Source organism: Parambassis ranga, chromosome 20 (genome assembly GCF_900634625.1).
Source record: "Parambassis ranga chromosome 20, fParRan2.1, whole genome shotgun sequence".
In the NCBI taxonomy this organism is placed as follows: Eukaryota; Metazoa; Chordata; class Actinopteri; family Ambassidae; genus Parambassis; species Parambassis ranga.
The window spans coordinates 13,590,154-13,717,479 of record NC_041040.1 but is presented as its reverse complement, the minus strand read 5'-3'; the positions used below and the strand labels follow the sequence as shown (position 1 = coordinate 13,717,479).

Below are 127,326 nucleotides of genomic sequence, written 5' to 3'. Positions count from 1 at the left end.
AGCACTCAGCTCCATCAGTGAGCCTGGGCCCCCCCCTGCTTCCAGTTCACTGGTTGTCCTTCCCTGGATATCATGAACACAACATGTTCAACCCTGTGACAGGTGGCTTTGTCATCAGATAATCAATGTTTATCACTTCACATGTCAGTGTCCTCAGTACTGTTGATGACCTTTTTTATCGTCGTGGTTTACAAAAGCGATGCTGGCACGAGTACATTAGAAACACTACACCTATGCCCAAATGGTTTTTATGGTGGTCACTCACCATAAAACCGAGAGGGGTTGCTACAGAGCTGAAGCTATTTTGGCAGGTTTCCATTAATAATTACAACCAAAGTCAGCCTGTGTTGTTTTCTATGCCCTGAATGCATATAATTAACAAGTAGAAAAGACATTAAAACAAACAGCATTGGTGTTCAGACTACAATGAAGAAATCTGTGAGCAGTTAAATGACCTGAAAAACCCATTTACTTCTCTTCTGTTGTTCTGAGGTTGGAATATAAATTTAAGAACAAACGTGAGTGACGGGTGTCCTCATCTGAAATCAATAACAGAAGCACATTTGACATTTTATCCATCCTCACCCTGGTCTGGAATGTGCTTTCCATCTGAAAGGTGTGGCTTTTTTCCATGGTCACAGAAACACATACCACCCTGAAAATACTTTGTCACTTGATACCACAGCACCTATTTGCACAGCTTGGAAGTGCAGTGAATCTTCTGACAAACAATGGTGCATAATTGAGCTATCCATTCTGTTCCTCAATCGGCCTTCAAGCCTTCAATATACTTGGAAGGAGTTCAGTGAATATCCTTGAGGATGCCGTCCTGGAATGTGTCCATTATACAGCTGTTTATACTGAGATGCAATGATTAGTAAAGCAGCATACATGATGGATTGTTGCCCATTTTCTAAAATGCTAATATTTCCCCCGAAAACATCAATTACTCAAAGGAAAACCAGAGCGTGACGAACAAACACTGCTTATCTGACTATATTTACAACAGGTAGACTCATGCATGAATACATGAATCAGTGAATGAAGGTTGGATTATTGATGGATATCTGTTGTCTTAAGAGCAGGGACCACTTCAGATTTCTTTCACATGTTTACAAAGAAAGTCAACACATTCCAGGTTATTTGTATGGAGCAGCTAAGGTATAATAAAAAAATGAATGTCCTTGGCATATATTTCACATGAGGACTCTACAATTGATCTTGATAGAGCTCAATCATATATATATTTTTTTGCATCAAAAGGCATAAAACACAGAAATCAATGCTAATATGTGATAAAGGACATCAGGGTGTACATACGTTGGTGTTAACCAGCAGAACTGTGCACACACACACAGGCTCAGCAACAGGTGTAGGCTGCTCAAACACACATGGTTGAAATCATTAGCAATGCAACACTGCTCTCTAGTGGCACACTGTAGGTCAACAGTTTTTCATGCTGTTCTGATAACCGTTTCTTTATCATCCCATTGGTACCTCAAAATTTCCAGTACTTTTCACACTAACCACTAAGCTGTACACTGTACAAGCACAGATTTAGACAGATTCAGATTTAGAATATAGAAAAATAAATAAATCAGACTGATTACACACATTCTGTTGCTTTTACATCTACATCTAGGACAGCGAGAAGAGGTAATCTAGAGATAGGTATGACGTGTTTAATTAGCTTTTAAATGTGCTATAACAGAAAAATGAAAGTGACATGCTATGTTTATAGAAAAGTGACAGTATTTCTGACACGGTGCTTGTGGCGTGACAAACACATCTGGCCATAGCTGATGCCTTATATTCAGTAGGTATATTTATAAGCCTCACACAATGCTTTTTTAAGTGGCACTCCTCACAATAAGAGCCCTGCTCGGACTATTGTTTAAGGTCTTTTGACTATGAAAGGAGCTTTCAGAAGCTGATGTTTCAGCCTGAGCTTAATACTGAATGTTTTTGTTGATTAAAGTGAAATTAATACGGTATAGTTTGAAACCAGTATGCACCTGAGCATCTAGCATAGTTCACAAGCAGCAACAAGGTATTATTATTATATAATATCTATATAAACAATTATGAGTACATGATATAAATGACCAAAATATTGTTATTATTAAAATAATGCATCTCATACTAGCCTTTAGATTTTCCACATATAATTTCAACAAGCAAAATACTACCAACACAAGGTAAAGCAAGAATAAGGAACGTGCAATATTATATATAACAACGGTTTAATACAGTTGTATTTCCCCTCCAATCAGGAAAAAGTTAATTCCCCTCAACACACAAAGCATCTTAGTAGAGAGATCTGATATGTCAGCCACCATGGGAATGAACATGAAGAGAACAAAAAGGACAAACATTAAAGGAGCATCCTGTAACACTACAGTTTAGGTATTCAATCATCATCATGCTGCCACTGAGTTAGTGAGTTCAAATCTACATTCAGACTTATTACACCTTACAGCTTCTCTGTTCAGACTGTAGAAACACAAGAAAGAAATGGTAAAAAGGCATCAGTGAGGGGGGATTTGTCATCACAAACACAAAGGATTACACATCACATTTTTACTTGTGATTCGCCATAAACACCCTGTTTTATATATATATATATATTTCCCAAAAGCCCAAAATACATTTATACAGCATTCATTTTATTTATTTTTCTCTAAACTGTACACAGACTAAAGCATTACTCAAACAAATGTGAAGTGATTATTTGGGAGCGTTCAGTGTTACTTCTGGGTTATCTGAAATGCAGTGACACAAAAAGCTTATTAAAAACCTCTCAAATCAATACTAGATGAGAAAATACACCAGAGAGAAATACGCAATGCTGGCTGAAGTCCACCAGCCTGTGGCAGATTAACACAAAGATTTCACAACGCTGCGGTTATAAACAAAAAAAAAAAAAAAAAAAAAACAGTTTTTGGTTAGTCTTCATTCTGCAACAGAAGCATTGAGATTTGTTGAATTTTTTTATACACATTTTTTTAAAGATATATTTAAAACCTTTGTTACAATTCATGACAACTCTGATTATCTTACAGCTGCATTTACAACTGTCCAACGCCCTCAACTTTTAAAGAAATATTAAAAAAATCAAGTTTACACTGTTTGCATTCTGGCATATAGGTGCTAATGTAGAGCAGCAACAGGCGAAGCCCAGCAGTTACGGTGATAATAAACCAGAATGAAACTTGTCTTACTGCTGTAAAGTGTTACCTTACCACCTTGTGCACCTTTTTCTGTTTGTGCCTGGTTCACTTCCACTCACAGATCAGTCACTTAAATTGTCCCAGTATGATCACTGCTAAACCAGTTATGATTGTGAGGTCATTTTCTACGGCGTTCACTGTCAACGATGCTGCAGTGCAGTAATAATGCACCAAGCACACTGTTTTAAGTATAAACTATTTATTATGCACATGCACACAAGAAGGTGCCCAAATAAAGTAATTAGAGTGTCTACACCATGAATATTGTATAAGGGACTGTGAGAAAAACACAAAGCTGAAGTGATGGCCCACATATTGTGCTGCAGAAAAGCAGGAACAAAGTCCATCGAGCTTCTACTCATTTCCTTAATCATGTCTTTAGAATGAAACATTTTAGTTCTGTGAAAGGAAGTGGCCCTGGACACACAGAAGCAAGCAGCAGAGCACATTATAAAGTCTCTCCCGTTTATCTGTATCTGACTGATTCCCTTTGAGCTCAGAGTATTATCCCCATCCTTGCTGGGAGGCGGGTTCTGCAGTACTGACTTAGGCACACAGGCTTGCTGATGTCATCTGTTATTGCCAAACTTATCAGATGACCATTTTCTAAACAATACAAAGTATAAAAACAAATTGGTTCTAAAACCCCACATGCACACACCCACACACACACACAGACAGCCATGCACACACTCAAGCATCCAAATAAAAGTTTGCTCTCATATGCTGAGAGTTAGGCTGGCAACGATCACTGAGGTTGAATGTAGGAAGGCAGTGCATGGAAAAGGCAAAACTGGCATCAAGGATTGATTAGGTGGACCTGTTCTCTGATTGGGATTCATTGGGGCTTACTTGTATAGGGGCAGACATTGTGTAAGGGGGTGGGGCTTCGTTTATGCTAATGGAGTCTCCTCCTTCAGAAATAAGGGGAGTGTGATGGGAGGGCCGAGGGTCATCGGTTTCATCTTCTTGGGCACACTCGCTGTAGGGTGGAGGCTTCAGATCATCCTCTGAAAGGAAACAAGAAGGAAGCTCAACCATCTAATAAAGCAAATAATCTTCAACATTAGATTATTAGATATTATTATTAGATTAATCCTGCTTCTATATAATCCCATATTTATGTGAACATGATTGTGCCTAGTTTGCATCAGTGAGGAAATCCAGTGCATTAAAACAAACACACCCAGTTCATCCCTTAGTGGCACCAACAAATAAGTGTTTCCATTGATGAGAAGTGATGGAGATAAAGATAAAAATCACCTGCCTGAATCCTTCCTGTTGCTCTCTCCACTTCCTCTGTATCGCCTCTTCCTTTCTGTCTCTCCCTCTCATTGCTTCTCAGTTCAAGACAGTTTGACATTAACAGGCATATTGCCCCGAATTTCCCTGAGGGACCTTCCCAAAGGGATTCATAAAGTATATTCTATTCTATTCTATTGCTGCAGCACCTACAGTGCAGCATGCTTATATATAACACCTCAAAAAAAACCCCTCTAGTATCTGTGATCATGTAGTTCCGACTTGTTGTCATTTCCACCTCTTCAAAACCACATCCTGCCCTGTCAGGTTAAACCTCAGATAAAATGAGACATAGTGTTTAAATATAAGGACAAAGATTCAGCGACAGGAGCTCACAAATCTATATTAGGAAAACGAAAGGAGGAAGGCACAAGTGCATAGAGCAAGAAAAAAAATAAAAAAAGAACTTGCTTGGTTGGACTACAGAATAAATAATTTCAACAGGTAGGGAAATTCCAACCACTGCCGAAGAACCAGTAACACGGCAGCATGTGTGTGATCGGAGACCACTGCTCACAAGCTACAACTGAAAGGAGTTCCAACCACACTTTTGAGCAACAGACTTACGACACTGGCATACAAAGAAGTCCTTGACACAGATAGTTCCATTATGATTAAGTTACTGATGCTGTGCAGCTTGACTTTAAGCAAACAAAGTACTCTGTGTGTGCATGTAATCATGTGAGCTCATTTTAATCAGAAGAGGCTCACGGTGACATGATAGGGCTCAGAGAGTATACGAGGAACCCTGCAGCAGATCTCTGGTTTGATCTTTGCACAGTCGGACTATAAGCTGCATGGTGTGTGTATTTTTTTTAATCAAATCACACATGAAAAGCTCAAAAACAATCCTTGAGAGCTGGGCAGATTCTGTGCTAACTTTATTAAACATGTGAGATACTTTAACTCACACACTGCACAGCAAAGCCTGTATGAGAGCTGGTCTGAATCCCTGCAAAAATCACTTACACTGGGCCTGAGCCATACAGGCTGTTGGAGAACTTACAACAACTCTCTTTTTATACTGTTTTACATTTAGCATGAGATCACAGAGAAGCACAGACATCACAGAGTAATGGTGCTGCCCACATAGATGTACACTCGACTGCTTTTAATTAAATAATATCTCATGTTTTGAACTGCTTGTTTTTTGTGTGCTGATGCAGTAATAATAATATTAAGGAATATATTCCATCAAGGATCTATGCATTATAATAACAAATGTACTATTAGAAAGAAATTGTTGATTTTATGAGAGTAGCAGCACTTATTATTGACAGCATTCAGAATTTGAGTGTAAACTGCTGAACCCCCCAACAAAAGTAAACGTGTAGCAGCTACAGTGCGTGCATCGGCTGTAATGGTGCGGCCAGGTGCATAAATACTACATACCATCACACTGAATTTGAAATACAACACTTAAGATATGAGTGAAGTCAAGAGGTCAATTCAAGAGGTTTTGAATGTGGCCACCAAAAGCGTGTGCACGTCAAAAAGGCTATACCTCCTCAATGCCAATTTTATCAAGACCCTTGAATTAAAGCAAGAAGTCTCGACAGAACATCTTTAGTATTTCATTAAAATTCAATGTGATGATGTACAGAGTTCAAGTGCCAAAAAACGACTGAGAACTGTGTGACATTTCATCAGGTTGCACTCCTGATGATTCAAGATAATGTCCAGCATAACTGAAACAAGAAGTGGTCATCTTCTCCTTTTCAGTTGCACATGCCTGTCAAAACCACTTTTTAACACAAAGCTTCTGCTTTCAGTGACCAGTGCAGTAAGTCTAAGACCAGTTTCCTCAGTTATTAAAAACAAAGCGAATTTCCCAAGGTTTCTTGAAACCGTAACAATAAATTAAAAACAGAGATAAGGAACAACCTATCTTGAACACATGTAACATGTACCAGGAAGGAACTACAGCTGAGAAAATGTGAGTGGCCTGTAGCCAGGAACTTGCAGGAAGTGATGACTGAGAAGGAGGGAGAAAGAGGAGGCTTCCTGACTCACATTTGGCCCAGTTTTATGAATGAAAAAAAGATCGAGGGTATGTTTTTATGTTTGCTTATGGTACCTCCAGAGACGGCTTCATATGGTGGTGGCATGTCCAGGTGGGAGAAGGATGTGGCTGGAGGCAGGGCTGTGGAGGGTTCCTCTACTGACAGGTCATCTTGGACACCATACCAACTAGGCCAGACGGATGTTTGCTACATGGGAAGGGAATCACACAAAAAAAGTTAATAATACACAAAGACACGCACTTGTTCACTGAGCTAATGACCCACAAAAAATGAATAAAATAATGCTTTCCCCCCCATCAGTACAGATCTAACTTTGTGCCTTTTAAGGACCAGCTTTATCAGAACGCAAACATTATTTAACATAAATCCACTGGTTGTAGATCAGGCCACATTTTGCCAATAGTCACGGAAATCCTATCTAAATAAATTTAACAATAAAAACTAGACTCACTGGGCTGGTTTTACTACACACATCTCTGGATTTGATACAACTGCTGCTGGTTATTGGATTCATGCGTCTGTTCTTCCAATGAACTTCAATTTAAACTCTGCTTCAGGGTGAAACTGACAAGAACAGGTCTAAACCCTACCAAAGGACACCACAAAGCAAACAACACAAAATTCTCAGAAGAATGGGGAACCACTGTTTCTTTGTTTGCAAACGTGGTGATAACCAGCATGGACTGTTTTCACCTCAAACCTGAACCAATGTATCCCTCTATAAAGCTGTTTACACTAAACGGCAGCTACTTCATTACATTACATGTTAATGTAAAGGCAAGTTGTTGTCTGCATAGTATTATGGTGTGACTCTTGTATTCTTATGACCATGCATGTATTCAGTCATTTTAAAGGAACAGTTCAAGGTTTTATCAACTGAGCAGCCTGTTCTTCTCTTAGTGTGTTTAAAACTCAAGAGTTTTTATCTATCCAGTTGTACTATTGAGAAAGAGACGGCACATAAATAAGGAGCACACAAGTCACCCATGGTTCTCAAGACTGATCTTGCAGTAATGTCTTAATTAGTTCAAAATTAACATCCTGTTGTTGTGGGTGTGATAGGAAACGATGCAGAATAATGAAGCGCAGACAGACCACAACAAGTTCAAGCTAATTACCGCAAATGTAATCTAAAGGACCATAAACACAGTCACTGTTAATGTAAAGAGCTGGCCTGGAACAAATAAAGATGAATATGAGTAATCAATTCATCACTTCTCACATCATTTCTCTCCTTTGTGTACCAAAAGTTTTTTGTCACAGTGAGTAAGACTGTTCAAGAGTTTTAGCATGTGATACTACATCATTTAGGTCCAAAACCCGAGCCGTTGTGGCATTCCTCCAGAAAACTATCAGGGTACAGCGTTATGGATGACCATGGGGCCTCCTGCTGCACATTCCATTAAAACCTAAACAGGGAACATTATACACCCGAGACAACAGAGGGGGAAACATGGGAGAGAAGAAAAGAGAAAGGTGTAGGAGAGGGAAAGGGAACAAAGAGAAAAACTAAAACAAGAACAGATTAGAGACAGGAGGAGAAGTGAGGGGTAAAACAGTTCAGGCAGGAGGGATCCTGAGCCAATAACAAGACATGTAATGAGGCATTTTCTGGAGCGCATGTTCTCTTAAGTCGGGCAGATGGCACACAGGATATCATAAGCGGTCGGGGAAAACCTAAGGCCACAGCTCAGTTTCAACAGAATCATTTTTTTCAACAAATGAGGCATTTCCTGTTGCACAAGTATTCCAAACAATGCTAAAAATATCAAGAAAAGAAATGAGAAATATCTTAAGAAGCTGGAGCAGAAGAAAAAAATGACTCAACATAAACAAATTACGGTCTTAAGCAAATAAATTAGCAGAGGCTGTCCTTTTTCTACCATTTATGATGTTTTAAATAACACAAGATGTAAATCTAAAAAATGAAAACAGGGCCGACTGCTGCTCCTTTCTCACTGATAATATTCGCACAGTCAAAGTACCCACACGCATGGTTTAAATTTTACAACACACCTGCCAGAGCCCTGACCTGCACTACCAGATCTCAGTCAGACAGACTTAAAAGAAAAAAAAAGTAAGACACAAGTATATACAAACCATAGAGGTGCTGTACCTATGACACTTCAACCACAAACTCCCCCATCATGTTGCTAAAAGTGAAATGTAGCCAGAGTAAAAGTGACTGACTGGAAACCGCGTGCCTTCTCGAAAGAACAAACAACAACTCCTCTGCAAAAATGTAACACAACCGTGACCTAATTTGCCTGTCTCTCCCTCACTCTTCTTACTCACTGTGCCATCCTTGGCACTCATGGCCATAAAGAGACTGCCTTCATTTAACCTGTGTGGACTCAGGCCACTGAAACCACTTCAGCAGTTGACAGCTGAATTATTCATTTCAAATGTAGGACGTGAGAGTGTACGCGGGGATGTGCACTTACGCTCTGTCTTTCACACATCTGATGAAGGTAGGCCCTTCCACCGACAATGACTATCTGAGCATTGCGAGGGTTGCTCAGGTATGCTGCCAGCTGCCTCTGTCTGGACCGGTACCAGCAGACATAGAAGAAAATCTTTATAATGATGAATATGATTACAACTCTGTAAACAAGACAGACAGAGGGACAAGTCAGACTTTAACTTCACTTTAAAGTAAAAGAGAAAACACAAAGATGTAAAAGTAGTTGTACTCACATATACCAGTACAACTCCATTTTTGTGTGGTGTCAATCACTCAGATGAGTCTCATAGCTGTTCCTGGACAAAAACAAACATTCAAAGACGTTCACTGAGTATTGTAATAATTTGATTATTAAAAACTGTTATTAGCTAAGTAGCAACTGCCGGTACACTCCTTTATTTACTCGATTATAACATTACAAAAACGAGTACTTTACATCAGCCTTTCAACTGACTGGGGCTACACTTTGTGTAATTTAAAACAGATGGTAAGTTTAGCATAGCAGCTACTCCGTTAAATTAGCTATCCAAACTTAGCTCAAGCATCCAAGACTGTAAACTTACTGTACATCCACAGCTCGGCCTGCCAGTTAACTGGAAAGGAGTGCCATTTCCCTCGTTTCGGGAACGTGATGCGAGCAGACCTCCAGGAGCCAGATGAGGCTTCAGCTAGTTTAAGCTAGGCTACCGCGTAGCAGGCCAGAACGACAACAGGCGCTACTCTATTTACCCACGCCGTGAATAAAACAACGACTAAAACTGAGCTGCCTGATACACACACCTTCCTGGTGTTATATACACGGTCATTAGCTAGTTATCCGACAAGGTAGTAGACACTGAAGAAACAACTTCACTAGTCCTGCAGAGTTTTAGCCGGCGCTGGCTTGATTAGCACATCCTTGTGTTCGATGCTCTGCCTTCGCTTTCACTGTGGGCGGTGTTCCTACGACGGCTGCTGCCTTCAAGTTTCCTGTAAGTTCCTCCACCTTTCCACAGAAGTAAAATTCCCTTTAAACCACCAGTTGTGCCATTGAAGTAATCGATAATTCATGGTACAGACCTACTTTGTGTTAGCCTGTGTAAAATAGAAACACGGCTATCTTCGACAGGTTTATTTAATTTATAATCATTAAAGAAAACATCTAAATAGAAACAACACTACAAACAGTGTCCTGTTTAAGATAATAAAATCGTTATTAATTAGTTATTCGAAACCATAAAATGTTTCAAAAGTAGTTTTCTATCATTATTGCCACAGCATTGCACTGAGGCCTACACAGATTTACTCATATTTCCGAGGGTCAGGGAAAGTATCACGAGCATAGACAAAGGGGTAAATGGGACAGAACAGTAACACCTATATGACCAATAATATCACAAATGAAAGATATCAGCATATATACATGTATCAATCAGCATTATTAGAAATGTATTCTTTATGTTAGCCGGTTTTCTTGGTTTTAAAGTAAAGCCGTTCATTTTTGAGTGCCAAAATCTATTAAATACACTTAAAATACACACTAGAAATCAAAAGGCCATATCAGGTAATTCCTATATCATTTCTTTGGCTCCATCTAGTGGTCTCTGTTTGATACTGCAAGCTGCTCAAGTAAAAATCTTTTTGTACCATCTACAATTACTTCTCAGAGGGAAAATGTTCTTTTTAAATAAGTACAGATGAAAAAAGAATAAAACTGATAAAGTTTTGTTGCATTTTTATGCATTTTACAGAAAAAAACGTTTTATTTCAAATTAAAAACATCAAGTTATTTCAAATTCAGGTCAACCTGTAGTCTCTTAGAGAACAATCAAATATTTCTAACTCCTGCATTGATTCATAAATCAATTTCACAGTCAGAGGATGATCTGTCCAAAGGACCGGCTCTTCACTGAATGCTGACCAGTGCAGTACATTATTGTACAAAAGTTACACCAGCAAACAAACCTGCTCTTTGGAGACATTTTCATAATGCTAATAAAATCAGTAAAGCAACCCCACTGATCAGCTGTTATCTTTTTATCTGTTGTCTTCCACAATGATGGTCCGCTTGGGATAGGTATCTATGTCCACAAATATATAACGAAACTCATATTTTCCAGTTTCAGGATTCTGTGAAATGACAACAAGGAAACAGAGTGATTCATCTAATCTGCAGTCATACATAAAACACATGTAGTTATTGGCTTCCTTGGCCTATTGTAAAGTAAAAGGACCAACCTCTTTTGACTCTGAGTGAACGGTTCCTTTCAGGCCTGGCTCCGAGCCCTCCATGTAAAACTTCAGTCTCATATGCTTGAGTCCGTCCTTCGAGTATTCCAGGTGACTGCAGAGAAAACACAAACACTTAAACAGTAATACAGATTTTACTGCATGCACACTAAAGCTCTCATCTTTTCTCTGAAGTAACAAACCCCCCACCTGACTTGCTGCCTCCTTCCTCGTCGGGTGGTCTCACCATAACACTTGATTGGCTCTCCAAATGCACCGATCACCTGCAATATAATGTACAGTCAGAGGCTGTCCTGAGCTTATCATGGTGTTTTTTTAGGGCTTTCTGTCATCTCCTCATCACCTCAGGGTGTGACCTGACTTTGTCAAAGGCTTTCCCGTAAACCTTATTTGGGCTTGAAGAAGAGAACAGCTCCTGGAATACCACATACAGCAGGCCACCTAAAACACACACACATCTCAGTGCTCATATTTGTGATAAAACTGGTGTGTTTGTAACTTTTGACGTAGCTGAAGTTGTAGCACTCACCCGTCACTCCAAGCCCAATGAGAACAACTATCAGGTAGGTGAAGTCTCTGCCTGCGTCTTTCACTGGAACACATGGTGTGTTATTACAGGTTAAGTAATGTAAACAGTGGTGGGTATAGTGTCAAGAATTTAAACAGGCAGTGAACAGACTGTCATCTGTCATATATAAGGACGACTTCAAATCCCTGCTAACACTTTATAAAAGGTATAAATAATGATAAATAGATTACACTTTATAAGATCATAACATACTGCAGTGATCAGTGATGCAAACTGCTGGTGCTGAGGAAAAAGTATTACTACTGATTGTAGTATATGATTTATTTATGATTGAATTGTTTGTGTTTTATGACATTAAAAATAAATGGAACCATTCTCCAGCCTTGCATACCTTTCTGTGCCGTTGAAGGCTTTGGGGTCCCGCTCTGATACCTGGACACGGACCTGTCTCTGTCCTCTGGGCTGCTTTTATTCCTGGCTGTAGAGTCCACAGAGATAAGCCTCTGTCTCTGCGCTTGAAAGAAGCAGCTGATCGCGGGTGAAGGAGCCCCTGCTCCTCTGTGAGGTCCTGATACTGTTGACAGGTTCCTGCTGGTGTGCATGAGCACGCTGAGCTGTGTGAGCCTGCCTCTGTGCACGGAGAGCTGTGTCGGTGCATGTTGTAGACTTCGCTGCAGAGCTTTCAAAATCTGTGCGTAAGCCATGATGACTGTTAGCTAGCAAGTCGAGCTGGTGTGTCCTCTAGCGCGGTAGGCCGCTAACTAAAGGTGTAAAAAGTATCGCGGCTGGGCTACCGCAGGTTATAGAGAAACAAACGTGACTTCTTATAAGACATTTATAGACAATTTAATGTAGTAACCTACAAGAAGTCAACAGCAGCTCTGTGTCACATATTACTGAGGCGCATGATGATGTCGTCACTCGCGCTTGACATTGACGTCACCTTCAGGGAACATTTGTTTTATCGACTGTTGGAGGGACGTGAAGCTTTATTCTGATAAAAAGAGTCACCACAATGAAGTCAGTAAACATTAGTTTATTGAAAACATCGGTCCAGCATTTTCTTAATGTGTTATCAAACTAATATGCCAATGAGTTAAAGAAACTCCACAATGTATTGAGTTCTGACAAGGAAAAAGACAGAAAAAAACAAATAAAAGTATCATTAAAAGTGTAAATAAATCAATGTTAGTTGAAGGTCCAGTTAAATTTATGATGTTTAATATCACTTTATTTCATACATCCTGTTCTGTCGTCTTCTGGGCTTTCGGTAGCTGTTTAGATATAAAAACAACCTGATACTCTACTGTAGAGACATCAAAATAGAAGATATGTGAGATCAGCAGCTGTTTCGTAGTTTGACAGTAACATGAAAACAATTTAAAAAACCTGATTCATATTTTTTTTTTCTTCATGAACAACTTTACATTAAAGGTACTGTAGTTTTAAAACGAAACAAAACTAAAAAAAATGAGTCTGAAATCACTCCATGGCTCATCAATCCTAGCCACGTGTGGAGGACAGGTCTATAGTCCGAAGCAAAGAAGGAAGAAAACTCGATGCATACATCACAAACCTGTGTTAAAAGAATTTTCTCATCACAACACTCTACATTGGTAAAGTTGCTCAGGGCAACAGTTCACTCAAGATGCACATGGGAGAGAAACCTTAGCTCCGAATGCTGTCAGACTCGGCAAGATGCAGAGGAGTGATGCATCTGTCTGATGTATCTGCAGAGAAATGAAAACACTATTACTTAAAGTCTGCTTTGGGCTTTTCTCATCTGCTCCCTGGGCCGCTTGTGATCCAATTGATTCAGACTTACTTAATTAGCGGTGTGTCCGCCTCCATCTATAAACTGGCAGATGAGTTTGTGACTTTGTATGTGTGTGTGTTTGAGAGAGAGAGAGTGAGAGAGAGAGAGAGAGTGAGGAAGAGAAAGACAGAGGGGAAAAAGGATGAGTATATGAAGAGTTAGAAAGAAGAGAGACAACACTTAAAGCAAGTGTTTACAGAAAAGAACAATATTTTATTCAGTATTTGCAGGAATATGTGTGTGTGTGTGTGTGTGTGTGGAAATAGAGTGAAAAGCATGGATGCAAATACATGACACAAAACACAGAAAAAAAGAATACACACACATATGGTGAACACCATTAAAACTGCCACAATAAGAAGAAAATAATCAGACAATGACGGTGTAACAACATGTGCACTGCTGTGCACAGAAGTTAAAATTGTAAGTGTTGATGCTCCTTCCTTGCCAGATAAATCCCATCAGGACAAACACAAAAAAGTCAGTTAAGTTTTCTTTTGGATACCTGGACTGCCTGGAATTATTTAGACCGTCTTATTGCCCTGCTCGATGAAATACATTCTTCTGGTTTTCCTCTGAAGTTCCAACAAACAGAGCAACATCTAAAACTGTTTGATCATGAGACGGTGTAGAAAGAAATAAGTGATTTTTATCGTATAAAGCATTAGTAAAATCAGCCCTGAAAGATAAGTAGAGTAACGGTAAAAACAGTCGTCCTTTCAGTTTGCTTCTGTATAAAAGTCTGTTTCAATATAAATATATGAAGCTCCTAAAATAAAAGAGAAGTCAAACAGACGGAAAAAATGATAATAAAAATGTTAATTTAAAATCTCTTTAATGGTTATGCTACGCAGCTACATGCAATGCAGTTTATTCATTTTAAAGATGCTTTTTAAAACCACATCCTATGCCTATATGATTAGTAGATGTGTATGTTTTTATATTTTTTTAATGTTAGTATGTTAATGCTCTAACGGATATAGAAGAAGCATGCACAAGCCAACTTGGATTTGATTTGTTATCCAAATTAATCTGATTAATCCAGCAGGAATAAAAAGGGATTAGTAATTAGTTCAGTTCCAATTGTCACTAAAATAAATCTGTCTAAACTTGACAAATGGCAAGCATCTATTAAAATCATAATATGCTACCAATTTGAAAAATACATGCGTAAAAAAAAGATGTTTGATCACATTGGTTTTGGAGAAATCTATGATCATGAGAAACACATTTCGGACTAAACTCTAAAGTTAAATGAGTTAAGTGTTGTAAAGGTCCACAGAACATCACAGCACAGAGCTGTCTGACTCTCACAGCATTAACAGCTGGAGTGACTTCATCTAGTCCTTCTGAATACACTCTGTATCCTTTCGTCAAAGTGTCCCTTCATCATCACCATCATCATCATCAGCAACATCATGCTGGTGTAAATCTCCGCTCCGCTTTTTCATATGTCAGTGACGCCCGTTCGTACTGATCCAGGATTGCACTATTCTCAAGAAGTCTACATGATGGAGACAATGCAACATAATGCAGAACATGAGCAGACACACACACACATACACATCAGGACAGCACATTTTTTTTTCACACTAAAAGACAAAAACAATGCGTAGCACTTCATGTGAAAACTCCATTATGTGCCAGCAGGAAGCAGCGTAACCTTTATCACTGTGTTGTGTTTTTACTAAATTACACTTTAAATTGAATTACATTCGATGTTTCGATATACATTTTGTTATAATGTGTTGTAAAATGTGCGTCTTCTTGACAGCACAGTCGTGGAGCATATACACATGAAATGTTACACACAGGCATAAACACTATGCTTCATAAATAACCAAACATAAAAATCAAATACTACAACTGACATAAATCATGCAAATCTACAGAGGACTTCTGTGTGAGTGTGTAAATATTAATAGAATATATAAATAGTCTCAGTGTGCTTTTATGTGTGTGCAAAAATGATGTAATTCTATGAAAACATCAGGGACTGTGTTTCTTTTTTGTGCTTTAATGTGACTTCGTGTACATCAGTGATCTAAATGACGTGCTGCAGGCCTACTAGGAGAAATGTGAAGAGGTTAGACACATTAACTGAAAGGATATGATGGAAAGAATCCATGCTAATGAAGATCCACTGAGATATTATGTATGCCTTCAGGGGAAGAGGACATACAGTAAAAACTTGAGCATCACAAAGACTTCAAACAAACTCACTGAAAAGGGCAAGATGGCTGCAAGCACAGAAACCATCTTGATGAAAATGAACGAAAAAAAAAAACAATAACCAAAAAATAAATAAAACAAAATAAAAATCTGCACAAAAATCACAGAAAAGGAAAACAGAACTTACAGAAAAGTAGATACTGACTGGGCAAATAATGACTGCACAACAACATATAGAGATATTGATTGTTGGATAAGGGTGCTTACCTTGAGATTGTCTCTTAGACCCTAGTTGTGTTGTACTCTGATTCATGTTTGCTCAAAGAGCCAATGAGGCAGAACCTGAAATGTCACGGCTCTTTCATTTAATATCAAACTCTTTTTGCATAGAGAGGTCAGAATGCATAATGTGCTACATAACAGCAATAAACTTCATTAGTGCTTTGAGAGTCTTGCATGCAGACTCGTAGAAAATTGAACACAATCAGGAAGACTCTGGGAAGAGCACATAGAAAGTGCATGCAGGAAAAAAAGTATTTTCCTCCAAAATAGATGCACTCTGATACCTTCACATTGTGTTTGTGTAAACATACACAGTTTGCTTTTCAAGCAGTCAAGGTGCAAGTACACAGTAAAACCTTTTTTTCCTCATAGAAAATCGTGTTCATGCCAAAATGTTGAGATACTGAATATAAGTCATATATCTTTCACAGAATACAAATGCATGTTTTTTCCTTAAATAATTTGCATTACTGTCTTCTTTGTGAGGCACCGATTCAAGCCCTTGTGTCAACAGTCAAAATAGGACTAAAAAGGAAATAACATCTGCTAAAATGAGGTCTGTATTCACTTAAAGATCTCTGACAAACCTCAAAACACAGCAGAGTTTATAGTAAAGTGAGCTTCAAGCGAGGGTCAATATGTTGAAGGATGAGCATGCAAAAAAGGGACATGTTTGTGTATCGTAATTTAGCCCTTTGTGATATTTTCAATGATAAAAAAAGGGGATTAATGCAAAAATGAAGGTTATCATAAATCTGAACAGAAATAATAAGAAGAGGGAGAACAAAGCTAAAATAAGAGAAACAAAAATAAATGTAAATATCACACATACATTTCAAACATCCCCATAGTTAACTCTATGGTTGCTGTTCTTCCCTCATCAGAAATCTATGGATACTGACCGCTGTACTGCCTTTTCGTGGCGTGAAAGCCGGTGGCTGGTGGTGGGAACTTCTTCCAGGTCATCGTCCAGGTCACATCCATTGTCCGCTGCCTCTTGTGAGTAGCTGTGCTTCATGACCAAGATGCTCCTGCGGTTTCCTGTGGTTGGCAGCAGGGGCCGCACTGACATGGGCGGCTGTGGAAGGTCTGTGAGCAGAGTGGCAGCTGCTGCTTCACGGGCGCTCAAGTTTCCACGGCTACCTCGACCGCTGAGTGACAGCTGGGATATGTGCGCAGAGCCTGGGTTGGAGGAGGAGCCACAGTGGTGATCGTGGACGCAGCGGGAAGAGGCACGGCGAAGGGCATGGTAGTTCTCAAAGTCTTCCGCCAGGTCAACTAAATCTGCTGAGGCCGCTGTGGGTGTTGTGGCACTCCGCAAAGTACACAGCTCATAGTGAGGCGGCTCAAAGACCTCCTGGAACATGGTGGGGTCAAAGTCCTCACGCCGCAAAATGTACTTTTTGCGTGGCTGTTTGATCTGGACAATGACAGAGACGATGAGGAGAATGAGGACGATGCAACAGGTGACGCCGATAATGGTCCCATTGGTGTTGTTCAGGTTGTCCAGGATGTTAGCTTTCCTCTTCTCTGAACAGTGGCAGAAACAGACAGCAGAACAGAGAGCATCGTGTCAAAATCTGGCCCTGAAAGGACTATGATTACAAACTATATTCACTGTTAACTAATCATTAGCTTCTCATTGTGATAGTCCACTCCTCAAGCATATCGGGCTAATCAACCTCTGGATTTTTCAATGGATTTTAGGAAAAGGTGCTTCATTTCTGGGGTTACTTTTGGGGTTAAAGAACCACTGGGTAGAATTTAGTGGCATCTAGTGGTGAGGAAGCGAATTGCAACCATCTGAACACATGCAGAAGAACCTAGGCTGGCAAACAGCTTTGCCTTAATGTTCCTTCTTTAAGACTAGTTAGTTTGAAACAGTCAAATATCAGATATTTTGTACACTAGCAAACTTATGAATATATTTAATGTTACTTTAATCAGCAAGCAGGTACCAGCTAATTAAGCTATCCTGCCATCATAGAGTCAAAGTACTGGCTAGAAATAAGAAGCCCACTTTAGTCCAATTATTTATAAAACTAGGATTATGCATCCAGGAGATCTGACATAAGCTGCACTGCAAGTAGCCATAGATTCCCCTAGCAACAGCCTACAGAAGGAGAACCCACATGTGAATGTATCTCCTAACAAATGAGCCTTATCATGTACAAGATAAAGGCCAGGACTCCCATAAGGTATCAAACAGATGGACAAAAAGGTCGTGCTGGGTCACGGCTATACTCTATTTATCAGACACCCTGACAAACAGTGTGTAGAAACCCAATTTATTGGGAGATCTGTGACATTTAAATGCTGCATGAACTTGCAGCACAGTGCACTGAGCTTCAGTGACAGTAAATGGTTACATTCAGACATGTAAAGAAGAAAAGGATAAAACTTGACATTTTTCCACTAATGAGGACAAATGTGGGGTTTATGCATTACTAGAGCGGAAAGCAGGAGGAAGACGGGGTAACAGGCTGGCCTCTTCTTGCTGAGTTCTGCACAAAACTCAAACTAGCGGGTAGAAAGGTGCCTCAGTCTGAGTGAGGAACAGGTCATCCAGCATTTACCTAATTGATGTGATTTCTCAAGGCTTACACATACATGAGCATCTTCTCTGTACAGCTTTTCTATCCGAGAGAAGAAAGTCAATACAAATAAATACATACCTTAACTGCAAGCTAGGCACAACTGTTATGATCATTAAAAACAATGCATTTACTGACGTGGGAGGTTTCACCACAAAAAGGGCTCTGGAGAGCTACAGTATAGAGCTCATCTTATGTATTTAGAATACATTGATGGCTCATAAGAGTTCAACGAGCAGAAGACTAATTAACAGACAAAGTAACAAAAAGAAAAGAGAACCAATTCCCAGTGCTCACAGATCTCCACTAATTATTTAAATGGCATCATACACAGAAGTGTTGTAAAGGGAAGATTCAGGGGTGTAAATTATAGAGCTCCCAGAAGAAGACACTTGGGATCAATGTATGGATCCGTGCCTTTGAGTGAAATGAACTACAGAGGAAATGATGATATTGAAGGCAGCCCAAAATCAAAGAATGCAAAGAACTTTCTTTGCCTTAAGGCATATAAACAGGGTAAATTTAAGACACCTTCATAGCAGACAGAGTTTAGAATCACACTGCTGTCATTTGTGTATCCATGATGTTTTATTAACACTCTTTATTTACTCATCATGCTGTATTTATTAAGTGCATTCAAACATGCCTGGATTATGAGAAATGTCGTGTCGTTTACCGAGTTGCATTGAGTCACATTTTATAGATGCAATAAGTTGCACAAAGCTTCCTCTGTCAGCGATGCCAGATGGGCCAATGATTCATATGAGCGCTGGATGCCCACTGACTGCACACTATAAACTACTGACACTGTGTTCCATAGGAGCTGCCTGTGTCTCTGTCCGTGGTGCTGAAACATTCAAACATGGCGTCACTGTGCTGCTGCAGCTCGCATTTAAACACATGTGAATGTCTACTTTTTAAGGATTATTGCAGTATTTTAACACACTTTTAAGCCAATCTTATCTTTCATTTTTTGGTGTACATGATTAATAAATATAAAAATGTTGGTGGTTTATTTGTATATGGGACAGGCCTACTGGTTGTCCCCAAGAACTGAACACTGAGTTAGTAATTTTACAATTATCCTCACCTTTACATTGGTTCTCATCCCAGGGGTAGACACAGTTCTGCATGCCATTACACACCAGGGTGTTGTTTATGCACATGTTACTGTGACAGAAGAAGGCATCTGCATCACATGGAGCTGGAAGGGGAGAGAGCACGCAGTTATCACACTGAAAGTGACAAGATTACAGGAATCTGCTGGAAGCCGGCACATTCAGCTTTATTTACTCACAGACACTTTTTAGTGAGTTTTCCATCCTGAACAACAGTCAATCAGAGGGGCACTTGGATATGCTACCACACAAATCAGTATTTGAAGATGAGAAGCTGCAGCGCGCCAGACTTTGAGGAAATAAATTTGGATGGGCATTACTCAAACCAGACCTGTTTCTCCTGCACCCATCTGTTCATGAATTTTCATCCTCACCGTCTTCTTCAAATATTTGCAGAGACGACTTCTGGATATAAATGAATTTCATGTGCGAGTGCCTGTGCATGTGCACGAATGTGTGCGTTGAGTATCAGCTATGACATTTCACCATTATCTGCACACAGACCCAAAACAAATATGTTCTATCTATGCCAGATATTATTCATGTATGCACAACTCTTGTCAACAAAATCACAACCAGACCACAAACATAAACATGATGTGATCCACCATAACACCTGCCCTCCCAGCACGGCATGTCTACCTTCCAATGATGACAGTGTGAGGCGGTGGAGCCATCAGTCAGCAGGACATGGTGGTAAAATCAATGTTGTAATGTTACAGGTATCATATATGTATCAGTGGACCTACATATTTTAAAGTCAAGGTGCCTTTGCTCTCAACAACCAATCATACTAATGCATAAGACAGAGGAATGGTCACTTCTTTGTCAATCACAGTGAGGAATAGTGACATGTCGAGCTGAAGCTACCAGCTTTAGTAGAGGCCGGAAATTAAGATGAAACCACAGTCCAGTTTTTACATCAGTTATAGAGATGCAATAAAGATATTTTCAAGAATTCATCAAAGTAATACATCTGATAAACACTTTTACGATTGGATTTCCAAGAAATACTGCTTCATCATAGTGTACTGCGCGTTTAAAATCCACATGTAGGATTATATATTTACTTGGACGGCGATGCTCAAAGAGCAGATAGAAAAGCAAAACTAAAAAAACTAAAAACAATTATCAGCAAAATGTACTCAAAGATCTAAGCAGGCCCTCTTTCACAGAGCCTGCATTATATTACTACATTATTCAGACCTGACAAATCACAACACAATCTTTATTGTTTTTACTCATCGTTTTCTTACACCCTTGGAAAGAAAATTGTGTTGTGTTCATATTATTATTGCAGACGTAAAACACATACACATAAATTCCACCCTCACAAAGATGTTTTAAGATATTGTCTTTGGCTTTGTGGAAAAGTTTGTGGAGGGTAAAAGTATCGAAGATCACTTCCTAGCTGTTCCAGAACTTATTTGCCATCAGTGACATGTGGACATAATGGATGGGTCTGTTTAGTTGCTGGCTGTTTGGTTGCGGAGGAGACGTCCTTCTCCTCGTCTCTCGCATGTCTCTCATTGTCTCTCTTTATCTCTTTCTTTCTCCACACTCACACACAACACTGGCACTGGCACTACAGCAGCCTGCCAGTGGTGTGGCAGAGCTGGGAACTCTTTGACAGTGTTACCACGGTGATGTATGGCTGTTTTCATCCCAGCCCTCATCCCAAGTGAATAATAACACACCAAATTAGAGTGACTTATCTCTCTCTCTCCCTCTCTCTCCCTCTCTCTCTCTCTCTGTAGCCCACCCTGTCTGGGCCTGTGCCAGCATTTCCTGAGTTGTACTGGCTCTCTGTTTGCGTTCTTATACTCCCCTTCTCATCTCCTCCCCCCAACTCTGTGTCCCTTCCTCTCATTCTCTTTGTCATACAGTACAGTGTATGCCAACACTGTGACTCTCTGTGTTTGGGGACAGCCACCAGAGGGAGCTCACTCCTTTCCATTTTGGTTCTCAATCGAGCCTTCTTCACTAAACTCAGGGTGAGACCAGACGTTATAAAGAGCGTGATCCACACTAATCTCCTGCAAAATTAATTTCAGACATTCTGTAATAAAAGTACCCTTTTGCCCACACAGAAACATTTACAGCTTCTGCTTGCGGCATAAATTAACTCCTAAATGATGAAAATAGTCTGGGTGTCTCTGCAGAGCAAGGCTCCAAGAGAAGAGAGGCTTCTGCAGGCAAGTGCTACAAGCAATGCCAGGTTATTATGAATTTTAAAATCAAATGGCCTGTGTTTTTTGTGTTTTCGATTTACAAGGCTGTGGCTGTGATATGAGATGAAGATAATGCACAATATTTTGCAATGGTTATCTAACAGTTTCTTATTTATGTGGTACTGGCAATGCTCACCTGATCCATGTTTGTGACCGATGTTACACAAACACTTTATAATTTTGCTTTGGTTTGCAAATTGGAGAAACAGAGCTGATTTGCACCTGGGTGAGGCTAGTTACTCTGCAGCTATTTGGCTGTTCACACCTCCACACATAAACCTTTTCCTCTAAAACGCCATCTGCATTAGCCAAAACACTTTAGGATGTCAGATGAAGCAGGACAAAGAGTGACAAAAATCACATATGCAAGAAATCAAAGTGGAAGAATGGATCAAATACAGAGCTATGCAGACTGAAGGCAAATTTCCACTGTTAACTGTTGTTTGTGGGCAGTTTACAGTCAGAGGTGTGAGGTTTAGGTTAAAATTGGAAATATATCTGTTAGGTGCGAATAATACTTTGGCTGTTGTCACCTTGGTGTGAATAGCATCTGGCTGAAGTACATTACATTACTGCTAACTACTGAAAAAAACACAAGCCATCCATCCCTCCATCCAGCTCTGATCCTTATCCCCTGTAAGTTGCTGTACAGTACAACACACCCGTCTCCCCTGTATTCATTTAATCACAAAAGAAACCAAGATAACAAGTGCGTACAGATGATACAATCTGATCTCAGAGATTAATATGCTAACAGACATTAGCATACTGTGGTGGTCTCGAATGCTCTCGTGCATACAGTAAAAAAGCTTTGGTAGAAACAAGAAGTGATGTGTGTAGTGAAGCCAGAGCAAATTTCCATCTGCAACCCCAGAGACGTACTGCAGATGAGGCGTAACAATGCTGACAGCTGGGATGTCACATAAGCACATTTATCACCTAAGACATAATTGCTTCTTGGTAAAAGATAGGTTTCACTTCCTTATATCTCATATTTTGTAGTGTAATATTTTGTGTGCACAGTAGTTCCGCAGAGTGGGGCTGATGTGTGAGTGTGTATGAGTGTGAGGCTAAAAACATCAGTAGTACAAGCAGGCGTTAATGTGGCACAAATAAAATAGGTGGATGTTTGCATTGAGGAAACACTGCTCTCCCAACCAGAGCAGCTCGCTGAGAGTACACAGCTGTGAACAGTCCTCTAAGAGCTCTCTTGTTCACACCGGAACCAGCAGCTGTGAACAAACATGCAAAAAGCTGAGGATGTACTCTGGCCGGGGAACACTTGTTGTAAAAACTGTCCTCTGAGCAGCCTATCCAGCTGTGAGCACCTGTAACAGTCACATACAGTCAGCTGCAGCAGTTACACGGCATGTTCGTTTCACCTTGAGATGGAAATTAGACGCCTCTGCAGTGTTTTAGTAGGACAAGGTGCACGCAGTACCTGAATTTACACTACCACTTTTCATTTTTCTCTTATATCATCTGCTTACTCTGAACACCGCGGCTTTGTATTCCAAATGGATCTCTACTCAGACTTAGATTACATGTCTGCTGGCTTGTTGCTTGTTGCAGATGTATTCTTCTCAACGGAATAACAGACTTTTTAATTTAGAGAGACTTTGATCGAAAGATTTAATAAATATACTTCAATAACATTGAAAACTTCTTTTAAAATTGATTTCATAAGGGTGTATATTTCACATAAATATGATAAAAAATAACATTTGGTTGGATATCTACTAAAAGTTTGACTAATATTTTAAGATTATTTTTGAATATCAATTCAGGTTTGAGTATTACACCATTTCTACAAAATTAAAATATATAAAAACAAATCCACTCTTATTCAGTACTAGCATACACATGACATATATCTATTATAGTTTTTACATCAAGCACAAATGATAAGTTCTCTTGTTTCTTAAAAGAAGTTGGTCTGTACTGTAAGTTTTTTTGTTGAGAGCAACCCGCACTGAATGCTTTTTCCAGAGCTCTGGTGCATCTGTACATTCACTGTTGACAGGGCTGCTGCAGTGCTGCCGAGCTGCGGTGGATGCTGCTCTAAAGGCTGAGGTCTGGCTGGGGATCGCCTGAGTGACTTAGGCAGAAGTGTTGCCCAGGCAACAGCACATCCTGGCTCTGCTTGGTGAAAAGGGCCTTACAAAAGGACACTGACTTCACAACACAAACAACTGTGCTGCTACTGCTGTCGCCTATACTGATTAATCCAGGCACTAGAGTACCTTATCGCTCAGTACCACCAATATAGGCCAGGCTGCAGGTATGGACAGATTATCAACAGATTGTGCTTTGGGCTTTATGGCTTATTTAGCCTTAAATAAAGTCTTGACAGTTCTAATTTTCCTGATATCCCACTAAATTGAATAACATTTAATTATTATTTAGATTATGTTTTATTTATTTTGTGCTTCGTTTATTGTTTTCTTTCCCCATCTGCAGTCAGAAGGATTGAACATCTAATGCAGCACTATGGATTTTTTCCTGGTGTCTGTGCCATTAAAGCACTGAATGACACTGACATGCTGTATACTCACAAGCCTCAGACCCTCTTCATTCACATCACTAGTACAAAGAATGCCCTCTGCAGCCCCTGTCAAAGTACAAGCTCCAGAGGAAGACAGTATGTGTGTGTGTGTGAATTATAATCTCTTTCAGATGTTTGGCTCTAAGATAGTGGGTAGATACAAACACACTGTACCTCCTTCTGATATTGTTTTGACTTTATCTCTTCACCTTTGTACAAAAAAAAAAAATCAAATCCAGCTATACTGTCACATTCACAGTCACCCACAGGCAGCATTACCTATAATGGAAATCATGTTCTTTGTTTTCTAGCTTGCCGCTGTTTAACTGGTCATAAAACTAAATGGAAACCTCTGACAGCACCTCTTCTACAATCTGCAAACCGCCATAAATCTGGTCACTGTGCCTCCATCTTCCTTTAATGGCTACCTCTAATGACTGGACCCAGTTCCGTTGGGTATTTGTGGAGGAGTGGTTTGATGAACAAATCTAGTGGGAGGCTCACACTGTAGTAAACATCAGATGTGTGAATGCTTTCTTACGTTCTTGGTAGGTTGTGAAAAGGATGCGGAAGCGACTCTTGCGGCTGGCCTCGTCTGCCCACATGCGGATGACTCCCAGCGTGGACACCAGCATGATGTCGTTGGCCACCGTGGAGCAGAACTTGCTTTTCAGGTCTTCCACCGAGCTGGACGATGAGACAGGGTGAGATGAGTGTGCATATGTTATTATCAAGCAGCAGTCTGCATCTTAATAATCCACAGTGAACAGAATGTCAGGGCAGCGTTTTTTCCACACCTGTTATTGTGTGATCACGACTAAATATTCTGGATATCACAAGTTAGCAAACTACTGGGAGCTCTTTAAAGTGTGTTAAAGATAACGATTCAATTACATTCTTATCTCAGTGTATGAAGGCATTTTAATATCTCATTATCTTGAGACCAAAATAAGCTGCATATTTGTGTGTGGGTAGCAGCAGCTTCCATAAAGTTAGTGAAGAAGATCAATACTCCTCTCTCCCAATTGGTGGTGGACTACATCCTTTGTGGAACAATGTCTACAGAGACCTGTCCTTCATAGACCACAGGTGTAGCCCTCAAACATCACATCATTTGTTGAATAGCAGCCCTCCGGTTTATAGCAATGTGCTGCTCATGTCACCAAAAGTTTACTTTTGTGAGAGTTCAGTTTTTGTAATCTGCAGTTATATCTAATTTATAAAGAATCCCAGCTGTTACTGGCAGGCAGTGAATCCTGGGATATATCTGGCTGTGAAGGATGCACCTGATGTATGCTTCATTACCAGGGAAAACAAGTACCATACACAAAGGGTTACATTTTAAGGGCCACTTTGCAATGGCTTCTGCAGTAGAAACGAAACCTTTTCATCCATGTTTAATTAAGAAAAGTATAATTATCCTTTGGTTCTGTCTGATGTCAAAGTCCCACCTGCCGCCGTCATACACAGCCACAAAGTTGCGCTTGCATTCGTTGGAATTTGCCATCTCATAGTCAAGGAAACGCAGGTAGATCTGTCCAAGAGGAACAGAGGAGAAAAAAAGAAGAAGAGATCAAGTGAGGAAAGTTAAAGGACAGTGTAACATTTAGACATGACAGAGGAGAGACGAAAAACACAGGAGAGAACAGAGAGAAAGGAATTTAGCTCTTTTCTATTAGGTCCTCTGCATCTTACTCATTATACCAGAGCCCGATATAGCAGCTCTGCACTGAAATAAGAGTGACAGACTGCAGCTAGTACAAAGTCATTATATACGCATATCAAATGAGGACTCAAAGACAAGCAAAGTCTATTAGCTTTAAACTCATTATCCATATCTGTTCAGATAAAGTGTTACACAAAGCCAACAACCTTCCTGAGGAGACCTTGGACATTTTACCACCAGCTCTGCATGTTCAAGAGAGGAGAAAGACATGAAATTTAACACTCCAAACCTATTCAGTTTATAACAGACTCACCTTATGTCATCAAGCAAACTGTGACAGATACAGTCTATGCACCCTTCTATTATCCTAACAACCCTTTGCTGAAGTGAAACATCCACCTTGCTATCCACCTTGACTCTTCACAGTAGCTATTCCACACTTCCTGATTGCATTCGCATCATTGTCTGTCACTCATTCATCAGGCTGAGATCATCCAATCACAGCTACGGTTCTGGTCCGTCGCGCACAGCACTCGCCATCATTGCGGTTAATGAGCGGGCCGCTCCCGAACTGTGACAGGGAAATGTGACGCTTTAAATGTCCAAAGACGAAAGCTGCAGATGGAGCAGGATAATGGACCTTGCAGTGTCAACTCGGCTTCAACAACATGGCAAGTGAAATGGATCAGAGGGCACAGAACAAGCTGGCCGGTCCCCCTGAGGTCTCACATTGGTGTCAATAATCTTCTATCTAATGAAAAAGTCATCATATTCTGCCACTCTGTTAGTTATATTGGCTTTGTCAGAAAAGCTTTGTTTTCATTTGGTATACTGTGACAGAGGGATGACATACTGCTCAGTTTCATGGCAGACTTTACGATGCAAAGATGAATGAACATGTACAGACACAATGCATGGGGAATGTGTTACAATGAATCACGCCTAAAGAGTGAATGGACTTGTACTGACAATAATGCTGGAGGCTGGAGCTATAAGACAAAAGAATGAGACATATTCTAGCAGACTTGTCTATCATAGCACCATCAGAATTATCCAGATTTCACATGCCGCACATTTGAACATGATCGAAGAGCTTGGAAATGCACATCCTGGTTTCCTAGCAGAGAAAGTCCTTATGACATTATAGTAAATCAAGAAGATGTAAAACTTAATGATGAAGGAGAAACTGTCAAAAATCACTTTCACTGAGAACAAAGCTGTTATTATGAGTGTATGATGGCTCCATTCCATGTGTCAGAGTGCCAAAGACGTCAGATTTTTAAGTTTGAGGTTATGGTTAGGTGCTCTCTGCCAGATTTGTCTCCATTTGTTTTAGAGTTCAAGAGGCAAATAATTAGAAAAAGTACCAATACGCATGTTAATTAGCACACTTGGCCCAGTCGTTCCATTCATCAGTGAGATGCGGGAAAATTAGACACAAAGCCTCCCACCCAAAGAAAACAAAGAATGCACTGAAAGCAGCCGACTGTAACCAATAGAAGTTGTTCCAGGCAGGGGAGACTCATTGTAAATGCAACACATTGTAGATAAAATGAACATTTTTGCACAGACTTCATCAGGTGCTAATGGTTAAATAAAGCAATTAACTTGCAATCGTTAAGAAGCATAATCCCCACATCTTGACCACCAACTGTTTCGGGATGGAGGGAAGATGCTGGTGCTGTTAGGGGACATGGTGCTGGTTTCTTTCCTTTGCATATAAATGGAAATCTAAATTTCAATTTTGTCACTAAATGAACACATTTGTTAATGTTTGCATTCTAACACATTAAACTAAGACATGTTAAACCTACTTAGCTTCATGCCATCATTGTTTTATGTAGTACACAGCACTGCTGCACTACAGCACAGTGGATCACTTGCTTTACATAAAGATGGAGGGTCCTTGAATGTTGTCACTGTGATCACAGCACACTGACTCCTCCAAACTCATGGCTACTATAAAAGAAGAGATGAGGCATGCTCCCACCTCATATTATTATATGCATAATTTTAAGCTTTAATACAATTTAAACAGGCAGGTTATAATAAAAATGTGATCTTATACAACTGTCAAAAATGGGAAGGTTAACCCTTTTTTCTTTGTACCAGGCTGTGTGTATGTTTATTATGGCTCACTTTTGGAGCTAGCCTCAAGTGGCCATATATGAACCTGCAGTTTTTGGAGCTTTTACATTGGCGTAACTTGCAGCGGTTAGGGCTTGTTGATTTCCCAGTAGAGAAATATCACATACACTATGCCATCATCCCATATCATTATTTTAAACAACATAGTGTTAGCCACCAGATTTAGTTGTATTCATTTCACTCATCATGGGAAAAACAATAACAGTTGTTATGTCTTTGGATAAACAAAACCATCGTTTAACAGTTACTGTTTCCACTCAAAGGAAGGTGAGGAAGAAGACCCCATTATGTGACAAAACACATACTAACAAACACACAAATAAAAACCTTTCAATGTTGTTTTTCTGCTGCCATTTGCTGAACCGACCGATGATGAAGAAAAATCTGATGGCATGACAAAACCAAATGACTGCAATGGATCAGATAGATACAATCACCAATTTGTAAAGCGAGAGATTGGCTCCAGCAAGGAAAATAGGCTGCTCCTTCATTGACTGCAGCACCTAATAATGACGCTGAATCCATCACTGACCGGGGGGAACAAAACGTTCTCTGTGTTGCTAAAAGGTAGACTGTAACAATGCGTGCTGTTCATTATGGCCCGAATGGATGTCCATATTTTGACCATTATCACCGTGAAAAGATGCAGAAGGTGTCAGACAGAGCAGGCAGGAAACATTCAGACTGTGTAAAACAGGCAGGACAGTTACTGACAGCATCCTTCCATACAGCAAACAGCTGTCTGCTACATTCTGGACAGCTGTCTGTAGAGAAGAAAACATGTAAATGTTGTGTCAGTCGTTACACTGAAACACTTCTACATTAACTCAGCAGTTAACTTTTAACTACACACACGCACTTGGAAGACGATCATTTGTTACATCTGCTTCAACACTGATTGCATGTAATGTTACTTTGGATACTAGTAAACATCTAGTTATGAGAAAAGGGTGTAAAGTAATGATGGTGTGGCATTAAAATTGGTGCAGTGCTGTCACTTCTGGCAACAACACATGGTCATTACTGCTTGCAGGTGTGTCTTTTTAGTCAATCTCCACATCCCCTATACCTCTCACACCATCCCTCTCCCTGCCATCTCACCCCTAAACTCCAGCCTTATACATTTAGTTCTTTGACAATATGTATTATTAAATATATCTTTCTCATATCCCCTCCTTTCTCCTTCTTCTTCCTCCTCCTCCTCCCTTGTACCCCCTTCTCCTGCCTTCTCTCTGGAGTGCTCCAGTGCAGTCTAATTAGAGCCTCCGGTATAGGATGTCATTATCTTTCTGCTGTTTCTGGCACACTGGGTACAGTGCAGTACTGTCTCAGCATAGGGATATGAACGCCCTGCCTCGTGCATGCTCACTCACAGTCATGGTACTGGTATTCTCTGTATTTCGTTCACTGCAGTAACATGTAAGCCTGGAAGTGAGGAACCAAAGCAGACAAGGGAGGTACTGTAAGTTTTATATATATTTCATATGTGAGCAGGAGTGCAGGTGAGAGATTTAGGGCTGTGTGTCTGTGATGATAGATTTGTACTAAAAGTTTTATTTGCTGCCCTGTCCATCAGTGACTGTCAGCAGCCTTTGGCCCATGACGTGCCCTGTGAGGCACTTCTTCAGGGCAAAATATGACACCCTTTCAAACTGAGTAAAATACATCCCACTGTCTGGCTCACTTGCCTGGTCATGCTTTCTTGCGCGCGCACACACACGCAAAACTGACTTATAGCCCTTTTCAGTTCTGTGCCTGCACTTAGAGAGAATCAATGCTATTTGTCTTGAATCAATCATAACATTTAACTGTGGCTATGGTCCCTGGTAATACCTGCTTCAGTATAACACTTATTGTATGGCTCCACATTAGTGCTGATCATTAAGAGGAAGTCTGTGGGTGGATGGCGCAGTCTTATAGTTCCTGCAGGCTTTACAAAAGCTTTAAAAAGCAGCTGAATCCGAAGGTCATTTTTGAAGGGAAACAAGGGCATTAGCAGGAAATATGCGACCCGGAGAATATGCCAGATAAGAGCAACTGCTGTGGCCATGAATCACAGTCGCACCAATGTTATCAGCAACTCAAATCATAAGCCAGTGTGTGTGTGAGTGTACAATACAAGAGTCTACAGCTTAGTATGAAAGAGTTGTGTGGAAAAAATCAAAGTTTTGATCAGGGATGAAAGGTGCTTAATAGCTTTTGTAATGTGTATGGCATCAGACCAAAGATTTTTATGTTGACAACCAAAGAGAAGCATAACTATAACAAGCACTGGATTTGTGGAACCAATAATGACACAAATAAACTGGCTTCATTCAGAGAAAAATAAGCCCTAACATGACATGTTACTGTAATTACTGATGGCCTGCTTCCTGTTCCCACTCCCTGTCTGAAAACAAACATAGTTTGAGGCTTGCTGACCAAGGGCGGAAGCCACACACATGCCACCAAGAAGAAGCACCATCAAAGACGCTTTAAACATGAAACTTGAATGTGGAAACACACTGATGATGCACACCTCACAATGGTGGCCAGACTGACCGTGCTACAAGAGATTTGCTGAATAAAAAAGGCAGATGTCCTAAAATATGCCACACTGGCCAGTTTAAGACTTAACGGATCGCTCCCCAAAGTACCTCTGCATTACTTGATTAGCATAAGCTTTGATGCAGTAAATGGTGTGATGTTGTGATGTGGTTTTCTTAAAGTTTTGTGAAGTAAGTGCATAATTGATGAGATAATTCAGTGTAAAAATGTATGTCTGAAGCAGAGATGAATGTTTTGATTGATGTGTGTGAATCAGCAGATACTGATTCTTACACTTGTGCTGTGAATGTTTTTATTTGGTGGGATACAGTCATTTTATCTCGGCCAAGTCATTTTCAAGCAGAAGTCTAAGAAAGAAGCCTGCGGCTTAAGAAGTTAAATAGATTCTCGCATACATCTGAATAGAATGTTAAACCTGCTTTATGAACATCCTAAAGCCATTCTTACATAAAATATATTTAACCCCCATCGATTTAATTACAGTATTATAAATGTGACACTTCAGCTTCTTAAAATACAGACCTCATAACACTTCCTGTCCGTAAGAGAATTGTTAGCCGTAAAGTAAAAACCTGCTCGTATTCTTTTAAATCAAACATTCTCTCAAACTCAAATGCACCCAGAAGAGAGCTGGCACAGTTTTAGCCGCAGATTTACTGCAGTCATGCTCTGGACGTTGTATAGGATGGATCCATATAGACACATATGAGAGGCCGTAGCACTTGTAAAAATGTGGCCTCTTCCTGCACTCCTGTTTCTACCCTCAGGAAACGTTTAATCCCATAGCATTAATGCAGCACAGGTACCTCGGCCAGATAAGGAAACATGTCTGGTGTGTATCAGGGGCTGGAGCAAAGGTACGTGTGTGTATACGTGTGTGAATATATATATATATATATATATATATATATATATATATATATATATATATATATATATATATATATGGGTGTTTGTATATGCATGTGGGGTTGTGTACGGAACAGTGGCAGAGAAAACAAATACAGGCTGTGGCAGGCCTCAGGGTCAAACTGCATGGCAACACTATTTCATCAGTGCTAACGCTCCCTGCCTCTCTCTCTCCTGTCTGTCTGGTCTACCCTCACCTCCCCTTCTTCTATCTCTCTCTCTCTTTCTCTTTCTTCCTTCCATCCCTCTATTGCTTTTGGCAACAGCGCGCTGATTAAAAAAAAATAGGCCTGACCCCAAGTAAACCCTCCTGCCTATCTGTCTGACCCTTGCGGGGGAACAAGTCCCCCTGCAGCCACAAACTCTCACATCGGTATAGTGCTGACAGCTGCAGACAAACCCAGATGTAATATCAAAGCTTCCTGATGCAACGCCTGATCTTGCTGCATGTGTGGAGAAATACTGAATGGAAACAGCTAATTAATAAGAAAAAAATACTCAATAGAAGCTGAAAGGAATATCAATGAGGATCCGTCTGTCTGATGTACCTGCGTCATGCTGCTGTCAAACCAGGTGACAGGAACACAATTTTATGTGACATTTCAAAATCTGGCTGTAAATCAGATTCACAGTTGGATGGGAGCGTGGCTTATGTCACTAACCTTGGAGCGCGGCGGAGCTCGGATGTACCATTTACAGTCGACGGCCTCGGCGGCACCAGCTTTCCCGTCTCTGGTGATCTGATGAGACTCAACGATACCTTCTGGACCAACCATGTCATACTGACAGGCTAAAACACACACATATGCATAAACACTCATACACATGCATATACACACATTAAAGTTCAGGGAAACAAACACAGACTCACAAATATGAAACAAGATTTAAAACCAAATATGTATAGGTAGTGCAGAAAGAATAAAAAAGAGGAGAGAGATAGAGAGAGATAGTGTGTGTGTATACCTACAGGGCAGAGGTGGGGGTACTCCTAGGTCTGCAAAGTCTGGATCTGAGAAGAGAGCAGAAGAGGGGCATCCATTTTTAATACATGATTACAAAATCAGAATCTTCACAGGGGCAAAAACAAACACGTGTAACAATGAACACAGGAACTTCCTGCTAAGACTACAAATGCTGCCCTTGCTTATACATTATTTCGTCATCATTAACATCAAGTTGAGGTCAAAACTTTAGGTCAAAGGTCATAAGATCTTCTCTGATTCTGCATGATTGTTGCCCTTACTGGACTAATCGCTGGTTAAACCCTTTACCAGACTGTTCATGTTAAGAGAAACTTAAAGCACTTTAGAAAAACAACACATAGCCACATAACACAAAAATGGGAATGCACAGAGCAGCAGGGCTAACATATGTAAGGGTCCACTATTGTCTGTGTGACATGAATTTCCCCATAAGAGGGTGGATGCTTGCGTGGAGCTAAAAGATCACCAACAAAAATGAAGAGAAGCTGTCACTCCCTGTGTAACACTTTGTCTTTTAAAGAATATAAAGGCAGTCAAATGTGTAAAGCTAACAGCCGAGATTATAAAAAAAAAGAAGTGAGTGTGTGGCATCATGAATTATACCTACGCAGATTCATTTTCAGCAATAATATGATTTAATTGTGTTTTGTGATGTAGTGATGAAAACTGCAGCTTTGATTTGCAGCCACGACAGCTGTCGTTTTTTTTTTTTTTTTTTTTGAACAGCCTGGCCATGTATGCAGGCATGGCGGTGCGATCACTTCAGAGTTTACTCACAGTGGACGTCTCAGCACACCAGTGCTTATGTTTTTTGGGAGCTATCCTATTAAACCCCTCTGAGCACATAAGTTTAAGCCTTATCTTTGTTCCATTTAGCAGCGTCAGAACAAAACACAGCCAAGGCTCAACAGAGATAAATGGAGGAGGAGAAACATTAAAAAATGTCCTTAAAGGTTTGAGAAAATTCTAGCAGACCATCGGGGACTATGAATCTAATCCTTAACCAACCTTTTTACACATTCAGAACAAACAAAAAAAAATAATGAAACCACATGCTCTGTTCTGCGTGATAAGAAAAGTGTCAGTAAAGTTTTGAAAGTCATCTTTAAACAAAAATGTTTTAAGCCATTTCTTTCTGTATAATGTTGCAATAAATTACATCAACAACACCCCCGGCTCGCTGAGGTGTGTTGCCTTCTCCTGCTAGTGCGACATCACAGCCTCTTATTCCCAAAGATTCAATATCCTTCTTCAGATGACTTCACATGAGACAGAAATTGACTCTTGAACAATCTCACTGTGCGATCACGTCTTCATTCCTGTGTGTGATGTGCAGAATGTCAACTACCCTCTTATTACCATGAGCTGTAAACAATGGTTTACATCACAAACATAGCCACTTTTTTTCTGTTACTACGAGCTTATTACAAATAATTCTGCCTTCCTTCTTAATAGTCTAAAGGGAAATTTTAATGAACCTGCAGGGCAGCCATTCTGATGTTTTTCTGAGCCTTAATCTGACACACAGCATTGTCTTTGAAGTTCAAAAAAATCCTCCACTACTTTGAATGCATTCCTGCTGATCCCATTTTATTCCAGCCTATAGTGACAGAGCAGTTGTGCTTTCAAAGATATGCTGTTAGCTGTGATCTCCAGGCTGCATTCATTTGAGGACAGAGCCTGCAGAAAGTGGAAACACATAAAAAAGGCTTCACATTAAATCTGATTGTTCCTCACCAAATCCAGCATGGCTACCACTGACTGAGCCCACTGTGGAAAATGAGGTCTGATTGCACAGCGGGAGCACCTTGCCTAAATGTCACCATTTTTTTTTTTGTCTGTATGCATGGCCTAATTTTTCTGTCTAGACATGAGTCCGAGATTCAGTGTGTGCACACTGGACACAGGGTGATACCCAGAAATGATACATCATACACCAGATAAGGAAAAAAAAAGGTGGAAGATGGAGGATGAGAATGTTTGAAGATGACACTCGGTGGATAAAACTTACAATCAAAGCAGAAAGATTCTTGGCCTGATTTCAGTGGGGTTCTGGGGATTCAGAAGAGGTGGCCCTTCCTGTGACTAATCTAAGCTAAGCTAAGGAAACACTCTCGCCCCCTCTGGTGCTTTCCACACAGTGCAGGACAGAACACAAAAGCAGTCAAATGTGCGAAAAGTGTGATTAAGAGTTTCTCCTGAGGCTATACTCTTCCCTTCTTATTAATTGTTGCTTTCAACTGAGGTTCACACTAGTCAATCTATAAAAAGCTGAATGGGGAATATCATGCAACCTTAAGAGAGGCTCCTCCGGCCTTGGACAGCTAAGATCTTATTTTTTTTCCCTTTCTTTCTTTTGTTGTCTGTTGGGGAAAGCAATGCTTTGCTTGTACAGTTCAGATAAATCCACCCACTCACACACATGGCCTCAATAAGTGATTTATTTGTTGACACACAAATATGAAGCTCTTTCTGCACTTTGAAGAAAACACTTCAATCCAGCAGCCAAAATCAACAAATCAGGCCGACACAATAATGGTTAAATGTTTGGTTTAAATGCTGTTTGTCCAATAAATATGCTGTATGATGGCATGTGTTGTTTGTTTTAACAACAAATTTGTGGTTTTACAATGGGCACTGTGGACTTGACTGTTTTTTAGCTGGATGTTCTGGAACTCACTATGATGATAAATGAAGCTCCAGCATGATATTTAATGGACAGATATGTGAGTGGTGTTGACCTTCCTCTCTAAATCTCATCAAGAAAACTAATCAGCGTATTTTTCAAAATGTCAAACTAATTCTTGCATGTCTATCTGTCCCACATGTGATGGCCTCCTTCTTCTTTATCCATGTTTGTGTTGCCTTTCTAAGCATCTTTAGGTGAGGGTGCTGATGGACAACAGGGCGACAGGGAAACAGACAGGCGCGACAGATGAGAAAATCAAAGTCGAATACAGTTAATGAAACAGTGACCTTCAGGTCATTTATGCTGGTTGCGTCACAGATTTATTATTGGGCTTTGGCATCATTTACTCCAACACGATCACAAGGCCAACCAATATGTATGTACGGAGGTGCACACACACACATCTACATTTACACACCTGTGATAAAGTCTATTTTTAACATTACAACAAAGGTTCCACTAAGAGGCTGCACTGCCTATAAACGCCTCCTGTGTGACATTTGACCTTTTCAAAGTGCAGCTCCTGAATTTCAATCAGGTAGGTTCCACCCCCTCCACGCCATCCATCACCTCCTCTCCCTTCTCTCGATTCAATCAATTACATGGATTGATAAAATGATTGATGAAGTACATAAAGAATGTGCACTCTTGATGATTTAACCCCTCTGTTTTTAAGCTGGACGCCTCAGCTCAGCTGCTGGAACATGAAGCTTCCACAGTGAGGACAGGTTCATCACAGCGTGCTGACATGTGGAATATACGTTCCCTATTGTCTTCACCATGCACTGTGCCAGAGCCAGCTCAATTCACTCCTCTCTTTATAAAGCTCGTCTAAGAGTCTAATCTTTTGGGGCATATTTACCCCTTTCAAAACTGAACATGCTCACTATTTATGCAGCAGCACGTATGTTACTTGAAATGGCTCCAACACAGAATAATCCCGAGCAATTATAATATACTATATATATATATATTGTCTATGTAACAGACAAAGATTTAAAGAAACACTGCAGAATTTACTGAAGTTATGATCCAAATGCTACATAGTTCAAGGTACGTTTAATAATGGATACTGATTATGCAAATAATTGGGATACAAGCACATGTGAGTTGAACTTTGGCAAGATGAACTAATGTTGAATCTTGTGATCTTAAGAATCTAGCTGCCTTGCAAGACAACAAAAACCACTGACAAAGCCTCAAAAAAACATGGAGCAAACTTCACTGATGGAGAAACAAAATGAAATGCACTCGTACAAGAAGCACTCTGCATCTCTTGGGACAAACTTTTAACATTCAACAAATGGGCGGAAGGTGGAAAAACCTTTAACTGGGCAAATCGATCCATAAATATCACTGAGCTGCTACCCTCGTGTTAAATGAGAAGCCTCAACAAGTGTTGACATGAGCTGCAGTGAAGCTACAAAGCTGCTGGTGATGTCTGTAGATTGAAGACTTTTTCATTCTGATTTGATGATTTGTCTCACTTCAAGTTTGACCCCTATAGGGGGGCACTAAGGCCTCTACCTCCCACACATCTCTTTCCTCACTGACGTAATACCACTCAAATTTAAGCAGAGCCTTAATGTGCAGCAACATAGAGACTAGAGAACAATAACTCTGGCTGCAGGAACTTCTATGGTTTGCAAGCAAACATGAGGAGCTTGCAAATGCCAGCTCATTTTCCCTCATTATATTTCTTCATAAGCATGTTTACCATACCAACAGTGTGGTAATGGTTAACACCTGACATAACAACCATCATTAGGAGTCTGTTCTGGTAAACAAAAACTCTGCAATGAATCATGAGTGGGTCTTGATTACCTCACACACACAGAGAAATGAAAGCAGGCACTGCAGAGCTGTCAGGAGATGTAAATTTCTAATAACTGTACAGTCCCATAAGCACTGTATAGCTCTTCATTTTACAGGCACAAACAATGTTTTATTAATGAGACACAATATGTTTCATTTGGAATTGGAACATTATGCTCCCCTTCAGTGCTTGATATATGTAAAACAGCATGTGAAAGAATTCATGGTTATCAGTGTGGGGCCACATTCCAGCAAACTCTCTCTCTCTCTCTCTCTCTCTCACACACACACACACACACACACACACACTGACAAAAAGCCCACACACAAAAACTCAATTTCCCAGTGGCCTCATTTCCACTCAGCTGCTCAGTGGTGACATTTAAATAAGCATCTGATTAATAATCTCTGCTTAAGTGGTTGATCAAGTTAATGAATGGCTGCCATTAATCACAGCAGGCACAGCTGTGGATGGAGAAATGGGGAAGAGGTAGAGAGAGGTAAGGACGGTAGGTAAAAGTTTGATCATTTCAGTAACAACTAAAGCACAGTTCAGACGGAGGTGACTGTTCTGGGTGTGTGAGCGTGCGACTCCCAAAGCAAACATGCATGTTACATACTGGGCTGTAAAAGCAAAGAAAACATCACTGTAACGATTAGCCATAAAGCAAACACACACACTCGACGGGGCTTTGTTGACCCTACGGATGACAACGCAACTATACAGAAGAGTGGCTGTAAAAAGAGGAGGCTGTGAGATCTGCCGGCGACTGATAGGATTCACCACACCCTGGGTGTCATGGCCAGTGAGCTGGGTCTGTGCCCCAAACAACGATTAGCACTGATGTGCACCCCAACACGAGCAGCTACACACACCAACGATCCCGCTAAGTGCTGTGCTGAGCTACTAGTCTGCAGAGGAAGAAAGGAAAAGGAGCGTGTCTTGGGTCTATGGTGCACGAAGTGATATGAATTACATTGTTTTTCTGTTATTTATCCTGCAAAGCAAAACTCACTCTGCTTCACATTCACACTGACAGGCTGCCCTTGATCAGTGGATGTAAAAAAACATGGTCTATAACACAGTGGGCTGAGCTTGTAACTGGGAGAATTCTCTTGGGCCAAAAGCTTCTGAGTAATATCCCTTCTAATAAACCATCAACAGTTCAAGTGCCCTTGAGCAAACCACTTAACCCCAGTGTATTCTAGTGGAGGTGCTCCGTGTCCAGAAAGAGATCCTCTGTCAGTTCTTTGAGGACGGACTGAAACAGCATTTTTAGAGCCATATAGATTACCAGAACTGTGTGATCTCTGCCCTTGTGTGTGAACGAATGATTCACATGATACATTATTGATCCCCATAAGAGAAGCAGCTATAGAAAAAGCCTTTGACACAGAGAGGGATACGGTGTCTTGCTCAAGGACACCTAAGCAGGACGGGAGGGGTGATGTGGTTTACTTACAAAATCTGAACCTTTATGTGCTTCAGCAAAGGTCAGAGCAGCCACAAACACCAGAGCACTGAGCCCGTCACCAGTGAATCAGAAACATTCGTTACTCTGCTTGTAACGTTTGTATTTTGCCCCGTGCATCTGCTATTAGTAGAGTGGCTCACAGTGCAGTTATCCTCTCACAGTGTACAATATATGCCAGAGTGAATAAAAGTGCCCATCAAGATTCCTGCTCTGAAAGGACAGCAGGGAATATGGTCACTGGGATGGAGCTCCACTTCATTTTCTACCTTTATTCACAGTGATGGATCTGAGAATCCTGTTTATGACTGTGTGTTTGTGTGTATTCATACTGCTGTGTGTGTGTGTGTGTGTGTGTTCCTCCATGTCTTCCATTGATCAAGCTGTTAACTGCTCTCCTCCTTCTCTCCTCCCAGAATGCCCGTGGGAAACAATGACAAGGACACAAAGCTGGTACTGAAACAACGCTACCCCAGCACCTTGCAAACAATGTACCCCATCCTGTGTGTGTGTGTGTGTGTTGTTATACACTGGAATACTGCAGTGTTGTATTGGTGTTTTAGAGGGTTATTATATGTGTTGATGAGTTGCTAATTTTTTTAACTAATGGAAAAAAGAGTGAACAATGTATTTTGGATAATATTTCAAAAGTATGTGGCCACACAGCCACTAGGTCAGGACTGGCTTCAACCAGGAAGATGTTTTTGTGCCATGTTGATACAGGAAGTCCTTATAATATGCTCTAAAGCAACAGCAATTAGACATGAATGGATGTTAGGAAATGGGTCATTTTCTACTGGTTTTAAATGTCAGAATAAATCAGATTAACATGAACTTTTTTCACACATTCGCTAAAAACAATGGCAGCTGGATTTGTTTAAGTGCTCTGAATACATGCTGTTTCACCAAAGCAGGTTCATCAGTTATACTCAGGTATACTGTGTGTGCAGCTACATCTGATGATGAGCAAATTTGTACGAATGCGCCGGTTTTGTCTGCTCTTTGTAAAGTATATATTGTGTGTATGTGTGTGTACGATGCGCCAATGGCTCTGGTGGGAACCCATTCCTGATGGAGCAGTTAGTTGTCCCTAGGCATCACAGGTGTTTCTATCTAAGTGACGCCCCAATGACAGACACATTCCATCCTGGTTCCATTTGGGCAGCCATGCAATAAATCAACACAACATCGCCACTCAGCCGCTCATTACTGCACACAGAGAGGCAGAGAGATACAGTGGCATAAAGGGACAGAGCCAGGATATTCTGCTGATCTGCAAACAAAGGTAATTCAAGAGTCTGATTGCTTTCTTGAGATAGTGTTTCATCTCCTTGTCATGGCGTTATGAGAGGGTACCAGACTCCATTTCAATTTTCACTGCCGCTCTGCATCTGTTCTAGAGGACCCAGGGGGGAATCAGTGGCTCACAGACTTTTCTATGCCAACAACAGGCTACAATTTGACCCAGTGGGGTGATAAACTGCAGGCAAACACAGTAGTAGCCAATCCAAATAAAATTGGATTCAGAGGAAGTATGCCGGACAAATTGTTAGTTGTGTAACAGATGTTGAATAAAAAGTGCAGCAGGCATTTAAACTTGTAATTGTGAAGAGAGATTGAGAGGCTAAGAGTGAAAGAGAGATTATATGTGTGTGTGCGTGTGTGAGAGAGAGATTAAGAAACAGGAAGGAAGGCACAGATTGAGAGCTTGTCTAAGCTGCAGGGTTTCTTTGCACTTCCATCACTGAAGTGATGGACAAATTGTTGAAAAGGACCATAATGGGATTTACAGCTGCATTAAGATTATTACACCACCAGTGCAGCTGTGTGGGACAACAAGAGAACTGAAGGGAGCCGTTCATTAGACTTAAGGCAGAGCGGGCTATAACGTCTACAGCTCTGTTAAGAATCGCGACTGTCAGCCATGCGGGATGCATTTCCAACAATCATGTTTCCTTTGAGAACTTGATCACTACAACATATGGGCTACGACAGCAGTTACTAGAAACAAGGCTGCCACTGTGGAGAGCAGTTTACAAGAAGAAAATGACACAGAATACAAAATGAGACAGCTCAGTGCTGCTGTATGCCTCTGAATTCTATATCACAGAGCTATGGATCATTCCTAAAACAATAATGAATATTTTAACTCAATTATTGAGAGCAGCCAGAGGAATGCAATTAAAAACACATGCTATGGATTTTAACAATCACTTTAATGATTAAAAGGGTTCTATCTGCTGACTGTGCACATCAAAGGGACTCGTGCTATTATGTAACGTCTTCTGTGGCTCTAGAGAAGCTGTGTTGTGTCTAAGAACCCTCTGTGATATCATCATTATCTGATGCCTGCATGGAAACTTTGTGTAAAATCACAGTTTATAGTATTGTGTTTGTGAAGTTTGACCCAGATACCAGTGCTGAATGTCGGGATGACATAGGAACTCCAGACTGGAAAGTCTCTAAAAACTGAGGTAAACTTGGGTTACACCGACACCAATACAACTGGAAATTCTAAGGCTTGACATAAAAAAGAGAACACTGGGATGAGTTGGAAAAAACATCATTATTTCCATGGCAACGGGGAAAAGTAGAAGAAATCTGTGAATCTATGAGGGAAAGAGTGATAAAGCGTACAAAAGGCAATGCACAGCGTTGTGTGTTGTTGTAATGAGTTTTGTTGCTGTATCACCTTGATTACTCACTCGACCCTGTTTGTCTACTGATTTTTCAATAATAAGATTTTAGAGGAAGACATTTATATATGTTTGCTTGTTTCTGAGGCTAAGCGCTGTGCCATGTGCAGCAGCTACATGCTAACCATGTCCGCCTTTTTGTGCTAGTAGTGTAGGTAACTTCATGCTTCTACCAAAAAACAAAGATAATCAACATAAAATTGTAAAGATGCAGCTAAAAACCAACACAAGAGCTAAAAGTTGTTAGAAGGGTCTGTAGTGTTGAGTGGACACACAGAAACAACAAGACGATGTAACAGACCTGGCTGCTTCCTGTGACAGAATCCTAGTAAAAGCTCCCCGTGCTGTTCCATCAGTCAGTAAACCTACATGAATAGATGCTCTGATGGATTTGTTTCTTTTAGCAACAGCCAACCACCAGTCTTTACACATTATAACTGCTGCTTTCTCTTTCCACCAAGGACATGCTGCTTCTTATTACACTTCCCTGACAACAAAAACATTGCAGGTAGCTGAGGCGAGGTGAGCATCACAGGGAACGAAGAAGAGAAGCTAGTAGACCCTGACATGTACAAACCCACCGGCTTCGATCTGCTTTACTTTGACCTCTGTCTGCTGGGACACACTAGGAAGTAAATTGGCTGCATCACAATGGAAGTATTCCGCATTGTTGGCTCCCTGAGTTCAGTCTGACCGGGTCTTTCACCTCCGAGCCTCATAAGGATAATCCAAGTGGGGCTTCAGTCTCTACAACCTGTATTAGAACAGCAGCTGTATGGGGACACATGAGGCCATTTGTGACCCTGGTGTTAAGTCAGCTAAACAGGATTTGCTCCCTGGGTACAGTACTTTTTACATAATCATTATTCCAGAAACAATAAATGTAGGTTTGATCTGTCGGAATTGGATTCAGTTGGATTCATTTTCTCTTCACAAAGCCATAAGCCCATAATAAAAGTAATATACTGTACTCATTGTTGTTCAGGGGCTAAACTGTGAGCCTTTGTCTTCCTCTCACCCTCCCTGACTCTCTTCGTGCAGTCTATTTCCAAAACACTTAAGCTTGATAAACTTAGCAGCCAACCACTCCTGATTGTGCATTAAGGACATAACACCCAGAAAATATTTTCAGCCAGTCAGCAAATTATTCCTGGAGAAGTGGCTCGGCAGAGTGACTGGCAGCAAACCACCAAATCAGTCTCCCCATTCACTGGAACGCATATTTCATTTGGAGAATAAGAAAATTCACTTTGTGCACATCATAGATTGTGTCACTTCTCCAAAAATTTCACATCAAGCATGAAATCGCATGAAATTGTCAGGTAAGTAATCACCCAGAGTGGTTTAACATAATGATGGCAAATATCCAGCCTGAGAGTTTTCCTTGCGGCATGGCATATTTTCAAACCACAGTCATTATCCAAATATCCAAATAAGCAAACGCAATCAGCAGCTGGTGAAGGGTGGGATGGTACTGTACTTACATACTAATAAAATCCAAATTTCTGTGTGCACTGTGAAACCTTAGGTTTAAGTGCTCCAAACATCTCCCTGCGGACAGACTCGGAGGTAATGGAGGGTGACCATGTTGGACTTCATTTTGCCAGCAATTTGGGAACAGCTGCAGTGCCTGGAATTTGAACTGAAAAGGAATGCTTTACAAAGTCTTTATTTTTTAAATATATAAATAAGCGATCGAATTACTTGCATTGTATTCCCTTTTAAAGATGCCATTTGTTAATGTTTGTGTCTTTCTTAGCTGCATTTTCTTACATTTCTACAGCACAGTAACATCGGCGTGTTCGTTGCTGGTGGCCTGAGAGAGGAGCATCATGAGCTGTTTGTGAGGACGCAGAACCCAGCAAGCGCTCCATGCAAAGCTAAAATCCAACCCTTGCTGATCGGTCTTTCTGTTAATCCTGCCTTCCAATAACTCCCTTACCAGGAGCTTAATTCATTGACCTCTCATCTGTCAACCTGGCTGACAAAAGGTTAGCAGGTTCCTTTAGCACAGGGGTCGATCACGATCGACCGACCAGTTGCATGCCATTCAAAAAATGTTTTAATGTTAGTCTATCATCTATCCTCGCAGTGTGCACAACTTTCCAAATAAAACTATATTAGCTGTGCAGGGTGGGCATTGTTTTTTATTCAGACACAGCAAATAAATCCAGACAACTTAAGTTTGTTTCCCATGTGGAACTTTTTGTTTCAACACTTTTACACTTGCAGACACAGACTCACCATCCTGTCTAGTAGTGAAGCCTAGAAATGCAGCTTTGTCTACCCTTGATGTAAAGGATCGATTCTGCCTATCCTGCCAGATTCATAGGATGCCAGAGGATATAGCTCGCTTTGGAAGCAGAGGAATATGCTTTTTAAATGTAGGTATCAACTGCAGATGTCAATATTGTTCTTTAAGGAGAGCAACAATTCATGAGAGCTGGGTAACATAAACGTGAAAACCTCCACAGGAGGCACCGTCTTATTCATGGATGCTCAGTTCAACCTTTGCTGTATACAAAGGTGTGTGTTCTGTGAAGGATGCAGCCCCTGATCTGAAACAGCTGGACCCGCGGTGGAGCACAGCAAGTCAGAATATTTGATTATCTGTCAATTTTTCATGCAGATCCAGGTCTAAAAGCTCAGCACTTCACTACTCTTACAGTCACGGTTGCTCGACTTTCATCTGTCTTGACTGCAGTCTCACTGGAAGCCAACAATCAATAAGAAAGTGGTGAGATATCAGCGCTTCAAAGCCTCTAGACTAAAACATATGTATAGTACAGTGAACACACACAACTGTGAGAAGCCTAATGCAAAAAAAAAATGAAAAAATGTGTATTTATTTGTTTTAAAGGGATACTTTACAAGATGTTTTGTGCTAATACGTGTGCAGATGGAATACCTAAATACTTCCCAAAATGTCAAACTCCTGCTTTAAATCAAAACCTGCACAGTAGAAAAGACTTAAAATTTATTCACTACAACAGAACAAGGTGCTAAATCCCTCCACTTTATCACACAGACACAAATAGGTTTGCAGACATAAATATACCTCCACTCCACTCACTGCTGTGACACTTGATTAAGTCCCTGTTGGCACAGCAACAAATGCCTGCATGCACATAGAGCTATTGATAAACTAAAAGCCACCCGCACGCCACCGTGTCCATCTTTTCTCCTCACGCCCCGCTCCCGCCATCGTCGTGCCGCAGGGCAGAGATGCCTGAGTGTCACACACCAGATTTCATTACACCCTCATCTCTGACACATGACTGATCACTGTCAGCGCTGGCAGATTTCATTGAGAGGCGGGTGAGATATGAGGTTATTATGGAGCTGTGGTCGATCAAACAGTAGTTAAGAGATCGTGCAGGGAGGCAGGGCCTTTGTGTTTGTCTATAGGAGCACGTGTGAATGTGACTCATGCATTAGTGCCTGCAGCCGATGATACTGCGTGTGTGCATTGATGATTTGCATGCATCCCCTTGCTTTGAGTGTCCAGATGTTCCATTTTGTTGCCCTATGCGCTGTCATTGCTTTTATGACCGCTCTGACATGCTACCATATGGAAACACATCTTTAGTGACAGGCTCATCATTTCTGTCAGCGAAGGCCGACTGAAATGCCTTCTAATAAGACTGGACGGCAGCCAGGGTTCACACTGTAACCAGTGGTGCACAGCCTCATCTATCACTCCTTGGTCTTCTCATCCTAACAGGCTGTTTCTTTACATTTCTTTTTTAGTTAGCACAGAAATGTTATATGGTTGTGATGCTGCTTCTGTCCACACTGAAACCAATCCTAATGACTTTTATGACGTGTTGATCTTTCCTCTAGAGGTTCATGTTTGTGGTTTTAGGAGAAATGCCTCAAGTATTATTGATTTCTTAAAGTTGAATCAATCAAACCTAGCCACTTCCTGTGCATTTGTCATTGCCTTTATGTGCTATATATGGACACAAGAATTTGGTGGATGCAAGACAGCAGTTATCACATTTATAGATACAGCTAGTAGTCACATTCTTCAGTGAGGGCCTTGGTACTAAAACACAATCGATTTTCAGTATATTAGTATAGTTAGTGTAAAGCATTAAGTTACACTACTGTAACTTCAAATGGAAAAGTGTCTAAACTTTAGAACTTTATATGAATGTAAAATAGGACATTGTTGAATACGAAGAAATGAAACTTGACAAAATGGGTAAATAGTAAAATAAAGCGTCGGCAGGACATTGTAGGTAGCATTTGTTGAAATATTTACTGTGACTTCCGAAAGCCCCTGTATCCAGAGGAATTGTCCCCCTGGTACTGACATCCTTAGTGGAAGCTGGAGCAGCAGAGTCAAACTGAATCTATAATCAGTCAGTACCAATGGGCTCAGTGTGAGACTGCCCTTGAAGGCTAATCTATATGTGTCCCTTGTGCTTAGGATGTCCATGAAATTTAGTAGTGCCAAGTCTGGACACTCAGAGGACTAAGGGGCTCAGGAAGAAGAGGGTAAAGGTCTGATGACGGAATGTAGCGCTGCTTCTTTCAGGCAATTATTCATAGCCTGCTTCTTTTTTTTTTATACGCACCTGTCGACTTCCAGTCCTCACCCTGAGCCACTGCACTCAGCACTAAAATACCTGTTTTTACTACAGTCTTTTCTGTTCACATGGCAGTACACAGTTGCTGCATTTTGCTGCATGTGCACACAATCTTTGACATTTATAGTTGCAGTAAAGCTTATTTGATTTTAATCTAGAAAACAATAAAAAGAAGTTCTTGGCAGCTTCTCTGTGTGTACTTTTGGTTTTGATGGTTTTGTCTTCTATCAGCACCAACGTGCACTTTTAAAATTACCTTGCAAAAATGTTGTAACAGCGCTCTTCAGGGAGCTGCCGGCACACTTTGTATCCTCAAGCCTTCATAGTTCGCTCGTCAAGGTGATAGTGTTGACAGGGCACCTACTTTTTGAAAACAAAATTATGATGCTAGATGGTACAAATGGAGTGAGACCTCACACACAGACACCTCTTTTGTATTAAAATCAGCCACATTCTTATGCATCCATACATATGTAGACTTGTGAGTGAGTGTCTGTGAAAGAGAGAAAGAAAGATTACAGCCGTCAAAATGCCAACTTTTCTCTTTCCTGTCCCATCAGCCTCCTCCTGCCTGTGCTCTCTCTCCTATGGTGCAGAACAGAGAGGGGTTAGGAAAGCCTCTCTTCCTCCATCTTTCTGCCTTTACCCATCATTCTTGGGTTGGGAATGTCAAAAAGACAGACATTGCACCGCTGTATGACACACTGTCAACATTTTCACCCATCAAACAGAGGTTACTGTTTAGTATCCGAGCTCCGCATCCTGGAGTTCACGTGTTTGACACTAACAGCTTTAGTAAAGCTTTCTGGGTGTGTTGTCTCTGTGCTCCGCTGTCATCGTGAGGGTCTTAAGGTCAGCAGCCTTGCACTCACGAGAATAATGACAGCCCAGAAACATGCAAGACCCAGAGGTTTGCATCATTTCAATATGTCACACATGCCTTACATCACTTTGCATCAGGGAGTGCTGCCATGTTAGTGTCACGTCTGTGTCAAGGCACCCAATTTGATGCACTGTACATTTGAGCCAGTGTTATATTCCCCAATGAAGATTCACAAAAGCTGATTCAAAATGACAACCATGATAAAATACTATTAATGTTAATCATTTTACATGGATGTCAGAGGTAAACATTTCTCTTATGGAGAGCTCATTACAGAACCAATCCATTTGAATCTTCTCCAAATCAAAATCATTGGCCAAAGTGATCACTGCGTAAGAGGAAGAAGGATTGACTCCAACCACTTATTTTAATATTTTGTTTTCATGCGGTCAAGTTTTGTTTTGAACTACAGCTGGCTTTACCATGATGAGGAATGAATGAGGAAAGCAAGGAAAACCACACCCAAGGAGTCGCCATTATCAGCTGCCATCAAGTCCCCATGAGCAGATAGAGACTCGGCAGGAGGACTGACATGTCAACCTCATGCTCACCACTCATATATTGTACCTTTCAGCAGCAAGGTCAGGTACATTTGAGAGATACTTGCAGTCACAAACTGTCAGACGGTGACCTCTAAAATCACTTAGACTCCTTTACATCCCCTTCAGATTGGTTTATCTTTATATGACAATGGGCTACACTGACTGCATGTGTTAATTAGTATGAAGTACTTTATGTTACCTGCTATGACACAGTGTAATCACTATGATCAGCACTCTTCATTAAATATTCATTACAGAATGGTATATGTTTTAATCAACAACACTAAGGTAGTGTTCATGAGGTTTATGAGGGTACATCTGAAAGCAGTGTTGCATTAGATTAGTATGTGTAAGTTAATGCAGTGTACTGTTACATTATGCCTACACTGTAGCTGTAGGTGCAGGTCAGTCCATACATTACTGTATGACGGTTCATTAAATGCATCCCCAAGTTCCCTCTGCAGCAACAACAGTAGCTTAATGTTTGCAATCTGACCTTACTGAAGAGGAACACCTTCTGCACCATTGCTGAAACCAAAGAAATGTAATTATACAGTGCAGAAAATCTGTCTCCCCCTTCTGGCAGTGGCAGAAACACCACTAAGAACACATGATTAATGAGGGACATGTCATTAGTTCACTTTAAATATATAAATGAGCCCAAATCCTGGATTTGGTGTTTGGGTTTTTGAAGTCACACACAGACAAAGGCTATCACTGTGGCAGTTCTTCATTTCTACCAGACTCTAGCATCCCACGGTCTCAGACACCAAATGTAAATGTCAAATTTACCTGTAACTACCTGGCTTAGTATTTTCACAGTGATTCATTTGTATGTACATACGTTCATTCTTCCACACAAAAACCTTAAATTTTTTATGACCTCATGGAAGAATCTTCTCTCTGTCGGTGCAGACTCTGCAGTGCACGCTTGTGTATGAGGCGAGTAGCAGAATGTACAACAGAAAGTGAAGCTACTTGCCAGGTGGGAAAAAAGATAATATGTTATCTAACTGAATGTTTTTCTTCTTCAGGCTTTCCTGAAAAAAAAAACTCAAAATCATCCTTATCTACCTCTAACCATTATTGAAAATTCAAGTCTGTTAGTTTAATGTCTTAAAGAAAGACAAGTAGGTAAGACTCAAGGTCTTAACACTGATGTAGTGTTTGTAGTTTTTAAAAGTAAAAACACCTTTTGAAGGAGTTTAAACAGAAATCCCCAACCTCATTTAACAGCACTGATGGCACTTTTTTTCTCTTCATATAATAAATGCAGCTTTAAGGAGGATAAGGCCTACTTGGCAGTGGGATTCCTGCCTGCCACCAGCACAATAAGAAGGCAACAGGAAGCTAGCCAAGCACAAGCTCTCAGCACATGCTTTAAGGGTCTGAGCAGCAAGGAAGCTGCACTGCAACACAGCTTTTGCTACATGTCTGCCAGATTCAAGCATGAATAAATAAACGCAGCAAGATCTGTCCAATTTTCCCCTCGGCCCCGAGGCTCTAAACCAGAATACTTCTGACACCTGCTATGATCATTCATTATCCTTTCCTTACATGCATTATTTCACACGTGCCAAGTTAAAAATAGTTTTATCTATTTTTGATGGATGCCAGCGAATGAGTTAAGTGAAGCCCACTTGTGCTTGACACAGCACACGCTGCCAGATGAGGAGATTACTGCTGGTTAAGCTGCTCCAACAACCAAATTACTCAACAGGTCACAGTTCACTTGTTAGAAAACAAGGGGAGCCTTCTGGGGACAACATGGCCGTTGAAAACATCATTTAGTGCCCGATCGGAGCTCAAATTCAGCAAAATAATTTTTGTCATGGAGTTTAATGCAAATCTGCAGAGAACGTGCCCTGTGTTAGCGAGAGTTTATAGTCATGTGAACAACTTTTTGGCAATATGCAAAGGCCAGTGGTGAAAATGACCAAATTCAATATTAATATGAGTTCATTATGAAGCTTCATTTCCTCTTCTGCTTATTTCACCAAAGGGAGTCTAATGTTTTCAGTCATCAGCAGCTCAACATGCTCCTGTGTAGAGCCCTGCCATGTGCTGCCTCTTAAATAAGAGAATACTAAAAGCTGGTGGTCTGTAGCACCTTGCTGCACTGAGTGAACGCTACACCTGAGTCTGTGCGTGCTTGTCAGAAGCATGTCGAGCAATCACAACCCGGTGGGATATTTTTCACAGAAACAGCTCAGACATACGGTACAGTATGTGTAGAACCACACAGAGTAACTTCAAGTTTCTAAACTGAATATCAATGAAAGTATGATTTATTTAATTTTTGCATTTACAAATCTATTCTGTCTGTTCCTCACACAAAATCTGGATTATCAATGCTAAGCAAAATATAGGAAAAGATGCTGCTTCTCCTGTATTCTCACTTTTAACAGCAGTGGAGTGAAGCTGAGGCGGGCAGCTCAGACAGCTAGCAATCTGTGATGACACCCACCCGTCACTCAAAGTGGTTAAAGCGTACTTATTTCCACATGATAGCTCAGGGAAATTAGCACCAGAGATTCAAACTGTTCTGTACCAGGCTGTAAACATGTCTACTTCTGCTGTAACTTTGAATCTTTTAGCATGGAGATCTCCCTTCTGGAGCCTCATGTGGTAATTTCCCCAAAGTCTGGGATAAACTAAGGTCATTGTGACCCACAAAAACAACAAATAATCATACCATAATGATATAATTTTACATAATATGTCTACTAAGGAATCCATCCTCCTCACTTCCTCTTCATGGACAAGGACCATCTCCCATCAGAAATCTGACTGTTAAAAGTAAGCTGTGTCTGTGTGTGCCATTTAAACTGTAAGACACAATGATCAATTTGAAAATGTCATTTCATACATCAATCAATAATAATACATGGCACCCACACACAGCTCAAACACTACAAGTGTGATAATCGAGCACCATCGCTGAGGTAAACAAGAAGACAAGCTTTTCAGCAGCTCACTAAATCTCATCCAGTATGACACCCAGTCATCCAGTAGTCAGCCAGTAGCCCAGCGTGGTGCTAAGAGACAGAAGCAGGGTAAAACCTGTCCACTGCAAAATGACACCAATAACAGGCTGACACACAAAGACAGACACGGGCGAGAAAAAATGGTCCTGGCTGTCATGAAACAGGGAGAGAGAGAGAGAGAGAGAGAGAGAGAGAGAGAGAGGATTTGGACTAGAAAGTGAAGAAAACGGCAGATTGTGGGGAAATTGCAGGAGCTACAGAGATGGAGGGAAGTGGAAGAATACAGGCTATTAAAGCGCACTGAGAAATGGGGAAAAGATAGTGATGGGCAAAACAGGAGCAGGGAGAGAAAAAGACAAATGTGAAGGACTGCATTCAGAGGACAGAGGCAGGTGATTAGTAGTGGTGTGATGACTTGGGGTGAGGGTGTGTGCGCATCTGCATGTGGCTGCTGATGACGGATAGCTTTCTACCAAGAAAGAGAGAGAGGGAGTGAGCGAGGAAGAGAGAGAGAGAGTCCACCAGCCAAGTGGTCTAGTACCATCCAGGGAGAAACAGCATCTGTCTCAGCAAAATAGAGAGGAGCAATCAATAACTATACAGTTAAGGTGTGTGTGTGTGCCATTGCAGTTGTGCTTACACTGCAACTACAGTATGTAGCCATTGGTAGAAACACATGATGAGTGAATGACATGTGAATTTGTGGATGAGCATATTTGACTGTAGGTTTTAACATTCTCTGAGGATGGATCATAAACTGTAACAAAACTAATTTTGCAATTTCATATCTACTACAGCTCTACACACTTTGATGACTCGTTATTAGTGACACTTCAAACTCAGTAACATTCTTAACACCATTACTTTCCTTTTATTTGTCTTTCGGAAACAGTCAATATGATCCTTTTATCTAACCTCTCATTCCATTTATCAGTAGAGCCATTAAAACTCACCGTGCAGCAGAATAATACCAAAATCCATCTCTATTCAGTGTCCACTCCGAGTAGAAAGCTCTATTTAAGAGTGGCAAAAGGTGGCCATGATCTGCCACTGTGCAATTCAAAGAGGTGTGATCGTCTTTATGCTGTTTTTTTGTGCGTTGGATTGCGTTGGTTTACTGTGCAAACCGTGCTTCACTAACAGGAAAAGCATATGCAAACATTACTCTGTAAATGGACAGTATCAGTGTGTCGACAGCTATGAAGATGAATATATATAAACTGTATAAACTGTATACGCAGTGCACTTATTTCAGTATGTAACCTTTGAAGTCTAATAAAAATGGGAAGAAACACTCTGATCTCCCAGAGAGAATAACCCTGTTGGTCAGATTCACTGCAATCAAAAGGACCGTCTGTTTCTCAATGTGTGTCAGGGGGAATTAAGACCCCTGAATGAGAAATCAAATCACACAGCATTTCCTTTCATCTTCTCTTGAATCGATAGCATGTCATGAAGTATGTTGGAGAAGACCTCGAGGCATTTTGGCATTTTTTACAGACGAGGACGGCAGCTCGCTCATTCTTTCACATGGCTCCTTGTGACACCTCACTCCTCAGGTTTATTCCCATTCATTGACAAGCAGAGTATCTGTCCTTACAATGCAAACATATCTGATTCATCCAATCTAGTCAATTTAGGCTTTGCCCTGCCTGGGTGTTTGATGGATGCCCAGAGTAGCTGGCAGTGGAGAGGAGAGTGGGCTTTGATGTTGAGGCCCAGACTGTAGTCTGAGTATTCAGGTTGACTTTGATAAACCCCATTAGAGTGTCGTTATCTCACTCCGAACTCTTTCTCGCAAACACTTACAGGCTATGAGCCTCGGAGGAATGGGCTGGAGGGCAAGAATACAAGGTTGCTCTGACACTGCATAAAAAAAACCTAGAGACGCAGATGAATCTGCTCACAGAATTAGAAAGCAAATTGATTGAAAAAAAAAATCAGGGATGTGTTACAAATGATTTACATATGCAATTTCATGCAACAAAAAGATGGAGAGATGTGTATCTGTGCATCACTGGAGGCAGCTGATGGAGTAGTAACATCAGCATCAGCTTAATCACAAAAAAAAGAGTGATTTGTCAGGGGAGGTCGCCACTCTACATGCACAGCAGCGCAACACCCCATTCACCACTCACCACTATCTAAATTGAAAAGAGTATTTATACCAACTTAAGGATCAGAAGTTAATGGAAGCAGTCATGCATCAATTGAGTTACATAAAAATGTCCATTGAAAAAGAATAAGATAACTGCATCCCTTTAAAAGATTTTTAATTTTCTCAAATTGGCTTTTTGCGTCTAATAGTGTGTGTGTGTGTGTGTATTGGGGTGGATTATGCTATCATCTACCTCCTGCAAATGTCTCTTTCTCACCTGGAGAAAGCTGGGAGCACTGTGAGAATCATTCAAGTAAGGCGTCTGGACTTGTAGAGTTTTCTTGAAGATGTTTCGCTGCTCATCCAAGCAGCTTCATCAGTTCTAACTTTTTGGATGTGCAGCTGCTTGGATGTTGAAGCAGCTTGGATGAGCAGCGAAACGTCTTCAAGAAAACTCTACAAGACCAGACGCCTTGCTTCAATCTTCTCTACTTATTATTATGACCTAGATGACTGAGAATCTTCATTAACCTGTGAGAATCATGTTATTCATGATTTTTCCAATGCGTTCAACACCATCCAGCCCACTCTCCTGAGGGACAAACAGGGGTGGATCACAATCTCACATCATGGATCTTGGACTACTTGACAAATAGACCACAGTTTGTGAGGGCACGGGGCTGTGTCTGACATATGCATATCATATGCAGCTCACGAGCTCCACAAGGAACTGTTCTTGCTCCCTTCCTTCTTACACTCCACACTGCTGACTTCAATCAACTCTCACCCAACTGTCATCCACAGAAGTTCTCTGATGACTCTGCAGTGGTCGGCCTCTTCACAGACGAAGATGACAGGGAGTACAGAGGACTCATCCGAGACTTTGTAGACTGGTGCCACGAAAACCATCTCCAAAAGTGCTCCGGAGATAATGTAGTGGTGGACAAAAACACCTGCAGCTGAATGTCACAAACACAAAAGAGCTGGTGGTGGACTTCAGGAAGCACCAGACACTCCCAAACTCGGTCAGCATCAAAGGTACCAATGTGGACATTGTGGACAGCTACAAATACCTGGGTGTCCACATTGACCGCAAACTGGACTGGTCCACAAACGCAGAGGCAATATACAAGAAGGGACAGAGTCGCCTGTATCTCCTAAGGAGACTTAAGTCCTTTAATGTCTGCCAGACCATGCTGCACATGTTTTACCACTCTGGTCTCCAGCGACATCTTCTACGCTGTAGTGTGCTGGGGCAGCAGAATGAAGACAGCCGACACCAACAGACTCAACAAGCTCATTAGGAAGGTTGGCTTGGTACTGGGAGTGGAGCTGGAGTCTGTGGTGGAGGTGACGGAGAGGAGGATACTGAGGAAACTCCTCAGTATTCGTAAAAACACATCTCACCCCCTGCACGACACACTGCTGTCCTACAGGAGCACATTCAACGGTAGACTGAGACTACCGAAGAGCAGCACAGAACGTCACAGGAGGTCCTTCCTGCCAGTGGACATCAGACTGTATAACTCCACTTTCTGTAGGGAGAGGAGCTAGATGATCATGTCATGCATCACTGTCATTCCCTCCACGGGTCTATATTTGTATCCATGCATCATATATTGTGCTCATACTTTGTACTGTACTCTGATTTGGATTTTAGTGACACTCACTGTGTACCTAACTGCATTTAATGTAACTTGATACCTCTGGCAAAAGAATTTCCTTCGGGATTAATAAAGTCTCATCTTATCTTGAAGCCAAAACGGCCTATGGTACTTTTAAACTGACTCTCATTGACATACACAAACAAAATTAGTTGTTGAACATTTAAATGTTAAGTTGATACTGTGATTAACTTTATTGCTAAATTCATATAATTTGATTATATAAAGTGCACTTTACTTTGAATACTTGAATGATTGATTTGTTTATAAATGTTGTCATTAAGATAACTTGATTATTTACATGCTGTATGAACAATAGAATTGATAACTATTAATTATTTATTTAACATTATTGTTATTTGTGAATGTATTTACTTTTTGATAGAAAATGGTTTAATTTAATTCATACTGAATTCTAATATGTGTTTTTGACCTTGTTTAGGTCAAACCTATCCTCCCTGATGGGGACACCTCTCACCCCATGCACATAACTGAGCAGTAATCAAACTAATAATTACAACAGATGTTACTAGTCTCCCCTGTTTATTTTGACAGCTTCACAAATGTTGGTTTCTGTATTGCAGCATTTGGCCACAAAACCAAAACCACCTTTACCCAGGATTTTTACAATCTCGTGGGACTTTCCAAGAGTGCTGCCAACTTTATACTGGTCTCTCATCCACATTTTGACTGTAGCTTCTTTGCACGAAGTTCCTGTCCAGTATGGGTATATGTGATCCAAGTGAAGGAGCTAAATGCTGTGTTTTTGTCCAAAGTTCTGACTCGTACTACTCGTACTGACAACTGCAGATATTTGAGAGGAGTTATACTCTCTGTTATGACATCATACAGTCTTGGTTGTGACATCATCAAAGCCAAACATTCTATGACATCCCATGTGACACCATCATGACATTATCAGCTGAGAGTTGAGGCCAATGTGATGTATTATTTAATAATAAAATATATTATATAATATTATATATTTAATAATTAACTTAAGGATTAGTTAAGTCTATGTATTACACCATTATTATAGTGTTGCTGAACATCATGTTCAGATGTGCCATTGACTTGATTTTTTAGCATTATAGAGCTATATGATGTTTCTCTTGTTAAATTACTATTTATTTTCCTAATATCATACATTTGTTTGCAATATTATTCTCATAATATTACTAATTTTATTTATAAAATAACCAATTTATTACCATAAGTAAAATGGCAATAAATTAACAGTTTAAAGCCTGAAACCTAAATATCATGTCTTTAAACTATCATCTTAAAACAAAGGCAACAGCTTTAAAGAAGAGTTAAATGGAAACCAACACTCACTCACAGCTGTGATGAAACAATATTACAAATTCTGGGTGTTTGTACCTTATTCTGGCATTTTCTACAGACAAGGACAGCAGCTCGCTCATTCTTTCACACGGCTCCTTGTGACACCTCACTCCTCAGGTTTATTCGCATTCATTGACAAGCAGAGTATCTGTCCTTACAATGCAAACATATCTGATTCATCCAATTTAGTCAATTTAGGCTTTGCCCTGCCTGGGTGTTTGATGGATGCCCAGAGTAGCTGGCAGTGGAGAGGAGAGTGGGCTTTGATGTTGAGGCCCAGACTGTTGGAGTATTCAGGTTGACTTTGATAAACCCCATTAAAGTGTCGTTATCTCGCTCCGCTCTTTTTCTCTCTCTCTTTCTTGCAAACACTTACAGGCTATGAGCCTCAGAGGAATGGGCTGGAGGGCAAGAATACAAGGTTGCTCTGACACTGTATAAAAAAAAAACCTAGAGACTTATATGAATCTGCTCACAGAATTAGAAAGCAAATTGATTGAAAAAAAATCAGGGATGTGTTACAAATGATTTACATATGCAATTTCATGCAACAAAAAGATGGAGAGATGTGTATCTGTGCATCACTGGAGGCAGCTGATGGAGTAGTAACATCAGCTTAATCACAAAAAAGAATGATATTTATACCAACTTAAGGATCAGAAGTTAATGGAAGCAGTCATGCATCAATTAAGTTACATAAAAATGTCCATTAAAAAAGAATAAGATAACTGCATCCCTTTAAAGGATTTTTAATTTTCTCAAATTGGCTCTAATAGTGTGTGCGTGCGTGTGTGTGTTAGTGGGGGGAGATGGTAGACCCACTGCTGTGAGATTGTTAATCAGACATCAGAAGTGAAATGTCCTAAAAGAGAGGGATCAAATAAAGATCTTACACCAGGGGTGTCCAAACTACGGCCCGTGATCGGATTTTCTATGGCCCGCGACTTCTATCTTAAAATGTGTTATTTTTGGCCCGCCAGCCAAACAGGCAATTCCTATTGTCTTTTTTAACTCATTGTGTAACGTTTGCATGATTCTCTGAGCAGAAAATTATCGCTCTCTCTCCCTCTGTCACGCTGTCTGCATCGTTTTGGTGCGTCACACCGTGCTGTAGGGCTTGGTTGTTGGTTACAGCTACGCAGAGGGTTCTGAACGTGCAAAACACCGGTTCAGCACTTTAACACAATTCACTACGAGACTAAACATGCTTCTGCATACAACCTGCTATCAGAGAGTGTCTGTACTGTACTAGTGAAGTTCTCCAAAACTACGGAGCCCCTCTGTGGGAGGGTAAAAAAGAAATAAATTGTGGCCACGAATTATGTATAATGTGCGCAAGAAATATTGTTATTGTTACTTGTAGTAGTAGTAGCCCTATTATAATTCATGGATGGGGCGTGTGGGAGCGGGCTGCCCGGCCAGGGAGCAACCGCCCCGTGCAGCAATGAGCGTCCCTCTCTATCGTGTTGCGAACGATGCTAGAGCCATTAGAGAAGTTCAAGCGACACGATGGACAGGGAGAGGGACGCTCATTGCTCCCTGCTGCACGGCCCGTCCTGGCCGGGCAGCCTGCTCGTGCCTTTTTACCGGCGGCTGGATAAAAGCTTTGTATAAATAAAGGATTTGTAAACCATGAATTTGTTTGTGTCATGTAAGCAGACTGTCTGTGATAAACTGTGGTGTTTTACTGGTGCAGCAGTGCAGTCCTTCTTTGCTTGTTAACGTTCTCTGTTGTTAAACTGTCAGCTGTACAGTGAGACGCAGCACTTCTCAAAAAGACTCATTACGCACGTCATTACGTTTTTACGTCTCGTTGGCATGCACTGCAAACCTGTGTGAACATTAAATTACAAGACCCTTTGAGATCAGCACTAAATGACTCCCACCTATAGTCTACCTGACATTTTACTGATGTCTACTGCTCCTAAACCAGACCTGCCTTATATGATCAGATCTCACCTTCACAGTAGAGTCAATAACTTGCCTGTTGCTCAGTTATCACAACCACACAGTTTCTGAATGTTTTAAATTTGTGCTGTAAATTCAAATAACATTTTCTGATCTGTTCATCTGAATGCTAAAATGTCATTTTGTTTGCTGTGTGAAATGAAATATATTACATAACATCATACACATTTTTTATTGTTTAAAATAATGTCATCAGGTACTGTTGGCCCTTTGAGACTTTCGCATTATCAAATATGGCCCTCCCCGAAAAAAGTTTGGACACTCGTCTTACACCAATGTTATGAAACACCGCTCTTTACTGCGCAGGCTATCAAGTCAAGTCAAGTCAAGTCAAGTCAGCTTTATTGTCAACTCTGCTATATGTGCTGAACATACAGAGAATCGAAATTGCGTTACTCTTCACTCCGCAACATATAACATGTAACTAAAAACTAAAGATAAATATAAAGTGTAAAAAATGTACCTACAATGAGGCACACACAAAATACAAGGCACATAATGAAGGCACAATGCAGTCAGAGTGCAAAAGATGTATAGTGCAAGTCAGTGCAGTTGGCATAATATAAACAGGAATGGTTTAACTTATAACAGCTTATTGAGACTGGTATGAGAGTGCAAAAGATGCAATGGTGCAAGTCAGTGCAGTTGGCATAATGTAACAGTCCAGGAATAGATTAAGTTATAGCAGCTTATATGAGACTGGTGTGACATGACAGGGTAAAAAGTGACTGGTGCACAGAGTTCCTTTGGTAAAGTGGCTGGTACAAAGAGTTCCTATCTTGGGTGGTGGTAGGGGTGAGGGGATGGTGGTAGGGGTAGGGGGTGGGGGGTGGTGTCAGGGAAGGGGGAGAAAGTGGGGCGCAGCAGGGAGAGAGTTCAGCTTCCTGACAGCCTGGTGGATGAAGCTGTCCCTCAGTCTGCTGGTCCTGGCCCGGAGGCTGCGCAGTCTCTTTCCTGATGGCAGCAGACTGAAGAAGCGGTGTGAAGGGTGGGTGGGGTCTCCTGTGATGCGGAGGGCCTTTCGGGTGAGACGGCTGTCGTAGAGGTCTTGGAGGGAGGGGAGAGGGACGCCGGTGATCCTCTCAGCTGCTCTCACTATGCGATGAAGCGTCTTCCTGCAGGTGGCGGTGCAGGCTCCGTACCACACAGTGATGCAGCTGGACAGGATGCTCTCAACAGCCCCTCTGTAGAAGGTGCACAGGATGGAGGGAGGGGCTCTGGCTCTTTTGAGCTTGCGGAGGAAGTAGAGGCGCTGCTGTGCCTTCTTGGTCAGGGATGCAGTGTTGTTAGTCCAGGAGAGGTCCTCAGTGATGTGCACACCCAGGAACTTGGTGCTGCTCACCTGCTCCACAGCAGCACCGTCGATGGTCAGAGGGGTGTGCTGACTCTGTGCTCTCCTGTAGTCCACAACCATCTCCTTTGTCTTCTCCACATTCAGGGAGAGGCTGTGGTCTCTGCACCACCCGGCCAGAAGGTGGTATTTATACTGGCGAGCCGGCCAAACTACAGCACAGCGTGTCACGAGTAAACCGTGACAAGTAGTAGGCACTCAGCACAGGAGAAGAGCCTTCTGGTTTACTCGTCCTGGCTTCATGTGAACTATATGTATTATATGACTTTGTTCTCATAATACAATTTTGCTTTAAAATCAAGAAATGAAGTTTAAAGCCTGAATCCTAAATGTACATGTCTTTAAAGTATCATCAAAAGCTTTAAAGAAGACTTCAAATGGAAACCAACACTGATCATGGCTAAAACAGCTGTGATGAAACAATATTACAAGTTCTGGGTGTTTGTACATTATGACGACCATAAATGTGGCATAGACCTGGCTCAGGACAGGACTAGCTCAGCCTGCCTTTTGCTCACGTTACCAGTTGCTCTTAAAATGATTAAAATGGTATTGCCCTTTTTGTGGATGCAACCTGAAATCTACAACATCATTTTGCATTCTGCGTGACAAGAGCATCCAATTCTTAAAGGATGTTCAAAAGCTGAGCACAAGTGAAGGGTACATTTTTTAACTTGACCTAATCAGCAATCATTTTTCATCATTTTACTGAATCTTGCCACATTCTGGCATTTCTGGAGTTTAGAGGAGAAGGAGGGGGGATCACTTCTGACAGTAAATGAGTACTTCTGTTTCAGAATCTGCCACATTGACCTGTAACCCAACAGCTGGCCTGATGCCTTCAGTTCCCCAACAATGGTTGCCTGGCTGGTGGCATGTTGTTTCTGGCAGGACTCAAGTGACATCAAAAACAGATATTTTGGATGATTTGTAAAAGAATACATCATGACCCAAATCTTCTGTACCTGTTGTGCCAAAAGTGATCATCTGGGGGGGAACATTTTTTTGGCGCCCGCCCCTCCTGGTGGATGCAGCAGCTCTTGTTCATCTCTGAGTCTTTATGTAATTATTTCTGCCCACATTCACACAGAGACAATAGAACACTGAACTCCTGCAGTTTGCCTATCAGGCTGGTATTGGGGTGGATGATCCTTCCTTTTTACACTCCACACTGCAGACTTCAATCACCTCTCACCCAACTGTCATCCACAGAAGTTCTATGATGACTCTGCAGTGGTCGGCCTCTTCACAGATGAGAATGACAGGGAGTACAGAGGACTCCAAGACTTTGTAGACTGGTGCTACGAAAACCATCTCCAGATCAACGCGGGTAAAACCAAGGAGCCGGTGGTACTACTTCTGCCCTACACCAGTGAACGTCCAGGGACTAGACATTGAGATTGTGGACTCTTCTAAGTACCTGTTCATCTGAATAGGAAACTGCACTGATCTGACAACACAGCTGCACTTTACAAAAAGGGCCAGAGCAGATTCCACCTCCTGAGGAGACTCAGGTCCTGACAACCTTTTATGACACTGTGGTGGCATCTGCCATCTTCTACGGAGTGGTCTGCTGGAGCAGCAGCACCTCAACAGCAGACAGGAAGAGACTGAACAGACTCATAAGGAAAGCCAGCTCTGTCCTGGGAAGCCCACTTGATTCTGTGGAGGAGGTGGGAGATGGAAGGATGCTGGTGTAACCCACGTAATATAGCATCACAGCATCTCACTTCCTGTCACCACTGTATTGTGGCGGGATGTACTCCTTTAAGTTCCGGAGCAGCCCCGCCCTTCCTCCTGCTCAGTAGCTGCCGCTGTCTCTGTGGTCGGCACGCTCTGGTCAGCACAAACAAACCCAGCCGATTGATTCTACATCATTCTCTTAAATATCTAATGTCGTCTTTTAATGTCAAATGCGGTGCCACGGTCGTCCATTCACAAGCCTATAGGCCATAGGTTTTAACATTTATGGCGGCCCGCAATGACTTATGTGAATTTGTGTTATGATATGAATTTTTCATATACCGACAACACCGGTTTAAATGGCCTAAAATGTCCGGAACTCAGCGCGGTAGTAAATTGTTTCACATGGGACGATTTTTCATTGTTGCACCGCTGCTCACGCAGGGAGCAGAGCACAGGTATTAGTGGAGTTATTGGTGAGAATGGACAGGGAAAGTTCTGAACCAGGAATTTGTGTAAAACTCTTCACACGGCTCTCAGCGCACACCGCGGTGATGAACACAAACAAGTTTTGGAGACTTTTAGAGATGCTGAACAGCAGCAGAAGCAGCGGTTAAAAGAGATAAACAGGAGGAGTAAACAGGATGTTGGACAGGAGGAGGAGTCCGATGTTGCTACTGTTTGGTATTTCACAGTTTTGCCTGTTTTCCCAAATATGTCTGCTTGATACATGTTCACATAAACTGCTGCTTCTGCCGATGATTAGCAGCAAAACAGCATCAAAACCTGTATGTGTGTGTGATGCTGCGTGTGCTGCAGTGGGAGCTGTATGAGCAGTTCTGCACACTCGTTTCTCATGAAGTATGAAAAGTCCGGTCCAAATGGATTTTGTTCTGTTTTCTGCCACCTCAGGAACACAAACAGATTTCTCTGTCCTCGTGGTGTATTTAACGAGCTTCTGTCACGTCACCGCCTCCATCTAGTCTGCGTGTAACTTAACTACCCCCTCCCCAATTATTTGTAATTATTTTTAAAACAATAAAAATGATCGTTCTTTAATTCTTCTCATAATCAATGCAGTTAACATGTCATACATGAGGAGAGAAAATACCGTCAAATACCAGAAACTGTTATAGTATAAAAATACTATGATATAGAATTTTGGTCATACCCAGCCCTAATCCCCGGGGATTTTTTTGTGCATTACAATGTTTCTCAGATTTAGAATAGAATAGAATAGAATAGAATAGAATAGAATAGAATAGAATAGAATAGAAATACTTTATTCATCCCAAGAATTGGGAAATTGGGGAAATTGCAGTTGCAGCATCCAAATACAGTCACTCAAGCATACCAACGGTAAAAATTAAACGGTATAAACATTATTTACAGCAAGATAAATATAAACACAGGTGCAGAAGCAAAAATTTGCAATTTGTAATGCAGGTATAAATATAAGTCTGAAACGGATTGTGCAATTTAGTATGAAGATATGAAATGATATGATATACAAGAACAACAGTGTGCAATTTGAAAGTAAGAAAAACCTAAACCTTGTGCAAAACCTTGTGCAAAACCTTGTGCACTTACAGGCTATGAGCCTCGGAGGAATGGGCTGGAGGGCAAGAATACAAGGTTGCTCTGACACTGCATAAAACAAAACAACCTAGAGACGAAGATGAATCTGCTCACAGAATTAGAAAGCAAAATGATTGAAAAAAAAATCAGGGATTTGTTACAAATGATTTACATATGCAATTTCATGCAACAAAAAGATGGAGAGATGTGTATCTGTGCATCACTGGAGGCAGCTGATGGAGTAGTAACATCAGCTTAATCACAAAAAAAAGAATGATTTGTCACGCAAGGTCGCCACTCTACATGCACAGCAGCGCAACACCCCATTCACCACTCCACTATCTAAATTGAAAAGAGTATTTATACCAACTTAAGGATCAGAAGTTAATGGAAGCAGTCATGCATCAATTGAGTTACATAAAAATGTCCATTGAAAAAGAATAAGATAACTGCATCCCTTTAAAAGATTTTTAATTTTCTCAAATTGGCTTTTTGCGTCTAATAGTGTGTGTGTGTTAGTGGGGGGAGATGGTAGACGCACTGCTGTGAGTTTGTAATCAGACATCAGAAATGAAATGTCCTAAAAGAGGGGAATCAAATAAAGATCTTACGCCAATGTTATGAAACACCGCTCTTTACTGCGCAGGCTATTTATGCTGGCCAGCCGGCCAAACTACAGCACAGCGTGTCACGAGTAAACCGTGACAAGTAGTAGGCACTCAGCACAGAAGAAGAGCCTTCTGGTTTACTCGTCCTGGCCTCATGTGAACTATATGTATTATATGACTTCGCTCTCATAATACAACTTTGTTCTAATATCAAGAAATGAACAGTTTAACGCCTGAAACCTAAATGTATATGTATTGAAAGTATCATCTTAAAACTAAAGCAACAGCTTTAAAGAAGACTTCAAATGGAAACCAACACTGATCATGGCTAAAACAGCTGTGATGAAACAATATTACAAGTTCTGGGTGTTTGTACATTATGACGACCATAAATGTGGCATAGACCTGGCTCAGGACAGGACTAGCTCAGCCTGCCTTTTGCTCACGTTACCTGTTGCTCTTAAAATGATTAAAATGGTATTGCCCTTTTTGTGGTTGCAACCTGAAATCTACAACATCATTTTGCATTCTGCGTAACAAGAGCATCCAATTCTTAAAGGATATTGAAAAGCTGAGCACAAGTGAAGGGTGCATTTTTTAACTTGACTTAATCAGCAATCATTTTTCATCATTTTACTGAATCTTGCCACATTCTGGCATTTCTGGAGTTTAGAGGAGAAGGAGGGGGGATCACGTCTTACAGTAAATGAGTACTTCTGTTTCAGAATCTGCCACATTGACCTGTAACCTAACAGCTGGCCTGATGCCTTCAGTTCCTCATCAATGGTTGCCTGGCTGGTGGCATGTTGTTTCTGGCACGACTCAAGGATGATTTGTAAAAGAATACATCATGACCCAAATCTTGTGTACCTGTTGTGCCAAAAAGTGATCGTCTAGGGGGGAATTTAGAAAAGATTTTTTTAGGATGCTGGTGTAACCCATGTAATATAGCATCACAGCATCTCACTTCCTGTCACCACTGTATTGTGGCGGGATGTACTGCTTAAAGTTCCGGAGCAGCCCCGCCCTTCCTCCTGCTCTATAGCTGCCGCTGTCTCTGTGGTCGGCATGCTCCGGTCAGCTTTCTGGAAAATTCACGATTAACTACTATATGACACAAACAAACCCAGCCGATTGATTCTACATCGTCCCTTTTTAATATCTACTCAGTGGTGAGTCATTTATTGCATGTATAAAGGCATATGCCTGTCTCCTGTTATGAGACACCTAAACCATCTACCCCTATTAACATTTTCTGCAGCCACAAAGTTTTGTGGTCCTGAACCTTTTGTGATGTACCCATGCAGACATATTGTCCTCTGCTGTCCTTGGGTTCAGCTGGAATGACATCCTTGTCTAATATAGCTAAGGCGACACCTTGCCCTTGCCTGTAGCTATGTTGCAGATTTGCTGGTGGTTGTCCTCTGATGCATTTAAGGCAACATCTGGCTCTTCCTTACCCTCTTTTAGGAGCAGCTCAATACAGTCCTTGAAAATCTCATCCCAGCAGAAAAATTATATTTGTTCTGAAGTGCTCCTCGGTGTTGCCATGTGGAGTTCTTGCTGGTGGAGTTGTTGGTTGTTTTCATAAAGATCAGCCAAGGAGAAAACTGAACTTTGTTCTGAAGTGTCCTGCGGTGCAGCTGTTATGATGTCTTGCTGGTTTCTAGTCTCCATTTTACTTCGGGGTTCAGCTGTTTCCTGAATGCTCTGCAGTGCAGTTACACTACGAGGCTGCTCATCACCGGTGTCTGCTGCAAAAAATGGATGCTTTAACACCTCCATGGGCTTAATGCGCTCTTCAGGGTCCAAATGCATCAATTCCTTAATGAGATGGACCAGCAGAGACTGATCAGGGTGGTACCCCGTCCTTGTCACCATATACTCTTCAATCTCATCAAGACAGCTGAGTTCGTAGTATCTATTGTCTGGTGAAGCATAGTTATACTCTTCTTTGAATGTCCACTTCTGTTCGTTTTCTTCATAGCGGAAGTACTTATTAGTTGTTTCCCCACAGTCCAAAAGGTGCTGTGGTGGCTGGCCCTGAGTTTCAATTATAAACCTCAGAACATCATAGGCGTCATCACCAGGGTATGGTGAGGATCCAAGTGCCAGTTCCACAGCTGTCACACCAAGCGACCACATATCAATAGCTTCATTGAAAGGTGCCTTCAAAATCACCTCTGGTGCTTTGTACCAGAGGGATTGTACACCGCCATCGTATGTGGTCGCAGATGTAAGCTGTGCCAGACCAAAGTCAATGATTTTGACCCTGAGTGGCTTTTCATGACGGTTGGCAACCATGACATTGAGCGGTTTTAGATCAGCATGTACAATCCCGATGGACTGCAAGTGACCAAAAGCTGTGGCCAGCTGATACAAAACTGGCCTAATCTCTGGGAGTGGAAGAGGGCCGCGTTCCTGTATGTAGTCATCCAGATCTTGATCTAAAAGCTCAAAAGTGATGCAAACGTTGTCCTTGTGGAAGAAAAATCCATTCCACTTTGCAATGCTGCAGGAATCTGGGTCGAGACAACGCAGCTTTTTTAAAATTTGTATCTCATATCTTGCCTGCTTTACATTTTCCAAGTCTCTCTTGTTTATTTTGACAGCTTCACAAATGTTGGTTTCTGTATTGCGGCATTTGGCCACAACACCAAAACCACCTTCACCCAGAATGTTTTGAATCTCATGGGACTTTCCAAGAGTGCTGCCAACTTTATACTGGTCTCTCATCGACATTTTGACTCTAGCTTCTTTGCAAAACGAAGTTCCTGTCCAGTATGGGTATATGTGATCCAAGTGAAGTAGCTAAATGCTGTGTTTTTGTCCTCTCGTCAAAAGTTCTGACTCGTACTACTGGTACTGACAACTGCAGATATTTGAGAGGGTTTATAATCTCTATTATGATGTCATACAGTCTTGTTGTTGTGACAACAAAACCAAACACTTTGGTTGTGACATCATCAAAGCCAAACATTCTAACATTCTATGGCATGTGTTTAACATTAGTGTGTATTGCGTGGAATGTTGGGAGCTCTCTAACCTGCGCTTAGACTTGCACCGTCCATCTCACTGAGATAATTTGTATATCAGTTTGAAGGAAAACTCGTTGGCTTTCTTATGGTCTCCCTCTTAAAACTCCACACCAAACCGTTTTGTCCTGACAGCCAGCTGTTCGGGGAGAGTGCCGGTCATTCCTCCATTAAGACATAATGTAAAACCAAAAACAGAGAAGCAGAGCTGCCATATTTTCTAACTCGCTGCCATCTCCACATCTTTGACATCCCAGACATAAAAAATTTTACCAGTTGTAGAGCAACTTCTTGTGATTCTCACGGTGTCCTTACTTTTTGGCTGAAGGCTTCGGTTTGGACAAAAACAGAAGTTGTTCGAAGGGTGGTTTTACATAGGAAATGCATTAGGAGGGGGAAAGAGAGAGCTGCAGTTAGGGGCAGCTGATAAACATTCAGGTTGCCTTGGATGCAGGCAGGCAGGCAGGCAGGCAGGGCTGTTACCATGGTGACAGGCTGATACACTAGAAGCATACAAAGCAGCCATATTTGTAGTCTTTATCAGACTTTAAGCATTATATCTGTCATATTGATCATCCTTCAGCTGTATACTACTTTTCCACATTCAAATCACACAGCCTGAGCTTCTTATAGTCTCATTGTATTATTCCAGCCTCAGACCTTTCATATGGTATATTCACAGGCTATTTTTTACGGTCATGACTTCATACTGTTCTTGTATTCAGCTGTTTCTCTTTCATATCTTCGTAATATTGAAACATTTTCTACTTTTCCAAATAAGAGCTTCATCTTTCTAAATTCTTAACTGTGTTTCAGCAAATTAAGTTCAGATTGCAGATTCTCCAGCAATTCAGAGCAATCGTTCACATCAGCGTTCAAAGCAATGATTTAGCTGTGGCAATCAAACCTGCATTTCCTTCAGGAAATGCTTTTCTAGTAAAATATATTATATAATATTATATATTTAATAATTAACTTAAGCATTAGTTAAGTCTATGTATTACACCATTATTATAAAGTGTTGCTGAACATCATGTTCAGATGTGCCATTGACTTGATTTTTTAGCATTATAGAGCTGTATGACCTTTCTCTTGTTAAATTACTACTTTATCTTCCTAATATCATAAATTTGTTTGCAATATTATTCTCATAATATTACTTTTATTCATAAAATAACCAATTTATTACCATAATAATATTTTTTCCTGTAAAATTATGACTTTGTTCTAAAAGCAAGAAATGAACAGTTTAAAGCCTGAAACCTAAATGTCTTTTAACTATCATCTTAAAACAAACGGCTTTAAAGAAGATTTAAATGGAAACCAACACTGATCATGGCTAAAACAGCTGTGATGAAACAATATTACAAATTCTGGGTGTTTGCACCTTATGATGACCATAAATGTGTGACAGACCTGGCTCAGCTCAACTGCCTTCATTACTGTAAAACACATCATCGTAGCATTGTTGCAATTACCCTTCCTGCTGGAAGAAGCCAAGTATGAGAGGAAAGTTATGGATTTAACCTTCAAATAAAGCTTTATGAGTTTGAGTACTGGAGGCACAGGGGAAACGTCTGGCCAACATCACAGACAGAGAACTGTTCAAAGCAGTGCTACGTAATGCTTGGCTTTACAATTTGAACAAACACACAGCAAATCTGCCAGTGTTAATTTCTTGGTGTTACTTGAATTTAACTCAGCAAAATTAACACCTGTAGCGTTAGTGTTGGTGTACATTTTGGTGGTTGCACACAGATCACACTGTTGAGTGTTAAACTTGACCACGCCTTTCAGTTCCGGGGAAGAAGCCTTGCGGTCGCCATTTTTCCTTGTCGCACGGTAAGTTTTATTCTGTCAAATTTCTAGTTTTAGGTCGATATTAATATAGATCTTGCCAGAAAGTGATGAATTGCTTTTATTGGACAGCGCATTAACTCTACGGCATAAATATAATTTGGAAACTGTTTGTCGAAGTGGCCAGTTCCTAGCAAGAACTCTGTTTAGCATGTAGCTAATGTAATGCACTCTGGCTGCTAAAGAAAAACTACAACCAGTTTTAAACACGTTCTTTATTCTTTTCAATTGCAACTGTCATAACTCCTATCACAGCTGCAGCGTGGACTGGTCTGCACTGGATAGCAGAGGACGGATAACGGGGAGAGAAAGGTTAGTTGTTTTCTGTGATTACTTTCTTATAGCTATCGGGTCACTTCATAAGAAGCATAATTCCCCACATTTTTAAGCCTTTCTAAGCGGGTAGCTTTAGTCAAGCAGTCAATAGCCATGGTTGTAGCATTTAGCTCCCCAGTAACGTTGTCTGGATTAATTCTTCCCGACTTCAAATACAGCAGCGTAAGTTGGTAACAATGAGTTGCATTTTCTTTGTTAAATTCGCTGACGTTGTTGTCGTGTAAACTGCGTTATTTGGCATTTTTACTTCTTAGTACCACATATCCGATGCAGCTAATGTTTACAGATAAAAAAACGACGGTCCAGGGGACCGGTGACAGACCACACACTGCTTTCTGCACAGTACCCTCGCGTCAATTCTTATAACACAGGGTTACACTCAGTTTGTGCTTTAAATATGCAAGGCTAATTATTCTGTCTGCTACATTATAAATACACAACCAAAAGCTATAAAAATGCCATACATTTAACCTGTCAACTGGTATATTTTGGCAGATCATAATCTGAGCAGCAGTTTTTTTCTACTGTAAAAAAATAAATATATATAAAAAAGTATGTTAGTAACGTCATCATTTAGTATGAACAAAGTAATTTTGTTTTAACTGTTAACATTGTTCTCTTGTCATTGAAGGCAGTGATATGCTGGTTCCTGTGGAGTATAAGGGAGTGAGCAAATGGGTCAGGGTGCCAAAGACAGAAGATGTATACAGTGACCACGGATTTATACAACAAGCTAATGCAACTGCAGTGGTGGAAAATAATTGTCATTTATTTTTTACTTTTCTATTTTTTGCTTGTTTGTTAATCTGTTCTGTAAGTATATTTTGATACTACACCTTTTGTGTGTTTTGTATCCTTATGTTAGTGCTGGCGAAATTCCATCCTTGATCCTGAAAGATTCTGCATGAGTGGAAGTGGATCCAGACGTATTTGATGAATTTTTAAGTCATCTCCAGTGTGTTTTAAAGCCTTTGCTGAAACGTAAGTTAGTTACTTAGTAAGTTACATCAGCAGAAATGATTTGGCTAATGTAACTGTCTATTGGTGTTGTGGCTTAATTTTTACAACACATGGCTGTTTTTGTGTTCTTAAATGACAGTGTTGAGGATTCTCCTTCAGAAGTGATCCCCATCACATGCATCTGATCATCAAGTTCAGCTTGCAAAAGATGGCTGCTTGAAGAACCCCCTGAGATGTAAGTTGTCTTTCTGTTCTTGAGTTAAGTAAACCAGTCTGTTTAATACAACTATTCAAGAGGGCTGTATTTTGTTTTTTAGATTAATGTATGGTGACACATCAGTGTTCTCTCCTAATAGGTGTGCAGGTACTTGACACCAGATTTCAAATTTCATTTTGTGATTTATCTGGTATTTTTATCTCTCTGGTGGAGCGAAGTGCTGTACAACTTCTGCACATTCATCCAGACTCCAGACCATTGTGTAACAAAGCAAAACCACACCAGGAGGGTGCTTACAGAGATGTTAAAGTTGGTTCTTACTTCAGGAATCAGGTTTGTGGGTATACGATGCTTGTGGTGGGTATAGTGGCAGAAGGGGATAGTCCATAGAGTTCTACACTATGAGAGTTAATTTTAACACCAGGTAAGTATCAGTATAGTGCAGAGTGTAATCTGCTAGTGTTGTTTTTGTAACACTGACACTAGTGTAGAGCTTTATCAACACTATTGTGTGTTAGCCAGTGTTAATTTCTAACACCTATCAGAGTTGAAATAACTCTAATTGAACTTTAAAAAAGTGTTAATTTAACACTAAAAAGGGTGGACACATATAGACACTTTTGTATTGTTAAAATTAACACTCTCAGAGTTAATTTAACACTGGTGATTTTGAGAGGCTAGTGTTTCATCCTGCATCCACAAGTGGGGTCTGAGTACATTTCATCATCCAGGGATGACACTACAGCCACTGTGGCCCATGTGTGACATGAACTTTGCATGTGATGGAAAATCAAAATGGAGAGAGGCTGTGTAAAGAGGTGTGTTACAACAAGAGGGCCATTTAAAGCAACTGCACATATTCCCTTTTATTTATACCATCAATGCCACATTGTGCATGCATCAAATAGTATAATGTTCTGCTGAAAGTAATTTCAAGAAGGCTAGAAACTTGTAAAATCAGTGTGTGTGGCAAACCTTTGGGCAAAAATTGTAGTTCCCCCTGTGGCCTCTTGAGGGCTGGCACCAAAGGTGAGTCAATCTCATTAGACTTCCAGGTTAAACTGGTCAACTTTAAAGCACAAATTGGCCTGAATTTGGATTAACTGGGAGTTTAGGCAGACAATGATGCTGCCAACAGGGTGACGGTCGGACCCTTCGACTCAAAACATCTCATCAAAACCCTCTGGGTAATGTCACGGATGAGATTTTGTAACAGCAAGTCTTAGTTGCATCTGTCTTAGACATTTGGGGCTACTCGTATGAGTGTGAAGAAATTACTGCACAGTAAGAAGAAGGAGGCCAAGAGTGGAGTCCCACCAGCTGCCTTGTACCAGGAACTGATGGTGGAGCTGCTGGCTGCAGTAATGATGTAGTGACAGCTACACACACTTCAAACAAAGCAGAACAAAGACAGCTGTCAGTATGATAGAACTGTATGATGTGATGGAAGTATATCGTTTAGTAAATGATTCCACTCCGCAGACATGTGGTGGCCAAATCTCCATGTGCACGACTATCCTCTACCACAGCCATGATAGTTAAGGGCCATCTATACGTGACAACCCTGCTGGTAACAAATCTATAAAAAGAGTCAGTAAGAACAAAAGTGCAGGAGAACTATGGTCAAATTGGGAGAACTGACAAGAAAAAAAAACACAGTGAAGTATGTGAAAGCTCATTATCAGGTTGAAACTGGAACCAGAGGTGAAGTGCGTAGGTGTGTCTACACAAATGTAACACATCAATTCACATTTACAATCTGCCAATGAGGAAAACAACATCTACAGACTGTGCCTGCTGCATGCTATAACTTACCGCTGGTCACTACAAACATCTTTATTTTCAAAAGTACGTTTATATAAGCCTTCTTCATTTGAAATGGTAAAACAATAAATAGTTTGCAGCTCAACAGTAAAACCCCAGATTTATTTATTTATTTTTCTTAAATCAGCTTCTCTTCAGCCCAAAGCACAAAAATCACAGATGTTTGACAAACAGTGTGTTAAGAGATCGACCGCTAGGATCTAAAACCTCACTGCGCAGCTAGTGCCACCAGCAAATGAATATTTAAGCCACACCAAAGCCCTCCTTCCCACACACTCAATTTGAGCATTTTTACTGAGCTCCTGCTACCACAATCTAAGTTTCCACAAAGCCCGTCTCTTCAGACGCAGAGCCCGATAAAATCAATGACTCAGACTTCCCTCCTGATCACAGTCAGTCTCTCCTATAAGCTAGGAACACACAATGGGTTTTTTTAGGAGGATTTGAATCTAATCTCATCTCCTGATCCCCACTTTTCTTTATTTATCCATTTGATGTTTTGACCCTGGGATGTAGTTTCAGACCCTCTTACCTATTTGAAAATAATAGTACAGTATTCAAGTGCAACAATCACACTATTTTACACATCTATTTCCATTTTCTATAACAAAGAAGCACACTTAGAGTGAAACGAAATCAGAAGGTAAAGTTGGCCTCACTTCTAAAACACCAGGAAAAATACAGTGTTGCCCTGAGGCTGATGAAATTTTCAGCCAAGCTCTGCGGATTCAACTTTATTTCTAATTTAAGAAAAAGAAAATGATGTCCTTGTGGCACGCACTTATCTGTGGGAAGAGGACAGTGATTTCAATCTCACTTGAATTCTACATCTTACCAGAAGAAAATGACTTTGCCTGAATATTTAAGATTGTACATGGGGAGGTTATGAATAAGTACATTGACAGAGTGCAGCACTGTACTCTATTTGTATTCTACATAAGAGATAAAGCTCTGGTTCTCAGCGGGTTCACATTATTATTATTAATATTATTTTTTTTTTACTCTTCTTTTTCTCTCTTCCATGCTTATGTTTGCAGCCAGCACACGAACCAGACACCAATGTGAACCCCACAGTACAAATGAAGAGGATTTTTTTTTTTTTTTATCTAAGCTCAGTGGTCGTCCAGAGTGTATGTCTGTGTTTGTGTACAGGGATTAGGAGCAGCATACAGATTTGAGTAGTTTTCCTCAGCTAAAATCCAGCTTGACTCCACTCTTGGAAGAGAGTCCTCTCTGCACACTGGGGCACAAAAATAAGAGCAATGATGTGTTGCGTGGATGGTTACAACAATATATATGCTGGGATTCATCTGCTGTATATAGGCTATGAAATAGACCACGGACAGGAGACAATTTACAAAACTCAAATAACTAGTGTTTTGGTGTGTGAGCTAGCTTCCAGTTTTCAATTTCCAGGCAACAGGCAGAAATCATAATGTTCTTTAGAACTGTCATATTTTGATTTTGTTTGTTTGTTTAAATGGATGCTAGAATTAGATAACTCTTGAATTCTGTCAATCACACATCACATGCATTTCTAAGTGCAATAATAAGGATGCACTAATGATGCTTAAACTGTGTTATTCAGTGGAGGAAAACCTTCTCACCATACAGTACAGGTGCACAGTGGAAAAAAATGATCCATTATTTACACAGAAACATTCAGCATGGTGATGATAGGAGGTGTAGCATCTGCACAGATCCAGGCTCAGCACTATGAGAATATTATAGACGTTACTGTATACCTGTAAACCTACCCTGGATCATAACCGAATAAAAAATTACATATAAATGTGCTGAATGGATGAATAATCTCTTTTTTTTGATAAATGGAAGGATTTCCTAAAACAATTTTATCCCCCTGCAGCAGATCAGATATTTCATTATACAGAATGAATAAACAATCATAGTGCATGCATGAAAGAAGATAAAGTCAGCAAGTCTTAGTTTCAATCCTGTAGATATGAAGCCAAACAACTGTCACTGGAAACAAAATATTATCTGATTATGTGTTTTCCATGTGCAGCAGTTTAAACGTGCAGGCAGCACACACTGTTACGGCACTTTAAGGTGTTCATGAGGACGTATAGCTGCCAATGTGTGCCTATTATAAGGAGTCATTTGTATGCATGTTGGGCAGAGAGGCTTATTAGAAGCCACAAGGTAAAAGCCAATTGGCATCCTTTTATAGATGGTGGCGAGAAAAGCCAGTGTCAGCTCAATGAATATTCAGATAGAAGCAGAGCCTTGAGGGGACATGGAGCAGCCCCAGTCTTTTATCAGTCTTCCTCACAGCATGGCCATATTCACAACGATCCAAATCTTTTCCTGTTTCATTTCTCTGCTCTCTTTTGTCCGTTCCTCCTATCACACATACAGTACAGTAGTATAGTTACTGTACAGTGTCCTTTCTGCTTTCATTTCCCCCTAGCTGTACATTTTCCTGTGTAGGGGTATAATGAGGGCCAGCAGTGGTGGGTGGCCGTGTGCGTCGCATTGTATAGGACTGCTGTGATTAATCGAGCTTGCCAAATGGAAAATGAAATGCCAGCGAGGCCGCGCTGTTCAGCAGGCTGTTAGTGTTTGTTTGAGAGAGAAACTGAGATGAACACACACGATTGACTTCCTGACTTTTCCGGGTCCTTGCTCTCGGCAAACTGCCAGAGAGACTTCAGTTGTTCACTAGAAGAAGATGGTCTTAACTGACTTGCAGGACACCTCTGTTGTACAGTGAGTGGTCTGAGGAGATAATAAAAAGGCTCTTGCATCCCCCTTCTGAACCTCAATAATCATAGATGGATGAGCAATTCGATTTCCAGTGAGGATGAAAGACAGCAGAACGTGTCAGAAGAGACCTCACTGAACGAATGTTTGTCATTTTGACAGTTCATCCAGCATTTGTGACTCAAAGATTCACAAGCTTGACACATTCGGCAGAGAGAGCACCAAAACAACTGCATAGAACATCACGCAATCCATTTCACACCTCCCGGAAAACCAAATGTCACTCGCAGCATCAGAACAACAAGCAGTAAACCTTCAGATTTAACCTGGTCTTTCCTGTAGGAAGTGTTAGCGCCGCATAAGCTCACTTAATGGGACCTCTGGGTGCAATAGCAATCCTTCACACAGATGTGGAAAAGGCAGGCAGGCAGGTCTTTCTGAGGCAAACTTAGCAATGGCCTGCTAAGAAAGTGCACAACAGAGGTGTAAATCAGACGCCAGCTCAATAACCACAAATATGGACTCATACAGACTGTTCACCAGGATGATGATGGTGGACAGTTCCTGGTTATATGACTACCAGTTTTGACTTGACTTGGGTTTAACTTGTTTATTGTTTATTATTGTTAAGCATTTATTTAGAATTTTATTTTTAATTATGCTATTTTTCCTTATTTTATATTTCTAACCTGTTTCTAATGATGCATGGAGCACCTGGAAGGCAAACAATTAATAAAGTATTTCTGATTCTGATTATTAAACAGCCTCACCAAAAAAACATAACATGATGTCACCATTTCAGTCCTGGAAAATAGAATGCAGGACTGCTAGTTTTACTGTATATACAAATTTTCTTCCATTATTATACTTATTATTATACAGAGCACTTGTTCCTTGGTTCAAAGCCCTCAAATGACTAAAATATGGTGGACTGAGAGGAGCTGCAGAAGTGCACCCAGTTGTAAACCATAAACCACTTGTCATGGCTTTTCCTATAAGCTGATCAAATGGTAATGATATGCATTAAACCTCAACACAGTCCCAACAGTACAAAGAGTGGGATAGCTAGTATATGATCCAAGCTGCACTATTATTTCACAAAATGTACCATTTCACTGTCATCTCCTATAAGGGAGTATGATATATGGCTTTGGCCATCTCCTTGAATCCACAACTGCTTTATCATCCTGAAATGTTGTGAGGATTACTGACATTCCACGTCTCATAATCCCATCATGGTCTTGCCCTCGTTCATTGCTGAATGTTGACATCATTCTCCCAGCAGCAAAACAAAAGCTTGCCATTACCTATTAGATTACCCCTGATGCCAAATGTGATTTAGCTCTCTTTGGAATCAGACATTTGCTCTTAGATGATAAGCTGGGAGGCTAAAGCCAAATAGGATGTAAGAAAAGCTGGAGAAGCAAAGTGTGGGTAATGAAAGCAGAAGATTTATCATTCATACACCTTTTGAGTCTGTTATTAGACTTTCCATCCCTGTATGTTAATGCAGGAGCTCCCTAAGGAAGTATCCCACTGAACAGAGGATGAAAACAAAGGTAAAACCTATCAGGCATGGAAAACAATCTGCTCAGTGATGTCCTCTGAAATCAGGTACATATCAGGAGCCATGCAGAAACAAAACTCAGTCACCTTCCAAAAAGTCTGAGAAGACCTTTTCAATCAAATCTTCAGAGTGTAATTCTCTAAGACGTATTTTTTTTTTTTGATGGGTTGAGGCCTTAATGTGTGCGGAGATAAAACACACAGCTCAATCTCATTGCTGCCTAATACAGCATAATGGAGAGAGTCAGGCTCTCAGCATGACAGCCAAGGATCCACCACGGTGATAGGCTAATGAAACAAAGAGCCCTGGGCGAGCTGTTTTGCCCACAGAGGAAGGCAGCAGAGGGGAAAAAAAAACAATCCTACAACAATCGAGCTAATTTTCAATGCAGTTGAGAGACCATATGCATCATGTGGACGATGTAGCAAAAATACACAATAGATCATTCTATAGTGGATGCAGCACAGAAAGGACACAGGGGTTTGAACAGGAAAGCAGCCAAGATTGTGTTACAGATTGGAGAAACGTGTGGTGTAGACACACACACACACACAAATGCACATGTTTCAACATACTGTATGTACACAAGGCAGCACTACATATGGTGTGCGTAAATACACATACACACACTTACACTGCACTCAAATCCCCTGACTAAGCCACAAATACACCCCCCCCCCCTCAAACACACACACACACAGCATGGTTTACATTAGAGCAGCTACAACAGAGCGCTGCCCTGACCCCCACAGCATCTGTAGCTGAACAGCAGGCCTGGCTAACAAACTGCCACAGAGGATGGAAGCAGGAGGCAGGCTGAGCCACTGATTGATCTGCAGGGTAATTGGCTAGGAGCGGCTGAAACAGCCAGAGGACGTAAATATCAGCTTTTCCTGCTGGATAGTGAGTTAAGTTGCACAACAGCGATAAACTCTGACTGGTCATCCCCTGAGTGAAGGCTCGCTGTCTGATAAGCTGGTGTACACTCTGTACTGGGACTCCTCTGCTGAGCAGGAAGCAGCAAGGTGTGATATCTGAGCAGAGGATCGAGTGGGGAAGAGCAGAATGAAGCTGCAGTCGGCACAAGAACATGGCAAAGCAAAATTACATTCTACCTATCTGGCAAGCTCACCACCAACAGGGCAGGTCCATTCAGTGCTAGTTCTTGGAGCTTGCAGCCTCAACAGAAATCAATCAATCACAAGAGTTGCTACTTTGATGTTTCCTTTATGTATCTCAGCAAATCCTTGGAAACCCAACTCATAATAAACCAGAATCGTTCTTTAAAGGTACGTTGGCTCATTTTTCTGGGAATCCTATGAATCTGACATGATTCATGTGGAACGCCTGAACCATGCAAGGCAGTAGAGTAGACAAGAGAGAAGAAAAGAGGTAGTGTTAGCTGGGAAAACAGAGCGCTGAGTGAGGGGAGTGAGGGGAGGGAACGGCCAACCTCGTCCACAGCTGCAAGAGGTGTGCCTGCAATGCTAACTCGCTTCATCCATCTCGTTTTACTGAGAGTGTATGTAGAGAGAAGAGTGTCTTCAGCTGAGCTCAAAGCAACCACCCGTCATTCTTCTTCCACACACACAAGAGATTCTTGAAATGAGATTGGTGTTGGCAGTCAGAACACAAAGCTAGAAGAGGAAAAACCACAGAGGAAAAAAAACACAGGTCTCTGCTAAAGCCCTTTAGCTAGCGGCAATACTTTGGTATTACACAGGAGAAGCCTGTAAGTGATGTACATTTCTTCCCAGTAGAGAAAAAGACGGGCCCATAACAACCAGAGGAACAGCAGGCAGCCCTGAACAATCAGGGGTAAAACTCCCAAAGAATGTGACTCAAACTGTAGTCCTAATGGCAATAAGCATCGAAGCAAAACATTAGTGACAAGATCTTTCTCGGGTTGTGTTGTAATCTATTAGGAGTGACAATATGCAAGCAGTTCATTTGAGTAAACACACAGGAATCACCAGAAAATGCACCACAGGAGATTTTTCTCCTTTTCTTTTCTACTCCTGTAGTCTGCCTCCCTTTTCTCTGTGCTCCTCTGTGAAGCTAAAACCAGCACTGGGCCATGGAAAATGAAATTTTATTCCCACTCCCTTAGGTGTTATACCAGTGTGGGACCAAGATGTGACAGTGTTTTCATTGGATTTACAGTGTGTTAGGAGGTATCAGAACGGAAAAGCCAGACCACGTCTCACAAACCATTTCAACTACATAAGTCAAATATCTCTGAACTCAGTGTTAGCATCTGTAGCAATGTGGCAAAAAAAAAACTGGATACAAAAAACAGATTACATTTGTAATCTGCAGGGATTACACATTACACAAATTTCCAAAGATACCCTACACTTTCAGTTTTAAAGCTGCACTACCATTGACATACAGTAACATGCAGTGTACTGTGATGGTGGCCTACCCATAAAAATCAAAAATACCCTAAATGGTTGCCATCTTGATCAACAAGCAGGTTAATCATGATTATTAACCGTGAGCACGGCAGCACACAAATGTGTTACAAAATTACACTGTAGGCACAAAATGCAGCAGCTGTACTGAGTGTGGGAGACACAACATGATGCACAAGACTATTTTTTTATTATTATGCACCGTAAGCTGGTAATACAACCTAATTACCCTATGGGGTTTTAATAAACTAATTCTTAATCTTAATCCTAAAATTTCTCACATTCCTCTGTTAAATCTCACACAGTGCCTATGAGAACTCAACTGTCATGAATTATCATCATATCTGCCAGACAGCTGAATGTCAGTGTCTTTACAAAGTGGACGCAATTAAACAAAATGCAGCATTTAAATGTCGGGTGTTGCCACTGGCGAATGCCTTTGGAGACAGCTGTGAAAGTGGGAACTTTTACTGAACTTTCTATCCAGCCACAACACAATCCTGCTCCTGCAGTCAGTTCCTTCCCACAGCGACGAGTCGATCTCCACAGTTCAATTTCCAATTTTCCAGTTTGAGCCCATCTAGGTTCAATCTCATGACCCTGCCTCCTTTATGACGGGCCCATATATCCTATTCCAGCCATGATCCTAAATGCCACTTGACTCATTTCGTTCCAAAATGACTCTCAGTCCAGTTTAGAGCTTGGCTGGGCTTTAAGATCAATCAGTGTCATCTTGCTTATTAGTCATGGCCTGAATTCTAAATAGCAGAAAACATTAAGCAGCAGTGCATCTGAAGGTAACATCTGAAGCTTGCAGAGCAGTTTCCATTCCACCGCTCAGGGGATCCATGTTTTCTACCATGATGAATATTAGGTTTTAGCATCATTTTCAAATTAAAATTACAAATGTTAGGGGCTAAGGTCAAAGGACAGCCGTTAAAGCTGAACTGCAAACTAAACAGATCTAATTTGAAATGTCATTGTTTTTATAAAGCACCACAGGAAAGGTCTCCATATTTTATCACAAGCCTTCCCTGAGTCTCCACATAGCAGCAACTGTCTCAGCTCCAGGTCTTGGCTCTGCAAACAGCCTGTGATCAGAGTGCAGGGAGCAAGTGGAGGAGAACTTGCAGCTTTTATTTGCTCTGGCTTTGGCTTAAGGTGCTGAAACACCACTTAATCTACCAGTCAACAGGGGTCTAAGGTCAAGGCGCCCTAGGACGACCTGAATAGTAGAATGTTGCTCAAATCCCCCAACAGCCTTGAACACACACCGACTATATATAAATATATATATATTATGGCTCCTCTGCTCAGTAATTTCCCCTGCTGTATGAGCTGTATTGAATTGCTGCAATGTTACATTATGTGACATTACTACAAGGCTGCCTGTCATGATCTAACACATTCTGCTCTGTTGCTGACCTCCAGAGATGATGCCAGTGCTGGAGAGGCACCTTTACATGTGCTATGAAAAATAACCAGTACCTATTATTGCTCTGGTTTAAAAAACAAAAAACACAAACAAAACGCTGGTTTGCTCTCATCATACTTGAGTTCCGCTCCTATCACCACACTGCAGAAATTAACAATGGCTGGATATCACATTTTTACAGTTTTACAAAACTCAATTAGCATAATGTGGGCAAAAATGTAACAAGAGGTGACGTAACATCTTTTAGTAAAATAGTAAAACAGTCATACTGTACAGTGTTGAGCCTCACAGTATTTTCCTGAAGCCTTGTCTGTGGTTTGCGGCTCACTTCTCTGTCTCTGAACAGCCTTCTATTGGATTATTGAGCAGCAGGATGCGATGACTTCTGAGGTACACGTAGATCTGCATGCTGGTTTAAAGTGGTATTAGGATTATATGATAAGATGGAGTGCAACGTCTGAGACATCAATACATTGAGACATCAGACATTTTGATAAATATGCTTATTTTCTTGCTCTGTTGCCAAGGTTTAGATGACAAGATTGATGGCACTCTCATGTCTGTGCATTAAATATACAGCTGGTGGTGCCACAATCCTGTTAGCTTAGCACGAAGAGTGGAGACTGGAAGTAACTCTGTCTGGCTGAGATGTCACCAGGGCACCACCACATTAAGCTACAATGTATTTTTGTCATGAGACGCACTTTATCTCAACTAATGACTGAATAATTTTAAAAGTTTCTTAAAATGTGACTAAGAAATTCAGCCTTCTGGATGGTTGTGAAGAATTTCAGAGGTTCAAATCATGCCGGGGACTGTCTGGGATTTTTTTTTGCCCAAATATGGACTCGACAAACAAACTATGGCTGATAAGAACTGCACTTTAAAATGCAAGTACCAACTGTAGCTGTATGTTAGTTCAGGTGCTACATCCTTTAAAGGATACAGGCTATAGAGGTGTAGCTTTTGTACTGCGTGTAGGGCCACATTTATTAACCCTTTCCACCCCACAGCCCTCTTAAAAGGGGGCTTTTGCATGCTGTCCATGACATGATCCAGAGAGAGGATTTATTAATTACAACATGCTGCTTCTGTCATCTAGTAACCTGCTTGTTGATACTAAAAGTTGACTCTTGGCTGCGTTTTCGGTCCCTTGTTGCACCACTGTGTTCTTTATGGGAAGTGAAGCCAACAGATTCAGTGATGCTAACAGGAACTCATCCAAAGGACTGACTGTTTCACAGCCTTCAAAGGCCACGGCCTCTAACATAGCTCAAATATTGTCCTAATTAGGCCAGCTATATAGCACGAATAGAACACGGATGTTTACAGATGCAATTCTGATGCAGGACATTTGTAATGTCAAATGATTCATCAGGTGGGCCCATGTGTGTGAGGTGGGTCCTTACAAAAGTGTTCTCATTCAGTCAGCTAACGGAAGTGAGTCACACATGCAGCTTGTACAGCCTCGCAAGCTTTAAACAACCATTACACAGTCTTGGTCATTAACAGCATGCTGTAGCTGACCTCCACAGGGAACAGCTGTACCTGTGATTTTCACATATACAGTATATATTCAGTAAAACTCTCATCATGCATTTAACAGATGCATTTAAACAGATACAGATACAGATGTTTAAACAGATGTACTTTGGAGGGGTGAAAAGAAAACTGCTGTAAAGGTTTTGATGAAAGCAGAGTGTGTGTAAGAAGCATCAGGGTGTAATTTCTGAGTGTCATTGAACTTCTTCTGATATCACAGATATGATTTAACACTTAGCATCTGGAGTGTTTCACTGAAGTACTTCTACATGCGACACTAGTACTAATTGTGTGATTCCAGTCAGCGGATCTTCATTCACAGCCTGCTGTACGGACAGCATTACTCATCAGGAGCATGAAGCTCTGAAAGGATACTGGCAGAATGTGAAGGAGAGCCATAAGAGGGTTTTTTTCTTCCTGTTCTCACTGCTGCAAAAGTGACTGAGGAAAGAGGAGCTGATTCATGTCACCTTTGTTGCCACTATTTTTTTTACTCCCATTCATCAGAGGAGGCGTGTGTGAATTAGCATGGTTAGCAGAGCAGCTGCAGATCTGAGACGGCATTCACACTGCCAGATTTCAGAGTATCGACTTGATGAGTGAATTCAAGACTTTTATCTTCTTTAATTATGTAAATCACATGCCACAGATATTTCCTATCAAGTCAAGTGGTAAAGCTTTTTTCTTTCCTCCCAGCACATTTTCAATGAGACACCCCAGGAGAAGCAGGAAGAAGAAACAATGCTTCAAATACACATTACTAGATTCTTTATCTCTGACTATCAGCGATGGAAGAACAGCCAGTGATCCTACAGTTGTGGAAGTTATGAAAATGATGCTAATTACATCAAATATACTGAAGTCTAGTTTTCCTCCTCACACAGGAAGGAAGACAACTTTCATTAGCTCAGGCACTTGGTGTGAAAACATAAATACACAGACATTACACTGTGTAATGTACGTTATGGTGTGTTCAGACACGGACAATAAAAACAACAAGTCAGCTGAGGTGCATCAGCAGCAAATAGAAATGTTTCTCTTTAAGCATGATTCATGCTTATCCCCAGGCTACTTCATCAATAAACAGACAGAAAACACCAGGAAGAAACATCAGCTGAGCCAACACACACGCTGTCACTCAGGCTGGATTTTAAGCTAATGCAGCTTTAAAAGGAAATCATCACAACAAACACCTCTAAATGCACAACGGGCCCCACTGAGACTCTCATAATGTTAAACTTTATCTTAATAGATCCTTCAGTCAATGATCCGATCACCAGTTAGTGCTAATTTTCTACAATGCTGCCCATCATTACCTGGTGACTCTTCTGCTAAGCTTTGCAGCCGGAGAGCAACAACAGCAAAATCAGAGGTGCAACTAAAAGTAAAGCTGATGTGTGAAGCACAGCTGCAGGATAAGAGACTTGTGTCTCAGCAGCAGAAACCATAACCAAGGCTGACACTCTCCTGAAATTTGTATCTACTGCTGACTTTTGGTGCATTTCTTTTTTTTTTTAATCCTTCTTTCCGAATTACTTGAAGAACATCAGGTTTGACAGTGTAAGTGACAGAGATCTACAGTAAGGTAAGTTCACCTTGGTGTAGTTTTTTTTAGAGTTCAATAATTCAGTCTATCCCTCTTCAGAGTTCATCCCATTATACTCACTGAAGAGATTTATTCTGATTTTCCAATGCACAACGCCATTAGGAGCTTACTCCTCTATAGCTTGCTGTATGTAGCATGAATGATACCCGGTCTTTTTCCTGCATTTGGAGCCTCGGACACTAAAAAAAGTGTACAGTGTTATTAAACCCAGTCATGTGTGGGTGAAGGAATATTAAATCATATGAACTAATTTCTTTGTCATCAATCCTTAAGCAGCTCCAGTAATGTGACCTCAACCAAAGATGAAACAAATGAATTAAGTTTTACACACAATCATCTCTGCAGCGGTTGTTTTCAACACTACACATTAGTTAGGAGTGCACTGTAAGTGCTGCAGAGGACACTCCAACTGTAGAGAGGAAAGAAATAACCAGTCACTACAGCGTCCCAGCTGATGGAAATAGCGAGCGTGTGCAGACAGACAATCAATAAAACTGCAAGGAGCTCCCACAAGGCCCAGTTCCCTGGATGATGTTTGTTATTCATTTGCTGTTGGAGACATAAAGCACAGATGTGCTTACAAAGGGAAGGAATGATTTGACAGAAGCATACCTGCGGTGAAGTTGTAACTTGCTGAAAATCCCACTGCTTCCAGTTCACCATCCGTAACAAATTTTATCCACAGATATCGGCCGCTACTCCTGATATCAGGCGGGCTGTGCTGGCCGCAGTATCGTCCGAGCATCGGGGAGAAGCCAAAGGGTCCATCCCGAACCTCGATGTTGTCAAATTTACATTCCCAAGAGGACTCGATGGAGTAATTCTCCTCAAAGTGTAGATCGATGCACTGCCTCGGAGGAGCTGGAAGATACGATAAAAATAATTACCACGAGGCACAAAGCATGGAGTAAAATATTAGTCATGCTTTTATTATCAGCGCACAGCGAGTCTGACTCATCTTTTAAAACACCAGATCATCATTCACTGTGGTTTCCCCTTCAAGGAGAGAAACACTTTTAACTGTGAAAAAATATCACCTGCTACTGCTGCTGTGCTTATTACCTTCAAGGATGTAAACACACTCTGTGTTTGGTGGGTATTTGTTTGGGTAATTGGGAGAAGTGAACAGTCCTCCTTCTGGTTCCTTCACCCACGTTCCACACTGACCTGCAGGCTTCACTCCAGAGTTGTTTTTCACTGAAAGACGAAGAAATGTGACAAATTCAAGATTTTGGAAAAAGCAGGTGTTTGAGGGAGAAACAGTGGAGATGGAGATTACCTGCTGGATCCTTCTTTGTTGCCCCAGACAACCCAAGTATGAGTAGACTTGCAACAACTGTAAGAAGAGGAAAATACATGTTTTTTTTAGTGCAAAGGTTGTAACAGGAGAGCCTCAGCTTCCTCTGATGGTCTCTTCTTTTTAGAGTCAGCAAGAATCACAATCCATATATTGGATTACATGTACTGTATATCAGATTTATGCTAATAACTTGACCTAAGTGTAACCTTTAAAGTCTTAAGCCTTAAAAAATAAAAAGAGCATAAACACAACATTTGAATCATTCATATGATTTAACACAAATCAGTTTTCCTCACTTGCATTTTGACCTTCACGGCTGAGTTTACAGGTTGTATGGTGCAGTGTTTCATCTCATCATTGTTTTTTTTCTTAATAAATTAATATTATTCTTATTTTTTACTTTGATCTGTTGATATATTTACACTCTCATTAAACAGATTAAAGGGTTAATATACTTCTTCACTGTTTAAGAGAAGAACTGATGCCGTCTTACCGTGATGGAAGCTGTGCCCATGTACCATGTCTGTTCCTTTCACAAACGGCTTCCGACTCAACTAATTCCATTTAGATTTAGGAATACTTGAAGAGGAAAAAGACAGAGATGAGAGTTTCTAAAGATTCACGCTGAGAAACCGCTCATACCCAAACCAGCTGTCAGTGGAAAAACAAAATAAGATGCATAAAGAGAAAAAAAGGCTCCTTCAGTGCTTTCAGACGTGTCACAACAACTAATCACCAGTTTCATACAAGACCAGAAACAGTTCCAAACATTCGCCCGATTTCCATCCAAACGTTTCTAATTCCCTTTGGTGCCTTTGGTGCACTGAACGGATTAATAGTCCCTTCATCAGCCCTTCTCTAATCGCTCCACCTTTGCGATCTTCTTTTGAAAAAAATATATCACAGACAGGCTTGTTTTGTCCTCTTCGGTCCCTTTATCAGGAGAGGGGATCCTTCAGGAGCACGCAGAGCCACGCAACACTCATCTCTGCGGTGTTTTCTCCACTCTTTTGCGCTGCGTAAAAATCTCCAGGAAAAAACACGGGGGTGCGCAGATTTTTTGCCTTTGGTTTCCTTTGTCGCCCCCGTCTTCCTCTGAGTGCGTCCCTCACTCTCTTAGCTTCTGTCAGTTGGAGAGTCCCTGCAGCCGGCACCAGTTAATGTATGATCCCCCCTCCTCCTTTTCCCTCTTCCTTCTTCTCCTCCTCTTCCTCCTCCCGTTCATTCAGCACCGACCACAGCCGTCCAATGAGCCGCAACCATCACGTACTTTTGACGCACGCATTGAAAACTTCTCCAGGACACGACTTCATCCACACACACACACATGCACACGCGCGCATACTGTGTGTGTGTGTGTGTTTGAACGATGTACCACGCGCTGCAGACTTCATTTCATCTCGTGGATACACATTGGAAATGGAAAGGTAAGCAGAAAAGACAATAAGATGGGAAATGGAACAAGTAAAAAATGCGTAAATGCACTACCAGTGATCAAAGATGGAAACTGGCAGAGTGGAATGGACTGCGGGAAGTACAGCACTGTTATTCACAAACAAATAGAAGTCAAATCACATGTGTAATTGGTTTAAACAACACATAACTCGTGCTTTAACTCGTTAAAAACACTGCCTGACGTGGATCTAGAGTAGAAAATGGTCTTGCACTGAAGCCACTTTAAAGTTATCACGGGTTGCATCTTCAGTTTGTTTCCAATTCCTCCGTGAAATGGAGAGGTAAAATGATGTGGACAGAAAAAGAGCACTTTTCTTACAGTTTTTTTTCCTCCTAAAAACTGAGAAAGAGCCATTACTTTCTGAGCTGTGAGTGTCAGGATGTAGCCACACTTCTGAGTGTGTAGTCTCTCTCTCACACACCTGATGACAAAGCTGATCAGAGGGTGCCCAGGGACAACTCAGGGGCTCGGGCTCCCAAAATAGTCTTGGCACCCAGCAGACAATATCCATCTTCAGATACTCCTGCTGCAGAGGCAGGCTTGGACTCAGTCCCTCTGTGGCTAATGTTAAAGCCACTGGTTAGCATTTACTCCACAGTTTACCATCAAATGAGTGAAACCTTTTGCAACATAACAGCCTTTAGTACACTTCTTTCTCTTTTTTGTCTCCTACTGACTAAACCCTCTTGAGATTTCAAAGATAAAGACTTCGTCTTGTCTCCAGCGTCCTCCTCTTAATTACATCCTGTCCCAGAGACAGGCCTGTTACTCACCACTCTGGAAGTGTTTGGTTTTATTATAGGTGATGCAGACTTTGAAGGTGCCACATTGACTTCAAGAATGCATGTGGGAGTGGGAATTCTCAGAACTCTTTTCAGCTAATAGGCTCCTGCTAATCTGTTATACAGTGTGATTTAATGGACTTGGGACTTAGACCCCCTACACACACATAAAGAGTAGAAGCGAAGCTCAGAGCCGAGCCACTCACTTTTGCTTTTTGCTGTACAATAAACTCCCATGAAGCCTGAAACCCGGCGCGGAGTGCTCGCATCAAAATTTCCCAAACAAAAAAAAATGCGAAGCTGAAAAAGATTTTAAAATGTCAATTTCTCTGCAAAGCAAATCCTATTATAGATCTAAGAGTCTGAAGGGATGTCAGTAATATCTGCACCAAAAACACAATGCAGCGCCCAAAAGCTTGTTATTGATTAACAGTGGTGCTCGGTCGCCTGACAACTTTATAAGCACAACACGGCACGTTCCTGATGGGTAAACTCTGAGATAAAGCAGCAGAGCTATATGGGAATTATTCAAATGAGGCTTATCTGGCTCACTGTATGCAACAGTAGCCCTGGTGAATTTAACAGCAGCCTCCAGTTTAGCTGTATAAACCGTCTCTTTGACTGAACAGCACCGAGGCAGTGGGAGAATCTCAGAGAAATAATTCATTCAGCAGCAGTCTCAAAGTCTGCCATTTTTAATTAAGGAAGTCTATCATTTGGCCGGAGATAACTGTTGTGCTGTGTCGGCCTCACCTAAATTTGTAATTCTAATCAGTTTGGGGAAAATGGGACATCCAGGTTTGGAATCATACATTTTATTTTACAGTACACACACACACATAACCAGACAGGCAGATCAGCACATGTTCTGCACTGTTGCATCTTCAGTTAAATTTCATGATTTTACATCAGGTGCTGAAGCCACTCCCGCTGTTTCTTCTTCAAGTCTCGTACGCTCCACTTGCAAAACTTCCAACAAGCATGCTGTTGCATATACAAAATGGTAGTAATTCCTGATTGAATCCTGTTCATTTGGCTCAGACCTGATGAATAAATTGGGCATTCACCTTCTACTTAGTGTCATTCTAATGACACTGCCAGCACTGTTTCTTTGTGTCAGTCTAACAGGGGACAGTGCTAAAGCGGATAAACACTTAGGCTAATGCCTGCTGCCCAGTGGGACTCAAATTAACCTTATTAGGGACGCATTGAGCAGTGTGTTGGCCTAAAAAAAAAACCACTATTTATTTGTCATTCAAGGCACCTTGTAGTTCATTAAGCAGGACCCGGTTACAAGAAAAGGGTCGCAACGACCACGGGCAAATTTTGAGCTGCTCTTTATGCTACATTAGCTGCCTGGGTCTCTGGTGATAGACTGCCTTTATCCCGGCCCTGCACGTGGAGCCAGTGGGAAAATAATTCCATCAGATCATAGCCCATGAGCTACCTGTGGCTTCGTTTTTGTTGAGGCGCTTTTGTGCGTTTTCAATGCATCATGCAATTTTTAAGCCCTGTGCTCTCTTTCTAAAAAAAAAGTATTTTAAATTATGCAAAATGAGGAGAAGGTGTGAAAAAATCAGATAGGAGCTATGGTCACAGATAATTAGGCTCTGCTGCCACATGTTCTATAAAAGAAATGTCAAGTTTAGCAGAATGATATTAAAGGTAGAATGGAGCTTTGGTTATTTGTTGATCTGAGTCTTATTTTAAAGATAAATATCTATCTGTAACATGTTGACAAGTCCAAAAACAAAAGTTCTTAAAACCTAAAACTCATATGTATAATCAGGATGTCTTTTTCCACCCAGATTCACATTGCACTAGAAGTAGAAGGATGCTTTAAAGCAGGACAGTAGTAGGTTTATGTGTCACCAACAGTCACTGTTAACAATAGTTACACATAGACCTCATTATGAGGTCAGAGAGTACATATGTGATGTATAGAACATCCAGAAGGTCAGCCTTTGTTACCTCTGCACAAAATTTACATTTATAGATGGAGGCAATATGAGCTGCATGACCTTGGGGTTAAAAAAAATTCAAATGACACACAATATCCTGGAGTGTGTAACTTTAACTGAGAGCAAATGTCAGCAAGTGAGCCCATGAAGAAGAAGAAGGAGAAAAGAAGCCTAAACACCTGCTACACCTACAGCCCATCCACTGCAGGTCATGATGACCTCTCATTGTATTTCACATGATGAAGATCAAATGTTTGACACAGAGTGTTTGGGGTCTATCTTAAAGGATTCCGAGCACTCAACACTAATTTCTCTTTGCACCAGCCCACATTCATCTCTCTCATGTCTCTAAAGTGCTGCAGCTCATCTGTCAATCACTGTGGCTTTATCCTTACAGCAATTAATCTCAGCCCAAGAGGGGCAGCTGCACTGACTATGAACCTAATGTCTGCTGAGTTTCTCTGCAGACTTATAGAACAGAGAGGAGCTGTGTGTGTGTGTAAATCTGTGTGTGTGTTTTTCTACTTTCCCGTTTTGTTTTTGTGTTTGTTTCTCTGCTTTTCACTCCTCCCTCCTGTACAGGCATAAAGGAGGCTGAATGATCTGCTGTTTCACAGTGTTTGGGCCAACATGCCCTCTGCAGCCTGCTCTGCATGTGGAGTCCCAAACCCCTCCGTTAAACTGACTGTGTAATTCATCATCTGACCTCATTAGCCACTTGGTAGGGGTGGGTGACATGGACACTGTGGTGTGACATTCTGTGGGCAATAGCACCAGTGGGGGTGTCACTGGTGCCAAAACCACAGATTTATTTATTTATTTTTTTTAATATGGGGGCCAGAATCACAGCTGACTTATACAGGCTGGTGTTTATTTACACCATGTGAATAACAGTTCACATCAGAGGAATATATGCATGTATTCAGAGCGTGCTCATCAGGAAAACATAACACGAGGTCAAAGTTTCCTTGAAAACAAAACACGTGAGCGTATTATTCTGGTCACATCTCTGTGTGTTTGTGGGAGCAGAGGCGCATCCTGATTGCAGCCGAAAGTGGCAATAGTGCAATGGGTATGTTATGAATAAAGAGATGGTCCTTACCTAGAACCTTACCTGCTGTTTTTAAATGCCTAACTGAAGCATAAAAACTGAGCATAGTGTTAGTTGACACAGCATGTTGAGCACAGGCCAAAGATTATTTGAGCATATTGTTCATCTTTATTTGATGGCCAGAGTCTGCCTCTGTTTTCACTTCTTCTACCGGAAGGTAGAGACAATACCCAAATTACTGAAGGTCTGAGTGTCACCAGACACCAGATAATATGTCGAGGTCACTCTAATAATAACTTTTACACATTTTTTAATTCACACTTTAGCAACTCCCAGCTGTGGAAGTGTAAAAATGTTATTCGTCCTCAGCCTGGGTTCGCGGAGCCCCACAGTAAGCAGGCATGGAGAGAGATCATTTCTGCCGAAATGCCAGGTGGGCTCTGTGTAGAGTGGGGAGAGATGACCTTTTATATCTGCCCCAGTGTTTGAAGAAAGACCGTGACTGCTGAGATCCTCTCACCCTTAAACATCCCTGCTCCATTTCCACATTGTCAGTTACACAGCGTTGGAGCATAGTATGTTTCACTCAGTTAAACTGCAGCCAGAGATGCTGCTTCTAAAAATGTCACAGGGAAGTGTATACTGTCTTTGTAGAAGGATAATATAGTAGACCTCGGAGATCAATTAAACCCTGTACACTGTAAGCATGAGGAAGAAATGTGAGAAACTCAACATTACTTGAGCTGCCGCCTCTTCCTTAAAGACAAACAAAAATGATGCAACTTAGAATGCTGCAAGACAAAAAAACAGCTGACAGCAGGTGTCACACAAAAGAGCAGAATGCCACCAACCACAAGCACCCTCAGCAACTGATGGAACATCTCACGAGCCGTTTCCTGCACCACGGTGACAACTCAAGCATCATTAACAGCAAAACTGTGGGAGGTCTGCAAGGAATGACAAATTTCTGCACAAGAATAATTTTAACATCAAGTAGCAGCTTGTCATCAGTGCAACTCAGAGTCGAGTCTTGTGCCTGCAACATGGAGAACAGCATGTGCACGCAGTACATTATTAAGTTGGTTACCCTTCCAGTGATGAAAGAGGAAAAGCTGAGGCATTGAAAGAAACTTTTAGATCAAGCACACACTCGGGACCACTGAGTGATGCAGCACACTGAGGTCAAATACCTGACAGTCTCAGAAAATAGGACCCAAACCACAGGAGACAGGCTGAAGAGCAAGCTACCTGATACTACAGACCACAACCAGCTCAGCAATGGTTTGCATTATGTTTACCTTAAAACACATTTGCTGTTATTTTCACATAGATAGCATAGTTTCTAGGGGTCAAGGTTCCACACACACACACACACACACGGACATGATAACATATGGATCTATGAGTGAATCATAGGCCCGTCCAAATGTTGCAATATGGCAGTTAAATAATTGATCACAGTAGGGGGTCTCTTGCCATATTGCCCAAATCTCAATCCATGAGATTCTTGAGAACTGATTCTTTTCCCCCCATTTTCTGCTCTGTAGGCCATCTGGCTGTTCAGTATGAACAAACGCTATTATGAATCGTCATCATTTCTGTGCTACTCTCACCTCTTGTGAGCCTGTTTTATTGTGAGAGCTGACCTCTACAAGTCAAGGAGATGATATGAGGAAAAAAAATGCCATTACTGATAGTCATTAGGAAAGAGAGCGTTTTATATGCAGTGGTCAACATTTTAATCTGCAGTCCTTTTTAGGAGTTGCATCATAAAAATCAATGGTTTATAGCACATTTAAGTTAACAGTGTGCCACAACTGTGCCGCAGCACATTATCTGTGTAATTTGTATGTAGTAAATTCTTTGTCAACTTTATTGCAGTCTTGCCATTAAGCCTATGGGTGTTATCTCATCACTGCAGCTTTTACACAAATGCTGGAGCACTCGGCAGCAGCAGCAGCAGATAGTGTGGTGAAGGAAAATAAAGGAGAGGATGTGGGGGAAGGGTGGAGAGCAGTGTAGAGGAGAAAGAGGGAAGGGAAGGAGAAGAAGAGAGAGATGATTAATGATGACTGTGGAGAAGATGGCCAAGTTGGTTAGTGAAATTAACAGAGGCTTAGCCAGCAGTGGACCACAGGGAGTGGAAGGCGCACCACAGGCCCACACCAGCTCAGACCTATAAGTTGTGTGTCTGTGAGTGTGTTTATGTGCAGACCTGTGTGTTTGATCATTCATTCATTTCAAAGATGTAACTCTTAACGTAGTGTGTAAAATACCAAATAGCAGCTGACTGTTCACTAACCCATCCCTCATGGCATGCAATCATTTTAGAATCCTAATGATTTCACACAGAAGCAGATGAAAGCAGATGCCAACTGACTTTTGTTGACTAAAAAGATAAATGTCGCTTATAATACTGTAGCTTGATAATTACTGGTTAAAAGTTTTTACTTTTATAATCTAAATAATGCATAGAGAGAGAAGTGGTGCACATGTTTGGAAAATGCTAGCTTAACTTGAGAATTACAGGAGTGTCTCAAATCATAAAAGAACTGCTAACATTATATCTAAAGGACAGTTTCAGAATCAGTTGTCACAGTTGACAATGATATGCTGCTTGAAATCTAAACTTTATGATTCTTTATGATACGGCCAACACATGCAGCTTAAAGTCATGCAACCTACACTACAGTAGTGGGGTGTTATTTGCAGTGTATATTAACAGCAGATACACACACCTGCAGCTTATTTCTGTTAGCACACTTGCATGTATTATGACTTTGCATTCATGTCTATAGGGTAGTGTCAAATTGAAACAATTCTCAACGGAAATAAAGCTCTTAGCACAAGTTCTCTTCATCATCGATTAAAGCACGCCATTCATCAGTCTTCTCTCTATCTGCCTCTCTGACATGTCCTCCTCTCCGTCCCTCTCTCACTCTCCCGCTTTCTATCCTCCTACTCTGGCCAGGTGATCAATACCAATCTGTCAGCCCGTCGCTCTCCTAGCCAATCATGGCCTAGCGGCAAATTTTAAAATCTTCCGTCTCTCTTTCGTCTCATTCCGTCTCTCATCTGTCTTTCAGATCTGCTCTGGCAACCCTCCTCCACCCCAGTGACGGCCAGATCCACGCCAGTTCAAGCCCTCCTACCTCCCGCTCTCCAGCGTTCTCCACCACCACCACCAGGCCTAGACCCCGGGGGACGTCTGATTCTACCGGCCACAGCACATTCCAATTTGTTGTATTGCGATACATTCACTCTCTTCCAGTCACCTGAGTCTCTCCTGATTGAAATGACATTAGCATTTCATCAGCTAATTCACTGAGCTATGGCTAGCTGCTGCATTTCATTACAGGCTTTTTAGAACCCAAACGTTTCTTCCAACAACAAATGCTGCCCATTAAAAATCATTGTGTGCGCATTTTTAAATATGCTAATTTGGAAGAGAAAATTCTTCCATCCTCTCATTAAAACTCTGTTTTTGTAAGTTTTTTCTTGTCCTGTGCAAAACTTTAATGGGTCTCTATTTAAAACTGGTCTCACCCCGGTGAGGTATCATGACACTCAAGCTTCAAATCAATTAAAATAATCAACACATTGGAATACTCAAACAAATCAATGAGGACAGAAACCACCCTCCAGAAAATCAATGATTTTTAACTGTGCTGTGAGACACATAATTCTGGTGTTTTAATCAATCTTCTCAGCATTCAAGGAAAGCTCATCATGAAAGCTGCAGAGATCCCTTCGGACCGGAGCGGGATAGTGCTGTGTCAGTAGCAGATAAGATTTTTGCTTGCTAATAGGAGACATTAATTGCTCAGAGGGTGCTCTCTGTTAGAACAAAACGTTCATGTTGTAAAACCCACACGTCAAGACAACTAATGAACATCTGAGCAGTTGAGCGGAAACCATTTATAATTATGCTTTTACTGTAATAAGGAAAACCCCATTACATTTTTACATCTTCTCTCTCTCTCTCTAAAAAAAAAAAACAATATTTTAATTAAAAAATGTCTTTATTTAAAAACAAAATCCCCTGTGAGTCACTAAAAATGACATTATCATTATTTCAAGCAGAATCAGCCACGCAAAAAATAAATAACAAAGTACAGTAACAGGAAAATTCGAACTGGTGAGAGCAGCGCAGTGTAAAGTGTTTACAACTCCAGCTTGATTAAAGAGTTGGAGCTAAATTAACGCAAAAGGTTATTTGCTAATTGCTGATTTCAGCTCTTTCTGTTTCGCCGTCCTTCACATTGACAACAAAGAAACCCAGGAGACAACGGCAGCAGCCTTCACGCTCCCTCGTGCTCCCTCTCTGTAATGAATTGGTGTCGTTTAAGACTGAGCGTTTTCGGTAGTCGAATGCTGATGGATCGGTCAGACCACAGGCCTGCACAGGCCATTTGAGACCGTCGGAGTCACGCGGTATTAAAGTTTCTAATTAAATGTTCAGTCATAGACAAACAACCTGTTTACTTGTGAATTAATTGCCTTCAGTGAAGCGGGCACAGAGAGGGAACGAGCACATAACGCTGTCAGCTGCCACTGTTTTTCCACAGGCGTCGACTTTAACACTGACAGCAGGTACGCTGGGACGTGATGGAACATGTGGAACATGTGCACACACCATCCCAGCATGACCTCGTTAAATATCCAAATTATTAACTGAGTTAACAACAGACTTTCTATTTTCTCACTTCATAGATAAGGTCAGCTGCCGCTCCAGTGACCTCCTTGGGTTGTAAGTGCAGTATGGGGAGGTGATCCTTATTTAAGGTCCGCCTGCTGGCTTAGAGAGAAAGTTACATGTGATAAATGTGGATCCCACAGCTGACTGCATCTGTCCTGGTGGTGTTACAGGTCATATTTAAATGCTTCTGTTGACACACTTCAATGACAAACCCACCTTACCTGTACCTACAGCTTTTATGTTTTTATGGAATCTTCTGTATGACGTTTTTAGAGCAATATCTTTAATATATGTTGATGAAGATTCTCAGTCATCCAGGTCATCATACGTAGAGAAGATTGAAGCAAGGCGTCTGGACTTGTAGAGTTTTCTAGAAGACGTTTCGCTGCTCATCCAAGCAGCTTCATCAGTTCTAACTGTTTGGTGGGGAAACATGGTTTATATGTGGTTACAGACCTCAGTGGGTGGGTCTGGGTAAAACTTTAAAAAACTTACAAACAATAGCACTAAATGTTTCCATACTTACCTGTGATGTTCTGGCTGACTGGGCCAGGTGTGTCTAACGACTGGCTAACGACTATGAAACTGCCGGAGGGGGACTGGTTGACAGCCCTTTGTTCTTACTGTGAGTATGTGCAAACTTCCTGGGAATGGATGGAATCACTGCATTGTATGTGGTAGAAAGATGATGTCTGAGGCCACCACCTCTGTTAAGGGAAGGTTTTTCCAGCTTAACATAGATGGCTTCCTTGACTCCTCTTTCATCTTCATCTTCATCTTTAATATATTTCACTTCCTACATGTCAGACCTTGCCCATTCTCTCTCCACTTGGAGGCTAAACTACAGACCAAAGGAGACCAGACCTTATTTATCTACAGAAGGAGCATGGGTCCATTTCCGGCCTGAATATGTTTATTCAGTTCTGGGGACTCTTTGGCTGTAATCAGCTTGCATAAATCTCTTTGATGATAGCCAGCAGAACATCTGCTGGAGCAATAAAAAAAAAAAATCAAGGGAGGCAATAAAATGTCTGGCTGAACATATGTTAATGGAAATGTGAGTTGCTCTGAAAAGTTTGTCCTGAAGTATTAGTCACCACAATGTGACCGTGTCATTTCTAAATTCATGGAAGGATCAGTGAACGTAGCGACACCGGTAGTGTTTGCGCGGAGCGATCATCACCCCAAAGCATGGTGAGGTCACCTGCTTGAGGTTGCTGGAGTTTCAGAGTGCTGAGGCAGCTTTGTCCTTCACCCAGGATTTCGCTCCCTGCCCATCTTTCCTCCAGCACCTCTGTTTTTTATGTTTTTTTTTCATTTCTTTCACACACACTAACACAAAAGTCCATGCACGATGGATGACTGCATGCAGTTTACCTTTGTCTGCAAAACAATTGAAAGTTACAGTGATTTATCAGAGTCATGTGTTAGTCCTTTGACTTTGTGTGTACATTAATCAGTGTTTATTAAATTACTGTACATATTATATGAGGGAAGAATAAACAGGGAAAGAGTGTAAGTACAATTTTAATAGCTGAGCGTCAAAACTGCAGAATCTTTATGCAAATTAGAGATGCTATATGATATCTGTGCTGTTTCTCCTCCTCCAATTGCAACCAAAACCTGGTCTGTGTGTCCTTGCTTGATTCCTTAATTCAGTGCAGATCAGATCTACCTATTCTAAATATGCATAAGCTTTCATATTCATTAAGAGGACAGGCTGTCTAGAAAGCTGCCACAAATGCAGCCACAGGGGCTGATTTTAAGCTAGCTGTGGCTCAGAAAATACATTAAAGACAGTAAGTTGTTGCAGTGACACTCATTTTCTGTATGGGAGGATTTGGAGATGTTTAAAGGTACTTTGATTATCTGGGCTTAGTTACAAGTAATGTGTCAGTAATGCTTCACTGAAAACTAATCCTTTTTTGTGTGGGGGTGATCATTTTTTGTTTTGCTTCTCCTTTTCTTTCTGCTTAAAGATAAAAAAAATGGGTGATTATAGTTTAATGTAGGCCAAGCAGGACAAGTTAAACAAACATTATGCCACTGTCTATGAACTGTCCCCCTGCCTGCACACCCTCCACATCTCCGCTCAGAACAAAATAGCAATTAAAAGCAACATGGTGTTTTTATGTCAGCCACATGAGAAGAACCGTGGGGGCGTTTGCATTCAGAGTAGAAAGCTTTGTTATAAATATGACTTTGCCAATTGGGTCAGCGCTGGAGACTGTACAAACAACTGCGCCTCTCTGTCTTGGAGCTTTACTCATGTCTAATTAAGTACAAACCGCTTGGACTTCCTACGTTTGCCGGAGTTAAGAGGGAGAGATGCTGCCTGTGTTGCTGAGGCAGCCACAGATGGGCTCTGAAGAAGTGAAACAAGGAGACGTGTTATTTTTGGAGGAGGTTTAAAGGGTGTGCATTTAGATCGATTTTGCGACTGAGGAAGCTGTTCCCAAATCACCCTGTCCTCTTGTCATGTGTCTGGCTGAGTTAATTGTGTGAGAGTGGTTGTTGGGTGTCTGTGACGGGATAATTGATCCATTTTGTGGGTGTGAAAACCACCCGTGGAGCAGGGTGAAGATACGGCTACAGAAGGCATACACAATGCTGTAATCTCCCCTCTGCTATAGCCACGGTGCGGCACAGAGCTGTGGAATTTCAGGAGCAGGAGCCCTGCTGAGGACTGAAGAACAATTTGAATGCCTTGCTTTCAATTTCAGCCTGAGCTCTCTCAGGGGAATTGGCAGCACATCTTTGTACAAGAAATAAAATAAAATAAAATAAAAAGGCCTTTCCCCTACTTTAAGCTTATCCAGTTTAATTCATGGTTGTGCATGGAAACTCCGCTATATATTTTTGTCTTATGTGAATAATTAATTTGCATTTCACAAGCACAATGTAATCGCCTCCACAACACTGGGCAGCTTCTGAATGTACCTTACTTTTTATTTTCAGCTGGGTGTTCATCAAAGAGAGTGTCACTGCAGCGTTGTGTCATTCTGCCCTGGCTCTAAAAGGATATTTTGCTTCCATGTGTTTAAAGTCGCTGCCACAAGCTTCCTCTGTGCCTTTGGAGAGTGCTAGAGAGCTGCGGGTTGTACTTTTGTGTGTGGGAAATAACAGCAACAGAACATTGTACTGAGGGAGGTGTGTAGTTTTTTTGTTTACAAGCCTGAATGGGAAAAATACCAGAAAGGCAGGAAGATACTAAACGATTGTGTGGAATGCTCATGTGAGCTGTGGCAGTGTTTTTCCTGGAGAGCTGCTGCAGACAGCGGTGTAAAAGATGGCTGATTAGGGAGGCAAGAGGGAAGACTTATACAGATTATTGGCACAGACTGACACAGTGTTCCACAGTCTGTGTCCTGCTGCCAGCTTTGGAGGAGTAACAGCATGAGAACCTCATGTACCACAATTAATTTTGATCTGCCAATTGACATTACAGTTTTCTCTGAGCATGGCCGTCTCTTCCACTGAAACTGTTCAGGTTTGTTAATGGGGAGGGGGTTATATTTTATTTGTTATGACAACCAATGCACCAACACCTCAAATTTCTACTGGCGTGCTGATTTACCCAAAAGGCTTCCTCAAATCGATCCAAATGTGTCATGTTGTTCGTTGTACTGACTTGTGTGTGTATATATGTGTGTGTGTGTGTGTAGCCCATTCTGGTCTCAAGGCCACATCATTAGAGTAAGAGGGTTGTAATTAGTAAGTCCATGCATATTAAACAGCATCCTGCATCTCCAGCCCTGACAGCATTGAATAACATCACTCTGCTGTCACTTGCAGCCAATAAGCTGCTGTTAATATCCAGAAGGTTGCATATATCACCCCAGAGCTGCACAAATCTGCAGTCAGTGATTCTTTCTTTTTCATACTTGTAGTGAAATTACAATTACATTTGATGATGTGTGTAAATATATATAAAAAAACCACCAATCAGAAGGTGCTGTCGTTGTGTCAGGGTTGTGACAGAGGTTCACCCACCAGCGCTCTGTTTATCTCACTCAATAGAATGCAGCGGACATGAAGCGATCCCATGCTTCAAATGATATTGGTTGTCACCAATAAAGTCACCAAAAAAAGCTATGTGTACTATGTGTGAGCTGACATTCAACTCTCCTTCCAATATTTATCACCCCACCTATGTGTTGACTGAAACAGCCACAAAGGGAGATCACAGGGAGCAGAGCAACGTGTGTGTGGTCACATGTCATTACGCACACGTACCTTACACACAAAGAGATGCATATTGTACAGACAACCAAGTAACAAACCCATGCCCCACAAAGGCAGTATATTGTTGGAATTCTTGTGTAGCCTGGATCTGTAATGTGATTTGTGTATTTTTTTATATGAAAGCTATTTTGAGTGGCGGTCTTGGACAAATGACACACACTGCATGTTTGTAACTAGGTTACAACTACAAACACCTCTGTGCCGCTGTGGAGGTTTGAAGGTCTCCGGTCATTACGCTGGCTGACTCACAGCTGTCCACTAACCACGAGACACAGTGTCTCTGTGGCTAATAGTATATTTGAGGTTACCTTTCCATCTCCTTCCTGTCATCCTGCTTTCGCCACTTATTTTCTCCTCAGTGCGCACACACGCACTCGACAACCAAAAAGGGCTCGGCAGCTTTTCTTTGGTGCCAAACTAAACTCTACAAAGAAAATCAAACTGCAGAGAAAGGAAGAAAAAAATGTAGAAATGGAAGCTCAGTAATTTAATGTGTAATGAGAAATCAATAGCATAAATAGGTTTCAGTGAAACAGGGTGGCTACTGAAGGGATGGCTGAAACTGATAATTAATAATAGGAATCATCTAATATTATATGCCATCACATTACAATAATTGTATATGTCAGCTCACTCAATCATTTAACCACAATCCTTGTTGAAACCACCATTAAATCAGAGGCAACCACAGGCCAGAACACATTACCATTCCTCAGTAAGTTTTAAGATGAATGAGTGTTTCCATTAGTGCTTACACAGTAGTTGTAGCTCTAAATGATGAATCGCTCTTTTTCCTTATGCTGTTCATTCAGATGTTCCTGTAATTGGCTAGCTAATTGAACCCATCACTCAACACACAACAACAGATATGTTCTCAGGACCACACTTTCAACTCCACAATCCCCTCTTACTCTGCTGCTAATCCTCGGCCCCGAGGTGCACTCTGTATGTGACTAAAAATCAAAAAAGCATTAAAACAGTCTAAGAAGGAGACACTTAAAGGATGCTACAATCAAGCAGTAAACAGGGTTTTTTTTCATCAAATGCTTTCTGAATAACTTGTGGATATTGTTCACAATGAAATGATTTGTGATTAAATATATGCAACCCTGGAGATGCTGTCATCTCCACCTGACTCAAGTACACAACACACAAAGTATGAACAACTAATACTGGACACGACACAAATGGTTTTAAATATTAAAACTCACAAATAATGGATAATCAAAGGCACAAAGACACTGGTTTAAGCTTTGCTGCTTCCCTGACTGTCCTTTCCCATCTTGGTCAGCTGTGACCCCCCTCCATCGTGATGCTGCACCTGTATCCCGAGGGTCTTTGTCTTTACTTTGTTATAGCAATACAGAGCACAGCACACTGGCAATAAAGCGCATGCAGAAGTAGGCCAGACTGAAGCTATACCTGTCTTTCTTCATCAGGACACCCACATACTGTCACACAGGTCTGAGCGAACGATGGCTGTGAGTTCAAAGAGTTTGTTAGAATTGGGCGCTTGATCTGATCATAACATTTGATTCTGATATATGTACATCAGACATTTGGAAAAGCCATGCAGTTTGCTTGATCTCACTAAATGGCACAGCATAAATTATGCATTGGGACCAATCCTTCATGCTGGGTTACAACGGGTGACAATCGTCCTTCGGATACAGCGTTAATAATACAAGACATCATTTAATTGCCCACAGTGGGTGTAATAAATAGGTCAACTCCAACAGCAACAAACATGTCATGAGACCTCATACATAAATCATTGGCATGGATTTTTCAGGCTGTGGCATGTGTCTTCTGACAGAAATGTACAAACTGGTGGACGTCCTTACTGCAGGTCTGCTATATGAGCACGATGGACCATATTTAACACTTGACCTTGTCGTGAACCCAGTTCTGTGACAGAACATGCTGCCTGGCTCCCTTCAGTTTTGGCCTTTCCTCTTATTTATGGGTCTAATTGCTTGTTCTTCTCAGTGGGAGACAAAATGTTTGAACTCATGGGCCAAAGTGCTGATGTTGTGCTGGAGAACTCAGCTCAGACAGAAAAAAAGAGAAAAAAAAGAGGAAAGAGCAATAAGTTGTGACATAATCATTACCCTGGGCTTTTCTTTCTCACTTCTGAACTGCAGATTCAGCTCTCTGTGGATTCTGTATGTAATATTATGAAGGCATTGATCAGATAGGCAAAGCACAATATCTGACTAGCAAGGTGTAGCAGTTAACTAAGATAGCTTATTAAATAATTCATCCAAATTTAAATGAAAAGAATTGAAACGAGCCTCTGTGTGTTAATTCTATGATACAAGAAATGAAGCCAAATCAAGAACCATAACTGAAAAACTGATCTGCTGAAGTTTAATCACAGCAATTGAGAACGGACTTTTTTATGTAACAGCTTCTTTTAAAAGTGAAGTCGTACCTCACACCTAAATGAAAAAAAAAATACTTTTAAGTCTCATCTGAGGCGCCTTTCAAAAACCAGCCCTTTGAACCTCCACTGGTTTCCTTCAAGCAGTATTTTCTGTTTCTAAAAAAGTGGGTGTGCAGAATCAAGTGTCATCTAGAGTGACACTTACCTCACACCTGTCTTCCCAAACATAAGTGAGAGTGGCCAACACTACAGTGTGAAAACATCGCAGACCCTCCCAAAGATGAACTTTATCCATTTTGAGGAACTTCTGTGATGGGCTGATACAAAAAAATTGTTTCGATCTCTATTTGATGTCTATGACCTCCATGACTGTTTTTATAACTTTCCCATTTGCATTGTGTTAATGCCATGGACGTTCTGTTCTTCCTGCACAGCACGGTAACAGAACACACTTGCAGCTAAAGAAAGCTGAGCGATTTGTGGGTGATTATACAATGTTAAAACATATTTTTAATTCTTATAGAACCAGAGTAATTTAATTACAGTGATCACCATCGTTCAGCCTTTAAACTGTGCCTCAGCTGATGTCGCCATGGAGACCCACACTGCTACCATGATTATGTACATATATGTATGTATAAGAGTGGCTATTGGCAATTTCAATTTTACATTTTTTAAATTTTCTATCTATTAAAGGAGACCTTTGAGATGCAAGCAGTGTAATAAAAATATTCTGCATTTTCATTTGTTGCTATTTAAGCACTTTGCCATTGAAAACACTCCCGGACTTTTTTTTTTTCCAATAAGTAACTGCTGACTGTGTTTTGCATAGTTGAATTAGAATGACAATATCAGGCTTCAAAACTAATTTTACCCTCCTTTCATACATTGTGGAAGTTACTCAGTGCTCACAGCCAGAATAATGAATAATTAATTGACTGATTAATGAATGAATGTTTTGCTAATTCTGTTTATTAACTGCTTTATTGATTGTGCCATTAAAATATGCATCTAATCTCATTGTAAATTGTTTTATACCCATTAATCTGTTGTAATTAACCAGAAAGCAAGTAATTAATAATATGGCTCTGCCCTGCATGCTGGATAAAAGCAATGATCTGCAGATAGAAAGCGTAACTGAACGTTAAAATGAGCAATAGCTCCCATCACTCTACAAATGTCAACACTCTCATGGATATGGAGATGAGGACTGACTGGCAATCAATGTCTCTGTGCTCTGAACACAATGCAGTCAATTTTTTTTTTCCAAGGCCCGACAGAACATGTTCTTCCTCGTCTCTCTCCTCCCACCGCAAAAGGAAAAGCTGCAACATGTCATCTGAACGACTTGCCATTGTTGTTGGTTGACGGCTGTGTGCACTGTGAAAGCATGCCAAAAGGACAAAAAGAGGATTCCTTTTGACCTTCTCCAGCAGAGAACAACTGCCTCTTTGACATAGAAGCCATTTATGGTGCATTAATGCCAGCACAACCATCTGCACCTGCAGCAGTGTTGTTCCCACAGACCACAGGAAACAGTCCCAATCATACTGTGTATGGGTGCCTATCTTGTTATTGCACAGTGCATATCTAAGTAAAACTAGATATGCACTGAGAAACATTCAAATGAAATCGATCCCCTGCTGGCCAGAGGTGCAAACTGCAGCCCAGGAACAACTTTTAGCCTCAATACAAACAGGTGAGTTGTATGAAGCATTGGCACTATAACATCTGGAGCTGTGGGGACTGACTCACTATTTGAGAAACTACAGTTTTGACTCTTGTGCGATAAATATATTGGAACTCTGACTGTCCATAAATACACTGTGAGTGCTGCGGAATCATCCACCATTTACCCTTCTACACAACAACACACAACAGCATCACTGTGCTTCCTGCAGACTCTGTGACAGTTTGATAGACCAGTCTTTGTTCTGCAGGTAATAAGACATGTTATAAATCAAACTCTTTCATGTTTTTCAAAGCACATCTGTCTTATATATCCACATACTCACACATCAGTGAGAATAGCGAATCATCATGGAAGGTTTGTGTGTATGTCTACCTCAGAAATGTGAAATAATCTTCACATGAAACATCATCTGCTTTTTTGTTTTGTTTTTGCAGCTTAGAATATTTCAAGCATTCAGATTAGTGATGTTACAGTAGAGGTTTAATAACACCTGAGCAGTCAAAAGGTTTCTGCACAATAATACCAAGCTGAATATACAGTACTTTATCTGAGAATAGATGCCACATTTGTTTTTACTGAAGACAAAGGTGACAGGAAAAGAAAAGAAATAAAGGCCGGATTTCAAATTAAAAGAGTGATTTTTTGGAGTATTACCGGAAAATCCACCTCAATCCTCCTGTTGAGTGAGGAAAGCCGGCTGCAGATGAAAGAATCTTTTCTTGAAACTGGGCACCAAGCCAGTCACATTGTCTGTTGGCACTGCCAGCCCTTAGGATTCCAGCTATTTATTTTCTTCTTTTTATGTTCGGCACACAGGAGACAAAGAAAGGATTCACTCAAGACCAGCAAAGAAGGCTGACTTTTCAAACATGGCAATTAACCTCCAGCAAAAGATTTGTTTTGTTTTTTTCATAATTTTGTAATTTTTTTTTTTTGGTGCAAGTTCTGGATTTGTCAGAAAGAGAAGCTAAAGCTGCCGGTTGCTTGGTATGCTTTGACAGAGAAAAGCAGTAAAGCTAATTATAGAGCAGATGCAAATGGGTCTAACGACACAGAGGACTTTGAACAACACATTAGTACATGAGGGAGAGTTCTGCAGAGCTGTAACAGTAAATCAAACATGGAAGTCAATTAATTCGGCCTGTGTAAAAGATATTTCAAGTGCAGCAGGGAGGTCCAATGTCCCATCTCTACCTACATTAGCAATCCCTCCATCACAACAGAGCCAGCAGCAAAACATCTTTATTCCTAAATGTTATGCAAACATAAGGAAATAACTACAATCCTACTGTACAGCATGAGACTGAAGTAAATTACAGTCTTTCCATTTAAAACAACCCCAGGCGCAGCCAGCTTCTTGTGGGCTTTAGGCCTCAACTGCCTGCTAATTTACTGTGTAACAACCAGCTCGGTTGTTAGGTGTACATTAACGTTGTAAACAATACAAGCAATAAGTAAACTAAGGACACCTTTACCTGCCCTGATTAATGATATTGTTTCTGTTTTGAATCCAGCATCTGGCACCACCTGCCTCCACACACACGGGAGTCAGGACCCAGCGCATGAGACAGGTGACAGCGGGTCAAAGGACACGTGTACAAATCAGGGCGTCATGCTAGGTTAGGTCCCACCGCACCCTCAACTCCTATTTCCCCATTGAACAACACTGTCATTAACCTTCAGTCACGGCTATCTGATGGCAAAGCCCACCAGAGCAGCAACTCATTTGCTTAATAACAGACCCTATCTAGGAATGAGGGATGGAAATAGGAAGTCAATCAGCAAAGAACAAGTGAGCATATCCTTTCCTCATTAACACAAGGGATGGTGAGTGTAGAAAGTGGATGGCAGCACCTGCTAATTTATCGCAATAGATGCATGAAATGTTTAGTTACTACTTTTAAAGAGATGGCCTCGCTTCTTTGAGGGCTTGTATGAGGTACATATCCACAGTGAATTATACAATAGATGGTAGTTGGCATTAAGAATATTATATAAGAGCATTACCACTGCTTTAGTTTGCCAACATGCAGCCTTGCCAGAGAAGTGGCAAATTTCCCTTTAAACCACCAATGACAGTCATTTTAAATTTCACAACATGGTGGTTGCTTACTGACTATTGCATGACTTTGGTGTTTAATATGGATACAAGCCAATAAAAAACCCACCAATCAATAACATGACAAACTAACCAAAGGAGTTAAGAGTAACCATCATCATCTAGTTTTTGTTTATGGAGTCTGGTGGCTTCGAAGAAAGCAAAAATGGCTTCAGAGGAGACTGTCTGATGGCAAGATAACAGGGTGAATCCTGAATAGACTATATATATATATATATATATATATAATAGACTGTATAATATTGTAAAGATCATGTGCCCAAGAGTTAAAGACATGCAAGTGACATGTAAGTGATAAATGCTATTAGCACACAGTGTAGGTGAATACTTAAGAAAGACTGTGATTTTAACTGTCAGATAGCTTCTCACCCTTTAATATTATTATTTGAGGCCTGCTTCAAGCAGGTGGACTGTCACTTCACTAATAAGCCAGATTTGTGAGTGCAGGGTGCTGTCTGGCTGCAGCAGAAAGCTTTGAGCTGCGGTTTGTCACAGACATCACTCTTCAGCCCAATCTGCCTCTGATGCCTGATGAATTGGCAGGCCACAGTGGAGATGGCAGGCAGGCGGCCACAGTACAGCAATTATCAATCACAAGCGCCATATTTCACGCCGCCATTGTCAAACAGGGATGGATGTCGTTCAGGTGGATTGATATGCAGTGAGTGCTTGTGCTTATTGTCTTATTCATCTTAAAGAAAATGTGTAGCTTTGCATTTAAAAACTCTTTTTTTTTTCTTCGTTTTTTGACAGCTGCGATGTGATCCATTAAACTCTGACAACATCAGTTATATTGACCACATTTCACCACAACAATTTTTCAGCTAGCACGCCGTGCAAGGCCTGCACTTAAAAGTCTCCCCAAGGTGCTCCGTGTGACTCCAGAGAGGTACTCAGTGTCACTTGTCTTTCTGAAGCAACTGTTAAACCTGACAGTCAGAGGATAACTATATTACACAGTGAGAGAGAAGGGGAGGGATACGTCGGGATGAATTGCTACCCTAAGATAGAGGCTCATTTCAATTAGCAGAGTCACATTTGGGTTTGTATGAGCAGCTAATGATGTCTCTAAATGTATTTCTTCATTAAACATACATAACGCAGGCAAAATGAGGAGGCATGGCAAATGGCTCGTGGTGTAACTGACAGATAAGGAGCAGGTACAGGAGTGTGAGGGGGTTTAATTACATTTCATACAGGCATCAAAAGCTCCATTTGAAGTACATTATCAACCTATAAAAAGGTTTAAATAACATGTCTGAGTGTCTTTAAAGTGCCACAGCGGCTTTTACAACCACTCTGGCTTTGTACGTACACTATGGATATCTCATCTCAACCTTACATGACATTGAATAAACTAAATATAGACAGTGCATGCAACCTGATTATTGCTGGAGAGACAGAAAGAAAACTGTAAATGATCGATGCGGGCACAATGAAATGTGACAGAAGCTGTCATAAAAAAAGTAATAGGATGGCTGTGAACTGGGAATAACTGACAAATAGTCCTTATCATTTGTCTGTTACTTTCTCCTTGTTAAACAGGTCTGGGAATAAAAAAAAGGGAAGGTGTTCAAAGGTTATACAAAAAGTGAACAGAAATGAATGTGAGGGTTTTCTGGAGGAAGGGAGCGTAGGCAGTTTGGAAATTAAGTGAGAGAAAATAATTCTATTTAATGATAGTGATCAGAGTTACTCAGTTATACTGCAGAGTGAATTCAATAATTCACACCTGAAGGTGAACTATTGAAGCACAGCAAAGATGATTAAACCGGGCAGAAAGTCAAAGCACAAATATTTCAAACAAAACCATACAAGGTGTGACTGATACGTTTGTGGCTTAAAGTGGAGAAAAACCTATGACACTTACCAGCCTAGGAAAAGTGTCAGGCTGGAGCTGGGGTGGTCCCAAAGGATGCCGTCCAGTTCCAAGTCCCCCATGAACCTGGAAGTACAGTGGGACGTCACAACCCAAAGTGCTAGCCGGATAGCCGGATTCACTAGCCGCATTTGTGTTCAGACCTTAGCCACATTGCTCAACCCACCTCTGAGAGGTGAGTCTAGATGCTTTAACTGGATTTGTGCTGTTCAGATTGAGAAAAAAATAAATCCTGCTCTGGTTGACTACAAACCTGAACTGAGTTTTAAATACAAAGGGATAACAAGAAACAGGTAAAACCAATCAGGGCACTGCAGATCATCACAAATGAAGGGAAACATGAGGAAGTAAAACACACATCTATATATCGTAGAAAAGTCATGGCCAGCCCTTCAACACTTGTGGTGTATTTCATACCAAAGGACAATTATGATCATTATGCTTTTCTTTTATTCTGTTTAGTACAGGTATGTGCAGGACAATAACCTGGTGATTTTCATTCCATGGCTGACCTGATCACCTTCATCACCCACTCAATACAGCTTGATTACATTGAGTTATAATTGATTCCTGCCCAGCATAGACGCCCCACCTTTGTTCTCAGTGGTGTTGTTTCCTTTATTTCTCATGACCTTTTTAACAGTAAGCAGGTTGAATGCATTATATACGCAAGATATTCATAGACTGAGCATGTCTCATCCGTGTAGGGGGAAACCTCAAACTTCTTTTCATCCTTTTTATATTTTAATCTCTCATTTAAGCTGCTGCCTGAGCTGGATCATTCTTTACACTCCCAGTCACATTTCAGATCTGCTTCATGCACAATAGGATGAAAGAACTGCGGCTCTGATGCTAAAACCATCAAAGAAGAAGAGCCAGCAAGCTACATATACTTATTTCATTATATTGTCTTAATGAGAACAATTTGTCCATAGATGACATGCTGCAGAAAACCAACTTAAAAAAATCAGCTTTATTGCTCATAGTTTAATCCTCTGATTTGTATTTTATAATGTAATATTAAGTAGGTCATAAGACTTCTATCCCACAGGATTTTCATTAAGTCAGGCCAGAACATGATGCTGTAATAGTGATGTATTCATGTAAAACTATTTTTAAATGAGTCCAAAAGTCCTGACATGCTGCTAAAAATTCACCTGTATGTGGACTGCTTAGTATGACAACAAACATCAACAAACAGGAGCACAGACAGTTCTATGTGCCTGTAAGGGTTATTATTGTCAGTAAGTACACATTTTAATAATGTACTCAAGCTATGACTGATTCATTTGACCAACAGAAATGAAAAATATGACAATGGTAAAAAATTATTTTATGGGGATGAACTGCTTTCAGGTCACTATATGAAAATATAGGCTGCTGCATGCATACAGAGCTTCTGTATAGAAAACTGAAGTGTCTCACTCTGACTCTGACCTGTGGTTGAACCACAAATTATTTCTATTGTCAGCTAGAACAAGAAGCTAGCTTGCCACAGAAGACAAACACAGATGTGCTAAGGAAACGTTGTTATGCAGTCTACTTCTGTCTCTAGACTGAAAATGACAAGAAGGCATTCCAAAAAAGAAAATGTTGTATTTCGTACAACACTACAACAAAAAAATCAACTTCAAAGTGAATTTTGTGCTGCTGTGCTGTGGGCATACAGCATTGAAGAATTCATTTTAAAATGAACAGTGGTAAACACAACCAGAATGTGCTGAGATAAACCACAAAGTGTATTTGTAACTGGACTTGGCATTGATGGCTGCCTTTAAGATTAAGAGTATGATTTCTTTTCTTTCCATTCACTTGTTAGCCTGGACATTCCTACACATTCACTCCACTAAAACTGTCTCTGTGAAATGGGTCTGGAATCTCTCCCATTCACCGCCAGCTCCTCTCTGTAGAAACACAATTGCACCAATTGTAACCATATATTTAAAGTTGCGGGGTTACAAAAACATTTCCAGTTTTATATAATAGCAAAACCAACAACAGTAATGCCTCTTGACAATAAAAAACTAGCTTCAGTGACATCACCCATAGGTTTTTGGAGCACTGTTTGGAGTCCCTATGGGATGCTCCTAGAGGATCAGATGTTGGCAGTCCTTTTAAACTCCTAGAGAGGGAGTGTGAGGAATTTTATAGAAAAATCCGCCCAACAGGAATTGACCCTTAGTGGCTGCTGTGTGAACTGCATTTTTTTTAACACTTTCACATCAGCTTCATGTCTCAGCCCTGGGGTGACTCAAATCCACCAAAACCAGATTAGTTCTTTTATAGAATACAAAAAAAAGTTATACAGATGGCTCCAGGTTATGCACTCTTTGCAGTCATTTTGTTTCTTTTCATGGGTAAACCTGCTGATAGTGAGAGAAGCACATCGACATGCTGTGGCAGGACTGTAGAGTAGCTCGTCATGCTAAAGTGTACCTCTCAAATTGCTCGCTAGTGTAGACAGGTTAGTCAGTTTCCACAGATGCTGGCAGCATGTAGGCTACTCAAGCGAAACCCTGTGAATGTTTCTGTACACAGCAGAAGCTGTGAATGTGCCGTTCTTCCACAATTTACATTTCTGTGCCTGCAAGTTCACAAATAAATTACTCAGAGACCCATTACGCATGCATTGCATCCTACCCTCATTCTCCCATCAGCAACACTGCCTCAATGCTAACATCATTTGGAGTGGCACTGGACCATCATTCACATTAGGGTTAAATCATCCATTTGATTGCAATTGGCATAATTGGAAATGATTCAAACAATGTCTTTGCAAAATAGCAATTTAAGAGCAGTGAAGCCATAGGCAGAGGGGGGAAAAAACAAACTGAGAAAGCAGGCAGCGAAAATGAGGAAAAGGAGAGGAGAAGAAAAGAGAAAGCTTTTCACAGGGCCAGCCAAGCAGCAATTGCTCTGCACAGTTGAGCAGTGGAGATAAGCCACAAAGCAGATGCCTGCATATCAAGTGCTTGCCTTACTTGCCACATTTCCAATAAGCTGACTCACAGCTCTGACTCGCCAGGGGACAGGCATGTGTGTTGATGAATGTACTGTATTTCTATGTGTGTGGCTGTTGGGGTCGGAATGTTCGTGGGATTAGGAGGTGTCGAAGACAAAGGGAAACGTCTTTGAGAGGGTCATGGTCTGGTTATTACCTTTGCTCAGTCTCTGCGACAGAAACAGAGCAGGAGGCATCGATCATGTGAGCCATTCAAGATCCTCGAGGAGACAGATCAGTGGTCCACTGCTAACGTTAATGATTTAGAGCTGATTGAAGTGTAGAGGAAGGCTTCATGCTGCATGACAAACAGAGCAGAAGATGCAGATGTAAAGATAAATGACTAAAAACCAGAATGTGATATTTGAGGTATCAAATCACAATGGAACTAAAATCCTATCATTTCTCTGTGTGTTTTCCATCCTTGGCTGCACAGTCCATCCTGCAGTATCATTCTCCGTAATGGTTTTTGTCTTTTTTTGTCTGTAGCATTGACGCTTCCAATCATGTTTTCCACCTTGTTCAATTTCATCTGTCGTCAACAAGTCCCGACGAGGATGATTTCTCTGACACTTCTCTTTAAAACGCAAGCGGCAGCCACTTTCTATGGAGGATGCGTGCTAAAGAAAATTAACACGAGCATTTTTAGTCTAGAAAGCAACTTTTCCTTGTGAACACCTGTCTGATGTGGAAAAAAAATAGCCAGGAGGATGCAGGAAATATATTCATGGGACTCAATTTTTCATACATTACCAAAAGTAATTATCAAATACACGGCTTGTGCACTGCAACATAAACTGCATGAAGGTGAAGTGACTGCACAAAGACCAGTAATTACTGGAGCCTGTGTCCATGCCTTAAAGAAATAAGAGCACCTAAGTTATGATTGCATAAACGGGCTCATAACCGTATATGCTAATTACAGTGAGAGAGTCTGTGAGAATTAAAGACATGAAGAGGAGATGGAAGACCAAAGCTATAGCTTTAATAGGCAAACATCAGGGCAGCACAACCAATTAACAAGGACTCTGCAGGAGAAAATGCCAGAGCACACGAGATAACAGATTAGCATTAGCACACAGCATTATTACTGAGCGGGGCCTATGAGAGTTGAGCAGGCTGTCAGTGATTTTTCTACTGCTGATTAGGCAAACGTAAACACTAAGATGAATGTTGTGTGAAAACTGCTTATTGATTTTACCCATCATGAGACACACTCTCAGAGGGACTATTGAACCACTCGTAGGCATTGAAGACGCAGACGGATTCGTCTTTAAAGGTCAATGAAGATGATGCATGTTTATTCGAGTCTACGTTCAGAGAGTTCCAGGAGTTACACCGAACTTTACAGGAGGAAGTGAGGACATTATAGAGAAGTGAGGAGACGTAATTAGACAGAAAGCAGATTGAAAAGGTGCCCATATGTTATTTCACTTGTTAATTTACAGGAATGGTGATGGAGCATGGCTGTTTGTCTTAAAAGCAGCATACATCTTCACTTTATGTTCATTATCGGCATCTACTAATCAGGGCTACTGTCAGTGCTTTTGATTAATCTTGAGTGAGAGAAAATGTGCTCTTACAAACTGGTCTGTTATCCTGTCAACTTATAATAAATCAACAAACCTGCTAGTACTTCGAAACTCAAAGGTGGCAGAGACTGAAAGAGAAGGAAAGTCAAGAGATACAGAGCAGAGAGAGAGAGAGACGGGAGCTTGTGAATAATACATGCTATTGCTTGTCCACAGTGCTCTACATGTCTTTTGTCTGATACAAGTCTGGTCTTTCACCAGACACACAAGCAATCTCATTAAATTATACAATAGATTTGACCTTAACAAAATGAATGCCGGGTATTTCCACTCAGCATGCACTTTAAGTATCTATTACTACTATCCCTTTGTGTTCCACTGGCAGAAAATGCTGCTTGAGAAAAGTTACGATAAAAAAACAAACAAAAAACTGTGATGTGATACTTTTGTGAAATCATTGTAGCAGTATGTAAATATTTAAAGGTCTGTGTAAGGAATGGTCGTCTAAAAGGCTTCTCACCAATAGGGAATTTAATTTAGACTAATCATGATTTTATTCATGAAGCTACAGCTAGAAGGAGGTCAGCTTTGCTTGACAGAAATGGGGACAAAGCTAAGAAAACCCAAGAAGTCATTAAACAAATGAGACACAGTTGAATTTGTGTTGTGTTAATTTTTGTTTTCTTTGAATGGAGCCAGGCTAACAATATCTGCATTGTTTTTCAATGCTAAGCTAACTAGCTTCAATCTTTTGCTTCACACAGGACATGCTGCATCCTTCATTTGAAATGGGATGTTACAGTTTTTGAGATAGCAGCAGGATATGTTATTAGAAAGTCCAATTTGTGACTCAGAACATTAGAAGGGAACCCAATATGGCTGCCAGACTAATAAAAATGTTTATTAGCATTTCTAATTTCTAACAAAACACTGTGTAATGCATAATTAACAATGGTATTTCTAACAAGATACATTCTCATCTAAGCTCTAAGAAACGAAGCGTGTTTTTAAAAAAAAATGTTGGATTATTCCTTTAAATGTGGATATGTTTTAAAACAATCAAGAACTTTTGTGGTTTTCTGATGGCTCAATATCACAACATCATATCCATCATAAACATGCAAGCTATAAATGTCATTGATAAAAGTAAGCATATGGTATATTCACGTCATAAAGACCTTCGTTAAAACACACTAATAAAAACACACTCAGCCTGGCTCCTTGAACGTTGCACCAATGTAAAGAAGCTCAGCTGTGTCCTTTTCTTATCTGATGCTGAATAATAAAGTTTATAAGATATATGGAGCCCTACATGGTGTACATCACTTTGACATTATCTCCCTTTGATTTATTTGCACATCAATAAGCAGACAATTTGTAAACGAAGGCGAAGGCTGCATGTGCTTAGCCTTTTGATCTGACAGATCATTAAATGTACGACTTTGAGATGAATTTGTGTTCAGCAGTCAGGTTATGATAGTAGGTTGGAGGTCGCATTAAAAGAGAAAGCAAAGTATTAAAAACAGGACTACATAACTGACAATGTTAACAATAACTGCTTAATTGTACTACACACACACACACACACACACTCCTTGCTGGCCATAAAAATGATGTGTCATGATTGGGTCTGACATGTAAAGTAAAAACACCTTTATTCCCATTTACTAAAGCAAAATCTGTGCACAATAAGCAATGTAGCAAGAAATCCATTTTATGGCCCCAGCTGTATTTCCATTTGTTTAATAGAATTATGCCATGAAGCATTGAATCATTCTTATTGTATAGATTTTTACTGCAGTGAATTCAAGTGCATTTTAGAGGATGTACAGGAGAACCGCGTGTTCAGCTCCTGTCTTATGCCAACATATATAACTCCATCAGTGACAGCAAAATCACATTGTGGTGCATTATGTGTACAGGCTTGTTATGTTTTTATTGGATAAGGAAAGGAATGTAACATGATATGCTAATGAGCTGCAGCCACACTATAACTCTGGGAGTTGGTCCTGACTGATCTGAAATGATTACTCATCAGATTAATGGCTGTAACTCAACCCACTGGAAGGAGCTCAGCGGGAGTGCAAACACATCATCCTCTTCCATCTCATTTTTTTAAACTTAGCAAAAAGTATTTCCATAAAGTCGTGCGCAGTTTTTATATGGAGAAAGGATGCTGGGCTGGATGGATGGGTTCCAAAAAGTGTTCCAGAGGAGGAGACTCATTGAGCCCCATTAAAACCTGGAAGCTTTTTTTTTTAAATCCATAACCTTAAAGCTGCAAAGAGGAACTTTTATCTCCCTCTTCATACAGACATAGACTCTATTGTCCTGGAACTTGTTTGTCTTTGTAGAGGAGCTTGAGAAACCTCTGAAATGTCTTTTTTGGACGATAATCATTTTCTGAATGCAGAATGGAACCCGTTTTCACCAGCATTACCAAAAGAAAGCCACTGTACTGAAAAAATACACAAGATTTACCTGTCACTTCCATCAGCACCTGTTGAAACCATCTGGGACACTAATTTGAGGACAACAATGTTTGACAGGTGAGAGGACAGGTGGTTTGAAGCAGGAGTCAAGGAAGCATCTATATGTTAAGCTGGAAAAAACCTTCCCTTAACAGAGGTGGTGGCCTCAGACATCATCTTTCTACCATATACAATGCAGCTTCCATTCATACACAGGACGTTTCACTCCAAGTCACATGTTCACAGCAAGAACATTGGGCTGTCAACCTGTCCCACCACCACAGCCCCCCTGTACTCTCATAGTCATTAGCCAGTGGTTAGACACAACAGACACAGTCAGACCAACACAGGTAAATATGGAGCATTAGAACTATTGTTTGTAAATTTCCCACAGACCCACCCACCACATATAAACCATGTTTCCTCACCAACAGTTAAAACTGATGAAGCTGCTTGGATGAGCAGCGAAATGTCTTCAAGAAAACTCTACAAGTCCAGATGCTTGGCTTTAACCTTCTGAACGAAAGTGACCTGGATGACTGAGCTTTAAAGCTACAGCAGCAAGCCTTCATCTCCCCCTTATCTTTGTGAGAGTAATTACACACTGCTGACACAATTCAAATATGATTTTCTTTTTTTTCAGCTGATTACCACAGAAACAATTAAAATCCTCTCAAATGTTGGCCTCTTACTGTCTCTTAGTCTTAAATTACACACCAGATCAGAGGTATGATGCTATGCTATTTGATTCAGGAACACTTTGTGGCTGTTACTCAGGCTGTGTGACAGCTGCAGGGAATCAGAGAGGATTAACTCCGTCTTAATGTTTCCACCCTGCATGCTAAACAGTTGAGCTCATAAGTTAAGATCGTATCCACAAAATGCAACGAGGCAGAGATCAGTGGATTTTAAACATGCATGTAAAGCACATGTACATGTTAGCTGTGATGTCACTATAGTAAATGTGGAATAAAATAAAGCCAGAATAACAAAACTTGAATGCTTTTACACAACAGTGTGCAGAGACGATAATGTATTCAGAGTCTTTAGTTTCATGCGTTGTTAGGATTGTAGAATCATGGGAGATGACGGAACGGAAGGCAGCGACTCATCAGGTTTAGTCACTGACAGATAAACAAATCAAGTTTGACGTCAAATAACAACAAAGGCTGAATTCCTATTAATGTATGCGCAAATTATTTTTAGTACAGAAGCGCCTTCACAGCTGGAGATTCAGCTCCACTGAACCAGGAAGAGGCTTAGCCTCTGCTGCCGCTGCTTAGCCTCCTCTGTCGTGAGTAATAGGAGTGACGGGAGGGAAGTGTTTGGGCTTTGTGTGGCACACACTTTGATCAAACGCTTTATGATAATGTTATTAAGTGTGCGAGTGTAGCATGTAAATTGATGCCCATGTTTATAGTGAAAGAAGCAGAACTTACATACTTACCATTGATAAAGTATTTTATCTTGTCTACATTACAGTGAAATGTTAAGAAACCTGAGAAATAATTTAGTATGGAATAATATGGAGGCAATTCAAAACAAAATAAATATTCCATTTCACCATGTGCCTTCTCTTTCCACTAACTTATCAGCATGGCACACGAACTTCACACTCTGACCGCGTCATATCAGCGAGGTAACATTATTAAGTAATCACACGATCAATATCAATCACACTTTATCTTTGCCGAACCAGCAGAGGGGAGTGGACAGGGGGGTTATCTTTGCTTTCGTACTGAAGAAGAAAATAATCTAATCCTGTTTATATTTCAAACAGTTCAATTTCACTGGCAGCCATTTCAAATTCAAAGAATGGCACAAAGGTGCCGGAGCCTGCGGTAGGCAGCCGTACGGCTTACTCAGGCATTAAAGGTAATCAGTCAGTCAGGCAGCAGCACACCTCTTTTGATAAAAATAAACTTTGGCAAATTTCATGCAGCTGTAGCCCCGTCCTGTGTTCAGTTCAGCAGGAGTCCTGGTGTTGGGAGTTTGCTGAGCATGTATTGCTTTAAACGTGTAAAGTCTCTCCTCCTGCCTTTCGAATATCTTGCAAATCTGTACACTGCATCCTCCAGAGGTGTTTTGCTGACAGTAATTCTCACTCTCTACTTTACCAACCTGCAACTGTCAGAGTGGTGTGGGCAAATAAAAAAAGCTTCTTTTTCTCACAAATGGAACAGAAGAGTAAGTCTGTCACAGTGCAGCAGCAGTAGAGACGGTCCTCTGCATCTATTATTTTTGCGATCAGGTTATTGTGACCAAACATGTGGAGGGAATGAGAGAGAGAGAGTCAATGTCCTCTTTAACGTGTTTATCTATAAAAAAAAAAACTAGGAGTAAACTCAAATAGAGGCAGTGTTTGCAAAATAGTGTAATATCAGGGGGAATAAGAGGCAACCTATGAGAGCTCCAACAGGAGGTTTAGTGAAGCAGAAAAAAGGTATTATTATAAGCTAGCAGTAGTCATGAAGGTTTAATTAGCTGACTCATGTTTAGAAACACCATATAAAAGTGCTTATGTGTCACATATCTATGCCAGTTTATTTTAAGCTGATGGCGTGTTTTGCTTGATGGAATAAGAGCCTTTGATTATTTAATTGCCAATTATTATTTCCTCCTAACACTTATTAGCATTTCCCTAATCAGTGTAATAAAGACTCTTGTTGTGACAGACTGAAGAACTGGGCTTTCTTGACTTTTTGTTTATGTTAAGTGACATGTCATGCTTGAGGGAATTATTATGGAAGCAGGAGCACTAACTGAAGTGATTCAGTGAAATCTCGGTGAGATGTTTGAGGCTCTCTGCTCATCATTATATTTGTACTTTTGTTTTTTTAAATCATCCTCAGAGTTCACAAGGTGACATTGAAAGCCCGTTTTTATGTCGAGTCATGTCAACTCATGGGGCTATGAGCAAATACTGAAGCCCACCTCAGTGTGATTCACTCTCAGTATTGTCGTAAACATCTGCAACATCATTTTAAAAACAGATGTACAATAAAATAAAATGAAAGCAGCTTACAGCCAGTTCATTGTGAAAATGTAGCTAATAGTCATTACAGACTTGCTCACTGCTTAGTGTTTCATACCTGAGTGCAGGATTTTGTTGCCTAGGCTGTTTTGACAAATGTGAAAATAAAGAATATTAAGTACATGAGATTGTGTCCAGCAGCTTGGGTAAATAAAACCAAAATAAATGTTCCATCTTCTGTTCCCTGGTGAGGTTTAATGCAGTGAGTATTTTGCCTTTTATTTACCTACGGAGGGAAACTTTAAATTCCCTTTCTTCAGGGAGATTAAGGACCAGTTCAACTACGGGACAAAGACACAAACTAAAGCAGGAGGGACATTTTGGCCACTGAGCAACCCAGCAGATACAAGGAAGCCTTATACAGTCGTCTGAAGTGATGTTTGTAGCTTTACTCTAGCCCTGTGTGTGGCGGTAAACCACCTAAAGGATCTAGCGGACTGTCAGGAAACAATATTTTTTGTCTGACTCTGAGCCACACGTTTTGATGGATTTTGTGTTTTCCACTTTCACACAGCATCCTCTGCAGCTTGATCTTTGAAGTCTTGGTAATATGAAGGGAGGCTATTAGATTTGATATTTTTCTTTTTTACATCTGGCGATAGCTGCTGTTGTGGCACTTGCACACACACAATACCTCTGAGACACACAACCACCACCCTGCAGTGATACCACGCAGTACACGGAGTTAAAATGTATTTTTCCAAAGCCTTTTCCTTTGTCCGTCTGTTTGTATGAACTGCATTCGTCATTAGAGGCAAAACAAATGGTCTTGACTGATAGGCTTTATGGCTGAAGGTTAAACAACTTTATCATATAATCCTGCTCTGCTGGCCCTCACAGGATGAAGAGAGAGTAATGGCATCCCCTTCAGCACAGCTTACTCTTAATGCTCCCCAAACAGGAAAAAATAGAGTTACACTAAATCATGTTAATAATTTAGCTCAGGGGAAGAAAGCTGACACACGCTGTGTTCTGCATTTCAAAATGAAATACGTTTTATAAATTAAATTAACAGCAAGTTAAAGTAATGTGCCTCTGTAGAAGCAGAAGATAACAAAAGGAGCAGTTGTAAGGTGTCATGTAAAATGACAAAGTGTGCTCTCGCAATATCAGACACTGTTTGTCAAGTCTGTGTCATCATTTGCTGAGAACTGAGAAGAGAACAAATGATGAAGCGTCTGAGAGAAAAGTGAAATGCCAAGAGATGATTTAAGCCTTAAATGTATATTGTTTAAACAAGATCTCAGCGCTGCAGGCAACTTCTGTGCTATGAATTTATTACACTGCGGTCAACTCAATGTATTTAAGCTACATAACACACAAAAATACAAAAACAAAGCTCAGCCCGTCATGTGAAACGTCTCTGACCTAATTCACCTCCACTCTTTATATCCAGCACCCAGGCAGAGCTCATCAGAGTCCTCTCCACATCACATCCTAATCTTCAGCCATTTTCTCATCCCATCACCACCAGCAGCGTCTATACCTAGCGGTGGTTTCCTGTACTAAGCACAGTCTCTCCTCCCCCTGCTGCAAATCTTTCTTCTCTTGATTGTTCACAAGGCATTAAACACTATATTTGTTCACTCAGAATGACGTGACGTCTGTCCACTTATCTCAGTTTGCTTCTTTGTGCATAGCTTTATGTGCACGTTTATGTGCATGTTAAAGAAATTGTTAAAAATAGCAACTAAAGAGGTCATTTGAATGTATTTATACATATAACCTGATGCTACACATGGTTTAATGACATAATAAAATAAGTCATGCCATATGTGTTGTTGGGGCAGGACTCATCACTATGGTGCCTAAAAATGATATGACAGAACATTTTCCTTTTAAAATGGGACTAATGTCATGTGTGTGTGTGTGTGTGTGTGTGTGTGTGTGTGTGTGTGTGTGTGTGTGTGTGTTTTAACCCTAACTTTACTTAACCCTTTTATTAATGCCTAACCCCCACCATGAATGAAAACTGCAACTAAAATTGAAAAGGAAATTACATTTTACATACAAGTGTGTCATTGGACATGAATCGCAGACCCCTGGATGAAGGTCTGCTGTCCTCAACCTCAGTCACATCGTTGGATGACTTCGGGTCATCCCACCTAATCAGTTTTCTCATCACTGCTGTCACCATAGCAACACATAAAACACATCCATAGCTGCCTTTGCCACAAGATGAAGGATGAACAGATATTTGGTAATATCTACAATGCAATCAATTGAAAACTGCCAATGCAATAATAAGAAAACAGGAAAACAAATTACCAACAATCGATACAATGAGAAGCGCTGTTGTTTGTGATTCAGTCCATATTTATAGTCCAAGCCTCTTTCCATGCATGTCTCAGGTTTTCCAGTCCAAGGTTACAGAATTACTCCAAGCCTGTCAGCTTCCTAAATTCCAATTATAGTGCTGACCTCTGCTCTGAGCGTGTTGTGAAGAGTCCTTGACAGCCCCAACACAATCAACCCAGGAGTCATTATCGTATATCAAACACATTGCAGCATTAGTGACGGTGTCAGCGCTTGAGGCAAAAAACCTTCATTTTATGAATGGTCGCCCCGACAAGTGTCACATTATTGTGAATGCGAAGTTACTCATATCTACCAAATGAATAGGTGTTCACAAATGGGTTGTAATAGAAGGATGGAAACAGACTAGGGAGACATAACTGTGTTATGTTGTCTTAAAATTACATTTTGCGTGCAATTGATACCCTCATACTATAAATGAATGATCCAGTTTTACAGCTAAAAAGCACTGCTATGAATGCCTTCAGCTGTCAGGGACGGGTCATTTAATATATTAGTAGTCTGTAAAGTGAAGCTGGCTGATGGCAGGGAAAGCTCTGAATAGAAATCTTGTCATTTCTTTTTTCTATGCAACACAGCTTGTATTATGAAGAATTTAACTGACCACTGGTCATGACCTATGAGCCTTGAACAAATGCAAAATTTGTTTATGAGAGAATTAAAAAAAAACATATTTGTGTCTCATCTCAGTTCATGGATCTTATGCAGCACAGTTAGCTGTGTGTAGATGCTGAGAAAGAAAACATACCTTCTGACCTTGTACTGTGCGTACCTGCGTAGCTGCTGATGGATTTGTGGATATTTTTTGAATTTGTTGCCCAGGTGTTTATGTCATCCTGATGCATTATACCGTGATATGCCTTACTTTTTTTAAGGACAGCAAAGGTTGAAGAAGTACAAACACAGTACTGTACACTAAGTGGGTGTGTACTGTGAATCTCTCACAAAAAGACATGCACACAACATTTATGTTCACAGAGCACAATTTCCTTAATAACAGAAAAACTTAATGGCCAATGTCTCTAAAAACTATGAAAGTACTATTCACATGGGATTTGTTTTTTTTTCTTAAATATTACTCCCCACATCTGTGTTTTGTGTGGTACATTCACACAGGATAAGCAAAGCCTGTGTTTGATAAAAAATGTTTGGTATTGCATGCCTTCAGGACTAGTGTGATGAAGAGTTAACCACAAGTTGCTCTTTTGATTGATTTGTGCATGCTTCTCTTCTCTTTTTTAAAGCAATATGTGTCTCCTGATGTGACTATGAGAAGAAGAGAGGCAGAGGAAAGGTGCTGAGAAATGCAAAAACATGATTTAAAAAAAACTGCCCCAAACCACAGAGAGGGCAATTCAAATGGGACTAGTTATCACAGGAGCACTGCAGGGGAATTTTTACATTAAAAATTACAGACATGGAATATTCATGCAGGATTATGATCACATATAAGCACTATAATTATTACTGATTACATCTCCAGGTAAAACTACTTGATCAAAAGTCTGCAATTGGTAGGAGGCGTGCTGGATGGGGGAACCTAACCCAGCCCCATGCTTTTCACCAGTGTCATGCAATCTGCTAAATTATTACATTCTACTTTTACTTTAATTTTATTTGATAGTTGGGTTCAGGCAGCAAAAACGCCCTAATTAGGTTCAGTCCAGCACATCCTCATAAAAAAGGAAGGGACCTTCCTATATATTAAACAAGAACAAATAATATGTTAGGCAGAAGTCAGCAGAATAAATACAGCTGCAGAACACTATTAAGTGTATGTAAGTGTTGTGATTGTGGATCATTGTGTCATATATGTGTGAATCCAGCACCAGTATACTCAGGATGCACACTCACAAGGTTCATTGAGCATATTCTCTCAAGGTCACACCTTGCTTCAGGGTTTACTTTATTTTATTGTCAACACAATGGCATGAAAAATTAAAGAACCATCAGGTGCGTTTGGTTTGCTGCTGTGTCACCGGTGCTCCAGAGGAATCACCAGGAAATAACACCGGCTTGTTTTTTGTTTTTGTCAACTGCGCCTGAGGATAGATGATTTAGTACACCCTCTGCTCTCAGTCATTATCTCCAGTAACAAATCTCATTAAAAAAAATGTTGTTGGTTTCATGGAGGGATGCATCCTGATGCTCGTCTCCAGGGCTTTATAAAATGCTCCCAGTTTTAGACTTGCAATAACCATATGAGGCATAGGCAATGCTTGGGGGCAACAGGTTGCCGGAAGTATGTGTAAATGTGTGATTTACTGTGGTGACTATGTTGTGGAGTGCTTACAAACTCTTACGCAAACAAGCTGGACAGGTATGTATACTGTCATTATCCAAGGCATTGGTAAAGTGCCCTGGGCAGTGATAGCACTTCATTGATTTCTGTAATCACTTTGAGGTAATTATGCGGTAATACGCTGAATGAGCTCCTCGGGGAACAACACAGAATGCTGTCTGTAGTGCGACTGTGTGATCACAGCTCCCCAATGACCAGCCATGCTCTGCAGCAGCCCTCTGCAACGGAAAAGCTCCAACTCGACACATTAAATATGGGCATTGAGGGATGGATGTTAATCTAACAGAGCAGCATCAAATACAGATGCAGCCGCATACATTACTGCAAACTTTAAAGTTTACTTCGTGCTTGTCTGACTAACCCTCTTCTTTTAAGTCAGGGGAATGACTTCAGTGGAGTTAGTACACACTCAGCCTGAGGTTTGGGGGATGCTGTCAGGGTCCAATTAAATTGACAAGTTTTATTTCAAAGATCCCAGAGCATAGAAATTAAACAAGGAGGGAAAGCAGCATGTGAAAAGTTGTCAAGCGTTGGTGGAGGAGGAAGTGAACACTAATAAATACTTACACTGTTAGCATCCATTTTGAAAATGACAAGGCAAACGAAGAGGCGATTCATTACAACTTGTTACAAAAAGTGCAGCTCTCCAAACATTAGGCTAGACTCTGATGTGTCTGTTTATATATTTTCAAAACCACAGTTTGATAAATAAAATGTGTAAATTATTAGTACAGATGTAGGACTGAGGTAAACATGGAACAACAACTCATCACTACCTAGGAGAAATAAACAAAAAAGGCTAAAGGTTTTTATATAATAATAGTAATAGTATTAATAACAATCATGATGTAATAAATATAATGAATCCATGCTGACAGGGCTTGACAGCACATTTCTGCTGTTTCCGCTCGGTAAGCAGAGGTGATTTCGAGATGAGGACTGAGGCTGTTCCACTAAGGCTGTCACAGGAAGCTGGCAGCATCAGCTCCACTGACACATCTGAAATTGGCTTTGGTCTACCTGTGTGTATACATCAGGATCCAGGTCGACCTTTTGCTGCCTGATCGGCGAGAAGAAAGGGTGAAGCAGTAAAGGGCAGGAGAGGAGATGACACGTTGTAGCGGAAACAACGTGCTCTGTCGTAGTGGTTAACCTTTTGTCATGTTAATCAACTGTAACATTTTGCTGATGAACAGGTTGTTACGGTTACTGTGTTCATTCTCCTGATTTTTCTGTAAATATACGGTATATACTGAAATCTCCATATCTGTCCTGTGCTTTCATGAGAATTCCTATCGAACTCATTTGCATAGGCTGGAAGGCTTTCTTGAATATCTTAGTCATCCTTAAGCTCTCCCTGATTATCGCGGTTCAAACACTTTCCTGCCTCTTTGTTCAAAACACTTAGATTAAAGATTTACACCTACAGTGCAAATGCCAAGGATGGAGCTCACTGGTTGAATTTCAAACAATAAATCAGATGCCATGATTTGCACATGCATGCTCTCCTCCTCAACAAGGGCTTACGTGTTGGTGCTCCTTAAATCAAAAGGCTTTCTAGCAGCTAATGTGATTTTCCCTGCGTTTGTGTGCTGGCTGTAGCTCTTATGTGACTCCCTCAGATAGTGGGATCATTGTGAATTCCTGAGGGTGTTTTTGGACGACTGTTGTTCTTAAGAGGTTTTAAATAACGTACAGCCCCCAGAGCTGTGCTTATGCCATGCCTGCCTATGTACTGATATAATAAGTGATGCAATGCCTACAAATAAGTGGACTTGCGACTCAACATGATGCACGATATCAGCTCATGAATGTGTAACCTGCTTTTAGGCATGTTTGGTTTGTTATAGATACGTCTAAGTGTGGAAGGCAGTGATAACCATACCTGCTTATACTGTTAAACTGAAAGTCCTAAAAATTTCTAAAATGCTACCTACAATAAGTTAGCATGCTAGCTTAACATGTAACAACAAGCACCATTGATATTACCTGTGCTACATTTCAGCCTGTCACAATAACAATGGTTTGTACTTTCCTTATTTTAATGATAATTATTGGTTAGTGGGAAACATGAGCACATGTACACACAATAAAGAGGCAAAGGGAAACCGTTTCTGGTTCTTATTATCACACACTGGGTGAAAACAAAACAGCTTGCGGTGTCAGTGGGACTTGAACCTTGGAGCTGTAAGTGAAAGTAACATAAAACTCCACCCTCCGCTAGCGTGCATTCCATGTCTTTTATACAACTCACTCTAATAAGCAGTAAAAAACCAAAGCATAAAATGCCTAGATGATTTGAAATTATTATTGTTATTATGCTACAAACCTTAGAGTAGATACGAGTGGACTTAAACTGTTAACAGGACACAAAGGAATGTGACGTATATTTAGCTCATATCAGCAGAAACTAAAAAGAAGAACCTTGAAAGAGATACAGTGTGTGCGGCTGAAGTATCACAGGTCACACAAGGTACCCTACGGTGCTGCTGGAACAACTGAAATGGACTCGGGGCATCTACAGAAAGAAATGCACTGCTGGCAAAAGCATGGTGACGTTGATGAATGTTGTCCTCTGAGTGTTAGGTAATATTCTCTGATGAGATGCAGTGTGTGCTACGGCCCACAAGGTTGTGAGTGTACAGTGAAAAAGTGATGACGTGACGGTGTGGGAGCCAGTACACAAGAAAGGCCACGGGAGGGGGGACTGAGCAGTCACGAGAGCGGTGATGGAAACTATTAATGCTGTCACACGGGGCTGTTATTCCTCCTCTGAGATCTGGATTTGAACATGTTTGCAGCAGAGTGAACAAAGCAGATTTGTTTTTGTGGTGTGATGTTGACCTTCCAGTCCTTACAGTCCCCATGAAATCGCTCAGTTTGCTGTCTTAATTCCTTGCTCTACCTTCTTAGAGTTTGATCAAACAAAAGTTGTCAAATCTGTTGTGTAAGGTGTTATGAACTGATTAAAACATTCTAACAACAGATTAGCCTGTGTTATTCCTTAAAACTGCTTTTGGCGCAGCACACACTGTGTCAGAAAAGCAAAAGCTAATTTTCCCCTTAATGTCTGCTGCATAAAATATAAAGGGACATTTGGCAGATGGTGAAATGGTAACAGATTAAATCAAGCTTTATTTGCAAACAACACAAATCTGAGTGGATGCATTGCGAAGCATTATATGTTTTTGCTCTGGCCTAACGTCGCTTGTGGCAAGCAAAGCAATTTCCCCCCAAAACGGACCTGCTGTTAAGACGCATCATCTCGAGCTTTGGGTCAGCATCAGGGTGGGGCTTACCGAGCATGACAGGCAAAATCACTCAAAAAGGGCTTGGAGGGAAAACAATAAAACCAATTATCAAGCTAAAAGAAAAAATAGGAACATGATAAGAGCAGATAATTGTAGGGAAAAGAAAGTCTTGCTGCTATCTCACAACAGAGTGCATCTCAAGGTGCTTCAGTGCCTTCTTGTGGCCATTTCATCCTTCTCTTTCCAGGGGACCTGCACACTAGTGTGTAACAGCCAAATGAAAGCCCTATGCAACATACTGTTAAAGGACAATTTTTAGGCAAATAGTCAAATCCAGTTTTCTTCTGTAATACCCATGATTTACTGCGTGATTAAAGATAAAGCCTCTTATTTCAATGCAGTCTTCACGCAGCTTTAAGAGCTATGCATGTTTCCAGCATAGCGTGTTATGCAAAGGTGAAAAATGACCCCTTCCATTAAAAGCAATCACTATTAAACGCTTTCCTCTGTCACAGTTTTTCCTCCTTTTTTATCTTCGAATGCTTGCATGTGAGCGTATGAGAGAATTACCCCTCCATTTCCCGAGACAGGGAGACCATTCATCTTACTAATACCGGAGGTGAGTGATCATGAAGTGTGGAGACTCCAGTGAAAAAGTTGGGACCTAATAGTATCAATCATCATCATGCCTACAAATGAAGACCTCTCATCATGCACCGCGCAGACAAACCAAAGCTCTCACCTCAACTGCACTCATTAGTCAGGTATGTTGGTCATTATTTAACACCGAGCCTCTGGGATTGTTACTGTGGGAAAATAACATCCATCAGTCCCATGCAGGCCTGACACATCCAATCATGGAGTGGGTGAGAGAGTAAGAGAAACACATTTGATTAAGATGACAGCATAATGAAGTGGGGTGCAACACACTTGAACCTTCACATTCATTCCAATTTGATATAAGACTGAATTAATTGGAGTACCTTTTAAGTCACATACTGTGCAGTGCAGCACTAGACTACTTACAGGGTCCCTTATAGTTTCCTGTAAGTAGCAACTCAGTGTAACTTACTGCGCTAGACAAGGTTTACAGCAAGCGGTTAGATACAGCAAACATAGTTATATTAGAAGGAAAAACTGTGATACTGTGCACACGAGGATGAGCTATCACAGAGACAGAGTGAGTTTAAGCTGTCCACACAGTGAGGAAACAATCCATTGCTTTCAATTGTCTGCTAGAAGAAAAAGACACCCAGAGCTAAGGTTTCCTATGGTTTTTTCCCTACTGTAAATCTGAGAAGAGAAAAACATGAAAAGGGAGCAGGCAATGAGATGGGAGGAAGCAGCAGTGGACTGTGAAAACTGTGTGATCACCAATCAACCAACAGACCAGCATCCCAACAAGAAAAGCCTAACATCTCATTTTTTTGCTATCAAACTTGTTTTCTCTGTGGAACTGAGCAGTGGTTGTGCTTCATGTCTCTCCTTTCAATGTTCAGTATTGTCTGTAATAACCAACGGCTATGAGATCAGGATCATTCAGTCAAAGGTCACCGTCATGGAAACAACAGTATCTCATCACTTTAGCATGCTCCATAAAAAGCAGATCCTGGCAGCAGGGTACGACAGTTATAAACACACAATGCAGCATAGCGATGAAAGCCTGCAGCCTGTATGGCACAGTAGTTATGACCCAGTGAAAATGTGATGACTCAGTGACATTAAAATGATTGGGCAGATTTAACCCAGGTACCAATGTGGCAGCCTGCCCATCATATCTGTCTTAATTTGCTTTTGGGACAGCAGCAAGTATGTGGAAATGTTATCCCAGCCACACTGACTGCCATCATCTTTAATGGGTGTCACACACAGATGGCCCCTCAGCAGAGACGTGATTAAAAGGTAATCATCCAATACCAGCTTGACTTGTTCCAGTGTGTGTGTGTGTAAAAGAGAAAGAAGTAGAGGCAACTCAAATGTGGTGGATTCAGGTATGCCAAATATGAGGTGTTGAACAACAAGAGAAAACTTGATATCTCGCTCAGCTAAACGCATTTCTGGTTTCACCATCAGAGCTCCAGACTGTGACCTCACACTATGTCTTGAATTTTTCATTTCAGTCAGAGCTGTAATCAGGAAATGAACTGAAGAACTCTGACACAAGCAGTGACGCAAGTCTAAACAACCTGCTACTATGATGCATATACCACTAACCACTGAGTCCTCAATAATATATAGTGTTTACGGAGGAAACAGACAGTGCAGGAATGGGTGTAATTGACTAAAAACATCACAGACACTGACAATACACACATGCTCTACCAAGACACTATATGTTAAGTGTTTGTACTACTGACATTTACCATGAAATCCTCTGTTCACCATAATGGAGGCAGTCTTCTTTGTGTGTGTGTGTGTGTGTCTCGCTCTCTCCCTCCTAATAGGGGTTCAGATCAATAGAGTTTGCCTCAGGCACAGACCTTTGCACTAAAACCAATTGTTCCAAGAACTCTGTATCAGCAGACTGTTTTCTGAGAAGTCTGTCTGGGTTTTGCATCCCACAAAATGTGCTGCTGGAAGAAACATGGTTATGTTTTGCTTAATATAACAACATGTCAACATAGCAGATCAATAAATATTATAGGATTTGATTATTTGGAAAAAAAAAAGAATGGCCTTAACAGGAATTATAACTAAACATGACACAATACAAATGTGTTTTCCACAATTTCTGTGGAGGGAACACATAAGATAGTAACTTCGGGGTTGGCCTATAAAAAAACTGCTGCAATCAATGTTTATGATTTAAAAAAAATATCGATTACTTTTCAGATTCGTTTTTTTCCCTATAGAAAACATATATAATATGGTGGAGCCACAGATGGTAGCGCGATTACACTTCTTGTGTGACATAATAAAAGAGTTAACGTAAAGGTTTCAGAGTGTCAGAGAGTGAAACTGTAACCATGGTGACCCATTGTCACCATTACCTGACTACCTGATGCATGACACTCAGAAATGAGCATGAACATCATCCTTCCGACTTTTTTTTTTTTATAAAGAAAATCAGTCCACAGGCTGTTAAGAGGCGTTAAGAAAGGTCAAGTTACTCAAACATTACCGAAAAAGTCATACACAAACTACAAATTCTACCAAGAAGCTTTAAAACGTGATTTCCTGCATAAACAAGCAACTCTTATTTAACCCATGCTCAGCTGCAGCAGCATTAGAAAGCAGTTTGGAGCGCACCTGTCTACCAAACATCTGCTCTGAGACCAGACAGACACAGGACGTTACTGTGAGGCCAATACAAACTACTGAACCGTGTGAAATAGCAGAAAAGTGCATCCACAGTATGCTGGATAATGTGCTGACTCATGCCTCTCTCTGGCACACACACCGAGTAACTTGTAAGAGGAAACTAGTGGTGAATAATTTGTTTTTGACAGAAGGAACGACACCAACCTGTGAAATTATAGATAATGTAAAGAAGAGGAAAGAACACTGAGAGCAGAGGCTGAATGCTGGGTAAGTGCCATCCCAGCCCCTTCAAAATAAAATACTGA

General features: G+C 40.8%; 2 protein-coding genes across 3 annotated transcripts; both read right to left on the bottom strand.

Moving 5' to 3' along the window:
* Positions 1-10,717: 10,717 nt before the first annotated feature.
* timm21 (translocase of inner mitochondrial membrane 21) lies at positions 10,718-12,693 on the bottom strand. The gene is made up of 6 exons (XM_028433210.1): positions 12,170-12,693; positions 11,779-11,841; positions 11,593-11,690; positions 11,439-11,512; positions 11,238-11,343; positions 10,718-11,129 (listed from the first exon to the last, which is right to left on the bottom strand). The coding sequence occupies exons 1-6, from the start codon at positions 12,480-12,482 to the stop codon at positions 11,037-11,039; spliced, it is 747 nt and encodes a 248-aa protein (XP_028289011.1). The 5' UTR covers positions 12,483-12,693; the 3' UTR covers positions 10,718-11,036.
* Positions 12,694-15,010: 2,317 nt separating this feature from the next.
* neto1l (neuropilin (NRP) and tolloid (TLL)-like 1, like) lies at positions 15,011-84,178 on the bottom strand. 2 transcript variants are annotated; one of them, XM_028433141.1, is made up of 11 exons: positions 84,076-84,178; positions 83,562-83,618; positions 83,345-83,479; positions 82,895-83,143; positions 32,777-32,818; positions 32,469-32,596; positions 25,988-26,070; positions 25,078-25,223; positions 19,733-19,846; positions 16,951-17,578; positions 15,011-15,098 (listed from the first exon to the last, which is right to left on the bottom strand). In XM_028433141.1, exons 1-11 carry the CDS (start codon positions 84,101-84,103, stop codon positions 15,011-15,013), a joined length of 1,698 nt encoding a protein of 565 aa, XP_028288942.1. In that variant the 5' UTR covers positions 84,104-84,178. The 2 variants fall into 2 exon arrangements, with proteins under 2 accessions (XP_028288942.1, XP_028288943.1); XM_028433142.1 differs by lacking the exon at positions 15,011-15,098 and adding an exon at positions 16,048-16,108.
* Positions 84,179-127,326: the final 43,148 nt, after the last annotated feature.

Excerpts from the sequence above, each read along its gene's own strand:
- timm21 (XM_028433210.1), bottom strand. The coding sequence starts at position 12,482 with ATGGCTTACGCACAGATTTTGAAAGCTCTGCAGCGAAGTCTACAACAT. Across the intron at positions 11,691-11,778 it reads CATTGGGCTTGGAGTGACGG|GTGGCCTGCTGTATGTGGTA; the intron begins GTGAGTGCTACA and ends TGTGTGTTTTAG. Across the intron at positions 11,344-11,438 it reads GGAAGGAGGCAGCAAGTCAG|TCACCTGGAATACTCGAAGG; the intron begins GTGGGGGGTTTG and ends TTTTCTCTGCAG.
- neto1l (XM_028433141.1), bottom strand. The coding sequence starts at position 84,103 with ATGGTACATGGGCACAGCTTCCATCACG. Across the intron at positions 83,619-84,075 it reads TGGGCACAGCTTCCATCACG|TTGTTGCAAGTCTACTCATA; the intron begins GTAAGACGGCAT and ends CTCTTCTTACAG. Across the intron at positions 17,579-19,732 it reads GGATGAGAACCAATGTAAAG|AGAAGAGGAAAGCTAACATC; the intron begins GTGAGGATAATT and ends GCCACTGTTCAG.